The 144,179-nt window shown below is 39.7% G+C and overlaps 5 protein-coding genes across 14 annotated transcripts in view; 2 read left to right on the top strand and 3 right to left on the bottom strand.

Moving 5' to 3' along the window:
* The window catches only part of LOC133538009 (consortin-like), a 37,003-nt gene extending 1,726 nt beyond the window's left edge, over positions 1 to 35,277 (top strand). For 2 of the 4 annotated variants that reach the window (XM_061879242.1, XM_061879252.1), the window contains exons 2-13: positions 4,914 to 5,072; positions 5,197 to 5,526; positions 13,906 to 14,480; positions 17,074 to 17,104; positions 17,637 to 17,723; positions 21,110 to 21,191; positions 21,599 to 21,620; positions 23,021 to 23,087; positions 26,763 to 27,217; positions 27,467 to 27,643; positions 32,466 to 32,607; positions 32,707 to 35,277. In XM_061879242.1, the coding sequence (XP_061735226.1) occupies positions 5,060 to 5,072; positions 5,197 to 5,526; positions 13,906 to 14,480; positions 17,074 to 17,104; positions 17,637 to 17,723; positions 21,110 to 21,191; positions 21,599 to 21,620; positions 23,021 to 23,087; positions 26,763 to 27,217; positions 27,467 to 27,643; positions 32,466 to 32,607; positions 32,707 to 32,918 (2,193 nt within the window). In that variant the 5' untranslated portion in view covers positions 4,914 to 5,059 and the 3' untranslated portion in view covers positions 32,919 to 35,277. The remainder of the gene's footprint in view (positions 1 to 4,913; positions 5,073 to 5,196; positions 5,527 to 13,905; positions 14,481 to 17,073; positions 17,105 to 17,636; positions 17,724 to 21,109; positions 21,192 to 21,598; positions 21,621 to 23,020; positions 23,088 to 26,762; positions 27,218 to 27,466; positions 27,644 to 32,465; positions 32,608 to 32,706) is intronic. The other 2 variants (XM_061879235.1, XM_061879262.1) reach the window with 1 other exon arrangement.
* Positions 35,278 to 35,401: 124 nt separating this feature from the next.
* LOC133538037 (hypermethylated in cancer 2 protein-like) lies at positions 35,402 to 41,264 on the top strand. The gene is made up of 3 exons (XM_061879292.1): positions 35,402 to 36,838; positions 36,966 to 37,087; positions 39,263 to 41,264. Exons 1-3 carry the CDS (start codon positions 36,833 to 36,835, stop codon positions 40,230 to 40,232), a joined length of 1,098 nt encoding a protein of 365 aa, XP_061735276.1. The 5' UTR covers positions 35,402 to 36,832; the 3' UTR covers positions 40,233 to 41,264.
* A 20,779-nt stretch (positions 41,265 to 62,043) lies between these two features.
* LOC133538047 (uncharacterized) lies at positions 62,044 to 74,084 on the bottom strand. Its single transcript, XM_061879303.1, has 7 exons — positions 73,939 to 74,084; positions 66,408 to 66,530; positions 64,483 to 64,599; positions 64,363 to 64,419; positions 64,126 to 64,293; positions 62,568 to 62,681; positions 62,044 to 62,493 (listed from the first exon to the last, which is right to left on the bottom strand). The coding sequence occupies exons 2-7, from the start codon at positions 66,528 to 66,530 to the stop codon at positions 62,446 to 62,448; spliced, it is 627 nt and encodes a 208-aa protein (XP_061735287.1). The 5' UTR covers positions 73,939 to 74,084; the 3' UTR covers positions 62,044 to 62,445.
* Positions 74,085 to 82,360: 8,276 nt separating this feature from the next.
* Positions 82,361 to 121,187, bottom strand: lpin1a (lipin 1a). Of its 3 annotated transcripts, none has more exons than XM_061879207.1 (23): positions 121,021 to 121,186; positions 108,452 to 108,652; positions 108,145 to 108,240; positions 106,833 to 106,929; positions 106,543 to 106,753; positions 104,237 to 104,305; positions 99,927 to 100,019; positions 97,901 to 98,015; positions 96,636 to 96,801; positions 93,969 to 94,112; positions 93,804 to 93,906; positions 93,482 to 93,681; positions 91,145 to 91,238; positions 89,353 to 89,422; positions 86,467 to 86,559; positions 86,358 to 86,407; positions 86,159 to 86,282; positions 84,511 to 84,659; positions 84,350 to 84,436; positions 84,112 to 84,264; positions 83,242 to 83,356; positions 83,075 to 83,178; positions 82,362 to 83,004 (listed from the first exon to the last, which is right to left on the bottom strand). In XM_061879207.1, exons 2-23 carry the CDS (start codon positions 108,641 to 108,643, stop codon positions 82,833 to 82,835), a joined length of 2,697 nt encoding a protein of 898 aa, XP_061735191.1. In that variant the 5' UTR covers positions 108,644 to 108,652; positions 121,021 to 121,186; the 3' UTR covers positions 82,362 to 82,832. The 3 variants fall into 3 exon arrangements, with proteins under 3 accessions (XP_061735207.1, XP_061735191.1, XP_061735199.1); XM_061879215.1 differs by having other exon boundaries at positions 93,804 to 93,897; positions 121,021 to 121,185; XM_061879223.1 differs by lacking the exon at positions 99,927 to 100,019 and having other exon boundaries at positions 82,361 to 83,004; positions 121,021 to 121,187.
* An 18,954-nt stretch (positions 121,188 to 140,141) lies between these two features.
* greb1 (growth regulating estrogen receptor binding 1) overlaps positions 140,142 to 144,179 on the bottom strand; it is a 69,718-nt gene continuing 65,680 nt past the window's right edge. For all 5 annotated transcript variants that reach the window (XM_061879178.1, XM_061879196.1, XM_061879164.1 and 2 more), the window contains one exon: positions 140,142 to 141,734. In XM_061879178.1, coding sequence (XP_061735162.1) covers positions 141,571 to 141,734 — 164 coding nt within the window. In that variant the 3' untranslated portion in view covers positions 140,142 to 141,570. The remainder of the gene's footprint in view (positions 141,735 to 144,179) is intronic.

Genomic DNA, 144,179 nt, shown 5'->3' with positions numbered 1-144,179 from the left:
TTCGTGTGTAAATATATGTGTGTACATATATATGTATGTCTATATGTATATATATGTATGGGTATGTATGTGTGTGCAAACCCTGTTTCCATATGAGTTGTCCATCCATCCATTTCCTACCACTTTTTCCCTTTGGGGTCGCGGGGGGCGCTGGTGCCTATAAATAATATATGGGTTGTACTTGTATAGCGCTTTTCTACCTTCAAGGTACTCAAAGCGCTTTGACACTACTTCCACATTTACCCATTCACACACTGATGGAGGGAGCTGCCATGCAAGGCGCTAACCATCAGGAGCAAGGGTGAAGTGTCTTGCTCAAGGACACAACGGACGTGACGGGGCTGATACTAGGTGGGGATTGAACCAGGGACCCTCGGGTTGCGCACGGCCACTCTTCCCACTGCGCCGCGCCGTCCCCTATCTTAGCTACAATCAGGCGGAAGGCGGTGTACACCCTGGACAAGTCTGTTCGATGTAAATATAAACGGAATATAATGATTTGCAAATCCTTTTCAACCCGTACTCAATTGAATGCGCTACAAAGACAAGATATTTGATGTTCAAACTCAGAAACTTTATTTTTTTTCAAATAATAATTAACTTTGAATTTCATGGCTGCAAAACGTGCCAAAGCAGTTGGGAAAGGGCATGGTCACCACTGTGTTACATCACCTTTTCTTTTAACAACACTCAATAAACATCTGGGAACTGAGGAAACTAATTGTTGAAGCTTTAAAAGTGGAATTGTTTCCCATACTTGTTTTAAATGGGTTATAAATGGGCTGTACTTGTATAGCGCTTTTCTACTTTTATGAGCTTGTATAGCGCTTTTCTACTTTTATGAGCTTCAGTCGTTAAACAGTCCTGGGTCTCCGCTGTTGTATTTTACGCTTCATAATGCGCCACACATTTTCGATGGGAGACAGGTCTGGACTGCAGGTGGGCCAGGAAAGTACCTGTACTCTTTTTTAACGAAGCCACGCTGTTGTAACACGTGCTGAATGTGGCTTGGCATTGTCTTGCTGAAATAAGCAGGGGCGTCCATGAAAAAGACGGCGCTTAGATGGCAGCATTTGTTGTTCCAAAACCTTTAATGACCTTTCAGCATTAATGGTGCCTTCACAGTTGTGTAAGTTACCCATGCCTTGGGCACTAATGCACCCCCATACCATCACAGATGCTGGCTTTGGAACTTTGCGTCGATAACAGTCTGGATGGTTCGCTTCCCCTTTAGTCCGTACGACACAAATTTCGAATATTTCACCCAAAAATCTGAAATGTGGACTCGTCAGACCACAGAACACTTTTCCACTCTGCATCAGTCCATCTTAGATGATCTCGGGCCCAGAGAAGCCGGCGGCGTTTCTGGATGTTCTTGATGAACGGCTTTTGCTTTGCATAGTAGAACTTTAACTTGCACTTACAGATGTAGCGACAAACTTTATTTAGTGACAGTGGTTTTCTGAAGTCTTCCTGAGTCAATGTGGTGATATCCTTTAGAGATTGATGTGGGTTTTTGATACAGTGCTGTCTGAGGGATCGAAGGTCACGGTCATTCAATGTTGGTTTCCGGCCATGCCGCTTACGTGGAGTGATTTCTCCAGATTCTCTGAACCTTTTGATGATATTATGGACCGTATATGTTGGAATCCCTAAATTTCTTGCAATTGCACTTTGAGAAACGTTGTTCTTAAACTGTTTGACTATTTGCTCACGCAGTTGTGGACAAAGGGGTGCACATTTTTTCGGAAGCTGTTTTAATACGCAATCATGGCACCCACCTGTTCCCAATTAGCCTGCACACCTGTTGGATGTTCCAAATAAGTGTTTGATGAGCATTCCTCAACTTTATCCGTATTTATTGCCACCTTTCCCAACTTCTTTGTCACGTGTTGCTGGCATCAAATTCTAAAGTTAATGATTATTTGCAAAAAATAAACGTTTATCAGTTTGAACATCAAATATCTTGTCTTTGTAGCATTTTCAACTGAATATAGGATGAAAATGATTTGCAAATCATTGTATTCTGTTTATATTTACATCTAACACAATTTCCCAACTTATATGGAAACGGGGTTTGTATTCATTTCAACACCTAAGTCTCTAAATCCACTTTAGATCTATATGTCCTTTATAAGTTTGTGTTTGTTTGTTTTATGACTTTTTTTTGTAAAAAAAACAACATTTTTAAAAACTCTTACAAACACAGAGAATATACAATATTTTCCCCCAAAAAAATTCTAAATGTAATTTTGCTTTGAAACAATTGGGCCAATGAGTAGGTCAACCAACATTGATTTAAATGTATTATTATTTTTTGAGCAATGACAGATTTAAAGTAAAACCTGCCTGCCTTAAAGTCAAAACTGCCTGCATGGCAGCTTTATCTTATTAGAGTCAACATTGCAGCCATTTCTCGTTACATTTCACCTGTTTGCTTTTTTTCCAACTTTTTTAAATAATTTTTTTGTTTAGTTGTACACTTGTATTAGTGGAATGTGCCGCGGGGCGTTAAAAAATTAGCTTCGGGCCGCAAATTGTGCACGACGCCACACTTTGGACACCCCTGCTATAGTCTTAAGTCTGTCCATATTTTAGATGTTTATATTGTCAGTCCAAAGTCTGCGGGCTTGTCTCTTTGTTTCTTCCTATCCTCTGTGCTGATTAGCTCGTTCCATTTCACATGTCTTTCATTATTTATGGAACTCTGTGGAGAAAGAGTTGGTTGTTGTGTGGAACAGACAGCTCTGTGGGGGACTGACAGATGAGGGTACTGTTGATGAAAAAAAAAACATGAGCCACATACAGTAAGTAATGCATCAATGAAACAAGGGTTAGAGGTTGTCATTCATCAAGGGAGCAACTAGGAAAATGTGCCTTCACGCCCATATGTGTAAGATTTATATGCAATCTAAAGGCACATCTTATGTGTATGACCATGATTCATGGATTTAATTTACTTAGATTGCTTGTATTTTGCAATCATTTTTGGACATTTGGCAACCAAAGTAAGCATAAGTTGTTTTAATTTGGGACCTAAGCAAGGGTTTTGGAAACAATATTATACTCAAAAAGAAAACCTTAAAAGTGTGAACATAGCCTGAGAACCGCAATTGTAATTTGTTGTACAGCGGGTGAAAAGTTTCACAAAGTGTAATTTGGTCAATAATAATTGAAAGAGAGCAGAATGTACACTGCAAAGGCATCATGTTTAGTATCAATGTGAAGAGACCCACCTCCTTGATACACACTTAAATAGACCCTCCCCTGTTATGTCTGATCCAAGGCCAAGTAGTTTACTACTACTTCACAGTGGTTAGTAGCTATTAAAGCAGCTGGGGAAAAATTCAAGTGCACTACTGTATTTAGCTGCAACCAGCAGAGGTGCGCTGTTGATTCAGTCGCAACTAGTTTGCTGGCAGTAAGTCGGACACGTTTCCAGTGAGGGTTGGACTCCGCCAAGGCTGTCCTTTGTCACCGATTCTGTTCATAACTTTCATGGACAGAATTTCTAGGCGCAGCCAAGGCGTTGAGGGGATCCGGTTTGGTGGCCACGGGATTAGGTCTCTGCTTTTTGCAGATGATGTAGTCCTGATGGCTTCATCTGGCCGGGATCTTCAGCGCTCACTGGATCGGTTCGCAGCCGAGTGTGAAGCGACCGGAATGAGAATCAGCACCTCCAAGTCCGAGTCCATGGTTCTCGCCCGGAAAAGGGTGGAGTGCCATCTCCGGGTTGGGGAGGAGACCCTGCCCCAAGTGGAGGAGTTCAAGTACCTAGGAGTCTTGTTCACGAGTGGGGGAAAAGTGGATCGTGAGATGCGGCGTCTTCAGTACTGCGGACGTTGTATCGATCCGTTGTGGTGAAGAAGGAGCTGAGCCGGAAGGCAAAGCTCTCAATTTACCGGTCGATCTACGTTCCCATCCTCACCTATGATCATGAGCTTTGGTCATGACCGAAAGGATAAGATCACGGGTATAGGCGGCCGAAATGAGTTTCCTCCGCCGGGTGGCGGGGCTCTCCCTTAGAGATAGGGTGAGAAGCTCTGCCATCCGGGAGGAGCTCAACGTAAAGCCGCTGCTCCTCCACATCAAGAGGAGCCAGATGAGGTGGTTCAGGCATCTGGTCAGGATGCCACCCGAACGCCTCCCTAGGGAGGTGTTTAGGGCACGTCCAGCTGGTAGGAGGACACGGGGAAGACCCAGGACACGTTGGGAAGACTATGTCTCCCGGCTGGCCTGGGAACGCCTCGGGATCCCCCGGGAAGAGCTCGACGAAGTGGCTGGAGAGAGGGAAGTCTGGTCTTCCCTGCTTAGGCTGCTGCCCCCGCGACCCGATCTTGGATAAGCGGAAGATGATGGATGGATGGATAGTTTGCTGTTTGAAGAAGTTCAAAACACCCATCGTCACTAATCTGCTATGAGTGTTTGAGCTTTTGATTGATCATTTTTTTTTTTTACCATTGTCGATTTACGAAATTTGGTCAATTACTGGTTAACTTCTTGTTGCACTTTGATGACAGTTAAGGTTAAAAAAAGTTGCTTGCAGAGTTAAAGGGGCTGTTTGCAGCCCGTGAATGCTTAGATTAATGGGTTGTTTTTTTTCTTTTAAGGTTGTGATAGTATTTGGGGTTGCTAAAGACCTATTGTTCCGTATGAATGTGGAATGGCTGTTTTGGGGCTACATTGTCAAGCAAACAGATTTGTTAAGATTTTGTGTAATACAAATGTGCAGGACAAACGATGCAGTGTTCTAGTGTTCTAATACTTGTACAGGTCTTGGTTGTTGTTGTGTTTGCACTTTTGTGTTTGATTTTATCTCTGTGCTGGTGTTCATAGGATTGTCCCTTGTAGGTCTGAAGGATTTGTTTGGCAAACCAGGAATGATGTCAAACCTCTTTTCTGCTCTTACCTAGACTGATGGAGGGAATCTGACTATTCTGCATTAACAGCGCTCATAGCTGGCATTTTCTGTCTTCTTATCTCTGCTAACTGGAAGAAGACTTTGTCTAATTGGTCCCACAGTAAGTGGAAAGTTCAAAGGTTGTGAGGGTGGAGCTTGATGGATCATGGTGGTGAGTGCCAGACTTTTAAAACTACTTTGTTTATTCTTTCAATGTTTTACTTGTATGGAGTCAATATATTACACTACAGTACTCAATCATCATTTTTGTGTGTTATTTCCTTCCCTTTCTAAAGGTCAGTTGGACTACGAAGCCAGAATAATGTCACAAGTAATGGCGGGTGGGGTTGAGCATTGTGACAATAACACGCCACACCCAGATATTTTGGCTTCCCAAAACCTCAACGAGACTCAGACTGAACATTCTTCAGCTTTACAAAATGAATTTGGAGGCGGTGCGTTTTTCAACAACAACCAGGAGGCAGAGAAAGAGCGATACCAAGAAGAAGAAGAGGACATTGATGAAGTGATGAAGGACGAGGAGGAAGAATCTGAGGCATCAAGTTGCCTACTTAACTGCCAGTCCCCAGATACTCCCATGACTGACTCCTCCTATTCAGAAACAGGTACATAGCAGTCCACTCTACAATATTGAGGCACACTGCCAAACAGTGAGCACAGAAAACGTGACTAATATGTCCTTCCAGGATTACATGTTTTTTTTTTTGTGATTGTTGCGGCCTAAAATGTCTGAATTCGCGACAGCTTTTTCAATAACACTGAATGCAAATTTTATGAATTTGTTATCAATGTTTAAAGTGTTCTTTGTAAACTTAACTGAAAGAGCACATGATTTCAACACAAAATTGCAACAAAAAAAAAATACTATATTGACATTTTTACTCGTGTTATACCACACAGACTTTAATTAAAGTAGATACTAGATCACAGTACAAGCACAAACTCTGAGGTCATTGCCAAATCTTTAATATGTTATAATAGGCCCGGGCCATATGGCCAAAAATAAAATCTCAGAATTTTTCACAAAAAAATCGATTTCTGATTTTTTTCCCTACTTTTTAAAGAAACCATTTAATACACTCCTCTCTGAGCTGCCACCTTATCGTGGTAGAGGAGTTTGCGTATCCAATTATCCTAGGAGCTATGTTGTCCGGGGGCTTTATGCCCCCTGGTAGGGTCTCCCAAGGCAAACAGGTTCTAGGTGAGGGATCAGACAAAGAGCAGCTCGAAGACCTCTATGAAGAAGATAAAATATGGACCCAGATTTCCCTCGCCCGGACGCGGGTCACCGGGGCCCCCCTCTGGAGCCAGGCCCGGAGGTGGGGCACGATGGCGAGCGCCTGGTGGCCGGGCCTGTTCCCATGGGGCCCGGCCGGGCACAGCCCGAAGAGGCAACGTGGGTCACCCCTCCAATGGGCTGCCCACCCATAACAGGGGCCATAGAGGTCGGGTGCAATGTGAGCTGGGCGGCAGCCGAAGGCAGGGCACTTGGCGGTCCGATCCTCGGCTACAGAAGCTAGCTCTTGGGACGTGGAACGTCACCTCACTGGGGGGGAAAGAGCCTGAGCTAGTGCGCGAAGTGGAGAAGTTCCGGCTGGATATAGTCGGACTCACTTCGACGCACAGCAAGGGCTCTGGAACCTCTTCTCTCGAGATGGACTGGACCCTCTTCCACTCTGGCGTTGCCGACAGTGAGAGGCGATGGGCTGGGGTGGCAATTCTGGTTGCCCCCCGGCTTAAAGCCTGCACGTTGGAGTTCAACCCAGTGGACGAAAGGGTAGCCTCCCTCCGCCTTCAGGTGGGGGGACGGGTCCTGACTGTTGTTTGTGCTCACGCACCAAACGGCAGTTCAGAGTACCCACCCTTTTTGGGTACACTCGAGGGAGTACTGGAAAGTGCTCCCCCGGGTGATTCCCTTGTCCTACTGGGGGACTTCAACGCTCATGTTGGCAACGACAGTGAAACCTGGAGAGGCGTGATTGGGAAGAATGGCCGCCCGGATCCGAACCAGAGTGGTGTTTTGTTATTGGACTTTTGTGCTCGTTACAATTTGTCCATTACAAACACCATGTTCAAACATAAGGGTGTCCATATGTGCACTTGGCACCAGGACACCCTAGGCCGCAGTTCCATGATCGACTTTGTAGTTGTGTCATCGGATTTGCGGCCTTATGTTTTGGACACTCGAGTGAAGAGAGGGGAGGAGCTTTCTACCAATCACCACCTGGTGGTGAGTTGGCCGCGATGGTGGGGGAGGATGCCGGACCGACCTGGCAGGCCCAAACGCATTGTGAGGGTCTGCTGGGAACGTCTGGCAGAGTCTCCTGTCAGAGAAAGTTTCAATTCCCACCTCCGGAAGAACTTTGAACATGTCACGAGGGAGGTGCTGGACATTGAGTCCGAGTGGACCATGTTCCGCACCTCTATTGTCGAAGCGGCTGATCGTAGCTGTGGCCGCAAGGTAGTTGGTGCCTGTCGGGGCGGCAATCCTAAAACCCCTTGGTGGACACCAGCGGTGAGGGATGCCGTCAAGCTGAAGAAGGAGTCCTATCGGGTCCTTTTGGCTCATAGGACTCCAGAGGGAGTGGACAGGTACCGACAGGCCAAGCGGTGTGCGGCTTCAGCGGTCGCTGAGGCAAAAACTCGGACATGGGAGGAGTTCGGGGAAGCCATGGAAAACGACTTCCGGACGGCTTCGAAGCGATTCTGGCTACGCTGGATAGTCGAACCTCGGATTCAGGAGGAACAGTGTGGTTTTCATCCTGGTCGTGGAACTGTGGACCAGCTCTATACTCTCGGCAGGGTTCTTGAGGGTGCATGGGAGTTTGCCCAACCAGTCTACATGTGCTTTGTGGACTTGGAGAAGGCATTCGACCGTGTCCCTCGGGAAGTCCTGTGGGGAGTGCTCAGAGAGTATGGGGTACCGAACTGTCTTATTGTGGCAGTCCGCTCCCTGTATGATCAGTGCCAGAGCTTGGTCCGCATTGCTGGCAGTAAGTCGGACACATTTCCAGTGAGGGTTGGACTCCGCCAAGGCTGTCCTTTGTCACCGATTCTGTTCATAACTTTTATGGACAGAATTTCTAGGCGCAGTCAAGGCATTGAGGGGTTCCGGTTTGGTGATCGCAGGATTAGGTCTCTGCTTTTATCAGATGATGTGGTCCTGATGGCTTCATCTGACCAGGATCTTCAGCTCTCACTGGATCGGTTTGCAGCCGAGTGTGAAGCGACCGGAATGAGAATCAGCACCTCCAAGTCCGAGTCCATGGTTCTCGCCCGGAAAAGGGTGGAGTGCCATCTCCGGGTTGGGGAGGAGCCCCTGCCCCAAGTGGAGGAGTTCAAGTACCTAGGAGTCTTGTTCACGAGTGGGGGAAGAGTGGATCGTGCGATTGACAGGCGGATCAGTGCGGCGTCTTCAGTAATGCGGACGTTGTATCGATCCGTTGTGGTGAAGAAGGAGCTGAGCCGGAAGGCAAAGCTCTCAATTTACCGGTCGATCTACGTTCCCATCCTCACCTATGGTCTTGAGCTTTGGGTCACGACCGAAAGGATAAGATCACGGGTACAAGCGGCCGAAATGAGTTTCCTCCGCCGTGTGTTGGGGCTCTCCTTTAGAGATAGGGTGAGAAGCTCTGCCATCCGGGAGGAGCTCAAAGTAAAGCCGCTGCTCCTCCACATCGAGAGGAGCCAGATGAGGTGGTTCGGGCATCTGGTCAGGATGCCACCCGAACGCCTCCCTAGGGAGGTGTTTAGGGCACGTCCAACCGGTAGGAGGCCACGGGGAAGACCCAGGACACGTTGGGAAGACTATGTCTCTCTGCTGGCCTGGGAACGCCTCGGGATCCCCCGGGAAGAGCTAGACGAAGTGGCTGGGGAAAGGGAAGCCTGGGTTTCCCTGCTTAGGCTGTTGCCCCCGCGACCCGACCTCGGATAAGCGGAAGAAGATGGATGGATGGATGGATGGATGGCATTTAATACAAATGACATAATTAATTCAAAACAATTTTTTCTTTTGTTTAATCAGAAACCAGAAGTTTGAAATGACACAGCATACTCTGCATCTTACTCTAGGCAAATTATAATTTGAATAATGTTGTTGTTTTTACAATACATATGAACTTGAACTTGTATTTTCAAAGAATTAAATTATGAGCTTCCCCTGGAAAGCAATACTTCTGTCTTGAATAAAATACTTCTGTTAACAAAAGTGTAGCATTGCATATTATTGCATGCAAAAAAAAATCCAACACTGAGATTAATCAAATGAAAACTTCTGTCTTGAATAAAATACTCTTGTAAATATAAATGTGGTATTATACATTGAGAAGACTATTTAATAGTTTTAGTAAGTGGATAACGGCAGACCTTTTTTTTTCACAAAATTTGTGTGCAGAGCGACTGCTTCAATGATTGCCCTGTGCCTTGTGCTTCTTTTTCATCATACATACCTGGTATAAATGATTTCACCACAGTCAGATGCCTTTCAACTGGAGTTCTGTTTGTTGTTGCGGTTTTGTGCTGCTGGCGTTTTTAAAACTCATAAAAACTTTGCACCGTGCAGTCATTTGTTCCACACCTGTTGCCGCAAAATCAAAGTACGGACACTTATTTTCTTTGGAACAAACGTCTCGCACAGTGCAAAAATTTGTTGGGCAAGTATCGAATAAAAAGTAGCACACTTTTGAACACAGATTTTAACCCTTTATTTAGCATTTTGATCCTAAAATAAATCCATCAGAATTTAATCAAACTAAAGTAAAATTTCCACCTATCTGTACAGCATGTTTGAAATAAACTTAAATTATAACTATAACCAAATAGACAAGCGATTGACGCAGAAGTGTCACTAATCACGCTGTGCGCGTTGAAAGCTGTGTGTATTTCTCCCTCCTGCATCATGCGCAGAGTGGATGGGGTCTGGAACCCCGAGCTCACACACTCATTCTTCCAACACAGAAGAAACAAGGTCTTAGTTGGAGGAGCTTGTCAGTAAAAGATGTTTTTTCACCACCTAAAAACATCCACCCATCCATTTTCTAACGCTTGTCCCTTTCGAGGTCATGGAGGGTGCTGGAGCCTATTTCAACTGCATTCGGGCGGGAGGTGGGGTACACCTTGGACAAGTCGCCACCTCATCGTAGGAAATATTGAACAATAAATCAATAATTAAAGTGACAAACCTGTCATCCAAACAGTACTCTGTTTGTTGACAAGATCATACAGCCATGGAAGCACATTCAATCTAAATATTAAGCAGAGGTAAAACAAACAAACAAAAAGAAGATTGGAGATAATATTTGACTTTTCTTATATTATTTTCAAGGCTTTTGTTTTTCTTATATCCAAACACCTCCTAAATTGGAATTATTTTATGCAAAACCTACTTTTCTTACTTGTTAGTACCTGTTTTTGTGTATTTGCGATCCCCATTAGTCCGGAAAATTTAAAATAAGTACAACTTAGGGATGTTCTTTGTTTAATTAAGCATTGCAATAGGCCTTATAATGGCATTGTGCATGAGAGCACAAGTGTACAATGGGTGTTAATATTGAAATTGTGATGTTTAAGACATTTCATAGTGCTCCTAAATTGTTCCCTGTGCTACAAACAATTTTCTCTGCGACTATGTTTTTTCATTTAGCTAAGCTGAAGGTGAAAAAGCTAACCAGACTGCCCTGATTAGCTATGTTTTTAATCTCCACTAAGAACGTAAGGGGGAGAAAAAGGGCTACAAAATCTCATGGGGGCAAGAGGAGAATTTAATAAAATATATACATTTTATGAATCATGTGCTACAGAAAACTCAAATGTATCGATAAAATCAGTATATCGCTCAGGCCTAGGTTATAACTAATAATTGTAATACTAAATTGTAATCATGGAAAGAAACACTACCAAAGGCTTCCTTATTGTCCGTTGTCTCCTCTGCCGTCCACAAGTTGCAAACATTCTCTATGTATGTTTTACACAAGAAAAGTGTTTGTCCATTTAAAACATTTATTTATGTTCTGACATATTTACCCCCGCACGTTAAGAGCATTTGTGAACTGTTGAGAGCGATCTATAGTGGTAATTTTTGTTAGTAATTGAGCGACAATGGAAGATTATCATCACATATCTCCATCACGTAAATGGTGCTACTTGGGGAACTCAGTTCTTAATTGTTTGTAATTGTCGTATCAAAGATGGGATAAACACATGTTAAACATATGAATTCATTTAAACTCAAAAGTAAATGTTTCATTACTACATTACCCAGAAGGCTTAGCGGTGTAGGCAGGAACAGGAAGTAGATCTGAGCTACTCGGGATTGTGCCATTTCAGCAATAAAGAGCGAATATCTTTTTATCCATTGTTGTTTCTGCTTCGTCTACACAAGAAACAAACATATATTTTGATTTGACAGTTGATGTGCCTGTTTGAGTGCCGATCGAGACAAATTTGATTAAAATGTGAGTGTAAATGTTGTCTGGCTCTCTGTGTTGGCACTGCGATGAGGTGGCGATTTGTCCAGGGTGTATGCCGCCTTCCGTCCGATTGTAGCTGAGATAGGCTCCAGCGCCCCCCGCGACTCCGAAGGAAATAAGCGGTAAAAAATGGATCGATGGATGGAAAATGAAGATTTGCCAAAACGTGCGGGGAAGTTGCGAGTTTTGGACAAAGTTGTAAGGCCGTGCATAATTTGTAGGGATCGATTGAATTTGCGTGAAATGGCATGATCGCAATATTTCAGGATCCTGTAGGGACGGCAGATTAAGGCCATGTCCACAAAAACATGGAACGTTTCAAAAACATACTTGGAGTTAAAACTATCTCCATCTACATAAGTGTTGTTGGAAAACTGTCTGTCTACCAACAAACACATACACTTGCTGTCATGCACATTTTGTCCAATCAGAAGCCTGAAAAAAGTAGCAATAGCTTGTTTATTTTGATATACTAAACGTGCAATGACATGTACATTATCTTTAAAACCAGCCTGCATGTACACAGAACCCTGGGAACATCGTTAAAAGAGTGAATGCATGTGCCGCTGAAACCCAACACTCATAGAATTACCATTTGTTTAGCAACATGGTCATGCCATGTTCAGCAACATGGTGATGTACTACATGTGCAGTGAAGTGTACATTATTTCTGAAATCAGCATGCACTAATGAGCCAAAAAAACCTGTTTTAGCCGTGTACACGCATACGCTAAGCGGAAAGTTTTGGAACTCTACACTTTGGGCCGCGTTTGCAAAAGTTTGCGTTTTTAAAGACAGTCTGCGTGTGGACAAGAGGCCTAAATGCAGAAATAAGTATATGCGTTTATTAAGTATCCGTGTTCGTGTAGACATGGTCTCAGGTGTAACCAAACAAAAAATATAAAGAGTTTTCTCTTATCAAACACTATGCCAGCTCTTTTTAAATGGAACACTTAATCCTTCAGACACATCCTTGTTGTGTCATATGTTCACACCCTCACATCACTGGGCAAGAAGGCACTATTTTAGTGTTACCAAAGTACAATAACATATATTTACCAAGCGGTAGAGAATGGATGTGATGGATATTACTGTAAAATTATAAATTTTTTAAATTAGAGTATACTGTGATGAGGTGGCGACTTGTCTAGGGTGTACCCCGCCTTCTTCCGCCCGATTGTAGCTGAGGTAGGCACCAGCGACACCAAAGGGAATAAGCGGTAGAAATGGATGGATGGGTGGATGGAGAGTATACTGTGATGAGTTGGCGACTTGTCCAGGGTGTACGACGCCTTCTTCCGCCCGATTGTAGCTGAGATAGGCACCACCGCCCCCCACGATCCCAAAAGGAATAAGCGGTAGAAAATGGATGGATGGAAATTAGAGTATATACATTTGATTAATTTCAATAATGAGTTACATGCTACATATTTTTTAGGATTATTCTTGTGCTTGTTAACTTTGACAGCCCTAATTTTAACATGCATGTTCACCACCCACAGCATTTCTTATCATGTTCAATGAATAGGAAGCCATTACCTATATTTGTGCGGCACAATAAAAATAGTTGTCAGGCCTGAGCATTGGCGCACAAAGAATGATGGCATATAGATAGATAGATAGATAGATAGATGGATAGATAGTACTTTATTGATTCCGTGAATGCGTGGGTTCCCTCCGGGTACTCCGGCTTCCTCCCACTTCCAAAGACATGCACCTGGGGATAGATGATTGGCAACACTAAATTGGCCCTAGTGTGTGAATGTGAGTGTGAATGTTGTCTGTCTATCTGTGTTGGCTCTGCGATGAGGTGGCGACTTGTCCAGGGTGTACCCCGCCTTCCAGTAGCAGTGTACAGAGTTGATATCAATCAAACAGTAAAAAGTAAGTAATGGGGTTACAATGAAAACAAAATAGAAAAATATTACAATAAGAAAATAAAAATAAAAAGCAACAATGAGAATTAAAATATAATAGTAAAATAAGAATATAATAAGAGAGACTAGGCAGTAGTGACCATGTTATGAAAACGTATTGCACTGTTATTGTTTTGCATACCCTGTCATCCTAGTACCCCTCGCCCCCCTCACCAGAGAGGAGTTGTACAGTCTAATAGCGTGTGGGACAAAGGAGTTTTTGAGTCTATTAGTCCTGCACTTGGGATGAAGCAGTCTATAACTGAACAGGCTCCTCTGGCTACTGATAACGCAATGCAGAGGGTGACTGGGATATGGGAGTCAACAAAAGATAACAGTGATGCATCCTGGGAAAACGGAGAAAAGAAGCATGCAGTTGTGGCTTTCAGAGGATACATCCCCTGAATTGTGACACAGCTACAATTTTGTAGAAGTGCTAAGAAATACGGTCAAAAATATATCTTCCAGTCGTGACTTATAAAATCAACTCACATAAAGAGACAACAATAAGTCCCACACGCTTGTAAAGAGACAACTTTTAAATAGTGTATTGCAAGTTATCCTTTTTTAACACTTTATTTGTCCTTCTTTACTCCAATAGGAAGCATATTGGAGAATCTTTTCAGTCCTGGTACAAGTCCAGAACCTGCATCCCCGGTCATCCAAGAGAAATCATCTCCCATCAGCCCTTTGGAAGTGGGTCAGAGTGAAGTAAACTTCGGTGGCTTTAACGTTGAACCTCTTGCCTCCAGCACATCAGGAGTAACCTTCACCACAGGTCCTGTGCTCTCTACTCATATATCTTTAACCTCAGACACTGGGCTGAGCTGCACTGATGGACAAGCGCTTGTCTCACTTACATCCACTTCAGAACCTCTCACAAACTTTACTCTGCTCTGCGAAAGACTTCCATGTACCATCGGGTCTGCTAACATGACATCCACCTCTAGGTCCAATACTTCCATTACCTCTATTAATCAAACAATCATGCCCCTCACCTTCATCACCAAGCACACAGAGTCTTCATCCTCTACTGGACCTCTACCCTCAGAAAACAATACTTCCTTTCTAGTGCCCACTTGCTGCACTACAAGGCTCACCTCTCCTCTAATGGACTCTCTGGAGCAGCTGGCCCATAGAGGCGATGATGCTCGCCTTCCACTCGACCTACACCAGGTAAGCGGTCTCTCTTGTCTACCAGCATCATCTTTTAAACATGCACTTCACAGTCAGCAGGAAATTTTTCAAACAAGATATTCCTTCTGATATAGGGAATTTCATAATAGGGCAGGGGTGGCCAACCAGACAGAGACTAAGAGCCACTTTTTTTTACTGTGTTACTGCAAAGAGCCACATCTGACACATGGGCACACATGAACATCCCTCCATCCCTTCCACACGCACATAAACACTCACACATACACACACATGCACGCACACACACACACACACACACAGACCTCTGCTCAGCCGAATTTATCTGAGTGCTTTGTACATTTTTGGAGAAACTGTTTCTGCTTTTCTGCCTGACTTTTCAAAGTGGCCAACTTGTGCTTGCGAAGTTCTGTCCGTTTGGACAGAACTTCTGCTCGTTGTTAGCATGGAGTGAGCTAAAGTGACGCTAAAGATTTGAAGCTTTGAAATGCGCTAATGACGCCTGACATATAATAATAATAATAATAATAACTTAGATTTCTATCGCGCTTTTCCAAACACTCAAAGCGCTCACAGAGAAGTGGGACTCAACAGTCATTCACACCTGGTGGTGGTAAGCTACAGCAGTAGCCACAGCTGCCCTGGGGTAGACTGACGGAAGCGTGGCTGCCAGTTTGCGCCTACGGCAGAATGGCTTGCCATTACATTCAACCAAAATATATAAACTTTCCCACTCTGTTAAAAATGTCCCGTGTTCTTCTTCATATTTTGGTTTTGCTGTGCTTTTTTACCCTGCCATTTTGAGTGCGAACTTGTCACAAATTGTTTACGACTGTGATGTCACGCACATGCACGTTTGAAGTCACTCAAACCGGATTCTTCTTCTTATGTTAGACTGACCATACATTCTCCTTTACCTGGACATGTCCTCTTTTGCGGGGCTGTCCGGGCGGGGTTTCTTAAATGCCTCACATGTCCGTCATTTTGAGTTACGTTGCGTGTATTTTCAATGTACATCCAGGGTCAAGAACGGGTTGAAAACAAAACTAATTGTGGAGGCGAGCGCACACAGCAGCATTTGTGAGGGAGGGGAGAGCGAGAGAGAGAGAGATGTGGAGAGACAGACAGGCTACAAGAGAGATATGTGGAGAGACAGACAGGACAAAAAATAGAGATGCCGAAATGTAAATGCAACTTCACGGTCCTGGCCGTCGCACATGGGAAGCAGAATGCATTGTGTGCAAAGCAGGAAGGTATATATCTGTGGCAAATAAAGATCTACAAGCCAATATCTATACTACAAAGCACAAAACAGCTGTGCAAGGCGAGAGCTCGTCTGCTCTGTTTTGTTGAAATATAATTAACTTGTGTAAGGCATTATTTATGTTTACATTGTATACAAGAGGTTATTTGGAATATTTCTAAATTCATGAATGAAGAGGCCGGCGTTTTGTTGCAACTTTGTGACTTTATTTGTGTCTTGCACGCAGCCATCCACCAAGCTACTTCGCACCTGCACCCACTCAGTGTTACCACTCCCTCACCTCTCTCGCCCACCCACTCACTGATGTCACTCACCTCACATGCTGTCATATCTTAAAGGGCCACACACACACATACACTACTCTCATAACAGAGTTAAGTGCCGCATGAAACCAGCCAAAGAGCCGCATGAAATAGGGGGTTATAAAGGCACAGCGTACATTTTTTTTGCCTTTGTGAGACTTAATCATGCAGTAATTCAACTCCAATGCTAGTACAAGCTCCAACGCCGACAGCAGTACACTGATTAACTTAATATGATTTGCAATGATCCGGCACCTAATAAGTGAAGTGAAGTGAAGTGAATTATATTTATATAGCGCTTTTCTCTAGTGACTCAAAGCGCTTTACATAGTGAAACCCAAATCTAAGTTACATTTTAAACCAGTGTGGGTGGCACTGGAAGCAGGTGGGTAACGTGTCTTGCCCAAGGACACAACAGCAGTGACTAGGATGGCAGAAGCGGGAATCGAACCTGCAACCCTCAAGTTGCTGGCACGGCCACTCTACCAACCGAGCTATGCCGCCCCACGAACATAAGGGTTTGGTGGAGGAACACAAGGCTTGTTGACTTATTGTTCTTAATTTGCAATGCAATATTTTCATTGTGCAAGATATGTGTGAACATAGATTTATTTGGTTTTGCTTTTATTGCCCATAGATCACTCTAAAAACGATGTACTGGTCCTTTAAGTAGGAATGTGACAGCTTTTTGCATCCTCTCTCTCTCTCTTGCGCGTGTGCGCACACACACACACATGCACACACACACACACACACACACACACACACACACACACACACACACACACACACACACACACACTCTTGTTCTGTGATCAGCTGAGTTACATAAAAGCGACACTGACACTAGCTGAGGAGAGGTAGATGTCCTCTAGTGGCATCTTCCCTTTTTGTACTGAGTAGTTGCTCTTTGTTCCTCCCATGAACGTTGCCTTTTTGACTTAAGCTCATTTTCCATCGCCGAGTTTAATCTTTCAATTTTACTGTGCTGTTTTTGTATCAACTACAAAAAATGTTTGTTGTTAAATAATCCTATCTTCTCCTGCAGATTGCTGAGGCCTCTGTCTTGCATGAAGATTGTATCCTTATCATGGTGTAAACAAAAGAGCTTATTAGTTTGCTAATTTATAATATAGTTGTGCAATATGTGTGCAAACATGTGTTTTTATAAAACTATTGGTTTGGTTGGACATCAGTTTATGTTTAACAGTTACCAAAGAAAAATTCTTCCGCTTGACATTGTGTCAGAAAACGGCAAAGTGCAACACTTTCACTTCCAAAGGTGTCTGCAAACAAAAAGAATGTGACAATTTTGAAAATTCAGACATGATTATAACGGTCAAAGACAAGGGGACGCTTGCTAATCTATTCCATGTGTGAATAGAGAAGGCTGGTTGGAGAGAGCGAAGCATGTCAAAGGAGGATTGTATTATGGCTCGTTGCTCATATACATAAACATGAGCGCTTCGTCCTCCTTTCCTTCCAACACTTTCGCTTTGTTCTCCCGTGTTTTCTCATGTATAAAGTTATGTCCAGAAACTTAAAATAACGTACATACTTAAACATTACTGCATTGCCCATCTTGTTTGTCCTTTAACTTGTGCTCTTCAGACCAGCTGGCTTTAAGGTGTATCCAGCTGGAGAGGCTCTATCACCAGAGAGTTTTGGACAACCTCAATGCTCTTCAGCAACAGTGGGGTAAAAATGCACACACACACACACACAGCATCTGTCTGTCTGTTCATATATCTATGTATCTACCTGCAGTGTCAATGCAAGAAGGCAAGGGATACCATTTGCCCCCTAGTTCTGATAATTACTGTACAAACCCTGTTTCCATGAGTCGGTAAATTGTGTTAGATGTAAATATAAACGGAATACAATGATTTGCAAATCATTTTCAACCCATATTCAATTGAATGCACTACAAAGAAAATATATTTGATGTTCAAACTCATAAACTTTTTTTTTTTTGCAAATAATAATTAACTTAGAATTTCATGGCTGCAACACGTGCCAAAGTAGTTGGGAAAGGACATGTTCACCACTGTGTTACATCACTTTTTCTTTTAACAACACTCAATAAACGTTTGGGAACTGAGAAAACTAATCGTTGAAGCTCTTGTTTTTATGTAGAGCTTCAGTCGTTCAACAGTCCGGGTCTCCGCTGTCGTATTTTACGCTTCATAATGCGCCACATATTTTTGATGGGAGACAGGTCTGGACTGCAGGCAGGCCAGAAAACTACCCGCACTCTTCTTTTACAAAGCCACGCTGTTGTAACACTTGTCTTGCCGAAATAAGCAGGGGTATCCATGATAACATTGCTTGGATGACAACAAACAAACCTGTATGAACCTTTCAGCATTAATGGTGCCTTCACAAATGTGTAAATTACCCATGCCTTGGGCACTAATACACCCCCATACCATCACAGATGCAGGCTTTTGAACTTTGCGCCTATAACAATCAGAATGTTTATTTTCCTCTTTGTTCTGTAGGACATCGCATCCCCTGTTTCCAAATATAATTTGAAATGTGGACTCATCAGACCACAGAACACCTTTCCACTTTCCATCAGTCCATCTTAGGGGAGCTCGGGCCCAGCCATGCCGGCGGCGTTTCAGGATATTGTTGATAAATCAATCAATCAATCAATGTTTACTTATATAGCCCTAAATCACTAGTGTCTCAAAGGGCTGCACAAACCACTACGACATCCTCGGTAGGCCCACATAAGGGCAAGGAAAACTCACACCCAGTGGGACGTCGGTGACATTGATGACTATGAGAACCTTGGACAATGATGACTATGAGAACCTTGGAGAGTAGGAAAGCAATGGATGTCGAGCGGGTCTAACATGATACTGTGAAAGTTCAATCCATAATGGATCCAACACAGTCGCAAGAGTCCAGTCCAAAGCGGATCCAACACAGCAGCGAGAGTCCCGTTCACAGCGGAGCCAGCAGGAAAACATCCCAAGCGGAGGCGGATCAGCAGCGCAGAGATGTCCCCAGCCGATACACAGGCAAGCAGTACATGGCCACCGGATCGGACCGGACCCCCTCCACAAGGGAGAGTGGGACATAGGAGAAAAAGAAAAGAAACGGCGGATCAACTGGTCGAAAAGGGGAGTCTATTTAAAGGCTAGAGTATACAAATGAGTTTTAAGGTGAGACTTAAATGCTTCTACTGAGGTGGCATCTCGAACTTTTACCGGGAGGGCATTCCAGAGTACTGGAGCGCGAAATGAAAATGCTCTGTAGCCCGCAGACTTTTTTTGGGCTTTGGGAATCACTAATAAGCCGGAGTCCTTTGAACGCAGATTTCTTGCTGGGACATATGGTACAATACAATCGGCAAGATAGGATGGAGCTAGACCGTGTAGTATTTTATACGTAAGTAGTAAAACCTTAAAGTCACATCTTAAGTGCACAGGAAGCCAGTGCAGGTGAGCCAGTACAGGCGTAATGTGATCAAACTTTCTTGTTCTTGTCAAAAGTCTAGCAGCCGCATTTTGTACCAACTGTAATCTTTTAATGCTAGACATGGGGAGACCCGAAAATAATACGTTACAGTAATCGAGACGAGACGTAACAAACGCATGGATAATGATCTCAGCGTCTTTAGTGGACAGAATGGAGCGAATTTTAGCGATATTACGGAAGATGAAAGAAGGCCGTTTTAGTAACGCTTTTAATGTGTGACTCAAAGGAGAGAGTTGTGTCAAAGATAACACCCAGATTCTTTACTGTGTCGCCTTGTTTAATTGTTTGGTTGTCAAATGTTAGAGTTGTATCATTAAATAGAGGTCGGTGTCTAGCAGGACCGATAATCAGCATTTCCGTTTTTTTGGCGTTGAGTTGCAAAAAGTTAGCGGACATCCATTGTTTAATTTCATTAAGACACGCCTCCAGCTGACTACAATCCGGCGTGTTGGTCAGCTTTAGGGGCATGTAGAGTTGGGTGTCATCAGCATAACAGTGAAAGCTAATACCGTATTTGCGTATGATGTCACCTAGCGGCAGCATGTAGATGCTGAAGAGTGCAGGGCCAAGGACCGAACCCTGGGGAACTCCACACGTTACCTTAACGTAGTCCGAGGTCACATTGTTATGGGAGACGCACTGCATCCTATCAGTAAGATAAGAGTTAAACCAAGACAGGGCTAAGTCTGACATACCAATTCGTATACCATTCAAATGGGTTTGGCTTTGCATAGTAGAGTTTTAACATGCACTTACAGATGTAGCCACCAACTGTAGTTACTGACAGTGATTTTATGAAGTGTTCCTGAGCCCATGTGGTGATATCCTTTACACACTGATTTCAGTTTTTGATGCAGTACCGCCTGAGGGATCAAAAGTCCGTAATATCATCGCGTACGTTCAGTGATTTCTCTAGATTCTCTGAACTTTTTGATGATTTTACGGACCGTAGATGGTAAAATCCCTAAATTCCTTGCAATAGCTCGTTGAGAAATGTTGTTCTAAAACTGTTTAACAATTTGCTTACAAAGTTGTGACCCTCACCCCATCCTTGTTTGTAAATTACTTAGCATTTCATGGAAGCTGCTTTTATACCCAATCATGGCACCCACCTGTTCCCAATTAGCCTGCACACCTGTGGGATGTTCCATACAAGTGGTTGATGAGCATTCCTCAACTTTATCAGTATTTATTGCAACCTTTCCCAACTTCTTTGTCACGTGTTGCTGGCATCAAATTCTAAAGTTAATGATTATTTGCAAAAAAAAAAATGTTTATCAGTTTGAACATCAAATATGTTGTCTTTGTAGCATATTCAACTGAATATAGGTTGAAAATGATTTGCAAATCATTGTATTCCGTTTATATTTACATCTAACACAATTTGTATTTTTGCTGTCTGCTACATGCTTATATGCTTTAATGCATTCCAGAAAGCACTTTTTATTTTGTCGATCGCTCTAGCCTAACCACTAAAACCCCAGTCTCCTCTAACTGGTCTATTTTCATCAGTCAAAGCCTATGTTTAGAGTAAAGCAAATGTCGTTTTTTTTTTTTGTAATGATACCATGTATTTTTCTGTGCTTTTTTGATAGAGAGTCAGTGTATGAGAACCTCCAGCAGTCTGGAAGCCCGACATCTGGACACTCTGAGAGACATCTGCCAGACACACACTCGGTCAGTGCGTGTTACTCTTTGTTTACACTGTTAATGTAGTTAAAGTTCATGCCAAGGTAAAGAAACCACATTGAACATGCTAATGAGATAAAACAATCATTCAGTAAACCACGTTGGCATTGTTATAATGTTTACTTGAAAGTCATTTCGTGTGTTGCACAGTGTTGCGGCATGCATGTTGCGTGTGGTGAGTATTGAATTAAAGGTTTAAAGAAATATGGTTTTCACCCTACTTGACTCTCACTCTTTCACAGTTACACACCTAGCCACGTTGTAATAGCCTGAGAAATATTCCCAGACTATTATTAGAACGGGAGAGTAAAGAATAATCGCCTGTGTGTCACGTCTTCATTTACATAAATGTAGAATGTACTCACAATGTTGTTTTGTCTGTTTCCTCATTATAGACCATGTGCTGCAGATGTTGCGGTAAGACACTCTGTATTTTCTCTTTCGTTGTATATGATAGGACGAATGTGCATGCTCGTAGAATGAGGTGTGTGACGTTTTAGTTTGGATCCAAGAAACTAATGCCCATCATTGGATCGAATTGGGGCTGATATTTGCCTTTTTTAACGGATCTTTACTGCAGCTGTGTCTCAATGTTTACATGACTAAAGATTGTACACAAGTGCAAGATTCTTTCAAATGCACAGGAAAAAATGCCTCTCTTAAAAGGAGTAAAAAAAACAAAAAACTAAGCAAATTAATTTTGCTTGTAATTGGCAAAAAAATCTGCCTATGGAACAAGTCAAAATTGTCTTGGTAAGATGTTTTGTTTTTTAAATTAGACATATTTAAGTTTTAAAAACTTAAATTTATTTTTGAAATTAGCAATTAAAATGTATGGTTAGCAATACTTACTAGTATTGCGAAGTTTTTTTTCTTACACCAAACTTGTCATGCTCAAAAGTAGTCATTTTTTTCTCACAATAATTTTTTTGCCTAAAAACAAGTTCTAATGTCTCACTGAAAAAATTCTATCCAGCGGATGGTGACTTGTATTTAGTTTAACAAATTTTGAGTTGAAATTAGAAATACATAATATACTTGGTGAGATTGTGGGTTTTTCCAGTGTGGAATGCACATTCAGGGTGACACAATTACATTTTCATATTCCTAGTTACACACATGAGAGATTTGCATGAATTCCAGGACGGTACGTATCTTACCAGAACACCGGCTGGATTTTGAGAACAAGCTGCAGCGAACGTGTTGTGTGTCCACAGCGCTAAGGCGCTTCTAAGATACTAACCCTCAACTATGCTGCGCAACTACAATATGGTGGAAAATACTCCAAGTTTTTTTAAAGACTAGAGGAAAAGAAACGGTTGGCCCTGCTACGCACACGTTTGGCATAACGACCCAAAAAGTTATCTGCTAAAGCTTCAATGTAAAGTGATCGATCCAGATGTTGATACTTAGTGTAATATCAGTATTTTTTGGAGTCTTCATTGTTCATAAATTCAAAGGCAAAAGTAGTTTTTGCTTTTGTTTAGTTCACTTTATTGTGTTAATAATTGTGTATTGCGTAAATTTAATCCATCATGTGATTTACAAAAATACTAGCAAATTCTAGATTTAAATTGATAGGATTTATAAAAATGTGTTATTGTGTTTACTTTAGTTACTTGCTATAAAACATTGTCAGTTCTAAACATTGTCAGTTCTAAATTCTATTGTATCGGAGTGGAACCCAAAATCACATCAGATCTGAGGCAAAGACATTTGGATTGAGATCAGAATAAAAAATGTTGATTGGGTTAATCACGAGCTTGTACCTTTTTATTAGGTGTTGTAAAATATTTTATACTTTTGTGTATTCACAGTCTGCATCTCTGGACTTCTTAAAGGCCACCTTTAAACAAGGGGATGCACTGCCTCCGCATCCATCAGGTGAGAGAGTGAGCAAGACAGTGTATGTGTGTTTTTGAGGTGTGTGTGTGTGTTAGATATCAGTGATGTATTTTATGTTGCTCCATATTTGACAGAGGTGTATTGCTGAGACACTGTGTTCTCTTGTCGGTACATACAAGTGACACACACACTTGGAGTGTGATAGCTTGTTTAACTAAAGGTTTCAGTATCAGATCAGGATAACCTGTAAAGTATATTTATGTACAGTAATAAAATGTTTGGGATTTTTACTGTTTTGCTGTCCAAACCTGCTTCTCTAAGTGATAACTGGCCATTGACTGTGAACAGTGTTTTATAAATACTTTTACGACTACTGTACACTTCTTGTTTGAAGGCCTTAAGATATGTTTACGTTACATGCACCCAGGCACTTTAGTGTAGCTGTACACATTGTGAAATGTGTGTGTGTTTGTCTGTTAGACTGTATTTCTCAGCTTTTTGCATATACACTTCCTGCGCCCAAAAACATGTTGTTTTTTTTAAATCAGGATTGAGAAAAAAATTAGTCAATGTAAACTGGCTTGTTTGCTTTGTACATTACAGTACAGTACAGTAAATGCCATGCTGTGATTTAAAACACATTTAGTAATACTTACCCCTAGTTATGTGCGATAACACTGATTTTCTTTCCGGTCCGATACTAAGTAAAGTTTAGACTGATATCGGCGATGCCAATCCGATACAGATACTTGGCGGAAATATACCTAAAGTGTCTGGTAAAATTAAAACATTTCAAGTGTTGCTGCTATTGGGGAATCATCTTAAAACAATAAAAAAATCACAGGGTGAAATAAATGATTGCGTTATTCTGCACTGAATATCTTATTATTATCTTATTTATATTCAACTCATTATGTAGTGTCTCCAAGTAGCCTACAATAATAGGTTTTATAATACTGAGTGACTCATTTTGATTGCCAGTAATTTTTTTAAACTAATAACAGACTTACTAACTGCGCACAGCACAGTGTGACGCTGTGCATGTACATAAGTACTTACATAGGCAAAAGTAAAAGTAGTTCCACCAATTTTGTATCATTTAGACAAGATCTCAGTGATTTACTTCTTTCACATTGTGTTTCTGTTCAATGGTATACATTATATCTACTAACTAGAGTATCCAAAGTAACGATATTTTGATTTAAGAATCAATTAAAATGAGAGTATAAAGATGTTGTATCGGCGGTATAAATATTTCAGTGTCAATCTGCACATTACTAGTTACGACAGTGCATGACATGCTATGATTTAAAACACATTTGAGTTGAGTTGAGTTTGTGTTTATTTCGTACATGCATGCATACAACATGATACATCACAATTTCCTGTTTCTGTATTCAATATGTTTGAAAAGCAGTAGGAAGAAACAGAGTTTATTTAATCCTACCCCTTTTTTTTTACATGGAGTTGCTAAAAATTTTGTTCACTTCCTGTTTTAACTATTTTCACAATATATTCCATAACTAATAATATTAAAAATAAATAAATAATAATTAGTGAAGTAAGTTATATTTCATATGGTGAGATATATAAGATTATCTTGAAAATGAATGGATGCATGAAATAAATTCAGATTGTTTATCATGATTCTTTTTCTTCATACTTTGTAAACACTTTAAGTTTGAAGAGTTTCTTGAAGTGGATCATGTAAGTACATTGTTTGATTTATTTGGTTAATCCATTCCATAATTTAATTCCACATACTGATATTGATGAAGGTCTTATGTGTTGTACGTGCGTACAAATATTTTAAATTACATTTTCTCTAAGATTATATATCACCTAGTAATAGTTACGACAGTGCATTACATGCTGTGATTTAAAACACATATAGTGATAATCATGACCATGCATTCCATGTTGTGATTCAAAACACACAGTAATAGTTCAGTTCATTTATTTACTTCATTCATTAAAAATCTAACAAAAAAATACAATAAAAATAAATAAATCAACATAACATTAAAGTAAAATATGAATGAAAAGCAGCAGAAAGAAGTTAAAAACTTATAATATCTGCCCCCTATTTTCACAAGTACAACAATTGACTTTCAATGTTGGCGACTCCAAAGCCATATTTTTATTTTACAACAATTTAGCCAATAAAAATAAATAATTCTACTCCGTCATATCTTTTAATTATCATGATTTTTACTTTTTTTTTAATAGAGAAAGAGATTTACATTGTTTTATTCCACTGTGTTAGTTCCATAAACTAACACTTCTGATTGAAATACTTATATCCATTATCACTGTTATAAATCTAGATGTATTAAAGATCTCAGTTCCTCTCAGATTATAATTACTTTCTCTTTTTACAAATCGGTTTTGAATGTTGTTTGCTAAAATTGTTGCATGTGCTTTGTACATGATTTTTAGGATATTATACTCTACCAGTTCATGAAATTTGAATAAGTTTAACTGTTTGAATATTGGGTTTGTGTGTTTCCTGTATACATTTCCAGTTATGATTCTTAAGGCTCATTTCTACAGAAGGAAGATTTGATTTAAATATGTTTTCCACGCAATACTCTACTCTTCAATACAGTATGTTAGATAGATATACAATCAGTGAGTTATACAAAATATGCAATGCTTTTTTTTAGCAATTCCTTCACTTTGTGTAAAATAGCAATAGTTTTAGATACTTTAGCTTTTGTATCATTTAAATGTGATTTCCATGACAAATGTTCATCAATCATCTCTCCCCAAAACTTGATTTCCTGTGTTCTTTGAATCTCAACTCCTTTGACATATAATGAGCCATCCACCCTTCTCCTACTACTGCAAAAATCATAAATTTTGTTTTACTAGTATTCAATGATACTTTATTTACATCAACCCATCTTTTAATGTTGAATAATTTTTTTCCAACCACCTCTATCCAACACATCTGTAATATTTTGTCCTGAATAAAATAAGGTTGTGTCGTTCGCAAATAAAATACTCTTAAACAGTTTGGAAACCATGGTAATATCATTGACGTACACAAGTAATAGTTACGACAGTACATGAGATGCTGTGATTTAAAACACATACAGTAATAGTCATGACAGTGCATGACATGTTGTGATTTAAAACACATATAGTAATATTTACGACAGGCTGTGATTAAAAACACATAAAGTAATAGTAATTACATTGCAAGACATGCTGTGATTCAGAACACATATAGTAATTGTTACCACAGGACATGACAGCTGTGAGTTAAAACACATAAAATAACAGTTATGACAGTGCAAAACATGCTGTGATTCAAACCACATTTAATAATAATTACTGCACTGCAAAACATGCTGTGATTTAAAACAGTAATATTTAGGGCAATGCATGACATGCTGTGATTTAAAACTCATATAGTAATAGTCATGACAATGCACGTGCTGTGATGCGTTCAGACCAGAAGAGTTTTTTCTGAAGAAATACCTTGAAATGAACTTTCTTGACCAGAAGAAATTATCTGAACTACTGTGTCACTTGTAGCTTCAGACTGCCACACACATGTACAGTATCTATATGCAAAGTCATGGTAATAGGAAAGTAAGGCCCGTCGTTCATTTTACTGCTGCTGCCAATGGTATTAAGACACATACTGTACATTATTTTACACCTGACACTTCCTACTTTGTTTCTACTTTGTTTCTTTTCCTTCAGCGTATCAGACTGAATGTAGGATGCAGCATATAGCTCAAGATTTCTCACAGCAACTCCATTCCCCCGACAGTTCAGAAAAAGACAGGGAACACCCTGAATGCAATTTAGAAGGGAGGGTCGGTTTCCATGGGACTGAGCTGACTGAGAAGGAGGGCAGTGGCAAAGAACAAGGGGAGTGTCCGGAACATACCAATTCACATGAGGGAAACATGGTGTACCCCTCTGAAGATGGAGAAATGGATCAGACCAAGCCTGCAGAGCAGCTGGGTGGAGACTTAGGTCCAGCACAGGAAAAAGAAGTGAATAGGGAAGAAGAAGGGAGCAATGTTGGAAAATCTGCAGCGGCACTGAGTATGGAGGATGAGACTGAAGAAGAAGAGGAGGAGAAAGAGAAGAGGGCGTCCAAAGTGGAGACACTGCACAGGGAAATAGAAACAGAGGTGGAAGCTCAAGAGGTAAGACAAAATGAGTCCGATCAAGGGATGGAGGTACAAATGCATTGTTTGTTGTTATTTCAGTTAGCACATTTTTAAGATGGGTACAAAATCAAAATAGCTATTTTATGATTAGATTTAGCTGTAGACTTTCCCTCAACTGTCCAATCACTTACTCTGTCCCTTATTGAACGTTACCATGGGGCAACATCTGTTGCTGTTTCCTGAATGTGAATGTGTATAAGCACCGCATTCCATTTTACTCTGCAGGAGAGCAATAAAAGCTGCCTGCTGCAGCATGAAGCCCATCTTCCTCAAGAGGCTTGTCTGGAACAAGACAAGCTGGGCAACGAAGTGGAGCAAGAAGAATATGAGGACGAGCTAAGGGACGTCTTCAGAGAAGCGGTCACACTGGACGACATGGCAAGACTCATCACTGTAGAAGAAGTATGTACTTGCTCATGCTTTTATTATTTTCATAAAACACACAGATTAACACTAAGGTGCCACTTAGCTACAATATAAGAATCAGTATACCCAGCCAGTGTTTTCTCTCTGCAGATTTCAGACTAATTCAGTGTTTACTCTTATAGAAAAAATGATACGTCAGTTTTACTTGGTGTAGAACACTGCTAATGGTTGAGTTTATTTCCATACATTACATGTTTACACTTGCACAATTCAACATTTCAAAAAAGGAGAACAAATAAGCACAAAATATTAAATGTTTCCCCTTGTTCACTTCTTGTGTTTAATTTATCAGTTTTGTTATAGTGGAAGTAAAAGACCAAGATTTGTAATAATGAAGTAAATAATGTTGCTGTAGCCTATGGAGAAAATTAAATAAAGGAGTAGATAAAGGTGTAAATAAAACCTTGATGTATCGACAATGTCCTTTATTTGTGCTGAGTTGCCATTATGGTGTCTTCAAAACAATATTGATTGTTTGGGCCGTTCCATATACAGAAGTTCTTCCCAGTATGTGTCATAGGGAAGGTTCTGTGATGTTTATAGTTTAGTACAGCTTATTGTGTAATGCACTGACACCTAGTGGCCTTGGAAGGAGGGGTGCAACTCCAAATATTAAATTAATTGAATTCAACCCATTTCACCCGAACGTTAGTTAAATTTGTTTGTATTTTTAAACATTTTAACCTGTTTTTTGGTTGTTTTAGCCATACTGAGCAGCCTGGATAGAGATTTGTATTGCTTTCACGGTTGTACGGTATTCAGTATACTAATAAAGTAGCGTGGTTCTAATGCAAACGATACTATACTGCGACGGTGACATACAGAGCCAAGGCGCATAATGTTGAGTGTGTCAAAACACACACACAGAGCGCTTACAAGCAGAAACATGAAGCGGAAGAATTGCAAAAAATGGCAATTCTACTGATTAATAAAGAGGGTGCGTGAAGCGCAATAATGAGGTATTTGGGCTTCAAAACTATCAATGAAGGTCACTTTTTAAACATGGAAGCGCCGCGCTGCTTTGAAACATGGCTCACCAAAGGGGGCATTACTGTATTACCACCTTTGCTTCAAATTTAGGTAAACATTTATATAACAAGCATCCAGATCTGTAAAAGGAGTATAAGGAGTGACAGGTAATGTAATTAACTAGCTCACCTGCACATATTGATACGTTGACGCGCACACAGCTGGTTGGTTTGTCAATTATTAGCACAATCCAAACTGCCCACCCACATAACGTAAACTAATGCAAGTGAAATTACTGAATTTTGTATCGAATTCCTAAAATTTGTGTTTTATCTTTTATGATTTGTGTTTTTTGGGGGGGATTCACGTTGGCAGAGGGGTTAGTGCGCCTGCCTCAGAATACGAAGGTCCTGAGTAGTCTGGGGTTAAATCCCGGACTCGGGATCTTTCTGTGTGGAGTTTGCATGTTCTCCCCGTGAATGCGTGGGTTCCCTCCGGGTACTCCGGCTTCCTCCCACTTCCAAAGACATGCACCTGGGGATAGGTTGATTGGCAGCACTAAATTGGCCCTAGTGTGTGAATGTGAGTGTGAATGTTGTCTGTCTATCGGTGTTGGCCCTGCGATTAGGCGGCGACTTGTCCCGGGTGTACCTTCCGCCCGATTGAATTACCAAAGGGAATAAGCGGTAGAAAATGGATGGATGGATGGATAGATTTGTGTTTTACCTGCTCCATGTCTTATCGTTGTAGATTTAGCCATAGTATTGTTTTTAGTATTTACTAATGATTGTTTTTTTCTCATGAAACATTTAATACAATGTCATTAAAGCGTTATATTTCATTCTAATTTAATTCTAGAATATGGCAGACTATAAAATAATAATAATAATAATAGATTTGATTTATATAGCGCCTTTAAAAGGCATTTATAGACGCTCACACAATAATCAAAATAAAACATGATCATTATCATAAAAGCATATACACTATAATAATAAAATAACCAGAATGTGTATATAATATATACAGTTGTAAATTGTTTCTTGAGTGCAATAAGAAACAAATGTTTATGTATCAAAATATTTTCTGTTGACGAAGCCAATATAAAAAAAAAAATGTTGTTGCCTTGATTTTAATAAGTATCGAAATACATTTTGCTACCGGTACCACTTCCAAAATATTGACCATAATTGCTTTCATATGTCCCAATAAGTTATTATTCCATCTATGGCAGTGGTGTCCAAAATGCGGTCAAGGGACCATTTGCAGCCAGCAGACTATTTTATATTGTTCAAAAAAATAAGCACATTACACACACACACAAAAAAAATTGGAACTGGCCCAAATCCCCCCCCAAAATCGGACCTGAAAACCAAAATGAATTAATGTCTGAAAGGGGTTATATTGAATATGGCACTAATTTGCTTTGTTTCCTAGAACACAAAACTAAGATGTGGATGTTTTGTCAAAATAGTTAGGTATTTATTGATTGATCTTTACAAAATGTATTCTTCAATTTTTTTTTATATGCCAACCTCGTTGGAAAGTTTAGGACACTCCTGATCTACAGCATGTGGCCATTTTAGCACTTTTCATGACATCACTGATACTCTTCTGCAGTGGCATCACAATAAAATAAAAACACATTTACTAGTTGACAATTTAATTCAAATCAGATTGTTAGGGTCATGATTTGATTCAGAATCGATTCTTGATTCAACACAATTCTCTCAATATATTATTTGGTATATAAATTATAGTCAAACATTTTTAAAATGGGTTACAGGCTACAAAAGCTCCTCTTGGCTGCTGACGTCTAACTTATATGCACAGTGTTGACCTAATAAAAGTCTTTTCAGAAAAAGTATTATATTTTTAAAAAATCACAGAATATAATGAATCTATTCAAAGATAAAAGAGAAACTCCAACTCAATCCCAGCTCTATAATACTTAGGGTAGACATTTACAAAGCAATTCTAAATACATACAAATACAATAATTATTAAATACAATATTAACAAAAAAATATTATTAAAACCAAAAAATATCAATGCTATCAAAAGTGGTGGTTTATTTTTTTAATAAAAAAATGGGTTCTTAAAAAACATAGATATTGTGGGGAAAAAAAATTATTTCAATTCTTGACAATTATGCATCGATTTAGAATCAGAATAAATACAAATCTCGATTCGGATGAAAAAACGGTATGTTTTCGTGCACACCTAATAAATAATTTAATGCAACAGCAAAAAAAAAAAAAAAAAAAAAAACTATAACCTGCTACCCAAGAACGTACAACAATTCTTCTCAACAACGGAAGAGAAATATAACCTCAGAGAAAATTGTAACTTAAAACATTTGTATGTTATGTAGAATACTTAAAAGATTTAGTATCTCTGTATGTGGAATTGAATTATGGAATGGATTAAATAAACAAATCCAACAATGTACTAATATGATGCAGTTTAAGAAACTGTTCATCCACAAAGTGTTTACAAAATGCCAAGAAGAAGAACAATGATAACCATCCTGAAATTATTTATGATCTTATTCATTTCACTATATGAAATAAAACTTACTTCCATATTTACTATTCAGTTATTAATTATTTGTTAAATGCTACTATTTATCGATTATATTGTGAATAAATTGAGAACAGGATGTGAACAAAAGTGTTAGCAATTGCTATGTAATGGAAAAGGGGCAGGATTAAATAAGATTTGCTCCTTCTTACTTACTCCTTTTCGAACATGTAAAGAGAAACTGGAAATTGTGATGTATCATGTTGTAATTGTATGCATGTTCGAAATAAACCCAAACCATAACCATTAATTATTTGGTTTTGTTTAAACATATATTTTTATTAAATAAGTGGCAACAAATTCAGCAATACATATCTAGAATATGAATTTTAAAGAAACCTATGACCGCTCATTATTCATTTAAATATGACTATAATTTTGGCAAGTTTTCCTTTAAGTGTAAAATAAAGATTAGTTGATCCAGATAAAATTTCCAGCTGTGGCTAATACAAATCATAATAATAAATCATTGCTATTGTGATTATATTATTATTATTATTATTAGTGTATCCCCTGGGTGTTAAGTCTCCCACTGTCTTTAAAAACTAGGGATGCCATTTTTGTAACTTTAATTAATGGTCTTTTAACGCACCACAGTTACGTGCAATGAAATGCAAAAGTGAAAAATTTAAACATAAATGTATCTTATGCTGCCACTTTGAATATACATAATTTTAATGTGGCCCGTCACATCATTTTATGTGGCCCACAATGTCGCCTGCGCAAGGCCGGAAATAAAAAAGCACTTTCTGGCTAAATGTATTTGTTCTTTCAATTTTGACTGAAAACCTTTTGCACATGCATTTACGTATGTTGTTCACTCTAACATCGTCTGAAGGTCCAATCATTTTTTTTTTTTTTTTTTTTTTAGTTTTTAAAAGTAAACATTTAAATATGTGTTTGCCATCCTGAATAACAATTTCAATTCATCCATCAATCTGTAAAAAATATAGTATTTAAAAACAGTTGCCTTTGCAAATTGGGTAACACGGATATCATTATACAATTACTTTCATATATATTCACTGTGACATGTGGCCCTCTGAGGGCAGCATTGTGATGTGGCCGTAAAGAAAAATGATTTTGCCACCTCTGGTTCAGATGTTCACTGAGCGGAGGTTTCGTGCAACTTTACCGGCCTATTTTGAATCCCAAATATTATTCCAAGACGTCCATTCGTTTAACAACAAGTAACAATTTAGTGAATGAAGAAAAAACACATTTTATGTTTTTGTTGCCTTCCCAGATGTCTCCTGCCTGTGGCCTCATCTCCATCTTGAAGAAGAAACGCTTACCTGTAGATGATGTTAGCTCAGACTCCAAGCCCAATAAACCAACTGCCAAAAGACGGGTCCGCTTCAGAGTGGCAGATGATGGCTTTGACAATGGTATGCATTTGTATGCCAAAGGACATAACTTCTTATACAGATCAATCACTTCCTAATGAAATGTTATCTCTAAGTCGTTTGTCTCCTGTCTTTCTGTAGATGTTCGTGGGAGGGACTCGTGCCTGCTCCTCTTCCTGCTTTGTCTGGTTACTGTGGTGATCAGCGTGGGCGGCACCACCCTTTATTGCGCACTGGGGGACGTCAATTCGTCCGTCTGTCAAGATTTCTCCAGAAATGTGGATTTCTACTTTGGACAGATGCAGCGCGCCGTGACGCAGATCCAACACTGGTTTGGTCCAAGTTCATCGTAGCAACAGCAGCAGCAGCAGCAGCAGTTTTATGACTTGCCCTATGCAGGTTAGTGTCTCCCAGGTGTACCTGTTTAGTTTGAAGGGGTCCACATTTACTGAATGACTTATTACACCAAAGGTCTCTGGATTTGAAATCATGACTGAATCCAAATTTCTTACTTGACTCCCTTAAAAACAAAACAGTTTATGTAATTTGTAAAACAAAACAAAAAAAACCAGTTTGTGAGCGAGAAGGCTCAGACACACCCAGCACACACACATGCTGCACAAATCGTGGCCTCACAGGCATGTTGCAACCACAAGAGTTGCTTTTAAGGACGTCTTTTTGGGTGTTTTGTAAAAAACCATGCATTTCTTCACTATTTAGAATGAAATCATTATGTCTTAATCATGTCTTAACACATTGATTGTCATCAGTGAGGCATTTATGTGTTTTTTTAATGAGCTACTTACTTGGGGTAATGATTTTGATTTATTGCAGTACAAAGCACTGATCTTCTATGCATTGTTTTACCATGTAACTTGGACAAGCAGATATATTATATCTACTTACAGAATTACAGTACACAGGACAAGAATGTTTAACTCAACAGGTACAGACAGCTTTTGTTTTTATTTTGTTTAATATTTTCTATTATGTGTGTATATCAAAATGTCAGTGGGATGTTATGTAGCATTGTGTCAGCCCAGCTGTGTCTTTGTATCTCTCAGGATTTCTATATATAGTTCTCGTTTCTGTTCACTATCCAGGCCTTGTGTTTACCTCTGAACGCAACACAGGATTGTGTATCAACTTTTGTTTTAGTTGAAAGTCTACATTATATGTCTTACTTAAAGGGGAACGGCACTTTTTTTTTCGTTCACAATCATGATGAAAGACATGACGACGGATGGATTTTTTTTTAATGCATTCTAAATATTAAATACATTCAATCGAAAGCCTGCGTACAAGGGACCCTATGGGAGTCGTTCAATTCTGCCTAAAAAGCCCCTAAAAACATCCTATCACCTCCATTAGGGTTTTATGTACATAATGTAAGTATATACGTAATAGAGTAACAGGCACATTTACAATAACATTTACGTGTTTTGATCATTTTAAGCATACACGGCACATTCATTTTTAAACGTATCACCACGTTTTTTTTTTTCTTCATTACTGATTCTTCTCACTGCAGACTTATTGAGAGCCAACAAACATAATTTAACATCACTTAATGTATGAGGTCTGCTGTCATTAGGATGGTCATATATTCCCATTTAAGATGAAAAATGTATCATAATCCTCGCGAAGAAACGGGGTGGGGGGAACAAGTTATTTTCGTGTCGTTTTCGCCATTTTTCAGGTCCCAAATGGCGTTCAACGTTTCCCAACTTGGCAAGATTGGCACACTGGAAATGATCATGTCACCTCTATAAATACTTTGCCTGTGTTAGTGCTTATAACATTACTAATACTTGGTTAATATTGAAGTCACGGGATGTAAATGGAGTATTGTTGACACTTTTTATTACGGAGTTTTGATGGTTGTTATCGGATTTTATGGGCGGAATAGAGGAGCTCCCATTGGCTCCGCTGTAAGCGGATTTTATTAATGTCTGTTTAATATTTAGAATGCATTAAAAAAACAAATCCATCCGTTGTCATGTCTTTCATAACGATTGTGAATGATAGGCAAAATGTAAAAAAAAAAAGTGCAGTTCCTTTTTAAGCAGTATGCCGCAAATACTAAAGCAAAGTTTCAACACGTGAGAGGAGCTTCCATGCATAATTGATAGTCTTAGATCAGTATTATCATGGCACACAATGATGTAAAGCGTTTTGATTTCCTTCTTGTTTTTATTTGCACAAGTCTCCTGGCTGGTTCAGATGACTCCGATAAGTCTACCTATTTATGACTGGGTGGGTGCAAAGATTCCGTCTATACTGGCCATCCTCACTTAAATGATTGCCATTGCACATTATAATAGTTTTTCATCTTTTATGCAGGCTTTTTTTTTATAATGGAATGCTTTTTAACTAATGATGTGTAATTTGCTTTTATCCCTTTTCTACCTAAAATGTTCGGTTAAATTAGATTGTGATGTTTGTACAGTCTTCCAAGCACGGCAATGTGGTTTGTCATAATCTGATAACCGCATTGTTCACCGTGGTCTTATATTTGAAGAATAGGAACAAAAGTTATTATTCGGATGCTTCAACAGCACTAATTGGCTTTTTTCATGTTATTTGAGTAAGGATTACTATTGATAGTAATACAGTACATTTTTATTCATACCTGTGTATTTTATCTTATAAGATATTCCATCTTTGGTACCTGTTAATGTCTAACCCTGAAGTAAAGTATTTAAATATGTATTTAGTTGACTTTGTCACTGCTTTTAAAAGTCCTTGTGTTTGTGTAAAATTATGTATCGTCTCCCCTTTGTGTGTGTGTGTGTGTGTGTGTGTGTGTGCGTGTGCGTGCGTGCGTGCGTGTGTATGTGCACGTGCAAGTGCGCGCGTGTAGTTATTTTTTTTTTACCCAAATGGAGCTCCCAAATAATGTTACTCCATATAAAACTTCAAAGTGTGTTTTCTTTTGACGGATATGATACACGTGGCAAACCGTGTCTTTGTCTGTGAATTCAGTGTATCAAACACATGTCACTTTTTTTTCCAGACATATCTCATCACCAGCTACTCACACAGTGGGCAAGACTTTAGGGAGTCCATGTTTGCCAAGTTATGATTGTATTTCAATTGCTCAGATGCCAGGCAGAGTGTAGTGGTCTGTGAAGTGGAAGTGGATTAAGAGGCATGACAAGCATGTGGTGCGTTGGCGTGTCAGTCTAGTGCAGTGGTTCTCAAATGGGGGTACGCATACCCCTGGGGGTACTTGAAGGTATACCAAGGGGTACGTGAGATTTTTTAAAAGTATTCCAAAAATAGCAACAATTCAAAAATCCTTTATAAATATATTTATTGAATAATACTTCAACAATATATAAATGCAAGTTCCTAAACCGTGAAAAGAAATTCAACAATGCAATATTCAGTGTTGACAGCTAGATTTTTTGTGGACATGTTCCATAAATATTGATGTTAAAGATTTATTTTTTTGTTTAGAAAAATGTTAAGAATGAAGTTCATGAATCCAGAGGGATCTCTATTACAATCCCCAAAGAGGCCACTTTAAGTAGATGATTACTTCTATGTGTAGAAATCTTTATTTATAATTGAATCACTTGTTTATTTTTCAACAAGTTTTTAGTTATTTTTATATCTTTTTTTCCAAATAGTTCAAGAAAGACCATTACAAATGAGCAATATTTTGCACTTTTATATGATTTAATAAATCAGAAACTGATGACATAGTGTTGTATTTTACTTCTTTATCTCTTTTTTTCAACCAAAAATGCTTTGCTCTGATTAGGGGGTCCTTGAATTAAAAAAATGTTCACAGGGGGTACACCACTGAAAAAAGGTTGAGAACCACTGGTCTAGTGGACGCCCCACTTCCTCCAATGCCTGCACATTTCTGTTTCTAGTCAAAATCATGGTGCAGTCGTTCCTTGTCTGTCAGTCAATCCCAGTTTCTATCTACATTGTAGCACATCAGCACACAAAGTCCCTGTCCCTAACACATGTAACTATATCTGCTACAAGTCTATTCTCTGGGCTTGGTTCCCAGTTGTGGACCCTCCATATTGGACCATGGAGATTGTGACGTTTGATGCCAGCTCTCCCTATAAGCACATGTTCCTCCACGTCACAATTAAGTTTCCAGTTTGAAATGCATGTGATGGTTTTCCAAAGGGAACCATGTGCGTAAATAGTAGTGTGTGTATATATTCTCCATGATGGCCGTTAACTTTATTCAAGTGCAGGCTAGAACTGACGGTGCACAGGTGTTGTGTTCTTCCTGATCAAGATGGAGGTAAGAGAATTAGTATTATCCTTTTTTTAAATTCTTCAACCATGTTAAACTGTTGTCAACTTATGATTATAATGAAATATTTTATGATGCTAATGTAGTGCAGGGCCTTAACTCTATTTTCTTGAAGGCCATTAATAGTCACGCAACTTTACTGTTGGCATGCCTGAACCACCAACGGCAACAAGCTCGCTGGTGTGACTGTGTGCTCAGACAGAGACAGGATCCAGGACAACTCTACCCAGCACACAAGTAAGTACTGTCACCAATAAATACTAATACTCAGGTCTTTGAAATATGAAATTAAATTAAACACTATTGGTAAAGTTTGTTTTACATGTATCGCCAACATGTAAATGCAAGCTGATACATTTTAGGACAATCAGGTCATTAACTAAAGTATACAAAGTATACAGGACTGTCTCAGAAAATTAGAATATTTTGATAAAGTCCTTTATTTTCTGTAATGCAACTAAAAACATGAAATTGTCATACATTATGGATTCATTACACATCAACTGAAATATTGCAAGCCTTTTATTATTTTAATATTGCTGATTATGGCATAGCGCTTAAGAAAACTCAAAAATCCTATTTCAAAAAATGTGAATATTGCCTCTGACCAAATTAAAAAAAAAGATTTATAACAGCAAAACAAAATCAAACCTTTGAAAATGTAAATTAATGCACTTAGTAGTTGGTTGGGAATCCTTTTGCACGGATTACTCCATCAATGCGGCGTGGCATGGAGGCAATCAGCCTGTGGCATTGCTGAGGTGTTATGGATGCCTAGGATGCTTCAATAGCGGCCTTTAGCTCATTTGCATTATTAGGTCTGGTCTCTTTCAGCTTCTTCACAATACCCCACAAATTCAGGAGCTGGAGCCTATCTCAGCTGCATTCGGGCGGAAGGCAGGGTACACCCTAGACAAGTCACCACCTCATCGCAGGGACAACACAGATTAACAGAATACGGGATTTTTCTGTGTGGAGTTTGTACGATCTCCCCGTGACTGCGGGGGTTCCCTCCGGGTACTCCAGCTTCCTCCCACTTCTAAAAACATGCACCTGGGGATAGGTTGATTGGCAACATTAAATTGACCCAAGTCTGTGAATGTGAGCAAAGAATCAGTTAACATATTTCCAAGTAAGGAAATTAGTGATTTTTATATTAAATGTCTAATTGAGCTAAAATGGTTGAATAAAAGGCCAGCAGGCTAACATTACCATGCTAAAATAATGTAGGTTTAAAAGTACAACATTTGTTCAAATAAGAGCATAAAACATTAGCTAGCTAACATGTGAACAGTTAACGTGCTTGCAAGATGGCACTAAGTATCAAAAGCTATGATTTTTTTCCGATTTAAATGTATAAAATGAGCTTAAATGTTAGCATGCTAATATGGGAACAGTTGGCATTCTTGCAAGATGGTGCTAAGTATCAAAAGCCATGATTTTTAGGTTTGACCATATAAAATTAGTTAAAATGTTAGCATAAAACATTAACATGCTAACTTTAGCCTGCTAACATAGGAAAAGTTAGCATACTTGCAAGATGGCGTCAAGTATTAGAATCAATGATTTTTTTATTTTTTTATTTGAACATACAAAATCAATTAAAATGCTGATATAAAACATTAGCTTGCTATCATAGGAACAGTTATAATACTTACAAAATGATGCTAAGTATCAAAATCCATAATTTTTTAGTTTAAATATAGACCATTTGCTAAAAAGCTCCAAAAGCATATTTGCATGCTAATGTTAGCATGCTAACATTTGACCAGATTGGAGGAAATTAACAGTGCCAAGGCAATTCTATAATTTTCCTACGCCATGCCTTGCATATAATTGTATTTATATGAGTTAAATAGCTAAAATGTGAATAATAACATAATTTTATCATGTAAAGCAGTGGTCCCCAACCACCGGGCCGCGGTGATTTAATTTAAAAAAATATATTATTTTTTTTTTTAAATAAAAAAAGAATTTTTTATTTAAAAAAAAAAAAAAAGGTTTTTTTTCTGTTTTTTTTTTTTTAATTAAATCAACATAAAAAAAACACTGACGTAAAGTCTTAACATTCTGAGAAAAAGTCGGTGTAATACGTCAATAGAAATTCATATGTAAAAGCTACTATTTGGAATTCCCAAATTATTATTTATGTGGAATTTAAAAAAAGGCAATATTTTGAGAAATAAAATTGTAGTATTCACCTGAGAAAAAAAATTTAAAAGTTCTAATATTATGTTAAAAAAAAAATTATGTAGGAAAATTCCAATTGTAATATTTAGAGAAAAGTGTTTGAAGGATCCGATTGCAGCTGGATTAGGCTCCAGCACCGCCCGCGACCCCGAAAGGGATAAGTGGTATAAATGGATGGATGTGACAATACCACAAAATCTCAACTCCCAAATCCCCTCTCAGGTGTGTATTGGCTGCCTCCAGTCCAGTCTTGGCTGCTATGCTGTCCTTTACTGGTTCATTGGTGGAACTGCAGGCTCCTTGTATGGCTGACAGTGTCCTTGCGCTGGTCCTAGACTACATTTACACAGGAGCTCTGCCTTGCACTCTGAGTTGGAGACAGTCCGAAGGTCTTCTTGCTGCTGCTCACTTTTTAAAGATGGAGGACCTGCAGGAGTTTCTAATGAACAGTCCACAAGTGGATGGTGGGAAGAGAACCCTTGACGACCCTTTTGGGACTCCTGGAATTCATGAAGACGGTTTAATGTACACTTCTTTTAGAATGGATGAAGGACCTCAGATACTTAACTCCAGGTCCAGAAAAGAAGAAGAGCTTGTGAAGATGAGGAGAGAGACTGTGACCAACAGTACTTCCTCATTCTCGGTCATCCGTCACATCAGCAGAGGTGCTTCATCCCCTGGAAGAAGATCAGAGCTACACCCTGCATGTGAAGCTGAGGGACATGATCATCATCACTGCCTGACCCCACACGGGGACGTGCCTATCCCACCTGACTTGGACCTTCATGTCTCCTCCTGTCAGTCAGAGCAGTCCAGTGATGATGAGGACGTCGGCAGCAAAGTGAAGATGCTGTGTGTTGGTGATGAAGAGGAAGATGCACTAATTCGCAATGGAAAGTGTCCTGTGTTGGACATCCGTGCTCCCAGTGTGTCAGGTGACCACGTCCAAGCATCTTCTACACTCAGTGCAGGTGGTCCTCCATTCCACTGCTCCTTGTGCACTCGCTCCTTCAGCCAGCGAGGTTCCTTGAACAGACACGTGCGCGCTCACCTCGGAGTGCGACCTTTCCCCTGCCCACGCTGCTCTATGACCTTTTCGTGCCAGTACCGCGTCACGGAGCACATGCACGTGCACAAGCGCTGTAGAAACGTGGGGAATGACTCGAGAACCCCGCCTGTGTCTTCGATTTGAGGTTGTATCAAAGTATTTGGCCCTGTAGAAGCACTTACTTACTTCTGGTCACAGTTAATACATTTTTTTCAAGCCAAAAATACTGTATCTTTCTGCTTCTCAAGAACGATACTGATAACTGATCAACTTATTAATATTTTTTAAATTTAATTTGTGCACATACCTTTCTTTGCAACTGTTTTTTGGTCGGCTTGGTTACTAAAGTTTGATGTGTTGGCGCTTGATGTTTTTTTCCCTTGATGTTTGTAGAACATTCTGTGGAAATAGCTGGCAAAATGTATTCCTCTTGAAGGGAAACTGCACATTTTTAGGAATTTTTTTCATTCACAATCATGAAAGACATGACGACAGATTTTTTTTTTTTATTGCATTCTAACTTATTAAGTAGGTTATACATGTAAAGCGCTTTTCTACCTTTTTTTAAGGAACTCAAAGCGCTTTGACACTATTTCCACATTCCCCCATTCACACACACATTCACACACCGACAGCAGGAGCTGCCATGCAAGGCGCTAACCACGGCCCATCAGGAGCAAGGATGAAGTGTCTTGCTCAAGGACACAACGAACGTGACTAGGATGGTAGAAGGTGGGGATTGAACCAGGAACCCTCAGGTTGCTGGCACAGCCACTCTCCCAACTACACCACGCTGTCCTCAACTTTTGAATAAAAGTCAGCTTACAGCAGAGCCAACGGGAGGTCCTCTATTTTGCTCATAAAATCCAATAAAAAAAAAAAACAATGCAAAAAAGCGCCAACAATATTCCATTTAATCAGAATTGTTTTTATTGTCAAGTATATTCGCACATACAAAGAATGTGTCTAGGTGTGTTGGTGCAAAAATAGCTCAAATAAGAATCAAGGCTAAGATAGCAAGTAAAGTAAATTATATTTATATAGCGCTTTTCTCTATAGTCTCAAAGCACTTTACATGGTGAAACCCACTATTTACATATTTAAGCTACATTTAAACCAGTTTGGGTGGCACTGGGTAAAGTGTTTGGCCCAAGGACACAAGGGCAGTGACTAGGATGGCGGAAGAACTTAGTAAAATAAAATAAGAGATGTAGGGAGCACTTGGCAATATATAAAGAGGAATACATTTTTTTAATTTTTTTTTACAAAAACAAAAATCACACAAAATATACAGGGTGCAAAATATGTAAGTGCAGTAAGCATTAATGTAACGCATAAAAGAAAACCAGACAGTTTCTGCCTTTTGCATCGTTGTGGTATTTTGTGACTGGGGGCTGATAAAAGTTATGTGGGGGAGCAGCGAGGGCAGGGACATTGTTAAGTAGTCTGCCATCATAGGGGAATACCGGTAAACTGTTTTTGAGTCGGGATGTTTTGGTCCTGCTCCTTAACAATATTACATTGATTATGTTGGGCAAAACATTTGTTGTGCTGACATCCCCACGAAAAAAAGCCCCCCGGAAATCCAAACACCCATTAAAGACGATGTGAGTGCTTTAATTCATCAAAGTTGAGGAAGTAAAGTGGAATAAATGATGCAGCCTACTTTTGATACACTGTTGTCACAAGACAGTTTATTTACATTTGAATACCAAATAATACTGTATACTTTGACAGTGCTTAACTTTTACATTCTGCATTGCCAGAGAACACGACATATACAAGTTGATATTATTATACTAAAAGGTGCTGTTTCTTCACAGAAGTATTTAATGTGCCATCTTGTGTTCTCAGTAATGACAAGTCCCTCCCAAAACCATTCCTGTTATACAAGATATTAAAAAGCAATGTCAGCCATTTTTCCTGTTCAGGGTCACAGGGAAACTGGAGCCCAGCCCGGATAATTTTGGATGGGGGACGACATTATTTCCTGCCTTGACACCAAAATATATTGAATAAAAACATCACTTTTTAAAAAAAAAAATTTATTTGCCAGGCGCATATTACAAAAAGGTAGTTTTAATGTTTTATGTGGGACCTTTTTCTGTTGGAATACTTGAAATTAGGATAGGTGTTTTAGAATGATTAAATTAAGTAGTTTTACACAGAAGTCAAATAAATACCAAAAAATAAAACCGTTTATTAAATAAATATTATTATATATAGGGATTATTTCTATTAAAAAGGAAATGTTTCCAAGAACGTGTTTTCCTCCACACTGGCCTTTGAAAAATCTCTTTTTTGTTAATCAATGTTTATTAATTAGCCCTAAATCACAAGTGTCTGAAAGGGCTACACAAGCCACAACGACATCTGCGGATCAGCGACCACATAAGGGCAAGGAAAAACTCACAACCCAGTGGGACGTCGATAAGAATGACTATGAGAAACCTTGGAGAGGACCACAAATGTGGGTTACCGGATTGAAAGGGTTCACAGAGATTGTTAGACGCTAAGTGTTCATTTAGCTGCTGTGCAACAGTTATCATTTCATCTACTCTCTGTAATTGTAAAGAGTCAAAATGAAAGTCGCTTTTCATAGGATTTTATACAAACATTTGCATTGTATTGAAATATATAAACACATTTCCATTTTTTTGCCACTTAATATTATCATTTCTTAAGCTTATTGTACTGAATTGATAATGTCTGCCTTTCTCATATACTACAAATGAAATATACTTTTATTTTGTACAATCATTTAATTTAAAAAAAAAATCATGTTTACTTATACAGTGATATTTAAAATGTTCATATCTAAATAAAATAATACAATTTTAATATTGTTTTTTCTGTAGAATGATTATTGGATAATATCATTTTTATAGCCTACCTTTATATAACTTCATGTTGGTAAATGAGTGGTACATTTGAAATATTATAGCTAGTATAAATCCAGATGTAGTGTAATGAGTACAGTATATGGAATTATTATTACTTTTTTAATGCGTCCTGTGGACGGGACTCTCGCTGCTGTCTTGGAGCCACTATGGATTGAACTTTCACTGTATCATGTTAGACCCGCTCGACATCCATTGCTTTTGGTCCCCTAGAGGGGGGGGGGTTGCCCACATCTGAGGTCCTTTCCAAGGTTTCTCATAGTCAGCATTGTCACTGGCGTCCCACTGGATGTGAATTCTCCCTGCCCACTGGGTGTGAGTTTTCCTTGCCCTTTTGTGGGTTCTTCCGAGGATGTTGTAGTCGTAATGATTTGTGCAGTCCTTTGAGACATTTGTGATTTGGGGCTATATAAATAAACATTGATTGATTGATTGATTGATTGATATTTGTCATATAAAGTTCTGACTTTTATCGCCATTTTTTTGTTCTTGTAAAATAGTGAAATGTTTTGAGTAAAATGATGAGTTGTCATCATTTTGCCAAGTGAAATTCCAATTATTATATTGCCAACATTTTACAGTTTTCTTATACCATTGTGACTTTTGTCGAGTAAAATTCAGACTCTTCATAAAATCGCCAAAATGTTAAGCTTTTCTTGTAAAATTGCGACTGTTATTGAATAAAATTCCAACTTTTATCATACTATTGCACAAATGTTCAGTTTTTCTTGTAACATTTTGACTTGAGTTGAGTAAAATTACGCGACTTATTATAATATTGCCAAAATTCAAAGTTTTTATTGTGAAATTGTGACTTAATTCTTGTGAAATTCCAACTCATTTTAAGAAGAAGCTTTTTTATATATTTGCACAGTTTGTATATAGTATTAATATTGTAAATACAAATCTTTATATATTTAGAAAGGGTGGTCCTAAGGAGGCAGGCATTATTCGGCGGTCTCAAGAAGGTAAGAACTGTGTGTATGTGCGTGTGTGTGTATGTGCGTGTGTGTGTATGTGCGTGTGTGCGTGCGTGTGACTACGACAGCATATACTACAAAAGATTGACATTTTACAGACGTAATACAGGACTAACATTCGCATATGCACACCTAAAACTTACTGCAACATGTGTTCTCTAGTTGGAGGCGGAAGTCTTGCAGGGGTTAATGTAAACATTTCTACTGATGACAGCAGATAGTATACATTATATTTTTCATAGTTTGTAAGTAAACATTGAAGAGTTGTGCAGCCTCACCGTGTCCATTTTTACATTGTGTCGACCAGGGGTCACCAACGTGGTGCCCGCGGGCACCAGGTAGCCCGTGAGGACCAGATGAGTCGCCCGCTGGCCTGTTCTAAAAATAGCTCAAATAGCAGCACTTACCAGTGAGCTGCCTCTATTTTTTAAATTGTATTTATTTACTAGCAAGCTGGTCTCGCTTTGCTTGACATTTTTAATTATAAGTGAGACAAAACTCAAATAGAATGCGAAAATCCAAGAAAATATTTTAAAAACTTGGTCCTCACTTGTTTAAATAAATTCATTTATTTTTTTACTTTGCTTATAACTTTCAGAAAGACAATTTTAGAGAAAAAAATACAACCTTAAAAATGATTTTAGGATTTTTGAACACATATACCTTTTTACCTTTTAAATTCCTTCCTCTTCTTTCCTGACAATTTAATCCAATGTTCAAGTACATTTTTTTTCTTATTGTAAAGAATAATAAATATATTTTAAATTAATTCTTCATTTTACCTTCTGTTTTTTCGACAAAGAATATTTGTGAAATATTTCTTCAAACTCATGATTAAAAATAAAAAAAATATTCTGGCAAATCTCGAAAATCTTTAGAATCAAATTTAAATCTTATTTCAATGTCTTTTGAATTTCTTTTATTAAAATTTTGGTTTTGGAAAATCTAGAAGAAATAATGATTTGTCTTTGTTAGAAATATAGCTTGGTCCAATTTGTTATATATTCTAACAAAGTGCAGATTGGATTTTAACCTATTTAAAACATGTCATCAAAATTCTAAAGTTAATCTTTATCAGGGAAAATTACTAATGATGTTCCATAAATTCTTTTTTTTATTTTTTCAAAAAGATTCAAATTAGTTACTTTTTCTCTTCTTTTTTTCGGTTAAATTTTAAAGAGTAGAAATTGAAGATAAACTATGTTTCAAAATTTAATTTTAATTTTTTTCCTATTTTCTCCTCTTTTAAACTGTTCAATTAAGTGTTTTTTTTCATCATTTATTCGCTACTAAAAAAATGTAAAAGGAAGAAAAATGTACGACGGAATGACAGACAGAAATGCCCATTTTTTTTATGTATATATATAGATTTATTTATTAAATGTAAATTGAGCAAAATGGCTATTTCTGGCAATTTATTTAAGTCTGTAACAAACTGGTAGCCCTTCGCATTAATTAGTACCCAAGAAGAAGCTCTTGGTTTCAAAAAGGTTGATGATCCCTGCTGTAGATTAAGTGCAGTCATGTGACTGCCAGGCTCATTTTGATTGGTGAAACAGAGTCACGTGACTGTTCCCGCTAGAAGAAGCCTTTGGAACGAGCTAAATGAACGGGTGTTTGCACGCAGCAATCAACATATTATTATAATGATCGTAATAGTAAATGTAGCGCCCAAAATAGACTCAACATAAGGGAGTAAAAGTAGCATTCATTTTACACAAGTTAAAGTATTAAATTATGTTGCATTAAAACTACTCTGACAAGTACAGTTTATCCAAAAATTTGCTTAAGTAAATTTATAGCAGTAAATGTAGAGTGTCACCACCCACCATGGATGGGCAATATGGCCAAAAATCTACAAACCCCATTTCCATATGAGTTGGGAAATTGTGTTAGATGTAAATGTAAACGGAATACAATGATTTGCAAATAGTTTTCAACCCATATTCAGTTGAATATGCTACAAAGACAAGATATTTGATGTTCAAACTGATAAACATTTTTTTTTTTTTTGCAAATAATCATTCACTTTAGAATTTGATGCCAGCAACACGTGACAAAGAAGTTGGGAAAGGTGGCAATAAATACTGATAAAGTTGAGGAATGCTCATCAAACGCTTTTTTGGAACATCCCACAGGTGTGCAGGCTAATTGGGAACAGGTGGGTGCCATGATTGGGTATAAAAGCAGCTTCTATGAAATGCTAAGTAATTCACAAACAAGGATGGGGTGAGGGTCACCAATTTGTAAGCAAATTGTCGAACAGTTTTAGAACAACATTTCTCAACGAGCTATTGCAAGGAATTTAGGGATTTTACCATCAACGGTCCGTAAAATCATCAAAAGGCTCAAAGAATCTGGAGAAATCACTGCACGTAGGCGATGATATTACGGACCTTTGATCCCTCAGTCGGTACTGCATCAAAAACCAACATCATTGTGTAAAGGATATCACCACATGGGCTGAGGAACACTTCGTAATACCACTGTCAGTAACTACAGTTGGTCGCTACATCTGTAAGTGCAAGTTAAAAATCTACTATGCAAAGCGAAAGCCATTTATCAACAACACCAAGGAAGGCCGCCGGCTTCTCTGGGCCCGAGCTCATCTAAGATGGACTGATGCAAAGTGGTAAAGTGTTCTATGTTCTGACGAGTCCACATTTCAAATTATATTTGGAAACTGTGGTGTAACACAGTGGCGAACATGCCCTTTTCCAACTACTTTAGCACGTGTTGCAGCCATGGAATTCTAAGTTAATTATTTGCCCCAAAAAATTAAATAAAGATTATGAGTTTGAACATCAAATATCTTGTCTTTGTAGTGCATTCAATTGAATATGGGTTGAAAAGGATTTGCAAATCATTGTATTCCGTAAATATTTACATCCAACACAATTTCCATACTCATATGGAAACGGGGTATGTATATCGCGGTATGCATTGCAGCATCCTTGTTTGACATAAATGACAATACAATCATTTTAAAACGGGTTACAACAGCTCCTATTTTGGCTACTTATGTATGCTGTAGTGACCTATTACATCCATTTAAAACTTTTATTAACCTACTTGTTAATTTATTGTTCATATCTGGTTACTTTCTAATATAAAATGTTTCTTCTACAACTACACTTCTGCCAAAATGTAATACACACTTATCCTTCTGTTGTTTGACCCTTTACATTAGTTTTGGGCGATATTACAAATTTGGGGTATATATATCCAATACCAAGTAGTAACAAGGGGGTTTCCAATACTGATACTTCAAATTTTCAGAATTATTGAATCATTCCATTTTTGATCAAAAATGTAAGAATCATGTAACAATGTCAAATACATATTTTAATTAGTTCCTACTATTGGCTCTGATTTGAATTATGTGTTGTTTATCCATGGACTTACTTCCCATGTTTCTTAACAATAACACAACAAAATGTTTTTTTCAAAATAAATTGTATACTTGGTATCAATATTTGTTTCAATCCACCCACCTTTGTTTACATTTACAGTAAGAGCTTGAGATCGGGGTGAGTATATTCTCCTACAGTGTGTAGAGTAGCATGTTAAGTTATTCCTTGTCCACCAGTGATAATGATACTCATCAGAAACAGTTTTTTTGCAGACTTAGAAGTGACTTTGCACTGTGGAGGGACATTCACCGATCACCAGAATGCTACTTTGTTTTGGAGACGCCTTCGTTTGCCTGTCGCATTGAAATTTGCAGACACAGTTAGAATGTGTCATCAAAATGCATCATCACAATATAGAGCTATGTAGACTTTGTTATATTTCCAGGTCAGCCAGTTTATTAGATCAAGCACTGCTGCCACCAAGCTGGAGAGTTTTGTATTGTTCAAGCAAAAAATGTTTTTTATAAAATAGCCCAAATCCTAACCTTGACCTCACAGCTAATCAATTAAATGTTGTCTATTTTACATTACTTGTATTTATTTATTTTTAGTTTTATTATACAGAACTGGGGGCAGGGGGCATTTTAAAGGATATTCTTTTATTTTGAAAGTTTAGAGTCAGGATTGTGCAATCAGTGCACAACAAAGATGACGTCATAAAGTATTTCCCACATGTTTCTCATTTAGAGACTTTGCTCGGTTGTGAACGCTCAACACTCCCAAAACACACGTTTACTAAAGATGCTGGGTTGTGTCCCAATGCAAACTTTTGACAACACTTAGATTGGGAAAAGTAAAAAGTCAACAAAGCAGTGAAAAAAAGAAAAGAGGACTCCAACATTTTTTCCAGAGCAGGACCACTGCAGCCTTCCTCCTCTTGGAGTGACTCCTCCTCTTCCTCCTTCTTGTTGACATGCTGTGTGCTTCGTAGACGATCTGTTCTTTTGGAACAAACTCAGACCTCTGTGGTCACAATCTTGTCTTGTTTTCCCCCACAAATGAAGGGACATCCGATAGTTTTGTTGCACAAAGAAGCTTTTCTATTCCTAAGGAGTGTTGGACATTTTGTAAGGGGATGACTTACCATGAATTGATTAACGTGGACCCTAACATAAACAAGTTAACAATCTTATTCGGGTGTTACTATTTAGTGGTCAATTGTACGGAATATGTACTGTACTGTGCAATCTACAAATAAAAGTTTCAATCAATCAATTAATCAAAATGTACACAGGAGGATTAATTGACTCAAGATGTCTTCTAGCAAGTACTGCTGTCCTTTTCTCTTGTACTAACTGAAACATTGTATAGTTTGTGATTTTACCATTCAAAAACTAGGTTTCCTTTGACAAAAAGGGCATTAAACATATAAATAAAAGAATAAAAACATTTAAAGAAAAAAGGGATTCAAACCTCTTTAAAGGGAACCGGATATTGACGAGCCGTTACTTATAAAGAGCCATTCAAAAATGTGTTTGTTATTATAGTTCTCCATCCATCCTTTTTCTTGTTTCCATATGAGTTGGGAAATTGTGTTAGATGTAAATATGAACTGAATACAATGATTTGCAAATCCTTTTCAACCCATATTCAATTGAATGCACTACAAAGACAAGATATTTGATGTTTTTTTTTTGCAAACAATAATTAACTTAGAATTTCATGGCTGCGACACGTGCCAAAGTAGTTGGGAAAGGGCATGTTCACCACTGTGTTACATCACCTTTTCTTTTAACAACACTCAATAAACGTTTGGGAACTGAGGAAACTAATTGTTGAAGCTTTGAAAGTGGAATTCTTTCCCATTCTTGTTTTATGTAGAGCTTCAGTCGTTCAACAGTCCGAGGTCTCCGCTGTCGTATTTTACGCTTCATAATGCGCCACACATTTTCGATGGGAGACAGGTCTGGACTGCAGGCGGGCCAGGAAAGTACCCGCACTCTTTTTTTACGAAGCCACGATGTTGTAACACGTGCTGAATGTGGCTTGGCATTGTCTTGCTGAAATAAGCAGGGGCGTCCATGAAAAAGACGGTGCTTAGATGGCAGCATATGTTCCAAATGTTCCAAAACCTGTATGTACCTTTCAACATTTTTTTTTTTTTTGCAAATAATAATTCACTTTAGAATTTGATGCCAGCAACACGTGACAAAGAAGTTGGGAAAGGTGGCAATAAATACTGATAAAGTTGAGGAATGCTCATCAAACACTTTTTTGGAACATCCCACAGGTGTGCAGGCTAATTGGGAACAGGTGGGTGCCATGATTGGGTATAAAAGCAGCTTCTATGAAATGCTAAGTAATTCACAAACAAAGATGGGGCGAGGGTCACCAATTTGTAAGCAAATTGTCGAACAGTTTTAGAACAACATTTCTCAACGAGCTATTGCAAGGAATTCATACCATCACAGATGCTGGCTTTTGAACTTTGCTTCGATAACAGTCTGGATGGTTCGCTTCCCCTTTGGTCCGGATGACACGATGTCGAATATTTCCAAAAACAATTTGAAATGTGGACTCGTCAGACCACAGAACACTTTTCCATTTTGCATCAGTCCATCTTAGATGATCTCGGGCCCAGAGAAGCTGGCGGCGTTTCTGGATGTTGTTGATAAATGGCTTTTGCTTTGCATAGTAGAGCTTTAACTTGCACTTACAGATGTAGGGACAAACTGTATTTAGTGACAGTGGTTTTCTGAAGTGTTCCTGAGCCCATGTGGTGATATCCTTTAGAGATTGATGTCGGTTTTTGATGCAGTGCCGTCTGAGGGATCGAAGGTCACGGTCATTCAATGTTGGTTTCACGTGGAGTGATTTCTCCAGATTCTCTGAACCTTTTGATGACTTTATGGACCATAGATGATGAAATCCCAAAATTTCATATAATTGCACTTTGAGAAACGTTGTTCTTAAACTGTTTGACTATTTGCTCACGCAGTTGTGGACAAAGGGGTGTACCTCGCACCATCCTTTCTTGTGAAAGACTGAGCATTTTTTGGGAAGCTGTTTTTATACCCAATCATGGCCCCCACCTGTTCCCAATTAGCCTGCACACCTGTTGGATGTTCCAAATAAGTGTTTGATGAGCATTCCTCAACTTTATCAGTATTTATTGCCACCTTTCTCAACTTCTTTGTCACGTGTGGCTGGCATCAAATTCTTAATGATTATTTGCAAAAAAAAAATGTTTAAATGTTTATCAGTTTGAACATCAAATATGTTGTCTTTGTAGCATATTCAACTGAATATGGGTTGAAAATTATTTGCAAATCACTGTATTCTGTTTATATTTACATCTAACACAATTTCCCAACTCTTATGGAAACGGGGTTTGTAGATGTACTGTCACCACCTGTCACATCACGCCATGACTTATTTTGAGTTTTTTTGTTGTGCTCCTGTGTGTAGTGTTTTAGTTATTGTCTTGCGCTCCTATTTTGGTGGCTTTTCCTCTTCTTTGGTATTTTCCTGTAGTAGTTTCATATCTTCCTTTGAGCGCTATTCCCCGCACCTTCTTTGTTTTAGCAATCAAGAAAATGTCAGTTGTTGCCATCTTTTTTTGTGTGGACATTGTTGTCATGTCATGTATGGATGTACATTGTGGACGCCATCTGCTGCTCCACACGCTGTAAGTCTTTGCTGTCGTCCAGCATTCTGTTTTTGTTTACTTTGTCGCCAGTTCAGATTTAGTTTTGATCTGCATAACCATCCCTAAGCTTTAATGCCTTTTCTTAGGGGCATTCACCATTTGTTATTTTTTTGGTTTAAGCATTCGATACCTTTTTACCTGCACACTGCCTACCGCATATTGTGGTCATGATAAACCATCGTCGTCTCACACGACGTATTTCCGATATCTACAAAGCATTTAGCTACCAGCTTCCACCCACTGATATTGAGGAAAATAACTTACTCTGCCGAGCTCTAGACAGCACCGACGTTCAACAACGGCACTTTATTTGCAGACTATAGTTACTGGTTTGCAAAAAATATTTCTAACCCAAATAGGTGAAACTACATAATCTCCCACAGCACACCAGACTGTATCTCACAGAGTGTGTGCCATGGCACAGTGGTTGAAAAAACCTTTAGTTTGCCCCTGGTGGTTAAATCTATAAAAATTAGGGTGGTCCCAAAAAGGAGGGATTTTTCAAATCGACTGTCGGTTTTAAAAGTGCTCCCCTCTGGTCAACATATGAAACAACAAGTGTGTGAACATTTTGAAGTGCTCCCCCTCTGGCCGACATATGGAATAACAAGTGTGTGTAAGAAATTGAAATGCGGCCCCCCGGGCCAAAATTTATTTTAAAAATTAAATAAATATGTATATAGAGACATACTGTAATAACTTGAAGTAAATAATGAAGATTAAAAAACAGTTACCAAGAATTTTTTTTTTTTTACTAAAAGCTTACTTTTTTTATATGTGCATAGTAAGTACATATTATTAATGTTGTAAATACAAATCTTTATATATCTAGAAAGGGTGGTCCTAAAGAGGTAGGCATTTCTCAGAGTTCTCAAGAAGGTAAAAAAATACAAGAACGTGTGTGTGTGTGTGTGTTTGTGTTTATGTGTGTGTGTGCGTGCGTGTGTGTGTGTGTGTATTTGAATGTCACTTTCACAGTCATGTGAGCACATTGGTTTGTCTGACATCTGTTTTGTTGGAGGTTTGATTGCTTGACTCATTAGGTACACTTTTGCAATCTAATAGGATCACATTCTAAATTTAATAATGCTTGGTTTTATACAAATAATAGTTGCAGGCCATGACATACTTTCTACTGTTTTACGCTTTCATGGAGCCAAATACAGTATGTTATATTTCAATATAATATAGTACTACTAATAATTTATATTCACCAATATATTGAGAACATTTCAATAAAATCTAATGTATTACACAGAAACAGCATTCAAATATATAAAAAATAAATAAAAAAAATATAATTATAAGAATATGACACAATAATAAACAAAAAACAATAATAATTTAACAAAATACAAAATAAGAAATATAATCAAGACTTTTGTCATAATAAAAATAATAATATACCCATTAAGAGACTGTGTCTTCGATTTGAGGTACCATCAAAGTATTTGGACCTATAGAAGCACTTTCATTCTTCTGGTCACAGTAAATATATGCAGAATTAATCACACACATTGTAACTCCTCCCACATGACACCACTCAGCCAATCAAAGTGTGTTTACCAACCCACCCGCACGCTGAGCATCAGCTCCCCACAGGGCTGTGTGCTGAGCCCCCTCCTCTACTGCCTCTACACCCGTGACTGCAGTCCAGCCCACAGTGACAACCTTATCGTCAAGTTTGCTGACGATACCACAGTGGTCGGGCTCATCTCCAGGGGTGACGAGGCTGCCTACAGGGAGGAGGTCCTGAAGCTGACGGCCTGGTCTTCGGAGAACAACCTCGCTCTCAACACCAGCAAGACCAGAGAGATCATTGTCGACTTCAGGAAGAACAGCACCGACCCTGCCCCCCTCTACATTAACGGCGAGCGTGTGGAGAGGGTCCACACCTTCAGGTACCTTGGGAGTCCACATCTCTACCGACTTCTCCTGGACAGTCAACACCACATCAATCATCAAGAATGCTCAGCAGCGGCTACACTTCCTGAGAGTCCTCAGGAAGTACAACCTGAAGCCTGACCTACTGCTGACCTTCTACCGCTCGTCCATCGAGAGCCTGCTGACCTACTGTATTACAGTATGGTACGGCAGCTGCACTGCAGCAGACAGGGAGAGGCTGCAAAGAGTGGTCAAGAAGGCTCAGAAGATCATCGGCCGCCTTCTCCTCTCTCTGATGGACATTTACACGTTCCGCTGCCTCAACAGAGCCAGTGCCATCATCAAGGACAGCACCCACCATGGCTCTGACCTGTTCCACCTGCTGCCCTCTGGGAACCGCTACAGGTGCATTAAAACCAAGACAGACAGGCTAAATAACAGCTTCTTCCCCAGGGCCATAATCACCCTGAACGGACTGCCCCATAGACCCTCATAACTGCCTTCTCTTCGGTGCAATAACCCATTCCACCAACCACCCTGTTTTTTCCATGTAGATATTCATGTATATATTCATTTCACCCACTGTATAGAATGTACATTTGTACAGAGTATATAGAGTCACATTTGTACAGAGTGTATAGAGCAGTGGTTCTTAACCTGGGTTCGATCGAACCAGTCGGTGAAGCTGCTCAAGTTTGCGGACGACACTACTCTCATCGGGCTCATCTCGGATGGCGACGAGTCCGCCTACAGGAGAGAGGTGGACCGGCTGGCGTCCTGGTGCAGCCTCAACAACCTGGAGCTGAACGCCCAGAAAACAGTGGAGATGATCATGGACTTCAGGAAAGTCACAGCCCCACCATCCCCCCTCTCCCTGATTGACTCTCCCACCCCCGTTTCCTGGGCACCACCATCACCCAGGACCTCAAGTGGGAGCCGACCATCAGCTCCCTCATCAAGAAGGCCCAGCAGAGGATGTACTTCCTGCGGCAGCTGAAAAAACTGAAAGTGCCGACTGAGATGCTGGTGCAGTTCTACTCAGCAGTCATCGAGTCCACCCTCACCCCCTCCATCACCGTGTGGTTCCCCGACGCCACAGTCCGGGACAAGCATCGACTGCAGCGCATGGTACGTGCTGCTGAGAAGGTGATTGGCTGCAAACTCCCACCCCTCCAGGACCTGTTCTCCTCCAGGACCAGGAGGCGTGTGGGTCGGCTCACAGCTGACTCTTCTCACCCTGGACACAAAATATTCTCCCCTCTTCCCTCAGGCAGGAGACTACGGTCCATCCAGACCCACACCTCCCGCCACCTGAACAGTTTTTTCCTCTCGATCATCAGACACGTGAACAATAACAAGATCTGATAGCTCAATTACAGCTCATGTTATTTTATTCTGTGTTATATGTCTTTTATGTTGCACGATTGCGCCACGTAAAATTCCTAGTTTGTAAACCCGTTCTCAAACAATGGCAATAAAACATTTTCTGATTCTGAAACAATGTTCCGTCTAATTTTCCATCTGATTAGCAGGTGTGTAATTTATTGTGGTTCATGCACACTTCATTTTGTGCAACATTGTTTTGAATTTGAAAAAAGAAATTGGTATTTTTCACTTAAGAAGGGTTCGGCAAATGCGCATATGAAACTGGCGGGGTTCCGTACCTCCAACAAGGTTAAGAACCACTGGTATTGAGTGTACATTTGTACAGAGTGTACATTTGTACAGTGTATAGAGTAAACATTTTTACAGAGTGTATAGAGTTACATTTGTACAGACTGTATAGGAAAGTGGTTCTCAACCTTTTTTCAGTGATGTACCCCCTGTGAACATTTATTTAATTCAAGTACCCCCTAAGCAGAGCAAAACATTTTTGGTTGAAAAAAAGAGATAAAGAAGTAAAATACAGCACAATGTCATCAGTTTCTGATTTATTAAATTGTATAACAGTGCAAAATATTGCTCATTTGTAGTGGTCTTTCTTTAACTATTTGGAAAAAAAGATGTAAAAAATAACTAAAAACTTGTTGGAAAATAAACAAGTGATTCAATTATAAATAAAGATTTCTACACATAGAAGTAATCATCAACTTAAAGTGCCCTCTTTGGGGATTGTAATAGAGATCCATCTGGATTCATGAACTTCATTCTAAACATTTCTTTAACATCAATATTCATGGAACATGTCCACAAAAAATCTAGCTGTCAACACTGAATATTGCATTGTTGCATTTTTTTTCACAGTTTATGAACTTACATTCATATTTTGTTGAAGTATTATTCAATTAATATATTTATAAATGATTTTTGAATTGTTTCTATTTTTAGAATATTTTTTAAAAATCTCACGTACCCCTTGGCATACCTTCAAGTACCTCCAGGGGTACGCGTACCCCCATTTGAGAACCACTGGTATAGTGTGTACATTTGCACAGAGTATAGAATGTACACTGTTCTCTTCCACACCTTTATTTGCACTTCTATATTTTTTTATATTTTTATATATTCATACATTGTTTTCTTGCATGCACACATCGCACTGTAAGGAATGGCCTCAATCTCATTAGCCTGCGTAATGACAATAAAACTGATTCTTATTCAATGTATTTGTAGTCACTGTATGCATCACTCATGTTTTATTATGACTCATCTATTTTGTAACATGCTAAGTGAGTAAGTGTACTTTTGTACTTATTTCCCTATTTTTCTGCACAATAACTCAAGTTAAGGTAACACTGGTGAGCAGAAGAGAAAAATTAAGTGATTTTTGGTCCAGAACATATTTTGTCATTATTGATTAATTTTTTGCCACTTTATGTTGTACATTTTTAGGAAATTTCCAGTTCATTTTCTCATCTATTATTACACCCAAAATGTGGTTTCTTTTACTCTTTCAATGTCCGTCTATTTGTATTTGTGTTTGACTTTCTCTTCTACTGTTAACAAATAGCCTTATTTTAGTTTTGCTGAGATTCAAAGATGGTCTGTTTTTGTCAATCCATCTCTTTGTATTCATTTCTTCTGGTATTATTTATATTAGCTTATGTGTGTTCTCTCCTGAAAAAAAAACACGTAGACACCTGGCACAAGACGCTGTTATTGGTGGCTCTTTAGTTTTGAAGGCGAACCTTCACGTCCCATACCTGTCTTCTTTACGGGTTGTGAGAAAGCGATGTAAAAAAAAACTTTCCACAATTCTCGCAGCCCTATGCTGCACAACAGGGCATTTTTACACTTTAAAAAAACTAACTACTCTCGCTATTGTGTTGGATCCACTTTGGACTGGACTCTCACGGTTGTGTTGGATCCACTATGGATTGAACTTTCACGGTATCAAGTTAGACTCGCTTGACATCCATTGCTTTCGGTCCCCTGGGGGGGTGCCCACATAGGCAGTCCTCTCCAAGGTTTCTCATAGTCATCATTGTCACTGTCACCGACGTCCCACTGGGGTGAGTTTTCCTTTCCCTTATGTGGGCTGTACCGAGGATGTCGTTGTGGATTGTGTAGTGGTTTGTGCAGCCCTTTGAGACACTGGTGAATTAAGGCTATATAAATAAACATTGAGTGATTGATTGAACGAGTAAGCGCCACAAACACCTAGCATCAGCTCAAATTTGGTAGCAGTCATGTCGCCCTGTAGTCACGTGAGTGCCTTTTGACCAGTCATTGAGGAGATCGCCTGAAACCGAGTTGGCCAGACTCTCTCTATACACAACTCTGGTGTTTGCAGAGCCATACTGTCACCTAGTGGCCTTTCACTGCTATTGCATGAGCATTGCAAAACATCTGCGAAACGGATTACTGTGTTTAAAAAGAATGTATGATTACTTGTATTGATCATGTTGTACTGAGCAGCCAGACAGTTTCCTATGTCGCAATGAAGTCTATCTGTGGTTCTATGGTTATCGTCATACTTTATCTTTATGTGTTGACATCCACCACCCTTATTTGAAACATTAAATACGTGAGTGCTTTAATTCATCAACATTGCGGAAGTAAAATGGAATAAATGACGCAGCACTACTTTTATGAATTTTGCCATTGTTTGTTATGAGCTTTGCTGTTGTCACAAGACAGTTTATTTACATTTGACTACCAAATTAAACTGCATACTTAGACTGAGACAAACACAAGATTTTGCAGAATAATACAATGCTTAACGCGGGGGTCACCAACATGGTGCCCGCAGGCACCAGGTAGCCCGTAAGGACCAGATGAGTCGCCCGCTGGCCTGTTCTAAAAATAGCTCAAATAGCAGCACTTACCAGTGAGCTGCCTCTATTTTTTTAAATTGTATTTATTTACTAGCAAGCTGGTCTCGCTTTGCTCGACATTTTAATACTAAGAGGGACAAAACTCAAATAGAATTTGAAAATCCAAGAAAATATTTTAAAGACTTGGTCTTCACTTGTTTAAATAAATTCCTTTATTTTTTTACTTTGCTTCTTATAACTTTCAGGAAGACAATTTTAGAGAAAAAATAAAACCTTAAAAATGATAATAGGATTTTTAAACACATATACCTTTTTGATTCCTTCCTCGTCTTTCCTGATAATTTAAATCAATGTTCAAGTAAATTTGTTTTTTTTTTATTGTAAAGAATTATAAATAAATTTTAATTCTAATTCTTCATTTTAGCTTCTGTTTTTTCGACGACAAATATTTGTGAAATATTTCTTCAAACTTATTATGATTAAAATTCCCCAAAAATATTCTGGCAAATCTAGAAAATCTGTAGACTCAAATTTAAATCTTATTTCAAAGTCTTTAGAATTTCTTTTAAAAATGTTGTTCTGGAAAATCTAGAAGAAATAATGATTTGTCTTTGTTAGAAATATAGATTGGTCCAATTTGTTAATAATTCTAACAAAGTGCAGATTGGATTTTAACCTATTTAAAACATGTCATCAAAATTCTAAAATTAATCTTAATCAGGAAAAATTACTAATGAGATTCCATAAATTATTTTTTTAATTCTTTCAAAAAGATTCGAATTAGCTAGTTTTTCTCTTCTTTTTTTTTGGTTGAATTTTGAATTTTAAAGAGTCGAAATTCAAGACAAACTATGTTTCAAAATTTAATTTTCATTTTTTTTGTGTTTTCTCCTCTTTTCCATCCATCCATCCATCCATCATCTTCCGCTTATCCGAGGTCGGGTCGCGGGGGCAACAGCCTAAGCAGGGAAACCCAGACTTCCCTCTCCCCAGCCACTTCGTCTAGCTCTTCCCGGGGGATCCCGAGGCGTTCCCAGGCCAGCCGGGAGACATAGTCTTCCCAACGTGTCCTGGGTCTTCCCCGTGGCCTCCTACCGGTTGGACGTGCCCTAAACACCTCCCTAGGGAGGCGTTCGGGTGGCATCCTGACCAGATGCCCGAACCACCTCATCTGGCTCCTCTCGATGTGGAGGAGCAGCGGCTTTACTTTGAGTTCCTCCCGGATGGCAGAGCTTCTCACCCTATCTCTAAGGGAGAGCCCCGCCACACGGCGGAGGAAACTCATTTCGGCCGCTTGTACCCGTGATCTTATCCTTTCGGTCATGACCCAAAGCTCATGACCATAGGTGAGGATGGGAACGTAGATCGACCGGTAAATTGAGAGCTTTGCCTTCCGGCTCAGCTCCTTCTTCACCACAACGGATCGGTACAACGTCCGCATTACTGAAGACGCCGCACCGATCCGCCTGTCGATCTCACGATCCACTCTTCCCTCACTCGTGAACAAGACTCCTAGGTACTTGAACTCCTCCACTTGGGGCAGGGTCTCCTCCCCAACCCGGAGATGGCACTCCACCCTTTTCCGGGCGAGAACCATGGACTCGGACTTGGAGGTGCTGATTCTCATTCCGGTCGCTTCACACTCGGCTGCGAACCGATCCAGCGAGAGCTGAAGATCCCGGTCAGATGAAGCCATCAGGACCACATCATCTGCAAAAAGCAGAGACCTAATCCTGCGGTTACCAAACCGGAACCCCTCAACGCCTTGACTGCGCCTAGAAATTCTGTCCATAAAAGTTATGAACAGAATCGGTGACAAAGGACAGCCTTGGCGGAGTCCAACCCTCACTGGAAATGTGTTCGACTTACTGCCGGCAATGCGAACCAAGCTCTGGCACTGATCGTACAGGGAACGGACCGCCACAATAAGACAGTCTGATACCCCATACTCTCTTAGCACTCCCCACAGGACTTCCCGAGGGACACGGTCGAATGCCTTCTCCAAGTCCACAAAGCACATGTAGACTGGTTGGGCAAACTCCCATGCACCCTCAAGAACCCTGCCGAGTGTATAGAGCTGGTCCACAGTTCCACGACCAGGACGAAAACCACACTGTTCCTCCTGAATCCGAGGTTCAACTATCCGACGTAGCCTCCTCTCCAGTACACCTGAATAAACCTTACCGGGAAGGCTGAGGAGTGTGATCCCACGATAGTTGGAACACACCCTCCGGTCCCCCTTCTTAAAGAGAGGAACCACCACCCCGGTCTGCCAATCCAGAGGTACCGCCCCCGATGTCCACGCGATGCTGCAAAGTCTTGTCAACCAAGACAGCCCCACAGCATCCAGAGCCTTAAGGAACTCCGGGCGGATCTCGTCCACCCCTGGGGCCTTGCCACCGAGGAGCTTTTTAACTACCTCAGCGACCTCAGCCCCAGAAATAAGAGAGTCCACCACAGATTCCCCAGGCACTGCTTCCTCATAGGAAGACGTGTTGGTGGGATTGAGGAGGTCTTCGAAGTATTCCTTCCACCTATCCACAACATCCGCAGCCGAGGTCAGCAGAACACCATCCGCACCATACACGGTGTTGATAGTGCACTGCTTCCCCTTCCTGAGGCGGCGGACGGTGGTCCAGAATCGCTTCGAAGCCGTCCGGAAGTCGTTTTCCATGGCTTCCCCGAACTCTTCCCATGTCCGAGTTTTTGCCTCCGCGACCGCTGAAGCTGCACACCGCTTGGCCTGTCGGTACCTGTCCACTGCCTCCGGAGTCCTATGAGCCAAAAGGACCCGATAGGACTCCTTCTTCAGCTTGACGGCATCCCTCACCGCTGGTGTCCACCAAGGGGTTTTAGGATTGCCGCCCCGACAGGCACCAACTACCTTGCGGCCACAGCTCCGATCTGCCGCCTCGACAATAGAGGTTCGGAACATGGTCCACTCGGACTCAATGTTCAGCACCTCCCTCGTGACATGTTCAAAGTTCTTCCGGAGGTGGGAATTGAAACTTTGTCTGACAGGAGACTCTGCCAGACGTTCCCAGCAGACCCTCACAATGCGTTTGGGCCTTCCAGGTCTGTCCGGCATCCTCCCCCACCATCGCAGCCAACTCACCACCAGGTGGTGATCGGTAGAAAGCTCCGCCCCTCTCTTCACCCAAGTGTCCAAAACATGAGGCCGCAAATCCGATGACACAACTACAAAGTCAATCATGGAACTGCGGCCTAGGGTGTCCTGGTGCCAAGTGCACATATGGACACCCTTATGTTTGAACATGGTGTTTGTTATCGACAAACTGTGACGAGCACAAAAGTCCAATAACAAAACACCACTCGGGTTCAGATCCGGGCGGCCATTCTTCCCAATCACGCCTCTCCAGGTTTCACTGTCGCTGCCAACGTGAGCGTTGAAGTCTCCCAGTAGGACAAGGGAATCACCCGGGGGAGCACTTTCCAGCACTCCCTCGAGTGTTCCCAAAAAGGGTGGGTACTCTGAACTGCTGTTTGGTGCATAAGCACAAACAACAGTCAAGACCCGTCCCCCCACCCGAAGGCGGAGGGAGGCTACCCTTTCGTCCACCGGGTTGAACTCCAACGTACAGGCTTTGAGCCGGGGGGAAACAAGAATTGCCACCCCAGCCCGTCGCCTCTCACTGCCGGCAACGCCAGAGTGGAAGAGGGTCCAATCCCTCTCGAGAGAAGTGGTTCCAGAGCCCTTGCTGTGCGTCGAAGTGAGTCCGACTATATCCAGCCGGAATTTCTCGACTTCGCGCACTAGCTCAGGCTCTTTCCCCCCCAGTGACGTGATGTTCCACGTCCCAAGAGCTAGCTTCTGTAGCCGAGGATCGGACCGCCAAGTGCCCTGCCTTCGGCTGTCGCCCAGCTCACAATGCACCCGACCTCTATGGCCCCTGCTATGGGTGGTGAGCCCATTGGAGGGGTGACCCACGTTGCCTCTTCGGGCTGTGCCCGGCCGGGCCCCATGGGAACAGGCCCGGCCACCAGGCGCTCGCCATCGTGCCCCACCTCCGGGCCTGGCTCCAGAGGGGGGCCCCGGTGACCCGCGTCCGGGCGAGGGAAATCTGGGTCCATGGTTTATCATCTTCATAAAGGTCTTCGAGCTGCTCTTTGTCTGATCCCTCACCTAGAACCTGTTTGCCTTGGGAGACCCTACCAGGGGGCTTTATGCCCCCGGACAACATAGCTCCTAGGATCATTGGGACACGCAAACTCCTCTACCACGATAAGGTTGCAGCTCAGCTCTTTTAAATTGTTCAATTAAGTGTTTCTTTCATCATTTATTCTCTACAAAAAACCTTCCATAAAAGGAAAAAAAAATGTACGACGGAATGACAGACAGAAATACCCATTTTTCATGTATTTATAGATTTATTTATTAAAGGTAAATTGAGCAAACTGGCTATTTCTGGCAATTTATTTAAGTGTGTAGCAAACTAGTAGCCCTTCGCATTAATCAGTACCCAAGAAGTAGCTCTTGGTTTCAAACAGGTTGGTGACCCCTGGTTTAACGTTTACATTCTACATTGTCAGAGAACACGACATATACAAGTTGATGTATTAGTATATGAAAAGGTCCTGTTTCTTCACAGAGGTATTTAACGTGCCATCTTGTGTTCTCAGTGATGACGAGTCCATCCCAAAACCATTCTTGATATACAAGATATTTAAAAGTATTGTCAGCCATTTTTCCTGTTCTGTGGCCTAGAGCGGCAGATTTTGGACGAAAGACGACATTATCCCCTGGCCTGGACCTCAAAATATATTGAATAAAAAACATCACTTTTTTTCCCCCATGCGCATATTACAAAAATGTCGTTTTTAATGATCTACATAAAATTACACAAGTGTTCTACCATAACTGAATTATGTAATTTCACACTCAACTCAAATATGATTTCATACAGTCATTATTTTATTAAAAAATAAATACATAAACAAAGGGGGAATTGATTGTTACCAACACTCTCATTAAACATGAATGAAATATTAGTCTTTTAAAACAGTTTTATATTGTGTAATCATTTTATACTTTTGTCCATTGAAAAAACCATCATGACTTAGTTATTTACAGTATTATTTAGCATTCTCATATATTTAAATAAGATATAAAATATATATTTTTTTATTGTACATTTATTATCATTATTAGATAACCATTTTATAGTCAACACGTGTATTACTTCATGTAGGTAAATGAGTGGTACATTTGAAATATTATTGCTAGTCTAAATCCAGATGTAGTGTAATGAGTACAGTATGTGGAATTACCCACTAAGATGAAATCTTGATGGTGTTATTGATCAGATGTTTGAGCGTTGATGGTGGACAACACTACAGTGGCCTAAAAGCGGAGGACAAACATCATTGTTGATGGTTGAAATGAATAGTGACGCATCAGCAGCCATGTTTGTGTACCTGAGTCTTGGTGGAACGCAGAGCAACTCCAGCCAGCACCGACATCACCAACACAATAATTAGACCAACAAACATATAGAATATGAAGATGGCTTCAATTGATATTGCAAGGGCCTAAAAATAAACACAACAGGTTGGATTATTAGTTATTGATTGACAAAGTCACACAGGCAAACATAATATATTGTCTTGCTGGTAGTTTATGGAGGGCCAAATGGGACAAAATTAAATGATTACTTGAATGTGTCATTAATGAATCATAGTTAGAATTAATTAGGTAACTATGTTAAATATGTCATTCATTTACTTGATGTAAAGTGACATTTAATGATATAATCATTTAATGAATCATTGATTTAATCTTTTAATTATTTAATTAACTATTTCACAATTTCATCATGTATCTAATAATTTAATTAATGACACATTTAAGTAATTATTCAAATATATATTAATGTATTTCTTTTTGTCCCATAGTAGTTTCCAGTGGTATGTATCTGCATATGCAGGTATTCCTAATGATGTGGCCTGTAATTATTCATATATATATATGAATGTATAATTTATAAAAATGACATAAGCTAGAGCTATATTTTTTTATATTACAACAGAGAATCATTACAAGACTATTTAATTTTATTTGGGAATTTAAATCATTCTTTTGTTTTAGTTGAGTACTAATATAACAGCAATCACATCTTTATTGCACAACATTACAAGACTATTTTCTTATTTTAGTATTGTCCTGTTTTTGTAAAGTTGAATGGCAATTTACATTCACTTAAAAATAGTCATTAGGAATACGTTTTCATTTTTTTAGTGCCATCATCGAACTAAATTGTACTTTTATATAATTTTCAAAGCATTATATGCTATTATGCATGTCCATTTTTTGTATCATTTATGTTATTGATTTTTTTGTTATATTATTGTTCTTATGGTATTATTTTTATACGTTTTGAATTAACATTAAATTAAAAATACAAAATTCTAATAAAAATGTATTATACATTTTGGCTTTTATTGGTAAATACCGCCATCAGAATTTTTCAGTTCAATTAGAACATGTTACTTAACTGCATAGCAGGACCATTCATGTTTTTAATAATGATTATTATATATAATACTAATGATATTTATTGTTATTCCATTTTTGATTGGATTCTTTATTTTTGTAAAATATTCTTGTTGTTATTGCAGCACATCTAGCTTTAATCTCTGTCCACGAGACAATTATAAATACTAACAATACAAATATTACAGTATTAAAAGTGTACTATTTAATGTGTTCCCTTTATTGGTAATTATTTTTAATTCAACATAATTATGATAACTTAATTAAATTTTTTTTGGGATATGAAAAGGATATGGATTTATTGTACTATATTTCACATGGTATGTGTTTATTTTTTCAAACGTCGCACAGCATTGTTATTGCAATTCATTGTAATTTTAGATAATCATTATAGCGTTACATACCTAAATTGTGTGTATAGTTTGAATGCTAAAGCTCCATTTCCTATAAGTTTTTAAAGAAAATATTATAAAGAGGCATTACCTCAGCATGTGACGCCCATGTGTCGTCCTCGATAGCAGTCGTGTTTTCCGTGTCATAAAGGTCAAAACCCGTTCGAAAACGATGGTTTTCAGTGTTGGGAATGAGAAAAAAAATCATCAAACTTGAGAATAGGATGGTCACGATGCTGAGAGCCAAGGATGCTGTCACCTAAAAGTGGAAAAGATGGACAAGATGAAACCTTGACCATTAAAAGAAACTAACAAAATCTAATCTTACAGTTTTCTTGGTTGGGTTGTGCTCTGTGATGATATACAGAACACCACATGCCATGAACTGCAAGGAGAAGAAGACAAGAACATCAAATGTGTCCTGGCAGTGCTTCACCTGTGACCTCACCTTTATTCCAGTGATGTATCCCAGCGGGGTGACTCGCCACAAATGGTGAGCGGGATGATCTACTCCCATAATAATGGACGCAATGATAAAAGATACCCCTAAAATCACAACAGCCACCTGCAAATCACAGGGGACACCAGCAGTCAACAATAAAACAGCAGTAAGTAAAAATTGGACCTTCCTCTTAGGGATGGGTAACGTTCATATTGGAACTGATACGGTACCGATTCTCAGTACTTGGGAATCGATACCGGTACTCAACGGTACTCATTTTTGGTGCTTTTGTGTGTTAATAAATTTTGTTTGATAAAATTAATTTTTTTATTGTAACATTTTAAAATGACTTGATTATCCTAACTGCTGTCCAGGTGTTGTATCTTGTTTCATTATCACATTTCTGAGTATCAGTTGCAATTGCAGTTGCAAGTCCAAGATGGCAGTAGTGTATAATTAATTGATGGTGTGTTGGTAATTTCAGTCGTTGTCTGCTACATCATACAAAGTGGTAATACTGTAAGTATTGTACTAATTACGCACCAGCTGTTTGATTGTGACGTGCCTCTTAGTTGTAGTTTTCATTAACAAATTTGAAAGTGTTGATATTAAAAAGTTAATCAGTAGCGTGTCAATAGAAAAGCCAATGTGTATTAGCATCAAGCTAGTGCATTTGTGGAAAATAGGAGCCTTACTTAACTGATATTAAAGCTCTTTGGAGACATGTTGGCAAAAATAATCTTTCTCAGCTGTGGTTTTCCCTATGGGCTGCCACGTACTCGGTTGTAATACACTTTTTCACCACGCCTGGCAGTAATGACAATATCAAACAAACAGAAGAAGTCTGGAGCTCGTCACAGAGAAGTTTAATAAGCGCAAAAATTATGACTAATGCGGTGAAGCTGTAATTTTCATTTGCACTTTCACTTTTTTGATGGTTTATTTTAGAAACATATACAGTGCAGGCCAAAAGTTTGGACACACCTGCTCATTCAGTGTTTTCTTTATTTTTATTTTCACGACTATTTACATTGTCGATTGTCACTGAAGGCATCAAAATGAACACGTGGAGTTATGTAATTAACAAAAAAAGGTGAAATAACTGAAAACATGTTTTATATTCTAGTTTCTTCAAAATAGCCACCCTTTGCTTTGATTACTGTTTTGCACGCTCTTGGCATTCTCTTGATGAGCTTCAAGCTTGAAGAGGTAGTCACTTGAAATTGTTTTCATTTCGATGCCTTCAGTGACAATTTACAATGTAAATAGTCATACAAATAAAGAAAAGGCATTGAAATGAGAAGGTGTGTCCAAACTTTTGGCCTGTACTGCATATTATTGTATTTATTCAGTTAGAATTCATCCATCTTAGCGCTGTGTAAATTTCATTTACATTTATGTTTAATAATTTTTAATGAGTCCCTTCTCTTGCTGTGTATTTGATTAGTATTTATTTTTGTAATCACCCCGACCTTAACCTTGATCTTTGTGATTAAACATGGTTTCATATCATTTGACAAAGTGTATCATGTTTAACTGCAATCAAGTAAGAATACCATTCAAATCAAAAGTAAAATAACTCATTCAGTGTTAATATTTGAGTGGGCCCCGGCCCCGAAACCCAAAAAGGTTTAGAACCCCTCCTGACCTTGAGGTACTTTGGCAGTAGTGCTGCTGGAGTGATGGCCAAGTGTTGGCGTGCAAAAAGCCTGCTGAATTGGCAGCTGAGTTAGCAATGGGGTGTGATGTCACGCGCAACCCAGCTAACGAAACATGACACCGTTGGTTTTACGTAAATCGGTTCCCGTTAGGACCGCAGTTTTTGGTCGCTGCCAAAAAAGTACTGGATTCTGTACCCATCTCTACCTCCTGTAACAAATTATGGTGATGTTTCAAAGATTGTGAACAGGTTTGGTTGTGTGATGTCTCACTCCAACACTCTGAGGTTGTGCCTTCATGAAGCGATGTAGAGGTTTACTTCCTCCCACTCTGTTGGCTTGAAGACTCTCATTGTTCCCAGCGGGAGGACTCGCAGAGAAGAGCTCCACAGACATCTAGATGTGAACATGAAGTCTAATTTGTCAAAAACATTTTTCTTACAGTTTCCCAAACCCTTGACCAAGGTTCCTTGATAAGCAAACATCCCAAGAAACCAAACAGTTTGAGAGAAAAGTGCTGCTCAATGGAAGATGGATTACCATGAATTAATTTACGTGGACCCCGACTTAAACAAGTTGAAAAACTTATTCGAGTGTTACCATTTAGTGGTCAATTGTACGGAATATGTACTGTACTGTGTAATCTACGAATAAAAGTTCAATCAGATTGTTCAACAAGTGAAGACGCTTGCTCTCGGCACTAAGTCACACAAAAGTCACAATTTATCCATGGTTGTTGGCACAAAGTTAATTTGGATTTTGACAAAATGAAGGCCAGCATTTTTTTGGCTTGTTCTGTATTTTCTGGTGTCTGGTCACTAAACATGGCAGGAATGCAGCGGCGGAGTGCATCATATACAGCCGGAAATTGCCCCCAAATTATATTTTGGCAAAATAAAAGCATTCGTTTTATTGCAAGAACCGTGGAGTGTGTATAGAACTACAATTACACTTGTTATTTTGGTCTAATTCATCAGTAAAACAGATGTCTGAAGGAGTGCAATTGGATACTTCTGGTTTATGTGAGCCATGAACGTGAAGGGATTCATGTCTATATATGGGAGTTAGTTTTTATTTTAAGTATAGTAGATTTTCAGTTTAAAAAAATAAAAAATAATACAAATAAATAGCAAATAAGAATTGAAAGTGGTTATTTCTTCAACTGTGTATTACAATTTCACCTTTCTCGCATCAATAAAACTGGAAAATGAGAGCGGTTTCTTCAAAATCTTGATGTAGCAGATGAGTTTAGCGGACTGTCCAAACATAGCGGAGACAGTTTTATACTACACCTTTTATCAAGAGCACCGATCCACATATCTGCAAGTGGGTGCTTGGTGTGTGTGTGTATTAATGTTGTCCCGATACCAATATTTTTGTACGAGTACCAAAAGTATTTTGGTATAATATTGGTATTTGGTATTAAAGGCCTACTGAAATGAGATTTTCTTATTTAAACGGGGATAGCAGGTCCATTCTATGTGTCATACTTGATCATTTTGTGATATTGCCATATTTTTGCTGAAAGGATTTAGTAGAGAACATCCACGATAAAGTTCGCAACTTTTGGTCGCTAATAAAAAAGCCTTGCCTGTACCGAAAGTAGCAGACGATGTGCGCGTGACGTCACGGGTTGTGGAGCTCTTCACATCCTCACTTTGTTTACAATCATGGCCACCAGCAGCGAGAGCGATTCGGACCGAGAAAGCGACGATTTCCCTATTAATTTGAGCGAGGATGAAAGATTTGTGGATGAGGAAAGTGAGAGTGAGGGACTAGAAAAAAAAAAAAAAAAAACTAGACGGCAGAGCGATGCAGATGTTATTAGACAAATTTACTAGGATAATTCTGGAAAATCCCTTATCTGCTTACTGTGTTACTAGTGTTTTAGTGGGATTATATAGCTGTACCTGTACAACCTGAAAGTCGGAGAGGGTGTGGCCACGGGTGTGGTGACCGCCAGTGTCTCCGAGGGAAGCCACGTTTCTCGACGAAGCGAAGGCAGCCGGGCTGAGATTTTTTTTTTTCCCCCCTCCTCCACGGTTTAAGCATCCAACGGTCGGTGGCGGCCGGTGGGAGGAGGCAAGAGAGTACGCAGCTGCAGGCGGAACGACGCAAGCTCTCTGCTCATGTCTACCACCATTTTCTCACCGAAACCTGCCGGTTTACATGTGGTAGGGAACCATGTTCGCTTGACCGCTCTGTTCCATAGTAAAGCTTCACTGTCATCTTTCGGCAATGTAAACAAGGAAACACCGGCTGTGTTTGTGTTGCTAAAGGCGGCCGCAATACACCGCTTACCACTTACATCTTTCTTCTTTGACGTCTCCATTAGTAATTGAACAAATTGCTAAAGATTCAGCAACACAGATGTCCATAATACTGTGGAATTATGCGATGAAAAGAGACGAGTTATAGCTGTGAACGATGCTGAACCAAAATGTCCTCTACAATGCGTGACGTCACGCGCACGCGTCATCATACCGCGACGTTTTAGCATAATACTTCCGGGCGAAATTTTAAATTGCAATTTAGTAAACTAAACCGGCCGTATTGGTATGTGTTGCGATGTTAATATTTCATCATTGATATATAAACTATCAGACTGCGTGGTCGGTAGTAGTGAGTTTCAGTAGGCCTTTAACAAACAATCTTAGGGTACATTAAACATATGTTTCCTTCTGCAATTTTGGCCTTAAATAAAATAGTGAACGTACAAGACAACTTGTCTTTTAGTAGTAAGTAAACAAACAAAGGCTCCTAATTTAACTGCTGACATATACAGTAACATATTGTGTGATTTATCATTCTATTATTTTGTCAAAATTATTAAGGACAAGCGGTAGAAAATGAATTATTCATTTACTTGTTCATTTACTGTTAATATCTGCTTACTTTGTCTTTTAACATGTTCTGTCTACACTTCTGTTCAAATGTAATAATCACTTATTGTTCTGTTGTTTGATACTTTACATTAGTTTTGGATGATACCACAAATTTGGGTAGCAATCCGATACCAAGTAGTTACAGGCTCATACAGTGGTCATATTCAAAATCCTCATGTATCCAGGGACATATTTCCTGAGTTAATAAACATAATATAGATTAAAAAAAACAAAAGAAGATTTTATGATGTTAAAAAATATCGATGTAATCATAGTAGTATCGACTAGATATGCTCTAGTACGTGGTATCATTACAGTGGATGTTAGGTGTAGATCCACCCATGGCGTTTCTTTATATTGTGGCGTCCCGGAAGAGTTTGTGCTGCAGGGAACGTGTTTGTCATTTTGTTTAGTGTGGTTACATTATTGGGCACATTGAAATCTTGGTTAGACTTTATTAATTATAGACTATATGATTTGTGACTTTTTTAATGTGTAAATAACACCAAACTTGTCACAAAATTAACAACAAGACTGAATATTAAAAAAATTATTGTAAAGATTGAAAGTTGCCAACAATCCCACGTGGGTGCCCGGCATTGGACGTTACCTCCAAGAACTCCTCGCACCACAATCTGCATCAAGAAACCTCCATTCCACAAATACACAACAGCTGTAACCAACGTTCCCTTTAAGGTACGCGCCTGTGCAATTGCACACTGCTCACGTGTCCTCTGCGCACGGCATATCTAGGCCGCGCACAAAATCGAATAAAAAGATAAGCGCATAACAGTGTGCACATCTGCTGTCGCTCACATGTGCGCCACTGAAGGCTCAAGGAGTTTTGGCATTTGCTTGCACATGAAAAATTGGAGGGGAAAATTGGCTGTAACTCTACCAACAGTCTACCCCAGGGCAGCTGTGGCTACAGATGTAGCTTACCACCACCAGGTGTGAATGAATAATGGGTTCCCACTTCTCTGTGAGCGCTTTGAGTATCTAACAATAGAAAAGCGCAATATAAATCCAATACATTATTATTATTATTATTATTATTACTCAATAATTCCAAAATGCTCTTGCACGCACATGTGAAATGGATGACTGCATTGGAATTCTTGGTCTGTTTTGAAACTATTTTAGCTATTATGTCTGGATTTGAGGTATTTTTAAATCTGCCCTTGAATGAAAGTTTTTACCTCGATCCACTTATGCACTTTGACATCTTTTCACACTTTTAATCTTGCTGTACATGTCACATGTTGCAATGACAATTAAACATCTATTAATCCGAAGCAGGGGTGTCAAACGGTGAGGATTTGGCTCGTGAACAGGTTTTATCCGGCCCGCGAGAGGAGTTCGCTAAATATAAAAATGAGCTGAAATTTTTTAAGGACATAAACTGCTGTTCTAAATGTGTCCACTGGATGTCTCAATAGTAATTATTTGTATCCCCCGCTACAAGAGTTGCATGACCTCAGACGGAGCGGAGTTATGTGCCGTGTAAAGAGATCTCCTGACGATTGAGGGAACCCCTCATGAAACAGTTCTGTAGAGATGAAGTAGTCTTGTGATTTTTCCCACACATACATATCGCGCTCTACCACGGTATCGAACACTATTCTCTGGATAATCCAATTAAGACATACATATATACATACATACATATATACATATATATACATATATATATATATATATATATATATATATATATCTATCCATCCCATCCATCCATTTTCTACCGCTTATTCCCTTTTGGGGTCGCGGGGGGCGCTGGCGCCTATCTCAGCTACAATCGGGCGGAAGGCGGGGTACACCCAGGACAAGTCGCCACCTCATCGCAGTATATATATATATATATATATATATATATATATATATATATATATATATATATATATATATATATATATATATACACATATACACATACCATCCATCCATCCATCTTCTTCCGCTTATCCTAGGTCGGGTCGCGGGGGGCAACAATGTAAGCAGGGAAACCCAGACTTCTCTTTCCCCAGCCACTTCGTCTAGCTCTTCCCGGGGGATCCCGAGGCGTTCCCAGGCCAGCCGGGAGACATAGTCTTCCCAACGTGTCCTGGGTCTTCCCTGTGGCCTCCTACCAGCTGGACGTGCCCTAAACACCTCCCTAGGGAGGCGTTCGGGTGGCATCCTGACCAGATGCCCGAACCACCTCATCTGGCTCCTCTCGATGTGGAGGAGCAGCGGCTTTACTTTGAGTTCTTCCCGGATGGCAGAGCTTCTCACCCTATCTCTAAGGGAGAGCCCCGCCACACGGCGGAGGAAACTCATTTCGACCGCTTGTACCCGTGATCTTATCCTTTTGGTCATGACCCAAAGCTCATGACCATAGGTGAGGATGGGAACGTAGATCGACCGGTAAATTGAGAGCTTTGCCTTCCGGCTCAGCTCCTTCTTCACCACAACGGATCGGTACAACGTCTGCATTACTGAAGACACCGCACCGATCCGCCTGTCGATCTCACGATCCACTCTTCCCTCACTCGTGAACAAGACTCCTAGGTACTTGAACTCCTCCACTTGGGGCAGTGTCTCCTCCCCAACCCGGAGATAGCATTCCACCCTTTTCCGGGCGAGAACCATGGACTCGGACTTGGAGGTGCTGATTCTCATTCCGGTCGCTTCACACTCGGCTGCAAACCGATCCAGTAAGAGCTGAAGATCCCGGTCAAATGAAGCCATCAGGACCACATCATCTGCTAAAAGCAGAGACCTAATCCTGCGGTCACCAAACCGGAACCCCTCAACGCCTTGACTGCGCCTAGAAATTCTGTCCATAAAAGTTATGAACAGAATCGGTGACAAAGGACAGCCTTGGCGGAGTCCAACTCTCACTGGAAATGTGTTCGACTTACTGCCGGCAATGCGGACCAAGCTCTGGCACTGATCGTACAGGGAGCGGACCGCCACAATAACACAGTCCGATACCCCATACTCTCTGAGCACTCTCCACAGGACTTCCCAAGGGACACGGTCAAATGCCTTCTCCAAGTCCACAAAGCACATGTAGACTGGTTGGGCAAACTCCCATGCACCCTCAAGAACCCTGCGGAGAGTATAGAGCTGGTCCACAGTTCCACGACCAGGACGAAAACCACACTGTTCCTCCTGAATCCGAGGTTCGACTATCCGGCGTAGCCTCCTCTCCAGTACACCTGAATAAACCTTACCGGGAAGGCTGAGGAGTGTGATCCCACGATAGTTGGAACACACCCTCCGGTCCCCCTTCTTAAAGAGAGGAACCACCACCCCGGTCTGCCAATCCAGAGGTCCACGCGATGCTGCAGAGTCTTGTCAACTAAGACAGCCCCACAGCATCCAGAGCCTTAAGGAACTCCGGGCGGATCTCGTCCACCCCCGGGGCCTTGCCACCGAGGAGCTTTTTAACTACCTCAGCGACCTCAGCCCCAGAAATAGGAGAGTCCACCACAGATCCCCCAGGCACTGCTTCCTCATAGGAAGACGTGTTGGTGGGATTGAGGAGGTCTTCGGGTCCATGTTTTGTGTTCTTCATAGAGGTCTTCGAGCTGCTCTTTGTCTGATCCCTCACCTAGAACCTGTTTGCCTGGGGAGACCCTACCAGGGGGCATAAAGCCCCTGACAACATAGCTCCTGGGATCATTGGGACACGCAAACTCCTCTACCACGATAAGGTGGCAGCTCAGAGAGGAGATATACACATACATATACATACATACACATATATATACATATACATATAATATATACACATATATACATATATGTAGAAATGGATGGATATACAGTATATATATATATATATATATATTATATATATTTCTACCGCTTATTCCCTTTGGGGCCGCGGTGGGCGCTGGTGCCTATCTCAGCTTCAATCGGGCGGAAGGCAGGGTACACCCCGGACAAGTCGCCACCTCATTGAAGGGCCAACACAGATAGACAAACAACATTCACACTCACATTCACACACTAGGGCCAATTTAGTGTTGCCAATTAACCTATTACCAGGTGCATGATTTTTGGAAGTGGGAGGAAGCCGGAGTACCAGGAGGGAACCCACGCAGTCACCCATCCATCCATCCATTTTCTACCGCTTATTCCCTTTGGGGCCGCGGTGGGCGCTGGTGCCTATCTCAGCTACAATCGGGCGGAAGGCGGGGTACACCCTGGACAAGTCGCCACCTCATCGCAGGGCCAACACAGATAGACAAACAACATTCACACTCACATTCACACACTTGGGCCAATTTAGTGTTGCCAATTAACCTATCACCAGGTGCATGATTTTTGGAAGTGGGAGGAAGCCGGAGTACCCGGAGGGAACCAACGCAGTCACGTATATATATATATGAAATACTTGACTTGTTAATCTAGGGGGAAATATACTCCTCCCCTCTTAACCACGCCCCCCACCTCCCGAAATCGGAGGTCTCAAGGTTGACAAGTATGCCTGCCCTTGACCATCGCCTGAAACCCAAAAGTGCCCGGATGTACCTCTCGGTCACGTGATTGTAACCCACATATACAGACCTGGAAAAAAAAAAAAACTTTTTTACAGGATATTCTTTGATTTTGAAAGTTTAGAGTCAGGATTGTGCAATCAGTGCACAACAAAGATGACATCATAAAGTCTTGCCCACATGTTTCTCATTTAGAGACTTTGCTAGGTTGGGAACGCTCAACACTCCCAAAACACAAGTTTACTTTTAAAACCACTAAGATCTATTCAGCAGCATCACTTGACGCGTTCTAGAACGTTCGCAAAGATGCCAGTTTGTCTCCCAAGGCAAACTTTCGTCAACAAAAAAGGTCGAAAAAAATAAAAAGTCAACAAAGCAGTGAAAAAATAAACAAGTTAAAAAAGGAGAAAAAGAAAAGTGGACTCAAACCTTTTTTCCAGAGCAGCAACACTGCAGCCTTGCTCTTCATGTAGTGACTCTTCCTCTTCATAGAGTGACTCCTCCTCCTCTTCCTCCTTCTTGTAGACAAGCTGTGTGCTTCGTAGACGATTCGTTCTTTTGGACTACACTCAGACCTCTGTGGTCACAATCTTGTCTTGTTTCCCCCACAACTGAAGGGACATCCGATAGTTTTGTTGCACAAAGAAGCTTTTCTATTCCTAAAGAGTGTCGGACATTTTAGAAGGGGATGACTTCATGTCCATAGAAGGAGTAAATGACTCAAGATGTCTTCTGTCCTTTTGTCTTGTACTAACTGAAAAATGGTATAGTTTGCCATTAAAAATCTAGGTTCCCTTTGACAAAAATGGCATACAGCAGTACAACAGTAATAAAAACCTTTTTATGGGAGATGGGATTTACGACGCCAGAACACCATCCATCCATTTCTACCACTTGTCCCTTTTGGGATCAGCTATCTCAGCTGCACATAGGAGGTAGGCGGGGTACACCCTGGACAAGTCGCCATCTCATCACAGGGCCAACACAGATAGACAGACAATATTCACACTCACATTCACACACTAGGGCCAATTTAGTGTTGCCAATCAACCTATCCCTAGGTGCATGTCTTTGGAGGTGGGAGGAAGCCGGAGTACCCGGAGGGAACCCATGCATTCACGGGGAGGACATGCAAACTCCACACAGAAAATCCCGAGCCCGGGATTGAACCCAGGACTACTCAGGACCTTCGTATTGTGAGGCAGACGTACTAATCCCTCTTCCGCCGTGCTGCCCGACTGAAAAATCACAGCACGATAACTTAAAAATGAAGCTGACTTCAGATTGTTTTCTTTGTTTAAAAATAGATCAAACACATTCTGAAATTGTACAAATCATAATGTCGTTGGTTCTTTTTTACACTTACATATTGCGGTTAATTGTATTATATCTTTATTTGTCGTTATTTATATTTTCTGAATAAATTATGTGATAATGTTCATCAGTCAACTCATTGGTGTTAATTTTCAATCTATCAAGATAAAAAAAATTGCAAAATTTAATTACAGTATGTCATTTATGTAGTTTGATCATTTTCCTCGACTGATTTATTAACATCATGTAGTTTATTTCTTTTTTTTTTTTTTTAAACCGTATCTAGTATCATCTACTACAGCATTTCTCAAAGTGTGGGGAATAGAGACATGACAGGTAGGGCGCGAGGAACGGTAGGAAAATTCACTTTAGAAAAGCGCTATACAAGTACAACCCATTTATAACCCATTTATTTAATTATTATCATTTTTTTAAATTATATTCTTAGATTTTTTTTTTTACAATCCTATTTTCTATACAAACTGTATATCACTTTGTGATTCTGTCTGTGAAATCCGATATATAAATTAATGTAAATTACTTTTTTTTCCTGTAGGCTTTAAATTTCCAGGTAGGAGCGAAAGTTTGACAGACGCAACAGTAACTAATGGGGGCGGGGCTAAGCGGAACAAACTTTTGCGCGGATGGGTAGCAGGCTAATATGTCGACCACAATTACACAAAATGGATATATTGGCTTCATATAGAGTTGCATACAGAATCGCTCAATGCAAAAAACCGCACACAATAGCTGAGCAGTTCATTCTCCCCGCTGCAATAGACATGGTGTCAGTCATGCTTGACGAGACAAGCGCAGCAAAATTAAAAGCGGTCCCACTGTCAAACGACAGTTGCGAGACGTATATGCGACATTGCAAGTGATCTTGAGGAACAACTCGTAGACAAATTAAAAGAAATTCGTTTTGCTTTACAAGTGGACGAAGCTACTGGCAGCAATAAAGACTGCCTGTTCATCGCATACGTGATACGTCCGCTTTGTGAAGTCATTGTGCGAGGATTTGCTGTTTTGCAAATACATAAAAAATAGAGCCAGTGTTGATGAGCTGTTTAAGATAATGGACAGTTTCCTCAAAGAACACAACCTTAAATGGAAAAACTGTGTGGGCTTTTGCTCTGATGGCGCACAGACCATGACAGGGTCAAGAAACGGGCTGCAGGCTCTAATAAAGAGGGTTGCACCAAATGCGCATTGGAAATACTGTCATTCACCGGGAAGCACTCGCGTCAAGGCAGCTCAGCCCCGAACTCAATGAGGTTTTAACAGATGTTGTGAGCGCGGTAGATTTGATCAAAACACGAAAAAGTGGCACTTTAATTTATTTATTATTGAATTTGATGCAAGTTATTTGATTTATTATTTAACTTGATGTAAGTTATTTGATTCATTATTGAACTTGATGCAAGTTATAACACTTTTATTTGATTTATTATTGAACTTGATGCAAATTGTAACACTTTTTTGGATTTATTGAACTTGATGCAAGTTATAACACTTTTGTTTTATTTATTATTAAACTTGATGCAAGTTATTTTATTTATTATTGAACTTGATGCAAGTTATACCACAGCTGCACAGTTATTTTATTTATTATTGAACTTGATATTATTTTATGTTATTGAGTTTGAATGTATACAACTTGATGTTACTTGATGTTCAATAAATTTGAAAATGTTAAGCTTGGCATTAGCGTGTTGGGGCGATGGGGGCAGGTGGGGCTTGAAAACTCCCCCTTGTCCAACGTGGGGGATGACAAAAAAGTTTGAGAACCACTGATCTACTAAGATACAAATAATTGCTATTGCAACATCTAGTGGACACTTTTATAACAGCTGTTTCTTTCATTCAAAAATTTCAGGTTAAATTTTATACTTTGCAAAATGTTAGAATAATTATGTATGTATTATCATCAAAAAGTTATGCTTCAGGGACATTGATATAAATTATTGTCAATCGTGCTGAAGTGGTATTTTTGTATCTATGCAAGCCGGCAATCCAAAAGATTGCCAGTTGTTTTTATAAGTGTTGTGTCCAGATTCGGCCTTCTGATGGCAAAGCCCGAACACCGCCATGACACAGACAGAGCAGAGACAAGGCTGAACACGGCCGTGACGCAGATAGAGCAGATACAAGGCAATATGACCCGCGTCACCTACTTTTTATTTATTCTACAATCATATATTGTGTCTAACTGGAGTTGTCGAGATTACCCCCTTCCCTCAGCGACAGCTTCAGTGATGTAACAGGGCTTTCCAAATAAATAGAGGAGGCACGCGGGCTTGACTTTTAGAACGTAGTTTGGATCTGTAACTAGAGTACAGCCCAAAACACGTGTCTGCTCATGAACTAAATTGAACTCTTTCTCTGCATGATTCCTTGCTTCTTGTCTGATTAATAGATGTCATCAGTGTTTGAACCTGACACAAACTCATCCTGTGGGCCGGATAAAACCTGTACACACATGCACTTTGGCCCCCCAGACACATTTTTTTCTCTCAATGTGGCCTCCGAGTCAAAATATTTGCCCAACTCTGGTCTAGAGGCCCATTAGGCTACTGTTTGATAATCTGATTTAGGCTTATTTTGAAAGGTTTAGAGCAGAGGTGTCAAACGTACGGCCCGCAAAGTAGTGGTACCTTAACTTTAACTTAACCCCACCCCCACCATGGACCACTCGATTCACAACGTTGACATCAGCAAACCGCTCTCCCACACGAGGCTACACACGCTGTCTGCCAGCTGCTCTGGACAGTGAAAAAACAGGATTCATCCAAGAAGAGAACCCCTCTCCAACGTGCCAGACGCCATCGAACGTGTGCATTTGCCCAGTCAAGTCGGTTATGACAACGAACTGCAGTCAGGTCGAGACCCCGATGAGGACGACGAGCATGCAGATGAGCTTTCCTGAGACGGTTTCTCAGTTTGTGCAGAAATTATTTGGTTAGTCTAACTAATTGTTGCAGCTGCTGTCCGGGTGGCTGGTCTCAGACAATCAGGGAAGTGAACCTGCTGGATGTGGAGGTCCTGGGCTGGTGTGGTTACACGTGATCTACGGTTATGAGGACAGGCTACTGCCAAATTCTCTGAAACGCCTTTGGAGACGGCTTATGGTAGAGAAATGAACATTCAATTCACGGCCAACAGCTCCGGTGGACATTCCTTCAGTCAGCATGCCAACTGGACTCGCCCTCAAAACTTGCGACATTGTGCTGTGTGACATTTCAGTGTGGCCTTTTATTGTGGGCAGCCTAAGGCACACTTGTGCAATAATCAATCAGCATCTTGATATGCCACACCTGTGAGGTGGGATTGATTATCTTGGCAATGAAGAACTGCTCACCAATACAGATTTAGACAGATTTGTGAACAATAATTGAGAGGAATCTATTTTGTGTAAATAGTAAACGTTTTAAATGTTTGAGTTCAACTCATGCAAAAACAAGTATTGTGTTTATATTTTTGTTCAATATCAGTACATACAGTATATATCTAAAATATATTTTTTTATAACTTGTGGACGACAGAGTAAAACAGTAAACAGTAAGAAAGTCTTAGCGATGTTTCTTTCTAATATTATAATTATTTATTACTATTATTAGTTATAATTAATTAAAAAAATTTTACATTAATTTGACAATGAACTCTTGAGTATCAGAGCCGTGTATAGACAGTATGTAGACAGTATGGCCAACTAGGTTTCAAAGTTGGCCTCAAAATGGCGCCCTGTAGTCAAGTGAGTCGCATTTGACCAGTCAGAGGATCCCCTAAATGAGTGGACAAAAGCCCCTCACGTGACTACAGGGTGCCATTTTAAAAGGCCATCTTTAAAAAACGGGTGGGCCATACTCTCTCTATACAAAACTCTGCTAAGTATGTGCTTTTACTGCCACCTAGTGTCAACTTTTACAACTTTGTGATATAAAACAGGTAAAACATCAATATTGTATTTCTAAATGTTGTTGTGATCCTGCCTTTTTTAAGTCAAGGTTACAAGGAACATTTCAAACATTGAGAACAAATTTATCAAATCCAAAGTTAATTTAATGTTATTTAAACAAAATAAGCCCCAAGACATTGCGACTCTTGCCGCAATTTCTTTTTAAAGGCTGCCATGAATTCTGGAATTTAAGGCCGCAACAATCAAAATAATGGCTTGTGAAATCTTGAGAGGGACTGTATTATGATGATCATAAATATGCTTTAGGGCACATATAACTTTTTGAATGACATTAGAAAGTCAAATTCGCACATGAGGGGACTTTTAATGCATACTTGCCAACCTTGAGACCTCCGATTTCGGGAGGTGGGGGGCGTGGTTTGGGGCGTGGTTTGGGGCGTGGTTGGGGCCCGGGGCGTGGTTAAGAGGAGAGTATATTTACAGCCAATTCACCAACTCGAGTATTTCATATATGTATATATATATATATATGTATGAATGAAATACTTAACTTTCAGTGAATTCTAGCTATATATATTTATTTTATTATGTATATAAATAAAAGAAATAGTTGAATTTCAGACATCACCTATCAAATACACAGTAATAAAAACACAGTTGTTCTACTAACTGTACTGTGCTCGCTGGTTACTATAAACAAAACAACAACACTTACCTTTCACTATTTGAGTAACGTTGCTTCCGAGTTTCCAGAAGATGGCGTCATCATGTGCTTTGCCCTGCCGTCTCTCGCTGTCAGCTCTGTTCATTTTTGTGTCGTTTGCGTCTATTTTCGTCTGCGTCAGCTCACTGCTTGTGTATGACCGGCAAACACTGTTGGATCCTTGCCCTTTTCCCACTGATATGATCAACTTCGACGTTAGTTTTTCGACGTCCCAGTCAGCTTTTTCACCTGGCCGGATTCCTGCCTTCCTTTCCCGCCTCGTGGCTCCTCTCCCCCGCCACATGCGGGCTGTGTATCGGGCCCCACCTGGATTAGCTGCGCCCTTGGACGTGCTGTCCCCCGCCAGGTTCGGTCTTGTGAACGCAAGATCTTTGACCAACAAAACGTTTATCCTGAAGGATTTCTTCACTTCCCGCGGACTTGACTTCCTCTGTGTGACGGAAACATGGCTGAGAGCCGGGGAGTCCGCCCTTCTTAATGAACTTCTGCCTCCAGAGCGTTCCTACTTTAATTCTCCGCGGTCAGATCCGCCTGCAATCCTCCTTTTCAAGCTTCGAACTGTGCATGTTTGAACTGGAGGGGGCGTGGCCTCCAGCTCCAGCTCCAGCTGAATTTCGGCAGATTTTCAGGAGAAAATTTCTTCCGGGAGGTTTTCGGGAGTGGCGCTGAATTTCGGGAGTCTCCCGGAAAATCCGGGAGGGTTGGCGAGTATGTTTTAATGACACATACCAAATGCTTAATGCAAATCATCAGACAGGATGAACACACAAAGACTACACAGGAAGATTTGTCAATAATTGTATTAGATCTTTCACAGAAAGAGTTCAACGACAATAATAGTATAAAAACCGTCACAAGAATTGGTTTGCATTGTGTGTCAAATAAATGATGACTTATAAATACTATTTCATGAAACATAAATGAGGTGACCAGTCAGTGCTGTTGTTGTCCAAGATGGTGATATGCATAGTTATGTTACCATAAAAACAACTTTGGAAGTAAATTCCTGATAAAGTTGTTGTATAAATGTTGATGACAATACTTGAGGATACTTGTAAACTAGTTCACATTCTACATGCTACTACCTTTTTTTGGTAAAAAAAAAAAAAATATTATGTTAAGTAGTAAAGGAATCCAATCACCACAGCTTGGTGGTGTGTGATTCACTTTTAGTTTGCATGACTTGACTGCATTTGTAAAGTCGTACTAATGTTTTCATTCTATTGCTTTTGTGAGCTCCAAAAGTTTAGTTCATATTTACAGGTTTGTGTCATAATCACGTTAGTTCATATTTAGTTGTTTTTGCCCCCAAGGAGGTGTGAGGGAACTTCATGCACGCTAGTAGCTACATATACTAAACAAGATTATGTATGATATTAACAAGGACAGTAACATACAGTACAGTGTGTACACCATTGTGTGTTTAAGTGTCACTTTCACAGTATCCCGGTCATGTGACCACATTGATTTGTCTGACAACACCTGTTTTGTTATTTGAGGTTTGATTGCTTGACTTATTAGGTACACATTTGCAATCTAAGGAGAGCACTTTCCAAATATAATAAATTTTGGTTTTATACCAATAATAGACTTTCATACTTTCTACTATTTTCCACTTTCATTGAGCTAAATATCTTATATTTTAATATAATAATAATTTTAATAATTTATATTCACAAAATATATTGAGAACATTTTAATTAACATTCCATTTCAATTAGATTTAAAATAAATCATATTAGGCTTTTGAAGTAATACAAATAATGTTTCTACCGACTATTTTATTTCCATTAAGGAAGAAATTAAACTGAGCAATATTGTTTTAGTTTTTCTGTTGGATCGCATTAAATTGTGAATTAATATATATTTATATGTGGATGTCCGTTCTAGGTCACGTGATGAGCATCATCAGACCTGCTAATGTTAGCCAAGTTAGCTCATGTGTGTTGAACTGCACTACTGCAGACAGCTGAGGGGAGTTGTGTAAAAAACATGAACATGACAAGATGTCACAGTTAAGGACCACACGCCTACAGTCACCAAGGAATGGCAAAATCCAGGGCCGTTTCACTTGCTGTATAGAAGCAGCGCTTATCACACTTTCAAACCGTATAAGACCTTTTGTATGCAGTTTGAACGCCGCAGCAGAAGAAAAGAAAGTCAGAAGCAGCAATTTATCGACATCGGCAAAGTTATTGAGTTTATTTAATTTACCAGTCGATTAATCTATCAGCGCAGTGCTACAATTATAGAAACGTATTTAGTGTCTCTGGACTTCAAATTCAATGCCATTTAAGGCCTTAATTTTCGCATAATTCATTTATTGATATTTGATGCCCCACGGAAACCCTTTATGTGTTTTGCTTTAAGATGCTATTTTAACCTTGCTGTGCGTTGATATTAAGAAGGTATGTCATTGCAATGCCAACAAATTACCTCAGTTTTTTTCCGAAGTTCCATTGGAGTTTGTTCTGAAGTGAAAATGGCCGCCACTCATCACTCACCTTTGCACTAGACGCAGACTTCCGGATTTACGTGCGGTCATCACAAATGGTGTGATTAATTTTGATTAATTTGTGATAACGCAATATTTTTTTTATAATCACATGCGTTAACGCGATATCATTGACAGCCCTAATATATACACACATATATATATATATAATATATGTATATATATATACACATACATATATACAAATATATACATACATATATACAAATATATACATACATACAATTATATACATACATACATACATACATACATACATACACGTTAGATCAGGAAAAATACAGTGGCTATGTCATCCCTACAAGCCTGTTTCGCAGGTTTCCCTGCTCGTTAGGGGATTTTATTTGAGCAGGGAAACCTGCGAAACAGGCTTGTAGGGATGATATAGCCACTGTATTTTTCCTGACCTAATGTATATTTCGCTTTACCCCGGAATCGAGCACTGTATAACGGATAAACCACAGAAACCTTGACTACATACATAAATATATATATATATATATATATATATACACATATGTGTGTTTGTGTGTTAGCTAATTTGTGGGCAACATGCAGGTAATGAAGGTGTCATGGAGTGAATATTGCTGAAAGTCATCCGTTGAGTTTGGACGATCGCTGAGCTTTGTGTGTATGTGTGTGTGTGTGTGTATTAAGAACACAGAACATTGCAGAAATCTGTGCTTACTTTGTTGATCACTATGTGTCCATGATGTGCGTCTGAGGTAATCCTGCAGTTCTTCCAATGTCTTCCTAGTTTTCAGAAGTGTGTTGTGAGTTTCCTGCGGCTGTTTAATAATGGCATCGTGTTAAATAACATTCAGGTTCACTAGTCTTTACTTCACCACCTTGTCTCATTCAACAAGAAGCTGAGAGTCGTTCTCTTCCTCTTGTATGCTGCCATCAAGATGCTGCTTGCTCCAATGATCGCATTGGTCAAAAGCATCCGAACGGTTAAAGTCGCCTCCTTCTTTGTGGAGGAGGGTGGGAAAGACGTGGTCCACCATCTCGCGTAGACGGCCAAAACTAGACACAGTGTTGTGAGAGAGGTTAGTGGCGGAGGACAAGCACACAGAGTGAGAGAGAGAGCTCTTACGAGGAGATGTTGGTTTTAGCATGCTCCTGGGTCAGCTCCCCCTTTGGGTTGACAGTGAAGATCCTGTTGAGAGGAACACCCACCTCCTTGTAGGAATACACATCCTGCAATAATACACATTTCATTGGTACGAGTCTCACAGTGTGTGTGTGTGTGTGTGGTCTGACCGTGGCTCTGTTGCCAAATGCAGCGTAGAAAGGTTCCATGTTTGGGTAGAAAAGGTGCTTGATGTCCGTCAGACACTCAATCTTAAACTTCTCTGGTTTCTTCTCAATCACCTCCCTGGACAACACAACATCAACATTTTCACTGAATTGTGAGGTATTTACAGGATATTTTAAGGGTATAACTCTCTACATAGACAAATATATTGCAGTTTAATTTGACAAGTTAAGTTTGACAGCAATTTCTAATTGAGAGTAAATGTAGCTTATCTTACTACATTTTCCAAGTAGCTTTCCCATCACTGATGATATGTTGACATTGTTTTCCTGTATTTGCATATTTTTATTTTTATTTTTCTCCACTTTTATCTAACATTACCACTGCAGTCCTTTACTTGCATGTTTACACTAGAATGACAATTAGGTAGGTTTAGGTAGATAGGTAGGTATTTTATGTCATTGCAAAAATGCAACAAAACTTTGTTTTCAGCACAAACCCGTTCAAGATTGATGACATATTGCATGCATTTTGTAAAATCCAAGTTACAGTGATTCCGCCATGCCTTTATTTTTGCACGGAACAGGAAGTCACTGTGTGCTGTTATCCTTTCACATTGCTTAGAGTCAATACGGCAACACGTGGATATTAATGAACCGACTGTTCCTAGAAATTATGAATTAATGATTAGGTTTTAAATGCTTTGTCGACAAAAGTGGTCAACCTAGTGCCGTATGTCAATGATAATTTAGGCAGCTCCAATGTTTAGTAATTAGAAGGTGAAAACACAGACGGTTCCACTATACAACCTTTCACAGCCTGCCAATCAATTTTTCAAGCAGCTCTTGTTTGCAATGTGATGTTGTGTGTCTGACCTGTGCAAGGCAGAGAAAAGGCTGCTGGGACTGAGCAGCACCGGACCCATAGGAAGCATGGTTCCTCTCTCATTGACCCAGTGCAGGTAGCCTCTGGTCATGTCGGCCATACCGATGGCCCTCGCCGAGCAGTACATGAACTTATACCCATTTCTGACACAAAAAAGCACAGCATGTGCTACAAATGGCAAGACAGAATATTTGCAAATATAAGGACATGTTATGAATGTACACTCACTGGCTGACTTTGTGGTAGAGGCTTGCGATGCCCTGATGGGTCCAGTCTTTCCCCAGAGTGGGAAGGATGTGGCCCAGTGTGTCCGACCTGCAGCCACAAGAAAAAGTTCAATTCTGAGTAGTAGAAAGATGCAACCAAAGGAGTTGTTGGAGAGGTCAAACCTAGTGATGGTTCCATCGATGTCCGAGATGACCAGCTTGTCGTCCCAGTTCCACAGATAGATGGTGCCGTTGCAGCGACACGTGCCTTGATATTGAGTTGTCACGCTGAACACCACCTCGTTTGGACCCTCCTTCAGTTGCAAGCTTGCCTACAAAACAACCAGGATTTGATGTTTGATTTGTTCAATTTTAGACTTTAAGACAGCGAGGAATGAGTACTGGAACACAGCACCATGTGCTGACATAAATGGCAGTAACCAGACACAAAAACTAAGGGCCTGATTAACTAAGATCCAAATACCTCGCGCTAAACAGCCTGTGCAATCTATAAAGTAGTGTGCACTATTATTGGGCCTGTTGCAGGCAATCTACTAACATTGGATGTGCAATTGAAAAGTGGTGCGTACAGTCTTGTTTAAAAGACATCACCAGAGACACTCATTTACTGCACATTCATGTTATCATGTTCCTACCTATGGCGTGTATGTTTTCAAACAATCTTTTTATGGGCATTTTAGAAGCAGCCATCCAGTGCATCTACATTGAAACCACTTTTTTATTTTTACCGCTGACACAGCATGGGAGAGAGGCTGCACTTCTGTGCAAAAGACGCAAAAAATTCATACTTCAAGAATATCCGGTCCTCTCCAAGGTTGCTCATAGTCATCATTGTCACTGTTACCGGCGTCCCTCTGGGGTGAGTTTTTCCTTGCCCTTATGTGGGCCCTACCGAGGATGTCGTTGTGGTTTGGGCAGCCCTTTGAGGCACTTGTGATTCAGGGCTATATAAATAAACATTGATTGATTGATTGATTGCCAGCTGCAGTGGCGTTCCACTTGCCGCCGCCACCCGACTTGTCACAGGTAGCTTCGGGGACACTTGGCTTGGCGACCCACCGCCAATTCCTTCCTCCATTCTCCCGTGATTTTGGATTTGTTTTTGGTATTTTGGGGAGGCATACTGTCATGATCCACTGTCTTGGGTCATGTCTTGTTTTGTGTTTTCGTTATTTTTCGCAGTTTAGTGTTCTGTTTTGGTCCTGAGTGCTCCTTCCTACTTTTGTTGTTGCCTTGGTCACTGAATGGACACACCTGTGCTCTGTTTATGATTAGTAGTTCCACCTGTCTCCGTAGTTAATCATTCCCCTGTATATTCTTTGGTCAGCCAGCATTAGTTGCAGGTGCAAAGTTTGCAACACGCAACATTAGTTTCAGTTCTTTTGTTATTGCTATGCTAAGTTTGGCCTGGCGCTCGACGCACGCGTTCCTGCGGCACACTGCTTTTGTTAATTTTTTGCCTGGTGAGTATTAAAATACTTTCCTTACCTGCACGCTGCTTCCTGTCATCCTTCCACATCTTGGGAAACACAACTCACGCAAACATGCGTGACACAGTTCTGGCTCCAGCGCCATTTCAATTTGGGACCCGTGTCAGATAATATGTAGACAATACCCAACCCTACTAATAATACATTAACATCTGAGCCAGGATGTTTGAGCTGGTCAGCATTTTTTTCTACCCCTTTTGCCCTTGTGCAGATGAGAAATTGCATTTTTGCTGCTTTTGTTTGTCGTTCAAACTGTCTTGGAATAAAATAAACATACTTTTTTTTTTTTAAATATAGGGACCAAATGTAAGATGTCATACCAGCTGCTCGGAGGTCAGTCTAAGAGTCTTCTTGTAACAAATGTTAGCAGAACCAACAAGAGCCTGGGACTGGCAGGTAACAGACACATGGTCCTCATCACTAGAAGACGACTCGTGTTTCATCCTGTTTACAAAAATAAGAACAGAATATGATGTGAAACCTGCAAAACACTAGAACAGTAAAATAGTGTGGACTTACCTGCTTGCTGTCGCCATGGTGATCTCTCCCGCTGTTTCGGTCGCTGACTCCTGAAGGGACACAACATGTCACCATGGCTGCATGTTCCGCATGCCTCGTCTTAACCCACCGATTTTGAGTCACTGTTCCTGCTCCTCCAGGAGAACCACCAGCGTCCGCCTTTCTTGGGCATCTTGTCCTTCATAATGTTCTCCACAGAGGCCTGGACAAAAGCATGCACATACCACGCAAAACCCACTGAAAAAAAATCCAAACTGACACAAAAAATCCAAGCATAGAACAGGATGGAGCTGGAAACATCCGAGTGAATGCTAGAAAGCAAAGCAAATCACAATGTCCTGTAATAATAAAAGGAAGGACGACAGACAAGACAAAAAACATACTAGCAGTAGAAAAAAAGGAAAACATCATACAGGCTCAGATGTTGTAGAGCCAAAGAGACCGGGGAGGCAGTATGAGAAGAGGCCGAGAGCAGAAAAGAAATAATTCAAACACCAAAACTTGGAATGGGATGGAAGGTGTGAGACACAAGTTAAGTAAATAAAAAGTGACAAAAGGAAAGAGGGGGACAAAGACAAGACATTATTGAAGTGTTAGGACTTTCAGCTAGATTTCACTCTGGTGTAGAGGCAGTGTGTTTTGATACAATTGTCATTGTGCACCATGTACACGGGTACATGTTTATGTGGAGCACACTGGAAGAGCATTTCACCAAAGTGAAAATGAGTGAAATAAATTAGTGCAGAGAAGACGGGATGGAAAGGCTTGTACAACTCTAAAAAAAGCACATAACTATTGCAGGAACAGAAAAGAACCAGAATTTTTTCAGCACATGTTATTAAACTATTGAAATATTGTAAGACAAAAGAGATACGAGAAAAATGTCTAACATATTTAAAGAGCAGTGTTTCTTAACCATAGTGCCCCCTGGAGGACCACCAAAAAATATCTGTTTCTCAGTTGTGGTTTAAATGGACCGCAGCGGTACTCATTTGTAATACATTTTTCCACCACTTGTGGCAGTAATGACAATATCAAACAAACAGAAGAAGTCAGGAGCTAAAGTCCTACAGAAGTGGTGAAGCTGTATTTTTATTTGCACTTACATTTTATTGAAAGGTTAGGAAACTTATATAATTCCATCCATCCATCCATTTTCTACCGCTTATTCCCTTTCGGGGTCGCGGGGGCGCTGGCGCCTATCTCAGCTACAACCGGGCGGAAGGCAGGGTACACCCTGGACAAGTCGCCACCTAATCGCAGGGCCAACACAGATAGACAGACAACATTCACACTCACATTCACACACTAGGGCCAATTTTAGTGTTGCCAATTAACCTATCCCCAGGTGCATGTCTTTGGAAGTGGGAGGAAGCCGGAGTACCCGGAGGGAACCCACGCATTCACGGGGAGAACATGCAAACTTCACACAGAAAGATCCCGAGCCTGGATTTGAACCCAGGACTGCAGGAACTTCGTATTGTGAGGCAGACGTACTAACCCCTCTGCCACCGTGAAGCCAACTTATATAATTATTACTTATTATTAATTTAGTTATAATTCATTTATCTTAGCACAGCATAATTGTATGTACCATAAACATTTTTTTTAATTTTGCGTGTATTTGATTAGCAATTATTTTTGTAATCGGCCTGACATAAGCCCTGATAATAATATTGGTGATTAATACATTATTTCATATCTTTTGACAAGGTTTACCTGCTAAACTGTAAGTAGGGTTGGATATAATTATTGAATATGATTACAATGTGGATTCAGTGTGAATATTTCTTTTGACAAGGTTTACCTGCTAAACTGTAAGTAGGGTTGGATATAATTATTGAATATGATTACAATGTGGATTCAGTGTGAATATTAGAGTGGGTCCCGGGCACCTCTGTTGTGTGAAAGGTCAAAGAGGTTAAGAACCCATATTTTACAGTGACGTGCGGCGATGTTCTTGTCTGGTGAGGCTAGTGCTCTGATCGTTAAGAGGATAACAAGAACAAAGAGAATAAATCTTCTTAGTTCCATTTAATTTTTGTAAAAAGTAAAACTGTAAAAATATTACATCTTTTTTTGTATGCTAAGTTTGTGTCTTCTCCTTCTCCTAATCTCTCAGTATTTACTAAATTAGTCTGACTTCTCAAATAATTCAGCTCAAAATATACTTTTTACAACACCTTGATCTGATCGTGTTTGGCTTTTGAAAAATCCTTATAACACACCTACGTGTTGTAATTGGAAACTGTCACGCCAAATTTCTTCTCCGTACAAACCCCCCCACCCCCATTTACTTCTGGGGTCATGATTAATACAGAGGTTTTGTTAACGCTATATTATAAAAATATAACGCTATATTATAAAAATACAGATGTTTTGTTAACGCTATATTATAAAAAAATGTAAAAAACAATTTACAAACACAAGCTATGGGATGACATAAGAGGAAACCTGACCCCGGAAGTAAATGCGTCATCCCATAGCTTGTGTTTGTAAATTAAAAATTGTTTTTTTTCATAATATAGCGTTAGCAAAACGTCTGTATTTTTATAATATAGCGTTATATTTTTATAATATAGCGTTAGCAAAACGTCTGTATTTTTATAATATAACGTTATATTTTTTTAATATAGCGTTATATTTTTATAATATAGTGTTAACAAAACATCTGTATTAATCATGACCCCGGAAGTAAATGGGGGGGAATGTTTTTGTAGGGGAGAAGAAATTTGGCGTGACAAAACCACTTCTCTGTGGCATGTAGTGCGTTATCTGTGCCTGTGTGCCAATTTCCGTAGGGCACCAAAACACTGTTTTTTGCTACATTTTTCACAGGCGAAGAAGAACAAGATCATAATACCCACAAGAACCTGACAGCGACGATCTTGATCTTAGGAGCAGTAGCAGTCTCATTAGAAAAAAAAAGGGAATCTATAACTTCACATGTAGGTTTGAAAATAGAAGAAACCAAAAAACACTGAAGTGGTCTTACCTGTGGCAATGGTTTCTGGTAGACCTGCATGGCCAACATGACAGGAGCTGCTGTGCTCCAATTGTAGTACCTGAAATACAACACAACTGTGTCAATAACTTACGGAAAATGCAAAAAAATCTGCCCTTTTGAAGATTAACGCATGTTAGCATGCAGCTCTTGTGTAATGTATTGAGTGTACAATAAATTTTTTCCCCCTAATGAATTACAGCTCAATCAAATTAATCTTTAAAAACAAGTCAGGCAAGTTTTTAAGAGCAGGTATAAAACTCATATTTTTGATTTGGCTTTTACATAATATTTATTATTTTTATTATAGACATTAGTACTTTTGTTTTTAATTATTTTTAGTGACATTGTGCTAGATTTTATTTAGTTCTATCTATCTATTGTATATTTAATGTTTATAGGTATTTTTTATCCTCATATTTAGTTTTACTCTAATTTTATCTTTTATTGTAACTCATGGTTCTTAAATTTTTACAAGTTTTATAATTTTTACTTTCCAGCCTTCCTCAGGGTGAGCACTCTGCATCTGGGATTATCGGCCATGGCTGTGAGGGCGCTTTGTGTCAGAATCCTGGTGGCCATGGTGCGATGACCTCTTGGTGTGATAGTGTTTCTTCACCAGGCTCCTCTGTACTCAGTCATGCATTCATTTGTTGGTGTGTGCGTGTGTGTGTGTGTGTGTGTGTGTGTGTGTGTGTGTGTGTGTGTGTGTGTGTGTGTGTGTGTGTGTGTGTGTGTGTGTGATGTGTCCGTGTTTGTGTGTACGTGATTGATGATGAGGGATGTGGGTCATCGGGCATTGTTTATAAATCTGTAAAACACTTTGTGTTGCATTTTTATGTATAAAAAGCACTTTATCACCGAAGTTTGATTGCTTGATGGATTGATTGAAGACTTAGGGGTGTCCTGACACAACTTTTTCACTTCCAATATAATACCAATATTGGGGCCTTGAATTGGCTGATATAGATCCGATACATGCTCTTACTATTTTGTAGTGTGGCATGTTACAAAGGGTTTGATCATCTTAAAAAGAGAAAAATTATAAGTATGAAAAACACTTTATTAAAAACCGGCTTGTATGGACCTATGCTGTCTTTAAGTTGTAGTGGAGTGGTATTCGATTTTTGGGCAACAACTGCTGTATTAGCCACAACAATTCATTAAGCGAGGCTCATCTTAAAATGGTGCTAACACAAACACGTTCGTTACTGGATACCTTCTTCCTTGTAAACTTTGTATATGTAAGTAATATGCAACCATAATTATTTCATGCTTGTTTATATTGACAAATGTTATGTTTTATGCAGCAATATTGTTCAATTAAGGACACTTAATACATACGTCTAACTTGTGTGCTTAACAGCTGTTTTTAGTAGCTTATGTGACCTTTTAAAGTATATTTTCTAAGATCTAAAATCTAATAAAGACCATATATGTGTGATTATTGGAGGACATTTAGATGTTAACTGGCTGTCTAGTTTTGTACAAGTAAACACACTGCAGGACTGCTTTTGCCTCGGAAAGTTTAGATGCAAGCCGATACTTATTTCTATTGCTGATATCGGGTTGATATCTAATGTCAGTATCCGCTCGGGACACCCGTTTTCCATAATACTACTAATAATAGACCATTTATTTTACACTATTTTGGAGAAGTTTGCAACTTATCTATCAAAAAAACAAACTACCAGATAACACATTCTTAAAACCATACAACTTGCATAATGTTAGTTTTTTTAACTGTGCGGCCATGAACCTAATACAGCAAGGTTGTGCATACTTGTTGCCAATCTTCACCACCAGGTTGGGATCGTCAATAATGGAAGGGTTTTCGGAGAACTGCTGGTAGGTCACAGCCCTCTCCTGGAACTGTTCTGTGGCAATACAACACAGTACACAGAAAATGTGTAAGTGACAGGGAAAAAAAGCTCAGACTTATTTGTTTGCTGTCACTCACATTACTGATTATCCACTTGGATTAAAAAGTGTTTTAATTTTTTGTCCAGTTAGGAAGAAAATATTTGTCAATATTTTTAGCCAACAAAACAACGCTTTCAAGGGGAACTGCACTTTTTGGAGGGTAATTTTGCCTATCGTTCACAATCATTATGAAAGACATAACGATGGATGTTCTTTTTTTCAAAGCATTCTAAATATTAAAGAAATTTGATCAAAAGTCTGCTTACAATGGAGTCTAGGGGAGCTGCTCAATTCTGCCTATGACGTTCTAAAAAACATCCAAACACCTCCATTAAGGTTTTATACACATGATGTAAGTATATATGTAATGTAGTAACATACACATTAAAATGTAATATTTACGTATTTTGATCAATTTGATCATATGCAGCGCATTAATCAAAAAATGCATTACAATTAGAGATGTCCGATAATGGCTTTTTTGCCGATATCTGATATTCCGATATTGTCCAACTCTTAATTACCGATACCGATATCACATTATCATGCCTAATTTTGTTGTGATGCCCCGCTGGATGCATTAAACAATGTAACAAGGTTTTCCAAAATAAATCTACTAAAGTTACGGAAAAAAAATGCCAACACGGCACTGCCATATTTATTATTGAAGTCACAAAGTGCATTATTTTTTTTAACATGCCTCAAAACAGCAGCTTGGAATTTGGGAGATGCTCTCCCTGAGAGAGCATGAGGAGGTTTCAGGTAGGCGGGGTTGGGAGGGGTCGGGTAGAGGTGTGGGGAGGGTGTTGCGGAGGTGTATATTGTAGCGTCTCGGAATAATTAGTGCTGCAAGGGGTTCTGGGTATTTGTTCTGTTGTGTTTATGTTGTGTTACGGTGCGGATGTTCTCTCGAAATGTGTTTGTCATTCTTGTTTGGTGTGGGTTCACAGTGTGCATATTTGTAACAGTGTTAAAGTTGTTTATACGTCCACCCTCAGTGTGACATGGCTGTTGATCCAGTATGCCTTACATTCACGTGTGTGAGAAAAGCTGTAGATATTATGTGACTGGGTCGGCACGCAAAGGCAGTGTCTTTAAGGTTTATTTGGGGCTCTGTACTTCTCCCTACGTCCGTGTACACATCGGCGTTTTAAAAAGTCATGAATTTTACTTTTTGAAACCGATACCGATAATTTTGAAATCGAAACCGATAATTTCCGATATTACATTTTAAATCATTTATTGGCCGATAATATAGGTAGTCCAATGTTATCGGACATCTCTAATTACAATGCTTGCTTTTTTTAAATAAGTGATTATTACTCATTGCAGACTTCAACAAGCATAATAAAACATAACTTAATGTACAAGGTCTGCTGTCATTAGGATGCCAACTGCTCGGATGTTCATATATTCCCATTTAGATGGAAAATATCTCATTATCCTTGCGGCGAAACGAGATGGGCGGGTGGAACAAACCCCTTTTTGTGTACCAACTTGTCCGATTATATCCTCAACCATCTACTTTCCAGGTAAGAGCCATGATTTATGATCTACAATAAACTTGCAGGTAGCAGGGAAGCAAGAAAGCAGCAGGCCTCTCGATGATGTAAACATTGGGACTGTGTTAGTGCCTATTATAATTGGTTTGTCTGTCTTAGCGCTTATACTAACAATATCACTAATACTTGGTTAATATTTAAGTCACAAAATGTAAATGGATTATTGTTTGTGCTTTTTGAATGGTTATGTATCAGATTTTATGAGCGAAATATGGGAGCTCCCATTGACTCCGCTGTAATATTTACAATGCATTAAAAAAAATACATCCGTCGTCATGTCTTTCATAATGATTGTGAACGATAGGCAAAATTCCAAAAAAAGTGCAGTTCTCCTTTAAGACACTTTTTTCCCAGAGTGGGTCTGTGTGAATGACAGGAAGAAAAGACCTGGCTCATTTGTTAGCCAACTAGGCAAAGTTGTAAGACTCTTTTTTCAGAGTAGGTCATCTCTTCTGCGTGTGAGTAATAGGAAGAAAAGCTCTGACTAATTTGTGTGCTGTCACTCGCACCAGTGATGACCCATTTGGCATTTATCAGTAAGTTGAGTTATACTATTACCAGATAAGATTCTATTTCAGTGTGCTATGAATATGCAGCGTACAACACAGTCGGTGTCATTCGAGTCCTGGTCATACCTCCAGTGATCTCCTTGTTGTCGCTGAGGCCGCCACACAGTGAGATGGCCACATGGGGGAGGTCCCCCATGTGGTCCAACAGACTGTCCAGACCACTGTCTATCCCGTTGCTGCTCACCGACTGTGGCGACTGACTAGCACTCCTCACGCGCATCATCATCATCTCTGAGTCCACCTTCATTGAGCTACCGCCTCCATCACTGTGGATGTAGTAGAGAGACAATTACTGTCTCATAAAAGCATGTACTTTTTGATGGATTACACACTTTAAATTTTGTAGATGTACATAACAAAATGTTTAGTAGAGGTATTTAGATTTCACCTTTTAGGGAAGTAGAGAGCAGCTACTTCAGGCTCCAGTTCGGTGATATCATCCAGGTAGACTCCATCAGCGCCGAGATGCTGGCTTCTTTTCTCTAGTAACACTACAAACAATGAGTTTGCATCCCCACATCTCAAAGTTGCACTGCTTTTTAAAAAAGTATACCTTTCCTCTTGGAAGGTGAATCTGTGGTTCTGACAGGACTTTCTCTGGTATTGCCTTCCTCTAAATGATCAGGAAGGATGCTTGGGGATGCTGTTAAACCCTCCATCTCTACACATGAGCCACTCACATTCTCCACTACGCTTCCTGCGGGAAAGCCAATGACATAATTTGTGTTTTTCGCCAGGATGTTGCAAACACCACAGTATACGCGGCTGATGTTTTACTTTCCAACTAGTACAATTGCAATTGCTGTCGTTTTAACCTTAGTTTTTCTGATGAAATAGACTAAAATTGTTGCGATTCGCTGCTCGGATCTTCACTGATTGTTATTTTGTTTCCATTTTTTGTATCACTCTCCGTCTGACCCTCTTATTTCATGTTTATTCGGTCACCATGGTTGTTTATTAGTTTCACCTGCTACTCTCGGTTCCCGCACACCTGTTACTTTTGATTACTCCCTTATATAAGCCTGACCCTTTTCGTTGTTCTGCCTGGGTTCCTAATTTGCCTTCGTGCAACAGTGATGACTGCTCTTGTATGTGTATTCTCGCTAGCTTACACGCTACACCATTGTTTTATTCTAGCTCTCATGCTACTGGTTTGTTTCCCCTTTTGTGTGCCTTTGTGCCAAGTTTTGAGTTTTTCTGTTTGTATTCCTAACTTCCAAGCTAGCGCCCTTTGTTTACTTTTCTGTTTAGCTCCAGTGTTTTGTTCCTTAGCCTGTTTTATTACTTTCATAAATCATTCATATCTTACCTTGCGCTGTGTTTTTGCCTACGCATCCCTGAAGGAACAAACCCGCCATCGCTATGCCTCCTAGCCGTTACAAAAATACTACGTCTGTATATAAAGTTGTAAACATACCCCAGCTCATAAACTTAAAATAAAACATGCTTTTATTTATCGTGAAAGTAGAATTTTGTGGCCGTTTTTGACGGATTCTGCTGCTACATTCCTGCAGGGTTTAGTGACTAGCAGGTACTTAACACACACCCGACGGCACAATAAACATTACAAATATACACAGAACGACCCCAAAAAATAACCTATTACCCTCATTTTGCCAAAATCTTCATTAGCTTTGGTCCAACAATCATAGAGAAATTGTGACTTTTGTGTGAAGTATGTCAAATGTGGGTGTCTGCCGCCAATGTATTTGTCGTCACTGTATGCATCACTCATTATGTTTTATTATAACTCATCTTTTTTGTAACATGCTAAGTGAGTAAGTGTACTTTTCTAGTTATCTACCCATATTTCTGCACAATAACTGCGATATGGCAACAGTGGTGAGCAGTAAAGAATGTGAAGTGATTTTTGGTCCAGAACATATTTTGTTTTATTTATTATTGACATATTTCTTGCCGCTTTATGTTGTATATTTTGTTTATAAAATGTCCAGTTCATTTTCTCATCTATTGTAACACACAAAATGTGGATTATATTAGTCTTTCAATGTCTGTCTATTTGTATTTGTGTTTGATTTTCCTTCTACTCTTAGCGAATTGCATTTTTTTAGTTTTACTGAGATTCAAAAATAGTCTGTTTTTGTCAAACCATCTCTTTAATTTGTTAATTTCTTCTGTTATTATTTGTACTATCTTCTGCGTTTTCTCCTGAACAAAACGCAGACGTTTAGCTGGCACAAGACGCTGTTATTGGGGGTTCTCCAATGTTGTTGGCAAACTTTCACTTCCCATACTTGTCTTCTTTCCGGGTTGTGAGAAAGCAATGTGAAAGCTTTCCACATTTCTTGAGGGTGGAGCAGCGCCATGCTGCACAACACATTTAAAAACAAACAAAGTAGCACCATAAACAAATATCATTAAATTAAAATTGGTAGCAGCCAAGGTGCCCTGTAGTCACGTGAGTGCATTTTGACCAATCATTGAGGAGATCACCTTGTACCGAGTTGGCCATACTCTCATATACACGACTGTGAACATGGACTCTCATCTTGGCAATAACACAGTAGAGCTTCCTTGCACGAATCTGAAATTTGACCAACCTAAGGGAAAACTATTGCTCTTACTGTGTAAAACAACAAATGACCCACATCAAGCTTTTCTTTAAAGGGGACCGCTTATGCAAAACCAACTTTTCTTACCTATTGGTAGAGGTTTTTGTGTATTTGGGTTCTGCATAAATCTCCAAAATTTTAAATGAAACCATGGCTGAGATAGCTATAAAACAATCTTGCCTTCCTTCATACTTTCGCCAAACGAGCCATTTTGAATTTGCCTAATTTGTGACAACAGCAAATATCTCCAGTATGGTAGAAATTTACCCGAAGTGCTTTGCGCGGGTCCGCCTTTGTAGTCAGTCACTGTAGTCATTAAGCTTCTTTTTCTCTACCCTGTGGGGCAATCCTCATCTGTTGCCATTTCTAATACAAAGTAGCGTATAGTTGAAACCTATATCTGTCAGTAGACTATATGGAAGCGCTAAAAACTAAAGCATGGCTGACGGGGAGGAGATGCAGTCGAAGTGGAGGCACGTAAGCCCGCCCATAAAATGGCACAGAAAACAACTTGATGACGGTTTGTATAACATAATCTAGGCAACATTTTGACCAAAGAACCACCATTATATGTTATGTAGACCACAAGGAAGTGTTTTAAATATGGAATAATAATCATGATATAGCTAGGGTATTTTTTGACTTACCATCATCAGGATGCTTGTCAGCATGCCTCTCCCCTTGCTGGGTGGTATAGAGGATTTTCGAGGGGGGTCTGGTGTCGCTGATGGTCCTAAAGTGAGTGCTGGGGGACACTGGGATAGTGACTGACGCTACACTTTCCTGCCTCTGATGGGACGTAAGGAAGGACGGCTAAGAGGCGAAAAGAAGACAAGAGAGTGGTTTCCATGTTTAGTCTGCTAAACTATGCTTTATGCTTTCAAGTTTTCTGTGCGCTGTGCACAAAACAAAAGTCAATCAAGCAGGGCTAATCAACTAGTTTGGTCTGGGGGCCATAATTTTCCTTTACTATAAGTCTTATTTTTATTTTCTTGAGGATTGGTGTCCTCTGTTGTGGACATTTGTTCTTGGTGTTTTGTATTTCTAAAATTCAAACTGAGAAAAAAAAACCTGCCCTAAGTGTCCACTACAAAGGCAATGCAAGGATCTGCCATTCCCTAAACCAGGGCTGTCTAAAGTCTGGCCTGCATCTTGAGTTGTTAGCCCGCAGCATATTGTAGACAATAAACAAAAAATATACCTAAAAAAATAATTAAAATGTTTTAAAAAAAAATTGAGCAAAAACACATAACGTAATGAGAAAAAGCTGACATTTTTTTTACTAATGCTTAGAGGTAGGATTCTTTGGGCACCTCAAGGTTAGATTTTATTATGATTTATAGGTTGATGATTCGATTAAGAATCTAATCTTGATTCAACACTATTCTAATAATATATTATTCTGTATTTAAATGATAATACAACCTTTTCAACAGGTAAAGCTCCCTTTGGCTGCTGACGTACGACTTACATGTACAGAGTTGGCCTAAAAAAACATATTTTTATAAATGTCCTTTTAAATTTTATTTACACAAATCATGCTAATCAATCCAACAAAATAAAGTAGGGTGACCCCAACTCCAACCCAATCCCACCTCTACAATACTTAAGATACTGTAGACATGTACAAAGCAATGGAGAAGACATACAAATAAAATATTTATTTAATAAAATACTAAAAAAAAGAAACTAAATTTATTAAAAACAAAATTATCAATCATAATAATAATAATAATAATATTAATATCATTTATAGGTGGACCACACTTTATCATATGCATGTTTGAAATAAACTGAAACGGAACTGAACAGTCTCCAAATGAATGGTAATATCTACAATAATAGGACATGCACACAATTTTAAAACAAAGTGTGTACGTGTATGTGTGTGTGTGTGCGTGTGTGTGAATACCTGTGCAGCTTGTGGCAGTTCCCCCCAGGTCCACAGCATCTCGGGGTTGTCTTTAGCTCGGCTGGCGAGCTCAGAGTCGCTCTTGGGCGTTGAAGACTGAGAGTCGTCTGCGTCGCTGAAAAGAATCACACGTTGATCCATTTGGACGCCGCCAGTGCAATATTTAAATTAGGGCGATCAAACAATTGATATTTTTAATCAGATTAATCACAGTGTTGCTGTGGCTTCATTTCGATTAATCACCAAAAATTGTGTTTCATTTTGCTTGAGCAAAGAGAGTCAAAACGGAAGCGAATACACTGTACTGTTTATGAATTTAACGTGTTTATAAAATCCCTAATTAAGAACAAAAACTGTCTTTTTTTTTTTAAACATTTATCCGCATTTAAACTTTTTGTTTATTTTTGTGGGATTTTAAAAAAGAAGCGATTTGGTGAAAATAAAACTGCTTTTTGCAGAGTGTGCATAATACTCTAAGTCAATCGTTTGTTCCGTCTCGGGCTGCAGATAATTATTTTAATTATTTTAGTCCCAGACTATAAGCCGCTAATTTTTTCCAACGCTTTGAATCCTGCAGCTTATCAAACAGTGCGGCTAATTTATGGATTTTTCTTCGCTAACGGCCATGATGTTTTGTATTCAACAAATAGTTGTCATATCCCGCCGACAGAGACCCTGAAAAAGGTGTGTAATTGTTTATGCTACGGCGCCAGCTTCTGGATGAGTTTGCTCACTGCAGGTGCTACGTGTTGACTATGTATTTCCTGTTTTGTGCCAAAAGTGTATTCGTCCACAGCGTTTCTGCTGAAAAGGACTGTTCATTCATTAGTCCAAGCAAATTTTGCAAGTTTTAACTAAAACAATTCATATCTACTAAATCATCTATCGTAATGTCATCAAGCTAGCGTTGTTGGCGTTAGCGAATATGCTAACACATTTACAAGTGTGTGTTAGTATTATTAATTAAACATGGCATTCTTTTTATATTGTTTCAGTTTTGTAAAATTCACCAATAAGTTACAGGAGTTACTGAGTCTCTTTAGCTGATTGGAGAGCTAGCTTCCGTAGCTAGGGGGTCCACGACGAAAACTTCTGTTTTGATTGATCAGCTGTTTTACTGCTGTGTGGCAGGCACCGTTTGGAAACAAGGTATATATTTACAAAATCTCTCGTAACGGTATACTGTATAAGGTATACTGTATATTTGCGGATTATAGTCCAGTGCGGCTAATATATGTAAAAATATTTATTTCTTTTTAAAATTTAGTGGGTGCGACTTAAATACCGGTGCGCTCTATAGCAAGGGAAATTACAGTTTTCTATCGATTAGTTCATTTGAGTAATTGACTAATCAAATAAAACTCACTTTATTGTCTCAACGAGTATTTTAGTAAAAATTGTTGATTTTTTTTCCTGCTTGCCATTTCTTAATTTCTAATAAATGCACATCATCAACATTAAAATTGCACTTTTATCATGTGTGCATAAATAAAAAACCTCACCGCTGTTTGCTGCCAAACGGCACCCACACACCACCGCTCTCATGTGCACTCTATTTCAGGGGGTTGTGCGCAAACTATGTCAGCGTATATATCAAGTTTTGGGCACTCCATGCGGTCTGGATTTGTAATAGTTACACTAATTGAAGCAACAGAATATAAAACAAAGCTTTTTTTAATCAAATTACTCGATTAATCATCCTAATTATATTATGTTTTTTGGTTCTTAATTTTCTCATAGAGAGCGCTTACGCGTTCTTTAGCTTCTTCCTTATTTCATTGTTTGCTTCTGTAGCCGGTCACTACCGCATCAATTGCTTATTTGCACATGCACGGCGATAACACTACTTGGACAATTTTTCTGAAATACATTGCCATCATATTAATATTGATTAATAATCATTATCAAATGGTAATTTTGAAAGCCCTAATTTAAATATAAGTATGTAGATAGTAAATCTGCTTAGTCAATAAGTGTATTGTGTGGCCTCTGGAGTGCTCAGAGAAGGTGAAAGTGGAGGTGATACCTAAGGTGGGAGGAGAGGTGAGAGGTCTGCTGTGGACAAGAGATGGACAGACCGCAGGACAGAGGGATGGAGAGAGTGTCCTTAACCATGTGACTATAAGAAGATAAACATATATACACTGTAAATGAGCACAAACAAAAAGAGGAGCTAAGAGAGAAGAAAAGTCAGACATGTTATTACATACTCATTGTGAGGTGAAGATATAGACCCAAACAAGCAATAATCATTCAATATTTGACATTAGCTACCTTACTTTTTGCATATTTTAAAAGAACACTCTAAAATGGGACTGGTAAAGAGGACAAAGATGAATAAAATAATATGAGATTTTGCTGTGACATCATGTAAATACTAGCAATTGTAACAGGTAGCGAGGAGAAAAATATCACATAATGTACACTTAAATTTAAATTTACAGCATACCTTAAATGTTTTAGGGGGTTTGTGTTGAAGTATTAGCAATGCTGCGGAAGAACATAATGTGAGTTGTCTAGTGAAAGGTTGTACAAATACTTTCAATTTAAAATCCTCATGTAATGCACACATGTCTTGAAAACACAGAAATTTTGCAGATACTAGTATTGATGAAAGGGCGGCACGGTGGCTTCCTTCTTCCTGCTGCCTGAGGCCGCGGCCTACAGTGGTCTTAGTTTTTTTGCGTATTTTGTTCGCTGTGTTACCTTGTTGGGCCTCAGTTCCTGTTTACGTGTGACGTCATCGTCTAATTCAGGGACCGGAAAAAAACTTGGATATTCCTGTCTTGTGCTACATTGGAATCAGCATGCTTCATTCAATAACTATTTTCCATATTTTTTGGCCTTGCTGCACCCAATAAAGAGCTCTGAACACTCTAATGAAAATCACCTAATTGTGAAAGGTTTTGGCACATGCCCTATAGCTTTTTCTATCTACAGGGCAACCTCCAGTACAATTGGAAAATTATATAAACATGTCTCCAGCTCTGCCCAAAAACCTATCAAAACTCAAATGCTTATTTGCTTTATATAAGTATCTCTCCAATCCACAAAATGGAGGACTTCAGCATGCCAAAGAATTAAAAGTAAATAAATTGCCAAGCGGGGGCTGTTGATTGCTTTACTTGTACATTTGTCCGAAAATGTGCAACCAAATCCTGGACCTGAGCTTTAGTGCTCCTAGACACTTCCTGATTTTAAATCATTGTCTGGTCTTAAATATGTTCATTTGAATGTACAGAGCTTACTACCAAGATGGACATGGTCAGGATTTGGGTAAATTTAACAGGTGCAGATGTTTTGATTTCGGAAACTTGGCTTACGAAGTCTATTACAAATCAAAACATTAACATTAATGGGCATAATGTTTACCGCACCGATATGCCAAAAGAAGGTGGGGGGTGTAGCAATTTATGTGAAATCCAGATTTAATGCTTCAATTGTTCTTTCCCAGTCAATCAGCAAAAAAAAAATGCATTTTTGGTTCTGGATGTCGAAATAGTAAAATCACTACATATTACTGTGCTTGGGTGTTACAGGCCTCCATCTGCTTCAAATGAGGCGCTAGAGTCATTAAAACAGCTTTTAAAGAGGTTAAATTACACTGAATTACTTATGTCAGAAGAATTTAACTGGGACTAGTTAAATGAAGCTTCTGATGAATTTAAAAGGTTTTGTGATTCTGTTACTCCCACCCAGTTGGTCAACTTTCCCACAAGGCCTAATCCCCAAATTCCAAACAAATCTACCTTGATTGATTTGATTTTAACTAATGTGCCTCATAAATTATCTTCTTTGGGTATATTCTGTAATGATTTGAGTGATCACTGTATTATTGCTGCATGTAGAAATATTAGAATTCCGAAGTGCAAAACCTCATATTGTTTGTTGAAGGAATCAATGAACAAGCTTTTTGTCGTGATTTGTGTTGTGGACTGGGAACATCTAAATCTAATACCATATGTACACCTAGCTTGGACATTTTTCTAATACATTTTCATGCACATTATTATTAAACATGCACTTTTTAAGTAATACAGAGTGAAGGGACAAGAAAATCCCTGGTTTTCTCCAGAACTGGCAGATATCATTCATGAACAAGGCATGGAATAATGCAAGTCAAAGTAACTCTGCCACTGATTGGACATACTGTATTTTAGACAGCTTTGAAATCAATGCACTTCCCTTATCAAAAAGGCCAAATCAGAATATTTTTTGTCTGTCGCTACTGAGATTCTCAGCAACAACCCACAGAAATTTTGGAAAGTGATCAAATCTCTGTCTGTGAATAAAAACACAACAACTTTTCTCACATTTGTACTTCAAGAATCAGTGCCAGTTTATGATCGAACTGAAGTCTTGAATGGTTTTAACCAGCATTTTTTATCGTCCGGTTCTCTATTTGACTCAAAAGGGACAGGGAATCCTTGTACAGACTCTCCCATGTTTTCTGGAGATCATTTTAATTTTGGTCCTTTTACTTGTCTTGAAGTGTATACAGCCCTAAAAACATTAGAGCGCAGAAACTCCCCTCGAGCTGATTGATGTTTTAAAGCTGGCAGCTGATTTTATATCAAAACCACTTTCAATCATTTTTAATCCGTCAGTTAAAAACAGAGACGTTCCAACAGTTTGGAAATCTGCTTTTGTCCTCACTTTATTAAAGGGAGGTGATGCAGCAGTTTTTTTCTTATTATAGGCCAATATCAAATGTGTCTTATCAAAAATTCTGGAATCTCTTGTTTGTGATCTGTTAAAATAGTTCTTCTCTTCAAATGAAATAATTTGTAAATATCAAATATCACTGATTCAATGACAGTGGTAAATGACATAATTGTAGCACTTGATAAAAAAACAGCACTGCGCCTCACTTTTTATTGATCTCTCCAAAGCGTTTGACACAGTAGACCACGCTATTTTAAAACGCAGGCTGTTTGTCATTGGAATGTCAGAACATTTGGTCGCATGGTTTTCAAATTATTTAGAAAATAGAACCCAGTGTATTAAATACGAGAGCCTTTGTTCAGAATGTTTCACTATTCATAAAGGGGTGCCTCAGGGATCTGTATTGAGGCCCCTCTTATACATCAATGAGCTGGAGCAATATTTTTCTGATGCTATTGTGCATTTTTATGCTGACGATACAATTGTTTTTGCTCTGGATCATCTGTTGAACATGCTGTTAATTCCCTGCAGAAATCTTTAGCTGCCGTACAGAATTCACTTATTGACTTAAAAGAATTTTCAATGTTGATAAGACAAATCTTATGCTATTTTCCAAACATAGGAAGGTGCCTCAAACTCCCCCAGTAGTGTCCACTCTTGAAGGGAATGTCTTAGATGTGGTGCATGAATATAAATACCTTGGTATTTTTATTGACTCTCTCACTATTAAACCTTTTATTGATCAACTGGTAAAGGAACTAAAACTTAAATCGGGTTTTTTCTTCTGTAATAAGAGATGTGGTTTTTTTGGTGTAAAAAAGCGCCTTGTCTCTGCCACATTTTTATCTGTGCTAAATTACGGTGATCTTTTTTATATGAATGCTACTCATTGCTGTCTTCAGATAGTGGACTGTATTTACCATGCTTCTTTGAGGTTCATCACAAACTGTAAAGCCATGACACACCACTGTGACTTGTACTCTCGAGTGGGATGGCCTTCCCTGTCCACTAGGAGACAGTGTCATTGGTACACTTTTATTTTGTACAAGGCTCTTCTGGGACTATTGCCCGATTACATTTACATTGATTTCACAGAGAAGTACAAACTCTGTGCGCACTGAGCTAGGGAAAAAAGCTCTTGTCTATGCAGCTTATTGTCTTTGGAACATGTTACAAAGAGACTGGAAGCTGACTGAATTTGTAATCCTTAAATGCTTTTAAAAGGAGCTTCAGTTATCTGTAACTGTTTTACTTGATGTTCATCCTGTCATTTTAATGCGTAATGTGAATGTCATTTTAAATGTAACTTTGCTGCCTCTTAGCCAGGACTCCCTTGAAAATGTGTTTTTTAATCTCAATGGGATTTTTTTCCAGGTTAAATAAAAAAATACTATTAACGTTTCTACATAATTTTTAAAATTATCTTGTTTTATAGTCAGAGTTATACTAAAATTTGACTTATTGCTGTGTATTGAGCTTTTATTCTCTTTAATTTTGGTTTCAAGCAGACGTGTACATCCTCCGGGTACAATCAGCTATTACACAAATGGACCTGGACTGAATGGTACATAAATCCCTCTCAAAAAGGTACACCCCCAGGGACTAGCATTGTATCATTTTAGGTACATACTAATACATCTATTTTTGAGAGTGTTCGATTCGTGTGTGTACCTCTTTGGGCGGTTCCTGTCTGCACTGGTGTGTGTGTTGGCTGCAGACCCTTGATCACCATAGAGTGTCCTGGTCACATAAAAGACAACACATCCACAGATTAACCAGTATATAGCAAGAACCCATTAGGCCCTGATTTATTAAATTCCAAACACCACACAGTAAACATGGTGTACAATCTATAACATAGCGTGCATAATATTAGTGGGTGTGTTGCGTGTGATCTACTAAGAATGCGTGTGCAATTGGAAAGTGGTGCAAACCGCCTTATTTAAATGAGAATTGTGCTTGTTCTATATGAAGCATCACCATAGCAACACTGTCATTTGCTGCACATTCATGCAATTATGCTCCTACCTGTGGCGTTTTGCTATGTTTTCAAACATGCAGGAGAAATCTACCATTTTTATGGGTATTTACAAACAGTCCTGCAGTGAATCTACAATGAAACCACTTTTTTTTTACTGCTGAAGGTGCGCTGGAAAGAGGCTGCACTTACACCACTCAAGACACAAAAAATGTGTACTTAAAGGCCTACTGAAACCCACTACTACCGACCACGCAGTCTGATAGTTTATATATCAATGATGAAAAATTAACATTGCAACACATGCCAATACGGCCTTTTTAGTTTACTAAATTACAATTTTAAATTTCCCGCGGAGTTTCTTGTTGAAAACGTCGCGGAATGATGACCCGTATGATGACCCGTGCGCATGACGTCTCGGTTTGAAGGGGACATATTAGCCCAGCACCACACACGGCTAAAAGTCGTCTCTTTTCATCGCATAATTACACTGTAATTTGGACATCTGTGTTGTTGAATCTTTTGCAATTTGTTCAATTAATAATAGAGACTATAAAGAATAATGCTGTTGGTGGAAAGCGGTGCATTGCAGCTGCCTTTAGCAACCGAGACACAGCCTGTGTTTCTTTGTTTGTTGTGAAGCTTTAACACAGAGCGGTCGAGCTAACATGTTTTCTACGTCAAACAGCAAGTTTTTGGATGGGAAAATTGTGATATCAATTCGGCTCTTACCGGAGACGTCAGTGGATTATGGGACTTCCTCCTGCAGCTCAAAAAGGCAGCTGTGATCTTGGCTCCTCCATCAGCTTCTCTGAGAGACACTGGCGTTCACCGCAGCCATCCGACTTTCAGGTATGGCTTTACAATATTACTAAAACACTATTAAAACAATAAGTAGATAAGGGATCTTCCAGAATTATCCTAGTAAATGTGTCTAATTACATCTGAAACGGTCCCACTGCCGCCGCCTGAAGCCGTTGCTTTTTTTTTTTTGTGCTTCACTCTAACTTTCTTTATCCACAAATCTTTCATCCTCGCTCAAATTAATGGGGAAATTGTCGGTCCGAATAGCTCTTGCTGCTGGAGGCTCACATTATAGACAATGTGAGGATGTGAGGAACTCTACAACCAGTGACGTCACGCGCACACCGTCTGCTACTTCCGGTAAAGGCAAGGCTTTTTTATTAGCGACCAAAAGTTGCGAACTTTATCATCAACGTTCTCTACTAAATCCTTTCAGCAAAAATATGGCAATATTGTGAAATGATCAAGTATGACACAAAGAATGGACCAGCTATCCCCCTTTAAATAAGAAAATCTCATTTCAGTAGGCCTTTGAAGAAGTTTTTATATAAAAAATATTTTAATATGTGAAAAAAAAAAATCTAATAAAAAAAAATACTAAAGGACATCAAAAAGCATCAACTGAATTTGTTTTAATCAGCCATCTAACTCCTCTAGAAATATACGCAAAATGAGTTGCACACCTTATTCTGCACACTTAACAGACACAATCCACTTTGCACAGGTTTAGTATATCAATATTGCGTGCGCTATCAGGTTTGCACATATTTTAGTACATGCAAACTTTTAGTAAATCAGGCCCTTAGTGTCGTTGTTCACGTAATAAGGTACAATTTGTTTTGTGAAAATGTTGCCAAATGTGCTCCTCCGATTCCCTTTTTGACGCAATAATGCTGAGTGTGTGTGTGTGTGTGTGTGTCTCTCAGGAATGTTCCTATCCCATCTATGTGGTAAGATTTCCTAAAAAACACTGAAAAGTCAAAAGCAGCAGCAGCAGCAGCAGCAGCAGCAGCGAGGACACCGCTGTGCTCCATTATGTCAAGGAAACAGAGAGTGCTGTGGGAACAGGACAAATTCTTGGAACGCCTCCAGAAACTGGAGCTGCCTTTCAAGGGTCCCCGCACACTCAAGAGACAAAGAAGCGCATTAAACGTATCACTTGGAAGACTTTGTCATCCATCACAGAGACACCAACCTGCCAGCGTCTCCTTCTCTCTCCTCATCAGAACTCAGGTCAATAGTAAACATGTTGTCATCATCTGAAAACTCCTCCCCGCTTTCGTCCTTTCTTCCTCCCCCTTCGTCTGGCCTAGCCTTTTTTCTCCTCTTCCTCCTTTTCTTACTCATCCCTCCGTCACCCTGCTGAAGCCCAATGATCTGGACAGGAAGTGATCCACACAGCATGTCTGTGTGGCAACAGATGAAAGCAATATTAAAGAAATGTGGTGTTTTTCACCCACATGTGTGGTTTTAAAAGACGCATACCGTGGTGACGCGTACTATTCCTGCTCAGCTGGGATTCCATTAACTCCGCTCCGGTCGACAGGATGGGTGACGTCGCCAGGTAGGCCGGAACGACTTCCTGTTAGTGAAGAAAATAATGATATAGTATGATTTAGAAGACTGTGTCAGAGGCCTCATGTCGACTTTAGGACATTAAAATCAACCTTGACAGTAGTGCATTTCAGTGCATACTTCTCTTTTATAAAGTAACACTGTACAGCAGATGTGGGCATTGACATGAACAAAATGATTTGCCCAAAAGACTGAAAAGGACATGAATACATATAAATAAATAAATAAATAAATACGAATGAATGAAATGAGTTTATTTCGGTTACATAATCAATCAATTTGCGTGATCAATTTAACAGCACAGATTTTACATACAAACAATCATACACATACACACACAAAAAGAAAAAAAAAGACCAAAAAAGGAATACGCTGAAGCCAAGGCTTATATTTGCCTATCCTATTCATTCACTGAAAATTAGATTGCCTGGAACATCAATGTTAAAAAAAAATCAATGGGATGAAAGTAATCGTTTTTATATTTTATAATTTTCCATTATTTCACCTTTCAAGGCATTCTTAAACCTTAACAAATAACTACATGTATTCAACTCATCACTGAGCTTGTTCCACCATTGAACTCCTAAAACTGAAATAAATGTGTGTTTTATATTCGTTTTTACTTTACATTTTTTCAAAAATCCATACCCCCGCAAATTATAGTTTTCTCCTCTTAATTTAAATAACCTAAGAGTACAAGCTGGAAGGCTGTTGTTCTTACTCTAAACATAATTTCCATTGTTTTTAAAAACACAATATCTGAAAATTTTAACGCATTCGAACTTCTGAATAATGGATTGGTAGGTTTATAGTAACACACTTTGTGCATTATTGTATTTTCCCTTTTTTTAAGTTTAATTATTGGGTCTATGTTTGTTTTATAAACATTTCCCCAAACTTCAACACAATTGTTTTTAAAAACACAATATCTGAAAATTTTAACGCATTAGAACTTATGAATAATGGATTGGTAGGTTTATAGTAGCATATTCAAATCTTCTCCTTAACAATATACATTTGTATCATCTGCAAACATAATACATTTCATTTATTAGATACTGAACAAATACTGTATCAAGGACACACACCAGCAAATGAATGAATGAATGTGAGGATTAAAAAAGTAATTTTAACTTAATGCAATGCAGGTTGTGGGTCCTTTTTGCCAGTATGTTGTGTTGTTTGCGGTGTTTTTCCTTGTTGCGTTACAGTCATCACTCACCAAAGTGCTCTCAGCTTCTTTAACAAAGAAGGCCTCTCCATTCTCCCCAAGTTTCATGTGCAAACTCACCGGTTCTCCGTTGATCTCAATGTCCACCTGCAGAAAAACAAATAGGGATTCAAAAGGACACAATTATACATTGTTTACAGTGTTGGTTCAATGAATTACACAATGACAATTTTTTAAAAAAGTTGCACGTTTTTATGGAACTCCAATTTGAACTTTGACTCCAATTTCTTAACCTTGATTCAAGATAGATGAATAAATAAAAACCCACAGAGCGGGTGAAGCAGTGTTGCAATCTCACCAAATTGTCCCGCGAGCGCAGGATGCCCATCTTGCCGAAGCGCACGTGAAAGGGGGAGCACTGCAGGGAGCCATCGGGCTGCCGCACTACTATCACATCGATACAGCCGGACAGCGTGGTGGGGTTGAGGCCTCTGTACAGCTCCTTGACCTGCACAAACACCTGGCCCGCCAGCTGACCCACATAATTCATGGTCTGGATCTGAATTGTCACAAAGAAAGAGAAAATCACTGGAGGAATGCAGCTGATACTGAAGCATATACTTTGTTATTTGTTGTAAACATTTTTAAAGTTGTACTGCCATTTCTAAATTCCTAAACTTAATGTGGTTCTTGTTTGGGAAGTGTGAACTGTCATTTTAAAATGCAGTGTTTCTCATATATTCATCCCGCCACAAATACATTTGGTGCTACATTTTATTGTCATACCAGCGCATGAGACGGCAGGAAATTTGGATTCTTAAAGTACCAGTATAGTGGAAAAACAAGTTGACCTTACATGCTTGATTGTGTTTCATTGCATCCATTAACCCATATCCAATCGTATTTACAATCGGCAAAGTATGTAAAACACAGTTTAAACATTACAAAAATCCATAAATCCAGTCAGCCCTTTTGAATATTCCACTCTGAATACCTTCGGCTATTTGAGAAAGCTTCAACACTCTATAGTATCAAATCAGTCATACTGGAAATAGGCAAACATTAGACAGAGATGTGTTGTCAATCATTCACAATCCCTATACACAACATGAACACATATTTTTTTCTATTTTTAATGCTTTTTTAAGTCGTAAATAAATAAATACATAAAACAATGCACTCAATGGGGGCTCTCTATTTTGCCCACAAAACCATCTAAATAACCATCCATAACCCGCCAACCACTCTGTACATATCGTGACATGATTATTAACCAAAGAGTAGCGATGTTGTCATTATAAGCGCTATCGCAAACTAACTATTTCTTAGCGGCGCAATGATACAGACAGCCAAGTAGCCCTCTGCTGCTTTACTGTGATCCAGCAGCGATGTTCGGCTGCTCTCGCCTCAACTCGTCAAAGTTATTCTAGATTATAAATCATGCCACTCATCTGGATAATAGGAAGCTTTAGCCTTGAATCTAGAATATGTTCATCTGTGATATTCGATGTATACCCAGAGATGGAGACAAACACAAACAACAGTAGACAGTGCCTGCAGGAAGACTTTTCCCTGTTAACCCTTCGTGTGCAAGTATGAGCAGAAATCGTACAGTAAATCGTTTTTTTATGTTTGTAGTTTGTATTTCTTGTTTAGCACTTAGCAATACTGCTACATGATGCTATAGTGTTTCACTAAAGCTGGATTTGTTTAGCAGTGCTTCTATAATGTGTAGCTCATCCCCCTTATATTCAAAATCAACAATGTAAGGTTCTGGATTATAATTTTGCCCCAGGTAATCGTGGTTTGCTCTCACAAAGTCTGCATAATTTGCATTGTTTTTGGTGAGGAAGGGATTTGTGCTTCCTACCTCTACATGGCTAGGGGATCTCCGTGAGATTGATACTTAGGAAGTCTTTAGGTGTCATGAATCAGATATATGTGATATATAAAGGCAACAGGTTTTTCCACTCTGCTTGTACTATAGTTTCTTTCAGCCACCTTATCGCCCTCACATTGTAATTGGACTCTATGTGAAAGTAACTTGTCGTTCTAACTTTGTACAGTAGATGGCATCGTAACTCTGCTTCTTAACGCATCTCATAAGCACCTGGGCTCTCATGTAACAAGCTTGTCTACGCACAAAAACCTGTGAAGGCCTTTTTTCACGGCAAAGATGTGCTGTATCAAGGCTGAACTGGAACGTGGAAATGTGTGGTGTCTCACTCCAACTTCATGCTTCACTTACTCACATTTCTACAGGCCGTGGATAGTTTCGACTCACAGAGGTGGTAATTTGATTTTTATATTGAATAATATTCGTATTAACATTTGTGAGGACATTTAATAATTTATCTAGCCGATCATTCCTCCACCTATTGCTGTCACAATGTGTTCCCATGACTGCAGCACCAGCTTGGCCAGTCAAGTTGACAGCACCTGTCGGTGGTGGTGGCGGCACATTTGCACAGCAGGAATGACCCCGCCTTTGTGTCACGTACTGCTGCTACAGCAAGTAGCTCTCCTGTGTTGTAATAATGAATTGAGTAATCAAACAAAGTATTTCACATCGTTTTTGATAGAGCTGGCATGTTTAAATTTAAAAGATTGCAAACCAAATATCACATGGTTTTCACATGAAAATATAATCTGTCTGAGCAGGCTGATGTATGTAAATATAAACACACTTTGTTGTAAAATACACAAATTACCCACATCTTTTACAGTTTTACGTATCATTGCAGCGACTATCTTTCCAAACTGGGTTATGGGTGGTCAAACTCAATTATCTCCGGTCCCCACCTTCTTCCTGATGCCCAACCATTTGTTCAGCCTGTGTGCGGTTAAAACCGGAGGACACAAAAAATGACATTGGCTTTCAATTTCGACCCTTGAAACATGAGAGAGAAGCACCTCCTACTGAATCCTGATTGGGCAGAGCATGCAGATCTCACACACATGGCTATTTAGGCATGCCAAGCCAGGCAAACTTGTGCGAACAATTTGAAGTTGATTGCAATGGAACAAAGAAATGTGCTTTGATTTGTGCGTGCACACACTTTAATACATATGATTATTTTCTTGCATTGCATACATTGTTTTTTGGATTTGAACATATGTCTCATTGTATTAGAAAATCCACACAACTCCTAATACGTGAGGGCTCTGGTCGGTCAGAGAATAAAAAATCTAGCAGGGGAAATAAGTTTTGACAACTTAATCCCGATCCCTGTAGATTGTTATTTTCAAAGAAGGGTCTGTTGTCAAATATTATTGAACACTTTTGGAGACTCCAACATAAAATTAGGTCCTGCTGTGGGACACAAAATGAAGTGAAATACACTTGAGCGGAGTGGCTCGGCATGTGGAGCGGTCATCCAGAAACCTGAGAGTTCCTGGGTCGATTCCAGCATCTGCCATCCTAGTTTCTGCCGTTTTGTCCTTGGGCAAGAGACTTCACTCACTTTGCTCCCAGGGCCACCCACACGGGTATGAACCTAACTTACCACCACCTTCTGAATGAATGGGTTTTCCAATGTAAGGCACTTTGAGAAATATAATTGATTCATATTGTATTTCATATTTGTTGCACATTTTTATTGCAGGTTTGTCATATTACATTTGCTTTTGATGTGTTTTTTCAATAAAAATATATATGTGTCAAGGCCAATTGTCCTGTGCTGTGAATTATTTGACCTAGGTTATTTTTGGCATTATTATAATTATTTTAATGTTATTTACTTACTCAATGTCAAAAAAAAAAAAATGGCATGCACATGTGTCACGGCCAATTCTGTAAATTAGATAAGATTGCTCAGGGTTTCCCCTAAACTGGCAAGATACCTGTTGCGGTGTGTGTGTGTGTGTGTGTGGGGAGGGGGTGGGGTTTGGTTATGGGCGTGGTCCCAATTGCATAATTTTGATGGTGACATGATTTTCTTTATAAAGGCTCAAAACATGTATACATACATTTAAAGAGCAACCTTATTTTCAAAGTATGTTGGTAATATAAATACCGGGCCGGTGCGCCACATTTAATTACATTAGAATAACCCTGTTGCTGTCCTGTGGGAAACACTAGTATCAGTTAAAAAATATTTGACTTATGTTATATAAGGCAGTATTTCTAAAAATGGAAATCCTATTTAGTCTTACAGTACATTCTTAATTTTATTTTTTATATTTATTGTAACATTTTGTTGTTGTTGTTTTTTAACACTGCACAAGCTGTATATTGTAAGATTATTTTCCGACATATTTTCTTTCTTTTCATTCTTTCATCCATTGCTACACATTTCTAAAATGTTCTCTTCAATTAGGAAATGGTGACACTTAAACGAGTTAGAAAATAAAATATTGTATATCCCATCCATCCATTTTTTCTACCGCTTATTCCCTTTCGGGGTCGCGGGGGGCGCTGGCGCCTATCTCAGCTACAATGGGGCGGAAGGCAGGGTACACCCTGGACAAGTCGCCACCTCATCGCAGGGAAAATATTTTATATGTTTAACATATTACATGTTAAACCCATGGTATGAATGAATTATGAATAACAGAAATGGAGACATGTTCAAACTAAATAATACAGGTGTAAAAAAAAGAGATTTTCGAATGAATCGCGATCCTTATTTGTAACGATTCTTAATCGAGTCAAACAAATCAAAAACACACACACATATATATATATATATATATATTTGAGATGGCGACTTGTCCAGGGTGTACACCGTCTTCCGCCCGATTGTAGCTGAGATAGGCACCAGCGCCCCCCGTGACTCCAAAGGGAATAAGCGGTAGGAGATGGATGGATGGATGGATGGATGGATGGATGGAGTTAATCATACAACTGGCACCCGATGTTATTCAAAAAGTATTGATTTTGAATCGAGGATTAGTTTTAATGGAGATTCGATTCTGAAACGACTAGTTACCCCCAAGAATAGAATTGAATCATGTGGTACCCAAAGATACACAGCCCAAGTAAATTTGCTCATATTTTGCTCACAAATTCAAGGGAGCAAATGTGCATGGTATCTGGAAATTGGTATGATATGCTGTGATGTCTTACCCAACATTACAGCCTCCAATTAATATTTCTTGAACATTATACGAGGAAATGACCTTGTGTTTTTAGTGTTGGAAGATGAGTTCAAACACAATCAGCACGCCCCTGGGACATTCCATAGCATGAATTATTGATCATGTTATTCCAGGCTGTTCACACAGAAAGAAAGATGTCCAATGTACTTTGCTGCTATGTGTAGATTGTCTCAGCTTTGGGCTGCGTGAAATCAGAAAGTATGTTTTTCTGCCTTAACGATAACTAGATTCCCCTTTTTGAGTGAGCCTAATGATGCTGCACTGATCCTGTCATTCGGATACCGTAGGAATTAATGCCCTCAGCCCACAATGCCAAACATGGCCATGGACAGAAAGAGAGTGGACAGGGACATCATGGTGTTGAGTCAAGAAAGATGAGGAAGGAACAGGAATGAATCGATATAAATTGTTTTGCTTTAGATACCAGGCCTTAAACACAACAAACAATCTCAGCACTGAAGATACAAACAACAAAAAGGGTGTGTTATTTAAGCGGTTAAAAAAAGGATTCATGACAGACAGCTTCATATTTTAGCAGCCTGACAACATTCATATGATCAGTATAGATTTAAGACCTTCTGCTCCAATGAGGTCACATCACACATGCGACTTGCATGAGCTAGTTATTGTGTCACAAATATAAATAAAGTTGGTGGCATCTTTGCATGGGCTTCTTCAACACTTCATGGTCCTTGCTCTGAGCAATGAAGACACAAACGGATTCCCCGACTGTGTTCCAGGGACTAAACTGGTACAAAGTGCATTAGTAAGTTAGATGAATGATTAAGATTGAACACCACTTTTTTTTTAACTCTGCCCATCATCCAGAATCTTAATGTGAGGCAAGAACAAACATACCTTTCCCTTTTCTGTGCATACTAAATAGTGAAAAACTGCCCGTAAGAGGCAGCTACAGTAACAATGCAGGTCATAGGCATACAATCTATTCCGCCTTTATTGCCCTCTAAAAAAACCTCCATAACCAATTTACATACATACTGCGAGTATGGATGTAATGTAGTAATGGGAAAATTCATGTTAACATGTAATATTTACAGTATTTTATTCATTGGGCATGATATGGTATTTAAAAATTACTGTAACTTCTTTCTACGGTGCATTGATTTCACAAAGTGCATAGCAACAAACACTATTGTTGCTATGCTTCATCATTTCATTTGCCAGTCAATCAACTCCTGCAAATGGAATTATGATTGAGAACCTGATAATACTTATTTATCCGTACTAACCACTCTATGAGTTGCTGGCACATGCACCTACATGCTGCCTAGCTGAAGACATGCGTATTGTATTTCTTTGTCATGTCCGCCTCACTATATAAGAAGTACTGGTCTAATGATTGTACCACTTTAAGGGATAACTGTATTTCATATGTGCAAGTATTTTTAGCACAGCCAACAGGGGTCAACCAATATACATTGGTCATACTTCCTGGTTGATCCTGTTGATTAATTCAAGCAGTGCTGCCACCTAGCCGGAGGCTCAAGTATCGTTTAAAAATGAAATAATTATTGAGAAATAATTATTGAGAAGCACTGTGCTGAATGTAAAACAGTGACTTACAACGTCTGCTCTCACTGGGGATGCCGACTGATTGGATGTTGTATCTTTCAGCATAAGACACGTGCTCTCTTAAAGATGCTAAATTAAGAAAATGTCTCACTCCTCAGATAAAAATGGCTCACAGCGATGCTGTGTTCCATTTGTTGAGAGCCATATACCTGTAGTATTGTGTTGGTAGCGTGTGGATTTTCAAAGTTGACCAACTTCCGGTCTATATAATCTAGCATTCACTTTTACAAACTCAAAGGCAATGCAGCAGCAGCAGAACAATCTTAAGCTTCTTCTTCTTTATTTTATGGTGGATTGCGACTAATGTTATCAGCAGCTAAAACTAGCTCGCAGTTGGACACTCGCTAGTAGTCGAAGTTGCAGTGTGAGCAAGGCAGAAAAGTAGTTAGCTCTTAGAATAACTATGTCGCTATAGCTTGGTTAATATGCAGGAAGCGGCGTGTAAATAGAGTGTTGTTTGTGGTTTTTTTTTATGTTTTTTAGAGGGATTTATAGCCAGAGTTGATGACTCCCATTACATGCATTGTTAGCCGCCTCGTCCTTACAGTTTTTCACTCTTTGGAACACACAGAAAAAGGAATTACCGTGGTGTTTGACTAGGATAAAAATTGTGGGTGATGGGCAACTTTCCAAAAAAAAAAAAAAAAAAAACTGCAGTTCTTCTTCAAAGAGTAGAATATGGTATCAACCGTGACCTTTTACTTCTACTGACTTCTTTCTTTAATCCAAACACCACTGACTGGCACATCCTGGCAGAGGTGAGCAATTCACTGCACCATAGCAACAGTTAAACAATGTCCACTCGACAGTAAAGTACAACAGTAAATTAATTATTTGGAATTCACACAGACATGCAACAGAAATTAATACAGCAGAGGCATTACTGTAATAATTTTATTATTGTAATATTGTGTTTAAAAAGAGCTGCAAATATAGTACACATATTTTTACTTCCCTGAAAGTGTCAATCAAACCAGAGCATTATTACTTTGTAATGACTTTTGATCAGGAGCATATTTATTCAGATCGGGTAACAAGCAAACCTATTCATTGGTGGCCCTTCACATAACAAAAACGTAATTTAGCATGTTGTTGGAAAGCACCATGCCATTTATTGCATATTAAAGCTTGGCGAGCCAGGCAACGAATTCATAGGAATATTAATCAATATTTATTAAAGTGTTAGACATTTTTCAAAAATCATTTTGTTGTTAGCACAACTTTACCAAATGTGATGCGTAGCACTATTATTGTGAAGGCCGGAAGTGTGTGACTGGAGGGAAAAAAGAGAGTTCTTGACTGGTGGCTGTGTTGAAACAATAGATTGTTATTAATTTGATGTTTTGGGTCCCCCTAAGAATCTCGGGGCCCAAGGCAAGTGCCTGTGTTTGCCTAATGGTAAGTCAGTCCCGGCTTTTATAACAGCTCTTGTATTGGCATAGTGCCCAAAAAGTATAAAACATTGTTATTAATTAGATGTTTTGGGTCCCCCTAGGAATCTTGGGGCCCAAGACAAGTGCCTGTGTTTGCGTAATGGTAAGTCCGTCTCTGCTTTTAATACAGCTCTTGTATTGGCATAGTGCCCAAAAAGTATAACTAACACACTCCTCAAACAAAGTACGTGTATATAACTACCACTATCTATGGTTTTTGTATAATATATATTTAAAGGGATGGTTACAACATTGTTGTTGTTCAAGCCCGACAAATATTATAGGCTATATCTTATATAATTTTGCCACCATACTGTTTCACTCTAGTCAGTTATGTTCCCAACCATAAAGAGTTGACAGTTAGAGCAGTATAGTTGCTGACTTCAACTTTATTGTCAACTTCAGTTGCAGTTACAATCCAAAGTGGCTGACTCACACTTGCCCGCTTACTTCCTCTACTCCTAAACGTTCCCCCCTGCAACATGTATTAATAAGCTGGCGTATTTACGTAACAATCATATTGAAACACATACCTTAACAAAACAGACATGCACAGCGGTTTGTGAATGACAAACACTACACATTGATGTCCTCAACACTGACCATGTGCTCAGACACACGCACGCACGCGCACACACACACACGCACACACACACACACACACACACACACACACACACACACACACACACACACACACACACACACACACACACACACACACACACACACACACACACACGCATCGAACACACACATTCTTGTATTTGTTACCTTCTTGAGAACTCAGAAAAATGCCTGCCTCTTTAGGACCATACTTTCTAGATATATAAAGATTTTTATTTACAACATCCATCCATCCATCCATCCATCCATTCATCCATTCATCCATTCATCCATTCGTCCATTCATCCATTCATACTCTTCCACATACTATGCAAATATAAAAAACATAAGGTTTTAATTGTTTTGTTTGTAATTGTTTTTGAATCTTCATGATTTACTTCAAGTTATTACAGTATGTCTCTATATACATATTTATTTGATTTTTGTATTAATTTTTGACCAAAGGGGGCAAGTTTAATTTTTTTACACACACTTGTTACTGCATATGTCGGCCAGAGGGGGAGCACTTCAAATTTTTACAAACAGGTTTTTTTCAGTAATGAATAGGGAAGTCCTTCCTTAGCTGCCGTCTTGTTTTATAATATATTGCTGCCTCTGCACCTTTCAATGTTTACTTTTGTATGCACATTAAATCGACAAAAAAATCCTGATTTTGGAGCAATGTTCACAGACTCTAGTATTTGGCTCTCTATTAGATGCAATGGTTTTCCGTATTGGGATCATGATTTCGGTCCTAACTTGTTCACCGGTCCTCATATGGAAGGTACTTTTTCTTGTTGAAGTCTCAAGAAGGGTATAAAAATACAAGAACACGTGCGCACAAACAACCACATATTATTGTATTTTCTTCCTTCTTGAGACTAGAGAAAAATGCCTACCTCTTTAGGACCACCCTTTCTAGATATATAAAGATTTGTATTCACAACATTAATAATATAAACCATCCATGCCAATATAAAAGGTAATGTTTTAGTTGTTTTTTTGTTTGTAATTGTTTTTTAATCTTCATTATTTACTTCAAGTTAGTACAGTATGTCTCTATATGTCATACTTGCCAACCTTGAGACCTCTGCATTCGGGAGATGGGGGGTGTTGGTAGTAGCGGGGGTGTATATTGTGGCGTGCCGAAAGAGTTAGTGCTGCAAGGGTTTCTGGGTATTTGTTCGGTTGTGTTTATGTTGTGTTACGGTGCGGATGTTCTCCCGAAATGTGTTTGTCATTCTTGTGAGGGTTCACAGTGTGGCGCATATTTGTAACAGCGTTAAAGTTGTTTATACGGCCACCCTCTGTGTGACCTGTATGGCTGTTGATAAAGTATGTCTTGCATTCACTTACGTGTGTCTGTAAAAGCCGCATGTATTGTGTGGCTGGGCCGACACGCCGTATCTATGGAGGAAAAGCGGACGTGACGACAGGTTGTAGAGGACGCTAAAGGCAGTGCCTTTAAGGCACGCTCCCAATATTGTTGTCCGGGTGGAAATCGGTAGAAATTCAGGAGAATGGTTGCCCCGGGAGATTTTTGGGAGGGGCACTGAAATCTGTGAGTCTCCCGGAAAACTAGGGAGGGTTGGCAAGTATGCTATATGCATTTTTATTTTATTTTGTATACATTTTTTACCAAAGGGGGCGCGTTTAAATTTCTTACACACACTTGTTATTACATATGTTGGCCAGAGGAGGAGCACTTCAAATTTTTACACACGCAGGTTTTTTTCGGGGACGAATAGGGAAGTCCTTCTTTAGCTGCTGTCTTGTTTTATCATATATTGCTGCCTGTGCACCTGTCAATGTTTACTTTTGTAAACACATTAAATCAACAACAAAAAAACCTGACTTTGGAGCAATGTTCACAGACTCTATTATTTGGCTCTGTATTAGATGCAATGGTTTTCTGTACTGGGATCATGATTTGGGTCCTAACTTGTTCACCAGTCCTAATATGGAAGGTACTTTTCCTTGTTGAAGTCTCGAGAAGGGTATAAAATTACCACAACACATTCGCACAAACACACACATATTCTTGTATTTTCTACCTTCTTGAGACTAGAGAAAAATGCCTACCTCTTTAGGACCACCCTTTCTAGATATATAAAGATTTGTATTCACATCATCCATCCCATCCATCTTCTACCGCTTACTCCCTTTTGAGGTTGCGGGGGGCGCTGGCGCCTATCTCAGCTACAATCGGGCGGAAGGCGGGGTACACCGTGGACAAGTCGGCACCTCATCGCAGGGCCAACACAGATAGACAGACAACATTCACACTCACATTCACACACTGAGGCCAATTTAGTGTTGCCAATCAACCTATCCCCAGGTGCATGTCTTTGGAAGTGGGAGGAAGCCGGAGGGAACCCAAACATTCACGGGGAGAACATGCAAACTCCAAACAGAAAGATCCCGAGCCTGGATTTGAACCCAGGACTGCAGGACCTTCGTATTGTGAGGCAGACGCACGAACCCCCCTGCCACCGTGAAGCCCGTATTCACAACATTAATAATATAAACCAACTATGCCAATATAAAAGGTAATATTTCAGTTACTTTTTTGTTTGTAATTGGTTTTTAATCTTCATTATTTACTTCAAGTTAGTACAGTATGTCTCTATATGTCATACTTGCAAACCTTGAGACCTCCAAATTCGGGAGATGGGGTAAGGGGGGTTTAGTGGTAGAGGGGGTGTATAATGTAGCGTGCCGAAAGAGTTAGTGCTGCAAGGGTTTCTGGATATTTGTTCGGTTGAGTTTATGTTGTGTTATGGTGCGGATGTTCTCCCGAAATGTTTTTGTCATTCTTGTTTGGTGTGGGTTCACAGTGTGGCGCGTATTTGTAACAGTGTTAAAGTTGTTTATACGGCCAACCTCAGTGTGCCATGTATGGCTGTTGATAAAGTATGTCTTGCATTCACTTACGTGTGTCTGTACAAGCCGCATGTATTATGTGGCTGGGCCGACACGCCGTACGGACGGTGGAAAAGCGGACAGGACGAAAGGTTGTAGAGGACGCTAAAGGCAGTGCCTTTAAGGCACGCTCCCAACATTGTTATCCGGGTGGAAATCGGTAGAAATTCAGGAGAATGGTTTCCCCGGGAGATTTTCGGGAGGGGCACTGAAATTTGTGAGTCTCCTGGAAAAATCGGGAGGGTTGGCAAGTATGCCTAAAGCATATTCATTTTATTTTTGTATAATTGTGTTACCAAAATTACGCGTTTAAATTTCTTACACACACTTGTTACTACATATGTTGGCCAGGGGGGGAGCACTTTTTTTTTCGGGGACGAATAGGGAAGTCCTTCTTTAGCTGCTGTCTTGTTTTATCATATATTACTGCCTCTGGACCTGTCAATGTTTACTTTTGTAAACACATTAAATCAACAAAAAAAAAAAACCTGACTTTGGAGCAATGTTCACAGACTCTAGTATTTGGCTGTCTTTTAGATGCAACAGTTTTCCGTACTGGTATCATAATTTGGGTCCTAACTTGCTAACCAGTCCTCATATGGAAGGTACTTTTCCTTGTTGATGTCTCAAGAAGGGTAGTGCACACACACACACACACACACACACACACACACACACACACACGCACACACACACGCACACACACACACACACACACACACACACACACACACACACACACACAGCGTTCCCACTCTCACAGGACATTGCTTCCACAATAGCCAATCCCAAAACGTGTGTATTACGTAATGGCCAATCACAAGGCAACTAGTGCATGGGGGTCATTCAGTGTCATTGACTGTACACACAAACACACAGCTTGTGTTTTTAACAACATACTTAACGGAAGCCCACATTTTCAACATCTTCACCCAATGTCTTTTCCTGAATAAAAAAATAACATATTTTCAACGAAAAATGTTACTATATAAAACATTAATAATGTACTTGGTCGAAGCCTAGTAAACATATATGAGCTTTTGAGGCTAAATAAACATAACGTACGTAGGTCATGGGATGCAGTCATGTGCTGGCGTTCCATGTAAACATCTTACACATGTGGGCGAGGCACCGCCACTCTCCATTCAAACAACCGCATTGGAGAAATGAGCAAAACAAGTCTTACAGCCCACGGACATAACGCGACATAAACACGCGCAATATACATTGTAGTAACTGTTGTTGTTACGTGATGCATTTGAGTCTTACTTACATCGATAACACGCTTTGCTGCTGCTTCCGAGTTCTTTCCGTCCGAATCTGTGCCGTATAAATGGTTACCTGTGTGTCCTCAGCCCAAACATTGTCAAATATCCGATATTATTCCTTGTGTTTCCTTTCAGCTGCTAAAGGCTGCGTCGCTATTTAAACTGCAGTACAAATATTCCTCCCACTTGTCAACGCGCCGCAAATAAACTGCCCTCTGATTGGTCGAGCTCCGATGACGTCGGAAGTTAGTATTTGTACCAATTCACGTTGATTTTATTTGTAAATGTTGCATTGTATAAATATAGGTTTATAAAATTAAAAACAACCCCCCCCCCCAAAAAAAACGTTGATTTTATTGTACGTTTACAGCAGAATAAGACAGTGGTTCTCAAATGGGGGTACGCGTACCCCTGGGGGAACTTGAAGGTATGCCAAGGGGTACGTGAGATTTATTTAAAATATTCTAAAAAATAACAACAATTCAAAAATCCTTTATAAATATATTTATTGAATAATACTTCAACAAAATATGAATGTACGTTTTATAAACTGTGAAAAGAAATGCAACAATGCAATATTCAGTGTTGACAGCTAGATTTTTTTGTGGACATGTTCCATTAATATTGTTAAAGATTTCTTTTTTTGTAAAGAAATGTTTAGAATTAAGTTCATGAATCCAGGTGGATCTCTATTACAATCCCTAAAGAGGGCACTTCAAGTTGATGATTACTTCTACGTGTAGAAATCTTTATTTGTAATTGAATCACTTGTTTATTTTTCAACAAGTTTTTAGTAATTTTTATACCTTTTTTTTTTCCAAATAGTTCAAGATAGACTACTACAAATTAGCAATATTTTGCATTGTTATACAATTTAAAAAATCGGAAACTGATGAAACTGATGACATAGTGCTGTATTTTACTTCTTTATCTCTTCTTTGCTTTGAATAGGGGGTACTTGTATTAAAAAAATGTTCACTGGAAAAAGGCTGAGAACCACTGGAATAAGACATGGACGTTGATGTCTACCTATCCATATATTTGAGGTAAAAATGTTTGTTTTTTTACATTAATGTGAAAACAATGACAAGTGTATAAACACTACAGTTTAAATCAGGGGTGTCAAACTCATTTGAGCTCAGGGGCTGCATGGAGGAAAATCTGTGCACACGCTGGCCAGACTTTAAAAAAAATCATGGCAATAAAACTAATAAATAAAGACAACTTCAGATTGTTTTCTTTATCTTACTTTGGCCAAAATAGAACAAACTACTAAAAAATATTACAATAAAAATAGAGAAAAAAATTACCGGCTGCGGTAAAATTTAGATCCATGAAGGAAAGAAGAAAGTGAATGAACGTTTATAACTTAATACATTTACATATGAATAAAAATGTGTTTCCATTTGTGTTATTTTTTTAATGAATTAAGTAACGTTTATGACAACCTTTTTCAAAAACACAATATAGTATGTGAGATATAACAGGATAATGCATACATTTGTCATTTGTTTTCAAAACACTTACAAAAAAGTGGGACCCCATTTTGACAATTCTTAGCGCCAACACTGATAGAGTATCGGTGCGTGCAAAACAGCAGCAGGCGGCTGTGGCCTGCGGGCCGGTTCCTTACTAATCAAATATCATCCCGGGGGCCATTGATAATTCATTGGCGGGCCAGATCGGGCCCGCGAACCTTGACTTTGACACCCCTGGTCTAAAGAAAGAGCACGAAAGACTGTATTCAAGTTAAATTTGAGTTACTTTTGCTGAAATGATACTCGCATACAAATAAAAGTACCAGTCTACAAATCTACGGAAGTAAAGTCATGAGCACAGGTGTTCTTTAGTGATACAACTAAAAGACATCTTTGATATCATCTTCCTGCAGAATTTATCGCCAATGAGGTTGTCCTGCCCATCATTCGCTACTGTTTCCAGGTGCAGCATTTTAATTAATATTTCATTGTATTCCGTGCTATTGTTTAAAATAAAGAACAACTACAATATTTTTGAAAAAAGAAACACTTTTTAAACTATTTAATAATTGCATTTTGTTTTTTAAAACACTCAATTGGAATTGCAAGCGCATATTTTTAACGTGGTTTGAAAAGGTAAAAAACCCACAAAAGCTCAACACGGGTAAATGTCTGTATATATTTATACCTTATTAAAATGTTAAGTCAATCTTACCCTATAAACAGTATGACATGTTTCTACCTCCCATTGTTTGCACCTTTGGAAATATTTGCACAGTTGCATCTTGTCACATATTTTCCATAATTTATATTATTTTACGATTTAAAATTCTTTTCATACTGTTTATTCTTTAATCTCTTACGTTGTTATTGTTATATTATATACTGTGCATCCGGAAAGCATTCACAGCGCTTCATTTTTTTCCACATTTTGTTATGTTACAGCCTTATTCCAAAGAGGACTACTTTTACCACCAATCAGGCCTGTATTGTAGAGTGGCCATACGGAAGCTACTTCTTAATAAAAAGTTTGCCAAAATGCACCCAAAAGACTCTCATAATGGTCTGACGAGACGAAGCTTCAACTCTTTGGTGTGAATGCCAGGCATCATGTTTGGAGGAAACCTGGCATCGCTCATCCCCAGGCCAATACCATCCCTACAGTGAAGCATGGTGGTGAGATCATCATGGTCTGGAGATGTTTTTCAGCAGCAGGAACTGAGAGATTATAGTCAAGATAGAGGGAAAGCTGGGTTCAGTAATATACAGAGACAACCTGGATGAAAACCAACGCTTCCCATCCAACCTGAATGAGCTTGAAAGATGCTGCAAAGATGAATGGGCAAAACTGCCCAAAGGTAGGTGTGCCAAGCTTATGGTATCGTATTAAAAAAAGACTGTAATTGCTGCCAAAAGTGCATCACAAAGTATTGAGCAAAGGCTGTGAAATGTACATGTGACTTTTTTTTTTTTTTTTTTTTTTAAATACATTTGCAAATAAAAAAGATTAAAAAAAACTTTACACATTGTCATTATGGGGAATTGTGTGTAGAATTTAAAGGACACAAATTAATGTATTCCATTTTGGGAAAAGGCTGTTACATAAAATGTGGAAAAAGTGAAGTGCTGGGAATACTTTCCGGGTGCACTGTATGTTTTAAGTGTATCGTGGAGAGCGGAACACGTAATTTTGATGCCGTCTGCCCTTTGGACACATTGTGAATTGACAATAAAAGACTCTTAAATCTTGTATTTTGTTACTTTCCACATGTGCTATACAGTGGTACTTATCTACTGAACTTTAACCCTATACACCACTGTAGACTACAACCACTCTCGTATTGATACAATTATATTTCTACATTTATTGTAATGCTGACATGATATTTTACAGCATTATGCACTTTACTTGTAATGTGTGTATGTATATATATATATATATATATACTGTATATATATATATATATATATATATATATATATATATATGCTTACTTGCTTATGGTTGTCCATCGAGTCCGATGACGACATCCACTTCTATCGGTGAGTTCGTTGGTGGCTGAATAGCCCTATCCTGGATGCACAGATCCTACTGCAGGTAGGGCATGTAAATGTGGTGGTGGAAACGGCAACTGTAGGTGTATTCCTCCTGAGTCTTTTCTCCTCTCTCCTGGCTGTCCTATTCTCTTCCAGCAGCCGGTTGCCATCCTGGCACAACTGACGCCAGGTGTTACGATCAGCAGCCACACCCTCCAGGGCCTCAGGTCTGATTTTACACTTCCTTAGTGCAGTCTTCAGCTGGTCTTTATATCGTTTTTTCTGCCCTCCAGCAGAGCGACGACCATGGTGTAGCTGGCCGTATAGCACTTTGCGAGGCAGGCGATCTGAGGGCATCCTTACTACGTGGCCCAGCCATCGTAGTTGGTGCAGGGTGATCATGGCCTCAATACTCCTGCAGTTGGTTTTTGAGAGTATTTCAGAATGAGGCACACGATCACACCATGTAATCCCCAGGATGCGCTGTAGGCAACGTATGTGGAACTGCTCTAGGACCTTGATGTGGCCGGTGTAGGTTACCCAGGCTTCACAGCTGTAGAGGAGAGTAGTGAGGCAGATGGCTTGATAGACAGAGACCTTTGTGTGGAGATGGAGGTTCTTGTTTTGGAAGACCCGACGCCTGAGTCTCCCAAAAGCTGCCGCTGCCTGCTTAATCCTGATCTGGACCTCACTATCAACAGTGTTGTCACTTGAAAGAATGCTCCCCAGGTATTTAAAGGATGGAACGACTGCTATTTGTTCTCCAGAAACAGTGAAGACAGGAGATGTAGATGGCTTGTTGGAGCTCCACTGGCAGACTACTTCCGTCTTGCTGGTGTTGACGGTCAGTCCCATCCTGCCGTACGCTCTCACCGCAGCAGCAATAACAGACTGGAGGTCTTGTGGGCTGTGAGATACAAGAACACAGTCATCTGCGTACTGCAACTCAACAATTCTCTCCCTTTGCAGTTTGGTGGTAGCCTGAAGCCTCCTGATATTAAAGAGGTTGCCATCTCGACGAAAGTCCACTGTCACACCGCTCCTGTCTTCAATCTCCTTGTGGAGAAGCTTGGTAACATAGCAAGAAGACGTTGAAAAGCACTGGTGCTAGTACACACCCCTGCCTTACTCCTGTATGTACAGGGAAGGGGGCAGACTCTTGACCTCCTATGGTCACTCGAGCAGTCATTCCATCATGAAACTGACGGAGGATGTTAACAAACTTAATGGGACAGCCACACCTGAGGAGGACTTCCCATAAAAGTTCCCTCTGAACCGTGTCGAAGGCTTTGGAGAGGTCAACCAAGGCCATAAAAAGGTCCTGGTGTTGTTCCCTACATTTTTCCTGCAGCTGTCTAGCTGTGAAAATCATGTCCACTGTGCTCCTACTCTTTCTAAACCCGCACTGTGATTCAGGCAGAATCGACTCAGTGATGTTATTAATCAGCCTCTGGAGCATCACTTTTGCCAGAACTTTACCGGCAACCGCAAGGAGTGAAATTCCCCTACTGTTGCCACAGACAGCCTTGTCACCCTTGTTCTTGTAAAAAGTGACTACATTGGCGTCTCTCCATTGTTGTGGGACATTCTCTTCAGCCCAGACTTGTGTGATTTACCGGTGCAATGTTCTTGTGCAGAAGTATCCTCCTTGCTTTAGCAGTTCAGCCGGGATGTTGTCATTACCGGGGGATTTGTTGTTTTTGAGGGAGCGGGTAGCTGATCGGACCTCCAGGAAGGTTGGGGGCTCGTCCAGATTGTGCATGACAGGAAATGTAGGCAGTTCATCCAGAATAGTGGGGTCTGCATCAGATTCCTGATTCAACAGGGTGCTAAAGTGTTCCGCCCATCTCAGCAAGATGCTAGATTGGTCTTTCAAGGTACACAGGCCGTCTGCTGTTTTCAGGGGAGTGATGCAGCGGTTTGTTGGGCCGTAGGTCTTCTTGACAGCATTGTAGAAGTTGTGCATGTCATTTTTATCGGCAAAGGTTTGGATCTCATGTGCCTTTTTTCTCCACCACTCATTCTGCATCCTTCTAACAGCCCTTTGCACCTCTCCTCGAGCTCTCTGCCATTTCTGCCTGGCGCTACTGGATGAAGGGTTCTCTAGAGTGGCCCTGTGTGCTCTGTGCATATCCTTCAACAGGACATGGATGGTGTCCGAGTTTTCATCAAACCAGTCTTGGTGGTACTTGCTCTTGAAGCCGATTGTTTGGGCTGCTGCCTCATAGATAGCCGAGCTGATAGAGTTCCAGTTCTGGTCAATAGAGTTCTCAGAAGAGTTCAAGGAAGACTCCACCTCCCCAAGTTTTTCAGCCAGTGAGCGGCGAAAGTTATTTCTTAGGTCAGGGTTTTCCAGGCGGGCGCAGTCTAGCTTCTTCCTTTTGGGTCTTTGCCGTCTCAAGGGGGGGCGCACTTGCATGTGGACATTGGCCATAATCAGATGATGATCTGTCCAGCACTCTGCACCTCTCATGGCACGGGTGGTGAGGACATCTTTGATGTCACTACGCCTCACTATGATATAGTCTATGAGGTGCCAATGTTTAGAACGAGGGTGCATCCATGAAGTCTTATATTTAGCCTTCTGCTGGAAGATGGTGTTGGTTATGGTTAGGTTATGCTCTGAGCAGAGAGTAAGCAATCTCATCCCATTTGAGTTAACCTGACCAACTCCATGTTTGCCAAGTACTCCACTCCATGTCCTGCTGTTCTGTCCCACTCGGGCATTAAAATCCCCAAGCAAGAAAATCTTGTCATTCTTGGGAATCCGGCAGAGAGCCTCATCAAGTGACTGGTAGAAGGAATCCTTGACCCCACTCTCAGATGGCAGGGTTGGTGCATAGGCACTGAGAATTGTGGCGTAGCGATTCCTGACCAGGGGGATACGGAGGGTCATTAGTCTCTCACTAATGCCGACAGGTGTTTCAGTGAGTCTTGGCAGCAGGGTGTTTTTGATGGCCAGTCCTACACCATGCAGGGGTAGCCTTTCCAGAAGAATGTGTAGCCCATACCTTCCTCAGTTAGAGAGCCTTCATCCAGGATCCTGGTCTCACTCAGGGCTGCAATGTCAATGTTGTAGCGATTCAGCTCTGCAGCAACCAAGGCAGTTCTCCTGTGAGGTCTGTCAGAAGTGCCGTACGAGTCCAGGAGTGTCCTTACATTCCATGTTGCCAGTTTCAAGTTGCATGATTTTCTATTTTTATTTCGACCGCGGGTATATGGAATGGCCCGATAGGTGCGGTATCCTATCCAGGCGAGATTGAGTGGGCAATTTTTAGGCCACCTTTTCTAGGCCCATCCTCAGTTGAGGTGAGCAGTGCCGTCCCTAGATAAGGCTGCTCAAACACACAGGGGTCTGCCGAAAACAGCTTCCACTCAACTGAGCTGTTAGCGACCTATACCCTGTGCTGCTGCCGTGCAGGGTTCTAGCTAAGAGCTTCCAGTCCATTCAAACCTGCTCCCGTCGCCAGAAAACCCATCGCCGTCAGACTTCAACCAGATGTAAATCCAGGTACTGTTCACCATGGTCAGAAGTGGGTACCTGCGCAAGGAGATATTTCAGTGCCAAAGGAGGTGCGCTTTCTCCAGTAGCACTATCTTCGCCACAATGAGGTAAACCCGGTGGCATGGGTGAGCCCATGACGACCAGTCCCTCGCCATGACTGCAGGAGGTTGCCGGGTCCTTATTCCTTCAAGGCCCGCCTATTGCTCACCACCAGCACATTGCTTTTCTGTTAGGGTGTGCTCCCTTAGCCTTTGCCTAAATAAGCTGAGCCACAAGGCAATGGGGCTATTTACCCATAGTTGGGGCAGGGCTGACGGGCGTCAGGGTGTGTTCCACACAATGGTGGGCCTATACGCCACATCTCTGGGGCCCACTGCTGCTCCGAGATCCCCTTCAGTTTAGTTCGGGGTCTGCAAAGACCCTTATCCGTGTGTGGCCACGATATATATATATATATATATATATATATATAGTCGTGGTCAAAAGTTTACATACAGTTGTAAATAACATGATGTCATGGCTGTCTTGAGTTCCCAATAATTTCACAACTGTAATTTTTTTGTGATAGAGTGATTGGAGCACATACACGGTGGTCTTGTTGACCACAGAACTTTCCTCCAGAAGGTTTTATCTTTGTACACCCAGCAATATGTTTGGGGCAGAAAAGGCGAGGCCTTTAATACCAGGAACACCAACCTACCGCCAAGCATGGCGGTGGTAGTAATAATGCTCTGGGCCTGTTTTGCTTCCAATAGAACTGGTGCTTTACAGAGAGTAAATGGGAAATTGAAAAAGGAGGATTACCTCCAAATTCTTCAGGACAACCTAAAATCATCATTCCGGAAGTTGGGTCTTGGGCGGAGTTGAGTGTTCCAACAGGACAATGACTCCAAACACACGTCAAAAGTGGTAAAGGAATTGATAAATCAGGTTAGCATTAAGGTTTCAGAATGGCATTCACAAAGTCCTGACTTAAACGTATGGACAATGCTAAAGAAACAAGTATATGTCAGAAAACCAACACATTTTGCTGAACTGCACTAATTTTGTCAAGAGGAGTGGTCAAAAATTCAACCAGAAGCTTGTGGATGGCTACCAAAAGCGCCTTATTGCAGTGAAACTTGCCAAGGGACATGTAACCAAATATTAACATTGCTGTATAGATTTGGTCACTTTTATAGTAGACCCATATTAAATTCATAAAAGAACCAAACTTCATGAATGTATATATATATATATATATATATATATATATATATATATATATATATACTGTATATATATGTGTGTGTGTTGGTGTGTGTATATACACACACACACATTGTATATATATATATAGTGTTTAGTAACAAATAAGACATTATCGTGCTTGATGTGCCTGCATTTAGTCTGTGTGAACCACGTGCAGGTTTTAATGCCAGTGTGTGTATTTTGTCCCTCTAACAGGAAAGCAGATAGTGTAACAGTAAATAAAACACAGTATGTAAGCACAGGCTAAAGGTTGTGGTTAGTCAATTTGCATTGCTTTGGTTCACAACAAATGAAAGTCTTCTTTTCTTAATGTTTTATGTGTCTTTTGTGGGTTGCCATATAAATACATAAGGGTCAACACATGTCTAACATTTTTCAACATCGACAACAATGTAATCTGATTATAGTAATGTTACGTAACAGGTTGCACACGTAATCCGGGACAAATAGTTCCCTCCATGAAGAAACAAAACTTTGTCACTTGGGCCCTCCTTGGCTGAGCTCCATGTCTGCCCAGTGATTCTCGGAACCACGTACTGCCGTCCAAGCGGGCTGAATGCCTTTTAAAGGAGCTGCTACACTGACAAAAAACAAAAGAGTCTCATTAATATTTTGCAACAGGGGTGCATTAATATGGATAAACTGCAGAGTTTACATTAAGCCAATGAGTTTTACAGTTTGTAGAATGCGTGTTGCTACAGATTCATATGGCCCCTTTGGTCTCGGTTTACCTGAAACATAAAATGTGATAAATTGGGGGTGCACTATCAACCTTAGCCGCCAATTGGCAGTTGTGTCAAATTTCTTAAAATGTTTTTTCCAACTTTGATCACAGCGTCGGTTGCTAGTTAGAGTAGCGCTTACCGTCCTTTTCAGCAGACGGCATTGCAAAAATGATTAGGCCCCCCACTTTGACTAACGCGAGGTCCATCTAGTAATGGGGCCGCCCCTATTGTAGATTTAATGGTACAAAGCTCCGCTCTCAGGAATCAGACAGTGTATGGAATAATGAGATGACCAACATATGCTGTTGATGCGGTGAATATGATAAGCATTATATAGCGGTGGTCAATAAAAGTGCATTGTGACTACCCAGCCCTGCTTATCTCCACCTCCCTGACACAGGTAAGTGCACACCTTTTCATCACGTCCATACAAGCACACGCCTATGGCCACGCTACCAGTGGCTCTAGACACACACTACAGTGCTTCTCACCTATAGTCATGTCTTCTACACAGGGCTTAACCCTAACCGCCCCATTGACCAAAAAATGATTAGTATTTGACATCCACGCCCACTGCGCTATTCCAATGGACAGAAACAGAAAGTTATAAAAACACACGAGAAAATTGCTCCAAAACTGCACTGTCATGATTACATGATACAACATTTTGCATATTGACTACATTGTATTACATGCAAAACATATAGGAAACAAAAATAGCATTATTTGTTGGGGCACTGCCCCAAGACTTATTCTGCAGTCACGGCTGCTGTGTTTCAGTTAAAGTACCAATGATTGTCACACACACACTGTAGGTGTGGCAAAATTATTCTCTGCATTTGACCCATCACCCTTGATGGGTCACACACACACACACACACACACACACACACACACACACACACACACACACACACACACACACACACACACACACTCTTGTATTTATCTGTATAATGCCTACTTCTTTAGGACCACCCTTTCTAGATATACCGTTTTTCCTTGAATTGCCGCCGGGGCGCTAATTAATTTAAAACCTTTTCTCATTTCTGCGCTTACCAAAGGCATGCGGTAAAAGTAAGCATGCGCTAATTATTTTAAAACCTCTTGTCACGCCGGCACTTACCAAAGGCATGCAGTAAAAATTTGAGTGTGATGTAAGCTTGGACCTTAAATCCTACTGAATAGCTCTTAATCTTCTTCCCTCTATGCGATTTTAAATTACCGGTATAGAAATCAGCCTCCTCCATTTTGAAAATGATGACAGGGTAAGTGTCACCCGTGACGTCACGAGTTTGACCAGGCAGTAATACTAAGCATGCGCTAATTATTTTGTGAAGCGAATTTGACCCGGCAGTAATTCAAGGCAGGCGCATACTATATGCCCTGCTGCAATTCAAGGAAATACGGTATACATATACGTATATTTGTATTTACAAAATAATAATACATACATATTTTGCAAATATAAAAAAAAACTTGTGAAAAATGAGTTGGAATTTCACAGGAAAAAGGTCACAACTTCACAAGAAAAACCTAGAATTTTGGCAATATTATGATAAAAGTCAAAATTTTACTAAAGGCAAGAGAAACTTTTACAAGAAAAACTGAACATTTGTGCAAAATTAGGATAAAAGTAGGAATTTTACTCAATATCAGTCACAATTTTACAAGAAAAGCTTAACATTTTGGCAATTTTGTGAAGAGAGTCTTAATTTTACTCGACAAAAGTCACAATATTTAAAGAAAACGTACACATTTTGGCAATTTTATAATAATGCTCTGAATTTAACTTGGCAAAATTATGACAAAAGTCATAATTTTACAAAAAAAAATTCACTATTTTGCCAGAACAAAAAAATGGGCAATTTTGTGATAAGTCAGAATTTTATATGACAAATGTCACCATTTTGCATTAAAAAGTATCATTTTGCATAAAAGAGTAATAATTTTATGAGAAAATATTGCAATATTACAGAAACATAAATATTAATAGAAATAGTTCCCAATTTTATAAGAAAAAAGTCGACACATTGTGAGAAAAAGACTGCTTTTAGCAAAAAAAAAATGTTTTTGAATTTTTTGTTTGGAATTGTATATATATATATATATATATATATATATATATATATATATATATATATATATATATATATATATATACACACACACACATATATATGTATATATATATATATATAAGTAAACATTGATTGATTGATATACACATATATATATATATATATTTTCCTTTTATTTATTTATTTAAAAAAATGAAATACAATAATATTAATTTTTGCCAACGGTGGGGCATTTCAATTTCTTACACAAATTTATTACATATGTTGGCCAGAGGGGGAGCACTTCCAAATTTTACACACACTTGTTATTTCATATGTTGACCAGAGGGAGAGCACTTTTAAAACTGACACACAGTCAATTTGAAAAATCCCTAATTTTTGGGACCACCCTAATTTTGATAGACTTCATCAGTGGTGCAAATAAGACATTCTTTATTAAATGCAATGGATTTCCATACTGGGACCATAATTTTGGTCCTAACTTGTTCACCGGTCCTCATACTGTATGGAAGGTACTTTTTCTTGTTGGTGTCTCAAGAACGGTAGAAATACAAGAACAAACACAGACACACACACACAGACACACACCCACACACACACATACACAGACACACACACACACACACACACACACACACACACACACACACACACACACACACACACACACACACACACACACGCACACACACACACACACACACACACACTATCAGATGAACCCAGCAAAAGAGGGAACAAAGAACCATGTGCTGCCTTTTCCAAGAACTGAATGACTTACCAAGGACTGGCTTGGAGGGAGGGCTTAGGGGAGGAGACTTAGACAAACAATCTGGAGTCAAGCGTGTCGTTTGGCGGGAGAATGTGTTGGTGGGAGGTTGAGGTATCATGTTCTTAAACTGATAAAAACCAAAAAAAACAGCTAGAAGCTCAGCTCTATCAACAGATCACTCTACTTGCACTTCCAAAGTGTATTAAATGCTACAAAATACTATACATCAGGTCAAATGACCTTTGCATAACGTTACTCAAATTGTATTGACAACATGTCTGATTTATTCATGCGTATAGGTCCATGCTTCCTATGTGTGTGTTTACAGTGTGTGTGTGTGTGTGAGTGTGTGTGTGGGTGTGCTGACATTTTCCTTGTTGGTTCAGCAACATTCTATCCTGCCAGACACGTGAGACAAAAAGAGGAAAGTGATTTGCTGAGACGAGACGAGCCTGATCACTTCCTTCAAGGTCAAGAATGCAATCGTTCCGTCACCCCGGAGATGAAGGCGTCGTTCAGACAAGGAGTGGGGAAGGGCTGTGTCAGCCAATCAGGGGGAAGCTTGCGCCACACATACCAAAAGTCACAAATATACATTACTCCCGCCCACCAAGGTGGAGTCCTGCAAGAGGTGTTTAGGTCATGGAATGCACTAAGGAACGTAGCACACTAGCTCCTTGCACACTTACTGTAAATGCCATTTGTTTATGAAACAATAGTGTCATTTAAAAAACAACAACTATGTGGTTATATTACAGCAGGGGTCAACAACGCGGTGCCCGCGGGCACCAGGTAGCCCGTAAGGACCAGATGAGTAGCCCGCTGGCCTGTTCTAAAAATAGCTCAAATAGCAGCACTTACCAGTGAGCTGCCTCTATTTTCTAATTTTATTCATTTACTAGCAAGCTGGTCTCGCTTTGCTCGACATTTTTAGTTCTAAGAGAGACAAAACTCAAATAGAATTTGAAAATCCAAGAAAATATTTTAAAGACTTGGTCTTCACTTGTTTAAATAAATTCATTATTTTTTTTTACTGTGCTTCTTATAACTTTCAGAAAGACAATTTTTGAGAAAAAATACGTTAAAAATGATTTTAGGATTTTTAAACGCATATACCTATTTACCTTTTAGATTCCTTCCTCTTCTTTCGTGACAATTTAAATCAATGTTCAAGTAAATTTATGGCTGTTGAGTAAGTATGCCCTTCATTCTCTCATGTACAATGTGATCAGAGTCAATATGATTGTGTTATTAATTTATAAATTGGGCACAGTGACACTTTGGCTCTGAATTTAAGAGTATAGGCTATGTGATTTATTTATAAAGCAAAACGGACCAAATTTGCCACAACATTAACAACAACAAGATTGATTTTACAAAAATAATTTTAAAGACTGGGTGCTCAGCATTATTCGTGAGCACCCATGTATTCGGCGCCTATGAATGTAAGCGTGCAGGTGTTGTTAGTTTGCAATGTCACTGCAAGTTCAAGACTGGTATGGTTAACAAAAGATGCACTCTCTGAGTCTGCAACAGCCTAAAAGCACGCCACAGGCCTGAGATGAATTTTTGGTCGTCATGTTTCTCTGGCAATAGTGAGATTTTTAAAGCACGTGTTGCTTTCAGCTGAAAGCACTTTAGAAAATTGCTGCCACCCAATCAGAAGAAACACATGGATGGAACGGAAGGAGGAGGATAAACGTTGGGCCTCATGTGGTCTATGAAGCATGAACCAGGATGTGTGCAGCCCACAAAGCATCATGCGGGCCTCAACATGGCACTTGGTGTCATGTAATGTTTTCTAAGCTCAATGGTGCCCTGAAGAGTGTGACCAAAGTGTTCCCCCCACGTGGGCTCGAGGCCACGTGGAGATAAGAACGGTACGTTCTGTTGTTATGCACTCAGTGGCACACGCCATCAAGACGGGAGTATGGTGACAAAACAAAACATACTATTAAATCCATTTACACGCTTTCATATTATATGTCTAACCCAGATTGGATTTTGACTTTATTTTTAAAACAGGATCAGTACATATCAGGATCAGTACATACTTACTTACTTGCAAGTTAAAAAAAAAAAAAAAGAACAAATATATTACTTTATTCATGTTAGCATGTAAGACATCTAGAAATAGTGGCGTTATACTGTATCATTTAAATATGTTAGTATTGCACAATTTTAAAAAGTTCCCTTTGGACCACTTTAATTTAAAACACAAATAAAATGTTAAACAGGACATATAAGTAAGGGGTCCCCGCTCCATCTCTCCATCGGGTAGGGCGTCCTTGGCCTGGAAAACTTTGAAGTTCCCTGGTCTAGACTCTTAAACTGTACATCGTGAAATTATACAATTCAGCTGTATTTACACACTGATTGATTGCGAAAGTAAGGCAAAAGTCAGCACAATGCAAGCCTGCAGTACAGTGTATTGCACACACTTGCACGTGCAGCACATTTTCACAATATTTCAAAAGAAGCCTCCTTTTCCCTAAATGTAGTTAAAGTGAATAACTATGAGTCGACTTGATTCATTCACAAAAGCATCATTTTTCTTGTATCAGCTGTATATATATATATACCATATATTTATATATATGCTGTATATATAAATATGCCGTATTTATATATATACACACGTATATATATTTATATATATATATACACATACACACAGGGGTTTGCTTTACAAACTTTCAGTCCCACCTAATACATAATTCACCAGCCACCACTGATTATGATGCATTCTCATTTTAGGCAAAACATAAGACAATACTCTCTTAAGAGTACAACTGTAACCAGGAGTAAGTCTTCAAGTAACAATATTCAAATAGTAACTTTGTTGGGTAAGACAGACTTTGGTTTAATTCTGAATCCAGTGAAACAGATTGGTGGTTTTAGCTGATATAACACTTTCAGGTGTTTATATATTTTAAGTATTTGGCAGACACCTTTATCCAAAGCAACATACATGAAAAATACATATAGAACAATCACTGTAAACATGATCGTTTACGGGAAGAATGTAATAGAAAATATCAATACAAAGTGTCAAAACAGAATAAACTCTTTGCTGTTGTAGCAACAGAGATACAGTCTATTGGTCTGTAAAATATGTAGATATCTAGTATATTCATACATTGTTTACGTAGGATATACACATGTATATATAACCTAATCATATTGTTTCTTCAACTTATTAAAAATAGCTGACCGTTTTTCCCCCCTTCTCTGGGATTATTATTCCCAGTTTTGATTTTGGACATCTGGTCACTTATAGCATCCATCCATCCATCCATCCATCCATCCATCCATCCATCATCTTCCGCTTATCCGAGGTCGGGTCGCGGGGGCAGCAGCCTAAGCAGGGAAGCCCAGACTTCCCTATCTCCAGCCACTTCGTCTAGCTCTTCCCGGGGGATCCCGAGGCGTTCCCAGGCCAGCCGGGAGACATAGTCTTTCCAACATGTCCTGGGTCTTCCCCGTGGCCTCCTACCAGCTGGACGTGCCCTAAACACATCCCTAGGGAGGCGTTCGGGTGGCATCCTGACCAGAAGCCCGAACCACCTCATCTGGCTCCTCTCGATGTGGAGGAGCAGCGGCTTTACGTTGAGCTCCTCCCGGATGGCAGAGCTTCTCACCCTATCTCTAAGGGAGAGCCCCGCCACCTGGCGGAGGAAACTCATTTCGGCCGCTTGTACCCGTGATCTTATCCTTTCGGTCATGACCCAAAGCTCATGACCATAGGTGAGGATGGGAACGTAGATCGACCGGTAAATTGAGAGCTTTGCCTTCCGGCTCAGCTCCTTCTTCACCACAACGGATCGATACAACGTCCGCATTACTGAAGACGCCGCACCGATCCGCCTGTCGATCTCACGATCCACTCTTCCCCCACTCGTGAACAAGACTCCTAGGTACTTGAACTCCTCCACTTGGGGCAGGGTCTCCTCCCCAACCCGGAGATGGCACTCCACCCTTTTCCGGGCGAGAACCATGGACTCGGACTTGGAGGTGCTGATTCTCATTCCGGTCGCTTCACACTCGGCTGCGAACCGATCCAGTGAGAGCTGAATATCCCGGCCAGATGAAGCCATCAGGACTACATCATCTGCAAAAAGCAGAGACTTAATCCCGTGGCCACCAAACCGGCCACTTATAGCATATATAATAATATTCTATTACTGTTAAGTCAACTACGTGTCCTTTGTCATAGTTATACGTATGTAAAAAAAAACGCGTGAAAATCAGTGGTATTCAGTGAGATAAAATGCGCTGACAGTTCATTGCTCCTACCAAATGAATTGCACTGAGTAGAGTGGATCACCACTCCAAGATGGCGGCTGCGCGTCTCGTCTCGTCAGCGCCAGTAGGCAGTGGCGCTCCATGCTGCATACCTGCAGGACCGCAAGCGAGGTCGCAGAGAAAATGTGGACTGGATTTGAGTGATGTGGGCTTTTTCTATATGAACAAGTGGAATGGACTGGATACCGACGCACTGAAGGGGCTCGCTGCCTCGCTATGAAGTGAGGGGAAACCGTGAATAATGACAGGTTATATGATTATTTATTTTAGACTTTTATTTTGGCCACTTTAAAATGAATATTTCGGCATGTATTTGTAAAAAAAACAAAAATAAAATAAATAAAAATAAAATAAAATATAACGCCAAATTATTTAAGGGGGCTTAATAAGATATTAGGGGGGCTTGAGCCCACCTAAAATAGGCCTAGTGACGCCCCTGACATCCACAAATATATATACATTCATCTTGACAAGATCTCAGTGATTTTGTTAATTTACACGGTGTTCCTGTGAATAATATACTCCAGTGGTTGTTTACCATCGGACTGGTGCCCATTGTTGGGCCCCGAGCACTCCCTAAAGCCGCCAATAAACACGGTTTTCAGCTTTGGTCTGTATGGGCCGCAGCGGTACTCAGTTTTAATACACCTTTTCACCACTTGTGGCACTAATTACAATATCACACAAACAGGAGAAATCTGGAGTATGAAAAATATGACTCAACTAGTGAAGCTGTATTTTCATTTGCACTTGACAGTTTGGCTTGGAAACATCCATCCATCCATTTTTTAACGTTTGTCCCTTTTGGAGTCGCGGGGAGTGCAGGAGCCTATTTTAGCTGCATTCGGGCGGAAGGCGGCGTACACCCTGGACAAGTCACCACCTCATCCCAGGGCCAACACAGATAGACAGACAACATTCACACTCACATTCACACACTAGGGCCAATTTAATGTTGCCAATCAACCTATCCTCAGGTGCAATGTTTATGGAGATGGGAGAAAGCCAGAGTTCCGCACCACATCCAGCTGTATAATCACTCACCATAAAGCAAGAGATGATATCTGTTTATTACCTGACTGCTTCTATGTTAGCTACTTCTCTTTCTCTGTAATGTGTATTTTCTGCTATATCTACTCTCTATTTTATGCTGCAGGTGTTACATATACTGTAATATTCCATCCATCCATCCATCATCTTCCGCTTATCCGAGGTCGGATCGCGGGGGAAACAGCCTAAGCAGGGAAACCCAGACTTCCCTCTCCCCAGCCACTTCGTCTAGCTCTTCCCGGGGGATCCCGAGGCGTTCCCAGGCCAGCCGGGAGACATAGTCTTCCCAACGTGTCCTGGGTCTTCCCCGTGGCCTCCTACCGGTTGGACGTGCCCTAAACACCTCCCTAGGGAGGCGTTCGGGTGGCATCCTGACCAGATGCCCGAACCACCTCATCTGGCTCCTCTCGATGTGAAGGAGCAGCGGCTTTACTTTGAGCTCCTCCCGGATGGCAGAGCTTCTCACCCCATCTCTAAGGGAGAGCCCCGCCACACGGCGGAGGAAACTAATTTCGGCCGCTTGTACCCGTGATCTTATCCTTTCGGTCATGGCCCAACGCTCATGACCATAGGTAAGGATGGGAACGTAGATCGACCGGTAAATTGAGAGCTTTGCCTTCCGGCTCAGCTCCTTCTTCACCACAACGGATCGGTACAACGTCTGCATTACTGAAGACACCGCACCGATCCGCCTGTCGATCTCACGATCCACTCTTCCCTCACTCGTGAACAAGACTCCTAGGTACTTGAAGTCCTCCACTTGGGGGCAGTGTCTCCTCCCCCAACCCGGAGATGGCATTCCAGGCGAGAACCATGGACTCTGACTTGGAGGTGCTGATTCTCATTCCGGTCGCTTCACACTCGGCTGCAAACCGATCCAGCGAGAGCTGAAGATCCCGGTCAGATGAAGCCATCAGGACCACATCATCTGCAAAAAGCAGAGACCTAATCCTGCGGTCACCAAACCGGAACCCCTCAACGCCTTGACTGCGCCTAGAAATTCTGTCCATAAAAGTTATGAACAGAATCGGTGACAAGGACAGCCTTGGCGGAGTCCAACCCTCACTGGGAATGTGTTCGACTTACTGCCGGCAATGCGGACCAAGCTCTGGCACTGATCATACAGGGAGCGGACCGCCACAATAAGACAGTCCGATACCCCTTACTCTCTGAACACTCCCCACAGGACTTCCCGAGTACTGTAATATTGTACATGGTAATTGTTATATATTGTATATATTATATAAAGATATAATATATCAGTATGTATCATATACGGTATATATGATATGTAAATATTATATGTATGTTTTGTTTTATATTGCTACTACGGTACATTTTTAGTCTACTTTATCCTTTCCATCGTTTGTAACTGAGCTATTGTGTGGAACAATTTCCCTTGTGGATCATTAAAGTTGGTCTAAGTCTAAAAGGTTTTAAATATTTTTTAGGGGAGATAGATCAGTGTTGGCTTCACGGTGGCAGAGGGGTTAGTGCATCTGCCTCACAATACGAAGGTCCTGCAGTCCTGGGTTCAAATCCAGGCTCGGGATCTTTCTGTGTGGAGTTTGCATGTTCTCCCCGTGAATGCGTGGGTTCCCTCCGGGTACTCCGGCTTCCTCCCACTTCCAAAGACATGCACCTGGGGATAGGTTGATTGGCAACACTAAATTGGCCCTAGTGTGTGAATGTGAGTGTGAATGTTGTCTGTCTATCTGTGTTGGCCCTGCGATGAGGTGGCGACTTGTCCAGGGTGTACCCCGCCTTCCGCCCGATTGTAGCTGAGATAGGCGCCAGCGCCCCCCGCGACCCCAAAAGGGAATAAGCGGTAGAAAATGGATGGATGGATATAATTATTGAATCTGATTAAAATTGATGTGCTCCATAATGAGACTACAAAAAACAAAAACAGCAACACGATAGAAATGAAAACATTTTTGTACATTTATACAATTAGAAACACACGTCACATGCTGCCAATTTACAGTACAAAACATTCTTCAGATGGAAGGGAACACATCTACACTTCAATAAAGAAAAACAAGCTCAAGCAGTAGATAAGTACTGTATAAAATATTCTTAAAATAATTAACATCCAAATCTCTACAAAAAAACAAATTATATAAAAAACATAATGCCAAAAATAGGCTACCCTCATACCCTCATGATTGTGTCAGTTGATGGAAAAGTTCTGCAGAAAGAAATACCGCAGAGTATTGCAACAAGACATGCGCCTACATTGTGTTCTCACAAGTAAGAAATACATAGTTGGATTGTTTTCCGTTTTCCAATCACATGCCGCTGATGAGCTGCAGTGAAAATGTTAAAAATACTGTTTATATTTTTTTAGAATAACAGAGCTTTTTCAAGTAAAGCTAAAATACACAAGTTTTCTGTCACTGGAGTGCATTACTTTTCACACAAAACTCTTGTAAAAACAGCTAGGCACCTTCCAAACACACACAAAAAAGTAATACAAATAGTTTCCATTTAGAGAATAAATGTAGTTCATGTAAACCATAGTGTCCAAACTTTTTCCACTGAGGGCCGCAGACTGAAAAATCAAAGTATGCGGGCGCCATTTTGATATTTTTCTTTTTTAAAAGCAATACAATAGTTTTTATTTTAATTTTTACCTTTATGGCTTTCCTCAAGTTTGGTCCCCGGTCTTCGGAAGGGTCTGAGTCATAAAAAAGTTAGAAATAAGTCATAAATGATGTTTTATGTTTATGGCCTTTATGTCAAAACCCTCATTTATATGGCAAACACACAAACTATGCAACATTTGTCCCCAAAACATTTAAAAACTGAATATTTGACGTGAAGTATTTGGAACCCTAAATAGGTCAATAATTCATAACAATAAAAAAGAATAAGTGTTGAAAATAAGCCAAATGTATATTTGTATTTTTTAACTTAACGCTTAAGGATGTAGATCTCTTTGAAAATAAGATTTTATAATTTTTTTCATACTTTTTTGTTTGTTTGATGCCTTTTTTGTGAAAGAAAACTTTGTTTCGCACAAAATATGCAATATTATCCCCCCAAAATATTTGAAAGTGAAATTGTTCCAGTGAAGTAATTGGAGCCTTCAGCACGTCAATAACAGTCCGCATGGCAGCTTTGTGTTATGAGTGTCAACACTGCACCTTTTGCTTGTTACATGTCACTCTTTACTCTTTTATTACACTCTTTTATGTTTTACATTTTTATTATAGTATTTTTTAGAATGGGCCGGGGGCCATTAACAAATTAGCTGGGGCCCACAAATGGCCCTCGGGCCGCACTTTGGTCACGCCTGATGTAAACAATATGTTTTCAGGTGATTCATGTGTTCATGGTTGTTCCAAGTCATATATGCTTTCCTGTCAGGAAGAACAGAGGTCGGTCCTCCTTGGCGTTTGCGGTCTGGAATTCATCGCTGAGCCTGAACCTCCATTCCTCTTCCAGTTCCAGCCTGCCAACTGTCTGCCGTAAGGAGCTGCGATCTTCACTGATCACACACAGAGTCGCACCTGCAAGCAGAAGGAATGATACTAGGAATGTAACGGTATTGGAGATACCAAGGTATTACGGTATCTAAGTCTTCAAAATAATGCTGTGACGCCTGGCGGTATCAAACAAAAACTTGGTGTGTAGTTTTTGTCTGGCGCTTTAGCATTGGCCGGGTCTGAAAATAAACTACATCTCCCAGAATCTTCTGCACAGCGTGGGGGCGGCAAGTGGGGGCGTGGAAGGCTGTAAGCAGAAAAAGGAAGTGTGTTCGTAGTCCAGCCATCCTTTTTTTCTACCGCAGTCGTTGAGAGAAATTGTTTTTAGGACATTTCCTGAAAAATGTCATCAAAATCTATCTATAATTGTTTGAGTTATGTTTAAGGATGGGAATTGATAAAATTATTACGGTTCTGATTTTACTTTTGATTCTGCTAAACGATTCGGGTCTTTATTGATTCTCTTGTCAATTCGTATTTGTAAAAAAAAATAACAAAGGTGAGTTTAGTTTGGGGTAACATGACCTTACAAAGACTACAGTATGGTCTTAAAAGGCAGAGTGTAGAAAAGAAAAACATTTTTGAAAATAAATCTAAGAAATAAATATTCTTCTGTAGAAAAATCTTTTGTCATCTCCCTAAAAACATACTGGTGAAAGTTAAAAAACAATACTATCATGTAAAAGCTTGTTTAGATGTACAAGCTGAAAGTAATATATGACATGGATCAATAACATGCAACACACGATATTTCTAGCTTTTTTTCGATATAAAGTTGATGTTTATTGCTTGCAGCTTATAAAAAAACATCAATTGAAAATCTCAAGAGAATGTGGGTTTTCAAAAAAATCAAGCCATGATCATCAAATTTATAATAAATAAAGGCTTGACATATCTCACTTTGCCTGTAATGAGTTTATATCACATATTAGATTCACATTTGAAGTTTATTTGCTGACATAAATTGACTTCTACACGATATTCTTATATTGTGAGTTTCACCTGTATATATATATACTGACTGAGTGAAAATGTGGTTGGAGGAAACATGCAACTTTTTTCTGACTTCATTTGAACATTCTCTAACAAAGGAGAATCTAGTGTGGCAAACGAGTGCAAGCTTTTGACCTCAAACTTAGTCGCTGCTCGGTGTCATCCATGTGAGTGGTACTCTTCCCTGCCGCGGTGAAAGCTAGCGGCTGACGCGAACTTGAGCCCTCACTATCCGCCTCCAAACCAGTCAGAATATGTCTCCTCATGCTCGTCTAATCTGCTCAGTAGCCTTGTGGTTAGAGTATCCGCCCTGAGATTGGTAGGTTGTGAGTTCAAACCTAGTCATGGCAAAAACTATAAAATGGGACCCATTATCACCCTGCTTGGCACTCAGTATCAAGGGTTGGAATTGTGGGTTAAATCACCAAAATGAGCTCCGAGCGTGGCCACCGCTGCTGCCCACTCCTCCCCTCACCTCCCAGGGGGTGGAACAAGGGGATGGGCCAAATGCAGAGTAATTTCACCACACCTCGTGTGTGCGTGACTATCAGTGGTACTTTGACTTTAACTTTAATTGAGAAGGCATTTCTTTCAATTTAACAGGTAACAGCTACAACGGTGTAGGCAGTGTTTTGTTAGTGTAAGTTGTGTTTGCGCCTAATAGACTGCTGCTGCCTTGACGCGGTTCAAAAATGCTACATTCATTTATTGTTATTACATGCTGTGTGTTTAAATGTTTCACCATATTGTTGGTATTTCTTCCTCTTGATGAAATAGCAACCTTAAAATTATTACAAGTAGCGCTGTTGCGTTTTTTTTCTTGTAAAATGCCGGCAAACTCTCAATCGCTTTTTCCGCCAGAGCACCGCCATGTTGCTGTCTGACGTCACTACACACGTTGCATAATGACGTCATTGCCGCCCGCAGGAATCGTTAGAGAAATCATTTGAATAAATGGCAAGCGATTCCAAGGAATTGATACACTGGAAACTGGTTCGAAACAAGAACTGTTTGTTCTGGAAATCAAAGCGCACCACTTTTGTCTGGAGTGTTTCCAAGAGACACAAAACTCACCGAGCACCGCACAGAGGAAAATCAGGCAAAAATACATTGTGGGAAATACCAGTAAACTGAAAAGCTACTTAACAAATCCTCAATCCATCCATCCATTATCTCTCGCTTTGGTGGAGCCGAAGCCCATTGCAGCTGCACTTAAGCGGATGGCAGTGTACACCCTGGACAAGCCGACACTTCATAAACCCTCACCCAGAAAAGATATTTGAAGCCAGTGAAGCTAAACGTCGGTTTTTGAAGTATTCACATTATTAAAGGGGAACATTATCACAATTTCTGAAGGGTTAAAACCAATAAAAATCAGTTTCCAGTGGCTTATTTTATTTTTCTCAAAATTTTACCCATCACGCAATATCTCGAAAAATGGCTTCAAAGTGCCTGATTTTAACCGTCGTTATATCC

This window comes from Nerophis ophidion, linkage group LG02 (assembly GCF_033978795.1).
Source record: "Nerophis ophidion isolate RoL-2023_Sa linkage group LG02, RoL_Noph_v1.0, whole genome shotgun sequence".
NCBI lineage: Eukaryota > Metazoa > Chordata > Actinopteri > Syngnathiformes > Syngnathidae > Nerophis > Nerophis ophidion.
This window is presented reverse-complemented; position numbering and strand designations above follow the sequence as displayed.

Coding starts and splice junctions, on each gene's coding strand:
- LOC133538037 (XM_061879292.1), top strand. Junction 37,088..39,262: donor CAACTCTACCCAGCACACAA/GTAAGTACTGTC, acceptor ATCCCCTCTCAG/GTGTGTATTGGCTGCCTCCA.
- LOC133538047 (XM_061879303.1), bottom strand. CDS start 66,530: ATGTCTGTGGAGCTCTTCTCTGCGAGTCCTCCCGCTGGGAACAATGAG. Junction 64,294..64,362: donor ACAACCCAACCAAGAAAACT/GTAAGATTAGAT, acceptor TTCCACTTTTAG/GTGACAGCATCCTTGGCTCT. Junction 62,494..62,567: donor TGCGTTCCACCAAGACTCAG/GTACACAAACAT, acceptor CTCCGCTTTTAG/GCCACTGTAGTGTTGTCCAC.
- lpin1a (XM_061879207.1), bottom strand. CDS start 108,643: ATGAATTATGTGGGTCAGCTGGCGGGCCAGGTGTTTGTGCAGGTCAAG. Junction 96,802..97,900: donor AACTGCCACAAGCTGCACAG/GTATTCACACAC, acceptor TTCGCCTCTTAG/CCGTCCTTCCTTACGTCCCA. Junction 94,113..96,635: donor TGACAAGCATCCTGATGATG/GTAAGTCAAAAA, acceptor GCTTTCCCGCAG/GAAGCGTAGTGGAGAATGTG.